Here is a 144,179-nt window from a genome sequence, read left to right on the forward strand (position 1 = left end):
TTTTGATCAATCTTGCCAAATTGATTTAGAGTGTGAGTGCAGTCTGGGAATTTTTCTCATTAGTACTGAACTTCATGATAGAGGAACATGGAGTGGTGAGCTCATTAGTATCAGCCTGCCTATGTCTGAAGGCGTACATGATGACAGGATGACACAAGTGACAAGAAACAGGGGCTGTGGTGCTTCGTGTTAAAAATATCCCTCGCAGTGCTGCTCTGAAATATTAATTTTACTAACATAGTTCTTACAATCAGTTATGTTGAATTAATAGAAGAATGAGGTGATTTGAAAGTATTTCCCTAGAAGGAAATATGCCGGCTCCTTCAGCAAAGAGTGAAACAAACACTAACATCTGCCTTGCATTAACAACTCATTTGCTTCGAAAAGAGGAATAAGCTGCAGACATGTTACATAGGAAATCACAGTTGTTTCCCTTCACTGAGCAGAAAGGTACACAAGATTGCCAGATAGGCTTTACGGGTAATAAATTAGTGTTCTTAGCAAAATATTGTCACAGAGAAGTAAATGAACAAAAATAACAGCAAGAGTAAGAGCACAGGTGAAATACACAGACCTACAGAGCCACGTCAGGCTGGCAGCCTACCTCGTCTTCCCTTGACTGGAGCCAAAGCGCGGCAGCAGCTCCAAGGAGCCCTGGAGTGGCCGCTACAGAACAACCTGCCAGCCGAAAACATTTCCTCCTAACCCCCGTGAGCTAGTAGCTGCCTTACGGCCTGAAGTATTGGACTTTATGTCCTCTATAAAAGCACTTTACGCTCTCTAACGTAACGTGGTAACTTCTGATGATACATAAAAATGCCCGCTCTTTCTAAATCCCGCTGAATTCTTGGCCTCGGTGCTGCCCTATGACAACAAGCCCCACAGGTTAATTATATACTTTGTAAAAATGTCTTAATGCATTTTAAATCTGTTGCTTTTTAATACTTTTGAATACCCTTTTCTTGTTCTGTTGTAGGAAAATCTATGTAGAAGCATAGATCTACAATATGCAATATTCATACTTTTATCTCAGTTTTTTTTCCTTTTTTGGGTATGCTTGAAATAGCCCCAAACTCATAATGACTTTAATATTTTTAACACCAGTTTCTTAATCCCACTGCCTCTGTCCTGTCTTTGAAACAGGTAGATCAGAAATGAGCGTGTCATCCCAAGAAAAGCTCTTTATTATAATCATTTTCATCACAGACATTTTCTAGGTTGTCCTTGTTCGCTATATCCTAATATTTTTCTTTCTTTCTTTATCTTCTCTTACATTGACTATGCTACTTGCAGCAATAGTCAGGATTTTTGGTTTTTTCCTAAGTAATTATTTTGAATTTAGAACTCCAGGTGTGGCTGTATAAAAGGTATGGAAAAGTGATTTTACCAAGGTTAATGAAGTGTATCGTAAATGTCTGATCTCTGTGCTACAAGATCAGGTGACACAGGTCTGAAAGATCTGGCTGCTGGTTCTGACATTTCAGTTTTCACATAGATAACTGAAAAGCTATAATATTTCCTCTTTTTTTCTGTGATCCAGTTGGCCTGGTCACAGGGAACAAGATTTCCTCTGAGGTTCTTTGTTGGGCTTCTGGCGTAATTCTATGGAAATCTATAGAATTACAATGAGATGTGTATGTGTTTACAACCGAGAAAAAGCTCTCCCCAGTTACTTAATGAGATTTTTGTATAAAGTACAGGTACTTATAACAGCTAGTTAAAATTAAATTTCTGTTTCGGTTGAATGTATTTTTCTTGATACATTATTTTTTTGCAGAAAAGTGTATCTTTTAGAAAATTATCACATTTCATAAAAGCAACCACTCAATTCAGGGAACTTTGAATGTTTGTTCCAAGTCACAAGAATTGTATTTTTAAACACAGCTCCAGTGTCTTATGGGATTTGCATTTTCTTCTCATCCTCCTCTTTATTTCTGCAGCCAGAGCCAGTGATACAGAGATAAATCTCAGCCACTGGGCCAGGCAGAAGGAAGGGATACCTGGAGGTACCGTTTCAGAGGAAGCTGCCTGCTTGGGGTGGCAGCTTGTGGGTCTCAGCTTGTCTCCGAACAGAGATCGGGAAATAAGCCCATGTGTTTACCAATCCGCTCCAACTGAAAGGAAGCTCTCGGTCAAATTCAACTAAATCATTTGGTGGGCAGGGATTTCAAATCTAAATGAAATGTTTCTTGGTCTTCCTAAAAGAATATTTTTTATATTCTTCATAATAAAAATTAATTCTTTCTACTGAGTGTTCCTTGGCGATTATTCTGACTTTTTTTTCATTTTGTCACCATTTTCTGTTTTCTCACTGTACAGGAATGTTTTACTTCTAAGACCACTGTTTCCAGTGGCTGCAGTTCCTAGCAATTATGAGGATCAGTATCTTACAGCGGACCTTGAGCTACTGATATTAAGGGTTATAGTAATGGTAAATGACTTAAAATATAATATAATAGGTGTATATATAAAATATAATATAATATAATAAGTATATAATAATATAATAAGTGGCCAAAGCCCAAGAATCACACAAAAGACAGTACACATAAACTGAAGTTAAACCTTTTAAATAAGAAAAGAGAAGGTGGTGAAAAAGGCTACATTTACAGATGCTATAGAAAACTTTGCTTTGTTTACACATCTGGAACTATTAGTCTTTCTGGATAAAGTAAATGAATGAGAAAAGCAACATGTTTGGTAATCTCTGTTATGTGTCCTTTGCCCAGCCCACTCCACCTCAGCTTGCCCCTTCCAGCAAGGAAGAGTGCTTCACTTTGTGACAAGAAACAAATAAGCATGTAAATAAATACTGAGTAGACAAGGTCCTGGGCCTTATGTCAAGTAGATCACCTACACAGCCTGACTAAGAAAACTCACTACTAGCCTGACTCAGAAAAGCACAAGTATTTTGTATGTCAGCACCTCATAACATAGACAAAATTCGAAGATTTGTTAAACTACCACGATTTTTTTTTATTTCCAAAAGTTGTTGCTGTTAAAGTTTTGAATTTTTAAGAAACTGAAGGAGCAGATGCTCACCTAGTATAAAAGACGTTAGCTCTGCTGTGTAAGGTCTAAGAAGTACAGGTGTTTTCTTCAACTATCAGACTGAACAAAACATGAATGTGGTCTGAGCAAAGGCATGAAAGTTAGCCCTTACAGTCCTGGAGCTTATAGAAGGCAATCTAAAAAGATACCAGGCCACTGGAAAAAATCAATACTTTTTAATGGATTTGTTTATGCATCTATGTTTGAATTACTATGTGGTGTTGACCTTCCAATCACCCACTGCAAATTATTGGTATTATAATTTTTATACTGCTTAGCTGAAAAGCCTGATATTTAACAGCATCTTAGTCAGAATAGTATCCAAGTATTTTCTAATGTGAGACCCCTTTAGCGCTCATCTTTGTCTTTAGAACCTAAAAGGAAAGATTTATTTGAAAATCTTAGTTATTATTTTGCAATTTTGCCTACTCTTTACAGTTTGAGACGCAGTGTATCACAGAAGTGAAAACATTGGTTTGGAGAACCTTCCTAAATTTCTGCGGGTGCTAAGCAGTGCCATCAAGTCAAGAGCTGGCAAAAGTCAGGATAAATCCACATGCTTTGTTGTAGCTGTGTTGCTGCATTGTAGTGCTGTGCAGTTTTGCAATGTTCCACTACTCACATTATTTGCAACTGTTAGTCTCTTAGCAGGTTCTGGTGTAAGACCATTTCTAGTCCTCTTTGTGACACATGGCTTTCCCCCCCATAGATAGGGGTTTTTATGTATGTTATTAACTTTGCATTAGACCTGTTTTAAGAGCACCATAAAAAGTTATGTGCTACATTTTTCAACAGTAAAATATTTATGCACGCCAGAATTATTTATGTACTGTTAATTGAAGCAAAACAATTTGCAATTCTTTTTTTTCATAGTCAAATTGGTAATTATGTTGTAAACAACCAAATTATCTGCACTAATAACTTAAACTTAACTGTATATACTTTTAATGATCAAAGAATTTTTAAATCTAATTTTATTCCCTGTGATTTTAGACACTTGCTTTCAAATACGACCAGGTACAGGAGAACACACCAATAATTAACTTTGAGGCAGAATCCAAAGCGCTCATTAACTTTGATTTATAACTAAAACTATCCGGGTTTAAGAACATGATATACAGAATGAATCGCTGTTTAATAGAGTATTTCTCTTCTATGAACATAAGAAGGTATACTGGATGAATTTTTGCCTATGTACTACATAATGTGAAGCTATCAGAACGATTTCAGACATGCTGTGCAATCTTATTTCATCTGTCAACAGACTAGTCGGTGTGTTCGCTCCATACAGCTGTATCTTTAATCAGGGTAAAAGACGTAACTTGACAAAGTGCAATTATTTTAATTGCCGTGGAAAGACAGAGAACTAAATTACAAGAGAAATTTGATTTTCAAACTTAGGTCTGTTCTAGAACTGAAATAAGATTTCAGACACCTAACAAAATTTTGAACTTTGAGGTTTGTCCTTTCAGAGCTGCAATAACTTTCCGAAAGGATACATTCAATGAAGAAGAAATGTTTTTATCTATGTCAACACTGTTAACTTTGAAAAGACTTGGTTTTGAAGCACTTTTAGGGTTTCTGTTGTACAAAATAAATGCCAGGCAGCTTGTTCAACAACCGTGCAATCTTTTCATTCTTCTTTCTGTACCCTTAAACAGTTTTTGTCAGGAGTGGATCTATGTTCATTTGACAGTCACACTAAAATGAAAATAATTTTGATTGCTGACATTCCTCCCTCCACCTCTCCAAGCTGTCTTAAATTGTCAGAAACAAAGCAGAAGATAGAGTCTTTGGGCTTCAGGTTGCAAACAATCATTATCGCATAGTGGGATTTCTATATAAAATTTACATCTACTGTAGATTGGAACATATTGGAGCCTCTGTCAGGTAGTCATTCAAAATATATCAAGCTGCCAGTTCACAGATTTTAGCCTAGAAGCCTTAATGTCATATCAAAAATGTGGGCCACTTTCTTGTGCTTAATAGGAGCAAAGTAATAGTCTCATAGCCCATAATTCAAGAGATTTCTCAGGTGTGACTGTTTCTGGCTTGAGCATCAACATGTAAAAGCTGAACAAGGAGAGTATTTCCACACAGAAGGTAGCAGCAATTTGCTGGCTGCCGGCATGTTGCTAGCCCTTCACGCCGTAATGCCCAGGCAGCTTTGACGCGCTCTGCAACGCTGATTGAATGACTGATTTGCATGTAGGTACCTCCAAACTCATGAGCCAGCTACAATCTTGTAAGAACGTTTGTGTCTTTTTTGGTTTTATTCTTATACCCTAAATGAATATGTATTGTTTTCGCTTCCTGACAGCTTAGAAAATCCACAATACAAAACAAAAGACATCCAAACATTCTCAACACCTTGGAGACTTTTTCCTGAGTGCAAATATTTGCTGTTACCTCCTGTTACCCAGCCCGCAGAGGGCTAGATCCTCAGCTAGCATGAGGCTTTGTAGCTCTATTTGTTGACACCATCAGGAGGTGAGGGACACTCATCCTGGTGAGGACACAACCAGGTTTTTTGGTCTTTTCCTCACTGTTATAATGTGAAAAGAAGCTCTGGGAATTTCTTGTTTGACATTGCCAGAAAGCCAGGAGAGGCACCATTTCAGGACTTTAAGGCACGTAGTTTAGGCTGTCACTTAGGTCACATAGCTTAGTGTTTTAGTAGTCTTTTCCTCCGAGAAAATCTTTTATTTTGAAAACTCTGCACTTGGAAATATAAAACAGAAGCAGAAATATACAGGAATCCATCCCAAAGAGCCTATGCCACTGAGTGAAATGGAGTAGGTGAAAAATGTTTTCAGTTCTCTTTGACACATTCCGACCCAATTTCTTTGACTTATCATCTGTTAATGAGAAGACTGGGCCTGATACTGTGTTATGGCAGGCTGCACAGAGCAGAGGTTTACTTGTAAGTAACACTTATATAATATAAATAACTGCAGCTGGAAAAAAAACCAGACAGGCTTTTAGATACAATAGTTTGGGTTTTTTTTCAGCTGCAGCTATATCCCTAATCAACACTACTTCTAGAAGGGCTGTAATTTCTTTACATATCACTCCAGGTAGATAGGATCCACAAAAGTTCTCACATAGTGGGGGACTATTTCCACAATGCCTAGGACAGAGGTTGGCTGCAGAAATGTCTTAAAGCCCCTTGTGCACCTTGAGGAGTCTTGCAGTTAAATGATTACTTGGTAAAAAGACTGATGGAAAAGACAGCACTTTTGTTCAAGTTGTCAAGTGACATCTGGAATCCTTAGAGAACTAGTTAAAATAAGTTCCATGCAGATGCCTCCACATGAAAGTGGTTATTACAAAAATGGGTCATAAACATTGTACATATTACCCATTCATAGAAAGAGTAACTCTTAAAATTATTAGCTTTTCCCTGCATGCAAACAGCATGCTGACATGGTTTCAAACACTGAAGCATGAGAATTGTCAGTTAGTACCTTTCAGAAGGATACAAGCCTCTCGATAGAGGCTTCAGTTTGTGCTTTGTTTGTGGTGGGAGACGGGAAGCATAAATGAGTCAAAAATCAACAGATGGGGGGCCCTATTATTTGGTTAAATCCTCTGTAACATCTGATCCCCAGCTGGCAAATAGAAGAGTATTGCTTCATGAAGGTGACTTTTCAAACTAGGATGCTACAAGCAGACAGGTGGAGAGTTTTAATACTCCAGTATCTTTCATGGAAATACAATCTCAGATCCTGTGATGGTCTCAATCATTGGGTGAGGTGTTCCCCTAATTGCTAGGAAAGGTCTATATGGAAGTAATTAAACAATAAACACCATCTGTTCAGACCTTAGCAGGGGCGAGTCGGCATAACTCCCATGAAATGGAGCGTTTGCCCTATGAGTAGTGTTATTGTACAAAAATGTTCCCTGTCTTTACCTTTCCCTGGCCATTCTTACACATTCTTTTCCACAGTTCCTTGGCCACCTCCAGCTGAAACTTACCAAGAATTGCAAGTGATTCAGGTTGTGATAAAACTTGGTGAAAATGCACCCATCAGTGAGCATGGCAGAGAGATCTCAGGGCACGACACCTACCTGGGCACCGTACCGTGAAAGCCTGAGAGGAAACAGCCAATAAATTGCTGCCTCTGCAAGAAGTTTAGAATGTTTCATTTTTGTTTCTTTCACACATTAATGTCGCTTTTAAAGCTGCTCAAGCTTACAACATCTTTTATTGAAAGGTTAAAAGTGATATGGAAAGATCCCAAGAAACTGTTTATTTCTCTGTATAGTTATGTCATAAGAGTTTGTGTTACCCAATCGTAAGTCTTTTGAAATGCAATTTATTCACCGTGAGTACTTAAAGCTTATTGTAACCATTACTTTCTTTCACTTATGCAAGACTGTTCAATACAACATCTGTATACATGCTTCCTAATAGCTTCATCTACTGATCTTTGTGGTTTTTGCATGCTAGCATTGTAAGACATAAACAAAAGATTTGTTGTTGATTATACATATAATCTCTTTAAGGCAACTCTTCTGTTGTAAAGAGGTTCTATAGCAAAACATGTTTTGAACTCTTTTTTTCAGGCACTAATTTTCTGTTCAATTTATGACAAGGTTTTTAAATTATATTGTATCAACTATTTCCTCTCCTCTGTGGTTTTTTTTTTTTAATTGGTTCTCCTCTCAAAAAAACAGTCTTCCTTTTTTCTAAAGAGACACAGGCAAACACACTCTTTAATTTTATTGAGTAACTGAACAGTATAGGTCAGGTGAGGAGCTGAAACACATTTTACAGAAGAATGTTTTTCTCTCTATCCAGAATGAGAGCAGCCATCTGAGACCATTCCTTTTTGCCACACAAAAACTATAAAAGCTGAAGAAACCCGAGAAATAAAGGAAAATCCAACACAAATTATGATTTAGAGCAAGCCAAAACTCATCATTTTTAAAAAAAAATCATGCAGTTTCAAGTAAGGACAAAGAAACGGGTGCTTTTAAAGACCAGACAGCAAGTTTTGGTGAGACAGCTATGAGAGGTGCCTGGAAGACAGCACTCAGGGTGCAATTGTTGTGTCTTATTTCTGCAACGGAGCAAGATGTAAGGCAGGGATCAGGGCTGACCTAGGCCACACGTGAGGGCATGGGGACAATGGCAGAAGGGCCTACTGGGAAGGAGCACAGATACATGCAGTCTTCAGGTAAGTATGACTGTGGGAAAGGTTAGAAGGGAGAAAATAAAAATCATTACTAACAGAAACGTAATGTGACTGGAGAGAAAACAAATTGCTCCAGGTTCTCGGAAATTCTGACTGCAGTGACCTAAGGGTAAAACCCTCAGTGTACGTCATGACCTGTGTGCCGGCCAGGACAGAGTCTGCTTTGAAGATCAGCTGTGAGATACTGTGCGGTGTGCCTGAGTTAACTGGTGAATGGAGGAACAGGGATTTCGGTAAACAAGTAGCTGCTCCTTCTTGTAAAGAGTTGAGACACTGAAATTTAAACCTTCATTTCTCCTTATGTGTGTATGCGGTGTGATGTGCTCTTCTGTGTAAAGTATGCAAATTAATGACATTCTTGCTGCTTGATTTTGAGATTTTGCAATGTTTCACCCCTCTCAGAACATTTAATTATGTCTATCAGTTAATAAAGAGGACTGTTTAGGGTTATTAGATATGTTATTATATTATGAGATATGTTTTTGCACATATGAGCATAGTTTTCATTTTGTAAGCTTGATTTGTCAGATGACAGGAAACAACAGTGCATAAGGGGAAAAATACCAGTTTCTACCTCAATATAGCTCATACTGCTGAACTAATTACCCACCACTTGTAACTGGAGAATTTAGAAAAACTCTGAGTATCACTAAAAAAGCCGTGCCGGATGAGGAGGTCATGATTGTAAGAGATTCCTGTGTAGTAGGGAACTTTTATTTACACACCGAAAATAAAGTGAGGGTTTGAAAGTGAAAGAGAGAGTAATTAAACTAGGACCAGATAGGTTCAGCCACTGCAAAATACACTGTTGCTTTTTATGATATCTACTGATGATTGTTTATGATGACTGAAACAGAGGGATCTCTTTAAATAAGACTGGAATTAAATTATTTGTATTCATGGGACTATTTTAAAGCAGTCTTCAGCTGCCATTTGAGACAGCCTGGGCAATCCAGGACACCCGCACTGTGCTGTGGCAACAAGCAGAGGCTGGACCAAGATCCCAAACAGCTCTAGGCTTAACACCAAGTTCTGGATTCCCAGTCTGCACTGACTGCTGATGGATGGATATTTGCAGAGCCTGAATAACAGCATCTTTATAAATTAAACGATAAATAAAAATGTGATTTTTAATCTTTGTGGATTCTTCAACTCGGAATTAAAATTCTCATGTCATTTCCACTTGTATAGATTCTTCTTCTACCACAGTCAGTGATGTTATATTTCTATATAAAGACATCTTTTACAATTGTATTTTACAAGGCAACTGAGCGCTGGTGTTAATGTGCAGAGCCCCTTGACAATTGTAGAGACATTTTCCTCCAGCATATTGAAATATTCATTTGCACACGTGCATTTTCCTGGAAGCTTCTCCCCAAGAACTTTTAAATTAATGCTCTATTCTGATCTCCAAGTGTACAATTTTGTAATGTCCTATTGTATACAGTAACTATGAAGGCACATAACACAAATGAAAATGTAAATCCTCATCCTATGAACAAGTGTTCTGTGTGCCATATGCTAGGACTTGAGCTAGTCTACACTGACACAGAACAGAAACCTATCAGAAGGTGGAGCAGAATAAATTCCGTGGAGTGGGTTCATTTCCACCAAATCTGCTGCCACATCTTTGTCATACTACATCGCTTATAGCTATACATCACCCAGTAAATCCCTCACTGTGAGAAGCACTATTTCACTCCAGAAACACTCCAGCACATTAAAGAATGAGACAGAGAGAAAATTCACTGAAGATGCTTCTAAATTTGTCTTTTTATTCCATTGCTTCACCATGTTGTTTTTCTAATGATTGCTATGATATTTTATTTTACAGCATGTAAAATAAAGCAGTTTCAGTCTCCCTAATCCTATCTCACAGGTTTAGACAAGTATTCTTTTATTCACTGAGGAGTTAAATAGGGCATTAGTTTTCTGCAGGCAGTTCATAATGTATTGACATTTGAATGATAAACGTTCACTAGATTAGATATTCATACTAATAGTGGATAAGTATTAGTAGATACTAGATCAAACCAGGTGTTTACAGGACCTGGGGTTCTGTTTCAGATAACTCCAGAGAACACTTTTGGAAAGAGGATAAGAAATAAGGCACGTATAGAATGACAGGACCTAGAACTAGAGGTCACATTCAGACCATTCTGCTAGGTTAAAAGATGAACAATTTATAACTGGGCTTCAATAATACCTGACAGCAATGAGTTCCACAGTTTAATCATGTTCCAGGGTGTAGGGAAAGTACTCTTTTGTCTCTTTCTTTTAATTTGCAGCTTAATAATTTTAGATAACCTATAGTTCTGCTGTAAATTTTGAGAAATAATTACAAAATATCATTTTTGTTGAACTATCAGCTAGTCTGTAGCAACAAATCAATACTGAGAATTGTAAATACTGAAGGTGCTTAGCAGAGGTTTTTTGTGCAGCCTGCAATGCTCTAAGTTTACGTATGTCCCCTTCTCCTTTGCACTTACCATAATATTTGCTACAAATTGACCAGACTGTATCTCAGAAACTGCAGACAGAAAATGGATGAGCAGCAAAAATTCAAGGATAAAGCTTCTCCCTCAACTATGCAACCACCACACATGCTGTTGATGTTACAGCCTTTTGAAAAGAACGGGCATGTTGCCACCACGCTGAAGTTTCTATAACCAAGATGCAGATGCGAAATGAATGGCCAAGATGAAGGCACTGAAGTGCCTCAAGGGCCACTCTGAAGTAAAAGAGAAAAGTGAACTGTGAATCACCAGGAAAAGAGAGAAAAAAATATCCAGGTATGTTCATGCACAGGCGCACACTGATATTTCTCAAGGTGGATTGGTTTGATAAAAATTATGACCTTTTTTCCTCTGCCCTATTTTATTTTCCAGTACTAAAAATATTGCAAGCGCCTGAGGCGTAAGTCAGAGCAAACCTCCATTATCACTCCAGAGACTTGGCACTTTGCTCATTAGGCTGCTTAGGATCTAACTGAGTGACCTTGTTTGGTGGGAAGGCACAGATGGAGTCTGTCAGTAAATCTTGTTAATGGAACAAGTATTCCTACTGTTAGATGAGGTTTGCACCTCATATAAGCGTTTCTATCCTGAGTAAACAACCAACATTCCCTCCTACCAATGTCAGCCCCCTTATTTCATGCCACCAGGTACTTCAGCATTTGTTTTTGCTGTGAATTACCAAAAAAGAACATCTTGCTGTGAGTGCAGGATAATCCTTCTCTCAAACATAGTCATGCACCTTGCTTCTAGAGAAAGTGATGTTTGCTTTTAAATTTGGAAGTGTTACCTGATAAACACAACAGCTTTCTTCTGCTGTGAATCTTTTCCTGAGCATAAAAAATATTTTTATGACAGGAATGCAGATTTTTCCTAGATTCATGCTCAGCCAGTGGTACTATATGATATACATAACTAATACATAAGATAATAAACAAGGAGTTTATTTATGAAATAATTTAAAGTGGATTAAAATTTCAGGATGTAGCCACTATTTTGTTTCTGTGAGAAAATAAAAAGCTGGTTTCAAGGTACATTCAGCTTCTAAAAGGCAATGCTAAAAAGGTGACACCACCTTAGTTCAATGGACCCCTTTGGGTAAAAGAAGAGGGATACAGCACTAACTGAAATTAAGCACTAACTAAATTCAGTGCTGTGAAAAACCGCTGCGACCCTGAACACCAGGATAAATTTCATGCTGAAAAAGCAGTCATATTTCCTAAGTGTTTTGTACTGTTAAATCACAGCAGCAAAGCTAAGAGTAGTTGAATTAGAGACCCCCATTTTTCATTTCTATCTTCAGATTTGTTTACTAAGTTTCCCAGTCCAAATGGGATTGTGAAGGCAGAGTTTGAAAGCAACAGCTTTGCATATTTTTAAATTATATTCTACCCTGGTTTGCAGATGGAAGAATCAAGCTTGAAATTGGAAACTGAGATGAATCTGCATTCCCTTTTCCATAGCCACTTGGCTGTACAGGCTAGTTCAGGGCTCCAACCCCAAGATTTCAGAGCCCAAATAAGAGAGGAAGAATAGTCCTGCTCGCCTATGCCTGCCCCTGCATGAAGGGCTGCCTCCAGTGGGGTCTCTGTAACACCGCCTGATGGCTTAGATTGCTTAAAAAGAAGAGAGAACAAACACAAGAAACCACACTGCTTTTACTTCTGCCTTTCCACCCCTCACCCCCCTCCTAAAACCCCTGCGTTAGAAAGCCACCACTGTTCACAAATTTCCTAAGGGCTATGGTTTATATTGTCTGTTTGTTTTTAAATATGTTAATTTACTGTCTTCCATGTATATTTCTGCCAAGTCCTTGTTGCTTCCAACGTTCAAACACTTTTTTATTAGTTAAAAATTCTTTTTGCTACTTGCCACTGTAGGGATTATAAAAAGAAATTAAATTTAGGACACCAAAGATCATCACAGGCAGAGGAATAAAACCTCCCTGCAAACTTAATTAAAAAGAGAAGATGGCCCGATAACAGATAATATGTTGTTAACTAGGCACCAAAGGTAGGAGCAGGCCTGCAAAAAAGGACAGACTATCATTATTAAAATCTTTAAGTTTCATGGAAACCGATGTCCAGATCCTGCTACCACAAGAATGGTAAAGGCTTCTCAGGATCTGATGGGAAAGAAATTAGCAGAGTATGTTAAACAGATAAATGGGACAGAGGAAGCTAGGCAGAAATATGTTGGAAACATTTGTTTTGAAGCATAATCTTGGCAAACTGTTCTCAACGTTGTTATTGGTAAGGTTTGAATAATGCTGGTTTATCTTGATCTTGGCTTCAGAGGTTTAGACAAGAAGTGAAATTATGACCTAGTATTGATCTGTGACTCCGGAGATAAGTGTCACTTTCCTCTGTCTGCAGTAAGAAGCTAAAAAGTCACATAATTACTGTTGCCACTTATCTTCTTACGTAAAAGGAGATGATTTCATTCCTTCCTTACTTCCTTTGGTTTTTTACTAGGGTTTTGAGCTGGCAAAGGCTCACCCATTTGAAGCTACTCCACAGCGTAAGAAATAAATACATCTGGTTTTGGACTATACAGCTTGAGATTATTCCTTTGGTAAAATTGTCCCTCAATATGACGCAGGCTGGCCTCCTAAACAACACTGTAGACTAACAGAGAACATATTCTGTTAAGCACACGTTCTGTAAATAAAGTAGTAATAAAAAAATTCTGAAGAAAAGTATTTTAACTTCACCCTTTCCTTCAGTGAGTTCTAGTTAAGACTTGCATAACACGTGAAGACCTTTCAAAGGTGTAAGTTGTTATCTGTGGCAATTTTGCATGCTGTAGTTGTAAAACAGAAACAATGCGGTTTTCATAAATTAGCTTTATTATTTCTAAGATTGATAGGTCAGGATTATCAAGCCCTTCCTGTCACTTGTTCCTGTTCACTCAAACTATTTTCTTGTTCCAGTAGCTCTGTATTGTAGTGATCAGTGTAATCCAGGTCTCCTGTCCTACATTATTATTACTGTAGGTGCCTGCAGTAATGAAATAGCAAGCCTTAGCAATTCTCTCTTGTAATGGTTTGTTCTCATAGTTAATTGACATAGCCATGGAAGTAGAGCCTTAGATTGCTTCTGCATCACTACGGACACACTTTTGGAGAAAATATCCTGGTCCTAGGAAAATACCATTCACTTCAACCGAGAGGCCCTATAATGAAAGCCTGAGGCAACTGGAAGAAGTGGAGCCTGAAATTCAGATTGTCCTCATTTTATCAAAGCAAAATTACCTTTTTGCCCTGGTAATTCATAAGATATTTCCATTGCTAATTGATTTTAGCCAATTTGCCCTAAACCTTCTAGATTTGTTGGTGAGGTGTTATCTTTCATTGCATTCAAATGCAGTTTGCGCTCATACAAATTCTCTATTTGTACCACCGTATTATTGCTGACCTGTTAAATTTAGAAATGAAAAGATGTTCAGCAATGAGTAAACTATTCTGAGACTGAAAACTTTGATGCAAGGACTATATTTTTCTCCCCATTTTGAGTTTCTATGTTGAGTTACACTTGGCAAATACTTCAACAATTGAGATGATGGTTTCGCAAACACCAGAGCAAGTTTGCCATTGATTACAGTCACCTAGAATTGTCCTGGAGCAATATGTCACTTCACAAGTCTGGGTTTGCTGCTAACACAAACTTATTTTTTATATATATATATATATAAAAAACCTTATTTGCTGATGCTTTGTTGAAATAACTGTGCTTCCTTCTATAGGTTGGGATTATGAGTACTCTATTTCACATCAGTATTTTGTGGCTCAAGAAATATCCATAAGGTGCTTTCACATCATTAAAAAGTACTGCAGGGGAAATGAAAACAGTTATCATGGCTTCATTAACTTAACAGTCATTGTTTTCCTTCTTACGTGCCACTGTCAACACCCTTAAAGCGAGCTCTGAAAACAAAGTCTATAAGTTGTTATTTTGGCAAGTTTCTGATTTAATTTAAATCCATGGAAATCCAGTCTAACACCATTAAAGCGTATGAATAATTGAAGACTTCCCACTGAAACTATTTTTCTAAGTGGGGAAAAAATAATTTTGACAAAACTAGTCCTCCTTCTTCAAAAAAAAAGCTCTGATTTTCATGCTAAATTTCAATAGAAGTTTTTTTCTCATTTAAAAAGTAGAAAAGGATCATTCAAGCAAACTCTAATTTGTACTGGTCTACCTGAGACTGGATTCAAGAGTCCTTTGTCACGCTTTTTATCTGGAAGGATCCAAATCGAGCACTTGCACCTCCTTGTCAGTCTCTGCAGTGTGCGTGTGTGTGGTTTATATACATACATAAATACATAGGATGACATATTTCAGGTTTATCACCTCAGGAGGAGAGAGAATTATGTGCAATAGTCTCACAAAAGCACTTAGTTGATAATTAAACTCTACAAATCTCACAGAGAACTAATATTATTTTTCTATAGTCTCACATGATATACAAAATAATCTTACCAGGAATCTGGAGCTTAACAGCGATTGGCATCAGCTCCAATGTCCTTGGTATGTGTCATGGCATGGATTATTGCACCAATCAATACAAAGCAATTTCCAATCAAGGGAAACAATTGTATATTGGTTTGTTCTGATCCATTTTCAGATAGGATTTCTACGGCCTCCCATGGATTTGCAGCTGCTCAATTACAATCTAATTGCATGACCCCTGTAGAGAAATGCCCAAGGTGTGTTAGTGGTACACAGTGACATTCAGAACAAAGCAAACATGGTGAAGCTTGCAGTTCACACAGGAAGGGAAAACGTACCACATGAAAAGAGAGACAGCACATTAAGCTACAGGTGTCACATATGTTCTTGTTTACAAAAACTCTGGAGCATTTGTATGGCCCTAAAATGCCTCCCCCATTAACTTATTGTAAGACATATAGAAATACTCATTCAGAATTGTATGTTTCTTATTTACAGAAGAAAGAATAAAAAAGAAAAAGGAAAATAACCAGGTGTGGTAGCTTATATAGCAAAGTTCCTGGAGAATTTCCTTGTTACAACTAAGCAAACATCTTTTAGCAATGCTAGCCTACTGGACAAGATCACAAGTCGTTGGGGAGACTGGGAGGCACCTTCAATCTTCTAGATATTCCAGGTCTGGCTCTCAGCCTGTGCTTTTGGGCATTTTATTTTTCCAGTAGTAACTTTTTTATTGCTAGAACTTTAATTTCTGTTGATGCATCAGGGAATAAAGGCGTTATATCAATGCATAGCAACAGCTTATATTAGGACAGTTCAGAAAAGAAAGATATTGTTTCTCTTCAAAGAAGCAGGGGGAAGATGGGTAGGCCAAAGTCATTTCCCAGGTTGAAATTTTCTGTAAGATTGGAGATTGCTGTCCTAATCTCATGAAAAGTGTGGTAGTGAACTCAGGTGCCAGGAGAGCTGCTTCAAGTCTCAGCTTAAAAGAGGTCACCCGGTTCTGTGTTAGGACACAAACAAATTCATATGCTCGGGATGTGTTGAGCTCTAGCTGGATACATCAATCAGACAAATCTCCCTGCCCTCACAAAGAGGCCACAAATTCTGCAATAAATTCTGAGGATTTTTATGGTGAAAAACATTTTTTTCCTATGATTTTCCTAAAGGTGTTTAACGGGTCTCATTTTTTACTATTAGTTAGAATTGGACTTTGGAATAAACTGGTAAGAGTATTGCGTAAACTTAAAGCCATCATTAAGAAGAAAGGACTCTGCAGTGAGGTCTAACTCATAGGAAACCTTTTTGCCTGCCTTTTAGAGCAGCTGGAAGCTATTCTTTGCAGACTTGCTGGGGATGACACTTGCTTATGGATGTCTTGCCACTGGACTTTGCAACTATACAGATGTCAGTAAATCACAATTTGTCAGCTCTCAGTGAAAAGCCAAAATAGCTTCTTTCCAAAGGTCCTCATTTTATACACTAAAAGAGAAACTTCAGCTCTATAAAAACAACCCTTAAACAGGAGAAAAAATAGTTAGATAGAGTAATATTACAATACAGGAATGCAAAGGCCAAGCAAACAACTGGCAGGTATACTCAGACCGTTTCCACTGCAAAATGAAGATAGAGTGTCGTGGTTTAACCCGGCAGGCAGCCAAACACCACGCAGCCGCTCGCTCACTCCCCCCACCCCGATGGGACAGGGAGAGAATCAGAAGGGTAAGAGTGAGAAAAACTCGTGGGTTGAGATAAAGACAGTTTAATAAAACAGAAAAGGAAGGGAAAATAATTAATAATAACAACAACAACGACGATAATAATAGAATATACAAAATGAGTGATGCACAATGCAATTGCTCACTACCCGTGCTGACTGATAACCAAGTAGCGATCGCTACTTCCTGGACCACGCCTCTTATTTATATACTGATCATGACATCATATGGTATGGAATACCCCGTTGGCCAGCTGGGCCAGCTGTCCCGGCTATGCTCCCTCCCACCCTCTGAAGAGTCCTTGTACTTAGCAACAACTAAAAACAGGAGTGTTTTATCAACATTCTTCTCATACTAATTCCAAAACACAGCACTAGGACGAAATTTAACTCTATCCCAGCCAAAACCAGGACATAGAGTTTCTTAACATTCAGCTCTAAAGTCTGCAGGGATAATTACAGGCTGGCTACCTCACCCCAACAGTGACAGCTGTTGCTATTCTGACGTGTCCTGGCCACAAGGGAAGGTGACGGGCTTCAAAAGAAGCAACCAGCAATTGACAATTGACAATTCTAAACCAACTTATTTTGTAGTGATAAAAGTAGAACATTTTAGTCTGTCTAAAGTTTCACAAGCATTTTCTTAAATAAAATAATAATAATTAAAGAAAGCCCTAAATGTAGGTTAGGTGTATTTGACCTCTTGACTTCTAGGACCTGGATGGAAGTTGAGAACAGACTTCCACAGCTTCACGCCAGCAAGAGGCTGAGAGGGGAAGCCAGAAGAGATCAGCTGGACTATGGGAATATTCCAACATAATGGTGGGAAGTCGGCAGGAAAATAATTTCAATAAGGGTAATACCGAAGTAAACTTTATTCAAAGGATATGATACATTGATGCTGTAATGAAGCTGTAGCTCTTGTTCACAAAACCCTTGGCTTTTTAACTCGTATTGTAACAGGGCACATGTATAGCACAGGGCATTTGTAACTTAGGACAAAGATCCTACAGGGTGGCATAGAAAACTATTTTCATTTTAAATCACAGTAAGTCAACTTCTAATAAAGAATAGTGCCAAACGTAAACCCAGTAATGAAAGTAGTTGGTCAACTAACAGTCAGTGTCTTAATTCCCATTTTATACATTCTTCTCCGTAGCCTGTAGACTGGCAATAGTAGCTTAATCTTGCTCAGACCTTACAAACTTATTCTACTTATTTGTTTTGTTCTCATTTTGTTTTCTCATCATTGGTTGTATCTAACTGCTGAGAGAAAACCATTTCTTTGTTGAACTTTCACTGTTGTATTTCTGGGAATGAAGTGTGGATTTAATTCTTTTTCATTTATTCTGCATATACTTTTTGGACAAATTAATAACAGCTTAGAGTCATATATTACTTCTACTTTTCCTCATGGAACTACTTTCCCTTTCGTAAGGGGTGGACAAACAGGTTCTAATTCTTGGTACACTTTTTCAAATGGTTTCTAGAACTTTTGTTGAAAAGGACAGCAACCTGCCAAAGCACAAGGGCATCATTTAAATTCTCCTTACACCTGTTTCATTTCAGAATGTTTTTTGCAAGAAGAAACTATTGTGATGGTATTTGTTATCAATAATGTTGAACTGAGGTGAAAGGCAGTTGTTTTTGCAAGAGAGCAATGCCTTAATGAAGATCTTGATAAAATCCTAACGTTGGTGAAACATCAGTGTTGTCCTGAATTGGCCTCAGAAGTTATCAATTTTAACTTTGCATGTGCTCTAGAACTCTTATTTTCCTACAAAAGCAACGTTTAATTTTCATTAGTTTGAAGTGAAAACTTTAGCTAGTGATAATATTCTCCCCCGACACACACCCATTCCTCTAACTCAGAATATTTGATTAAGCATATGTATTAGGTAGGATAATACATAATCTTTGCTTGATTTTAATTATCTTGGACTCTGATGCCAATGTCAGTGATGACAGATGCCAGTGGGAGTTCTGAGTACAAGTACGGGGTGAGTCAAGGGTCTGACCAAGAACTCCTTCACAATTGTCTTGTGTTTAGTTTCTGAATTACTTTATCTTAATTACCTCTCCCACAGTTCTAACAAATACTATCATATGGATCATGTTTATTTGAGAATATAGTTAAGACTCAATACATGCTTTTCCTTTAATAAGTAAAATTGTTTCTGAGATAAATGTATTAGTAACGTGACTACAAACTGATGCATTTTTTTCCAAAATCGTCTGCACAAAGTGTACTAAGGGAAATTTTGGTAAAGCTACTACAACAGATCAAACAAATCTGCATTGATATTAGCGTTATTTTTCCTTAGGGACTAGTACTCTTCAGTAACATTTAGTAAACTAGAAACTGGCCAAAGGTAGCAATTTTATGGCAGCTCACCTTTAGACCTCACCATGTGCTACAAAATACACCTTGTCCAGGGAATACTCCTTCTTTTTGTCACACATAATTGTATCGTGGAATTAGAATCATAGAATCATAGAATCATTAAGATTGGAAAAGACCTCTAAGATCTTCGAGTCCAACCATCGACCCAACACCACCATGCCCACTACACCATGTCCCTAAGTGCCTCATCTACACGTCTTTTAAATACTTCCAGGGATGGGGACTCCACCACTTCCCTGGGCGGCCTGTTCCAAGGCCTGACCACTCTTTCAGTAAAGAAATTTTTCCTAATGTCCAATCTAAACCTCCCTTGGTGCAACTTGAGGCCATTTCCTCTCGTCCTATCGCTTGTTACTTGGCAGAAGAGACCAACACCCACCTCGCTACAACCTCCCTTCAGGTAGTTGTAGGGCGCGATGAGGTCTCCCCTCAGTCTCCTCCAGGCTAAACAGTCCCAGTTCCCTCAGCCGCTCCTCATAAGGCTTGTGCTCCAGGCCCTTCACCAGCTTCGTTGCCCTTCTCTGGACACGCTCCAGCACCTCCATGTCCTTCTTGTAGTGAGGGGCCCAAAACTGAACACAGTATTCGAGGTGCAGCCTCACCAGTGCCGAGTACAGGGGCACCATCACCTCCCTACTCCTGCTGGCCACACCATTTCTGATACAGGCCAGGATGCCGTTGGCCTTCTTGGCCACCTGGGCACACTGCCGGCTCATGTTCAGCCGGCTGTCAACCAGCACCCCCAGGTCCTTTTCCTCTGGGCAGCTTTCCAGCCACTCTTCCCCAAGCCTGTAGCGTTGCATGGGGTTGTTGTGGCCGAAGTGCAGGACCCGGCACTTGGCCTTGTTGAACCTCATACAGTTGGCCTCGGCCCATCGATCCAGCCTGTCCAGGTCCCTCTGCAGAGCCTTCCTACCCTCCAGCAGATCAACACTCCCACCCAACTTGGTGTCGTCTGCAAACTTACTGAGGGAGCACTCGATCCCCTCGTCCAGATCGTTGATAAAGATATTGAACAGGACCAGCCCCAGTACTGAGCCCTGGGGAACACCGCTCGTGACCGGCCGCCAACTGGATTTAACTCCGTTGACCACAACTCTCTGGGCTCGGCCGTCCGGCCAGTTTTTTACCCAGCGAAGAGTGTACCTGTCTGAGCCGTGAGCTGCCAGCTTCTCTAGGAGAATGCCGTGGGAGACAGTGTCAAAGGCTTTACTGAAGTCCAGGCAGACCACATCCACAGCCTTTCCCTCATCCACGAGGTGGGTCACCTGGTCACAGAAGGAGATCAGGTTGGTCAAGCAGGACCTGCCTTCCATGAACCCGTGCTGGCTGGGCCTGATCCCCTGGTTGTCCCGGACATGGCTCGTGAGCGCCCTCAAAACGAACTGCTCCATAATCTTCCCTGGCACCGAGGTCAGGAAATGAGTTAGAGAGAGAACTTCTGCCCAGTTCCCAGGTCTGTCTCCTATGATGTTTCAAGTCAGGATCAATTATTCCATTTGTTTCTGGCAGGATTTTGTGATAGTGTTATATCAAAAGATTTAAAGAAAGTCCACCTATAATGCACCATTTACAATATGGCTCTAGATACTTTACTGCTCATTTGAAGAGACTATTTGGATAATTTGCTATTCACTTTTGAAAAACTTCTTAATGTACATTTCTTACTACATCCATTTGAAGGGATGTCTAAAAGCAATTACTGTAGCCTAAGTATCCAACAAATAATATATATAAAAATAATGTATATATAAATAAAACAAGCCATTAAAGAGTTAAGAAAATCTTTCCACCAGTCTATATCATCCTTTTCCAGACTAATATCTTAAAAGAGCAACGTATATTTCTTTATGACAAGGCTTTTGTACTTGACTGATAAGATCCTCCTATGTCCTAGGGGTAATTCATGCAATTAGAAGAAACAGCTGAAACACAAAAAGACAGTAGGTAGGGGACAGTCATAGGCTGACAGGGAAAGAAGCTGTAAAACGCAGTTGTCAGTGCTCATTACTATCATAGTTTCTAACATTGGTCTAATATAGACCATGATTCTTCAAAACATTAACCGTAAGCCACATTGTAAGTACATGAGCCAATCCTTAGAAAATGTATGTTTATTGCTTTTGTAGTTACTGAGATTCAAGCACACACTTCAAATGCTTTCCTAAGCGAGATTACAGTGGGAAACAGTATATTCTAGAGCTCTTGCTTCAAGTATTTCCACTTCTGATTGTACTTCCACTGTCTCTCTTAAGAAGCTATTATTATTAAGAAATAAATCCCTGCAGAGCTTTCTTGGAGTTTTTTTTATGATGAATATTATAGAAATGTCAGATTGTTGTAGAGGCATCGTTGTCACTAACTGAAGTGAAAAACAAGAACTGCATTCTCAGATATCACAAGAGAAGACAATTTTCTTGGTATTTGGGAATAGTTCAGTTTAACAAAGTTATTTCTATAAAAAGCATTACAATATTACAATGGAAAACCAAGTACGCTTTCTCATATGAAACTTTCTGAGCAAAACTGGGATTTAAACAAAATTTTAAATGATCTCTATATGGAATATGACATCCTCAGTGGTACTGACTACTTCCAGTCAGCTAAGTGGTACGGGAAATACAGATAGGATCATGACATCTACTGCAAAACTGACAAAACATTTACACCGTGATTTCTTTTTGTAAGTGTGAGCCCACATCCTCAACTTGCAAATGCTTCAAAACTTTTAAAAAATAGAAATTATAATGTGTCTTGTCTATTTCCTTCTCAATCTGCAATTAAGAGAGTTTGATTAGCTGATACGCTTTTGCTTTTTTTCTCCTTGTTTGCAGTGTGGAAGAATGAGGAAGTGTGGTTTCCTTGTGGCATGGAAAGAGCTGACAGAAATGTTTCTTCTCTAACTTGACCTTGTTCCTAGAAATAGTCTGTTCCACAGTCACCTGGGGGACAAGCCCAGTGTCTCTTTCAGCCTCCAGTGTTTCTGTCTCCTGTCAAGAACTGTGATCACAGATGAAAGATTGTAGCACAAGCAGCAAGAGACAGTCCCAAACTACAGTTTGGATGTTGGTGCACATTCCTTGTGCAGGATTTTATACTAGAAGACCTGGTGCAGATAGTGGAAGACAGATTTGATGTGATTATAGCAAGCTGCATCGCTAAGCAGCCACTGACTTTCCATGAGTATTGGAATTCTAGCTTGTATTCCAAGTTAGATGAAATTGCAATATCTATGTCTGCAATATAAATGTCTTAACAGAAGTACTTCTACCTCATCATGTTCTGGCGGGCCTTCCCCAAATCGTGGCATTAGCTTTATTCTTTCCTGTGTAAATGTTCAGGTTAAACCCAGCAAGCATGAACTTTCAATACCTACTCTGGGAGTACATACAACCCATGGAGATAAGGATCCCTGTTTAAAATCGTACTGTGGGCGGGTCAAATGACCTCTAGGGCATGGGTTAGAGGAGACGTAATTTGACTATTTCCAATTTCAGAAACTTAGTTGGGATCCTAAGTGAGGAGTCATAAAGCCAGTCCTGAACACTGCTACTGACGGGAAAAAAAAAAAATCATGCTGTGTGTACCACTGAAAAGAAACTTTGCAGTTATGTCTGGTGATAGAGAACCCACGGGAGCTGTTCTATCACTCGCATTTGGACAAAGCAGAGGAACACTACTTCCTGGTGATACGGAAGTCATTTATAGCCTCCATCTGCTGCTGAACACAGAACCCAGACTTTTAGTCTTTTGCTCTCTGTAGAGGGCTGGTTCAAATCGGTCATCTTAGACCCAGACAAATCAAAGATGTAAAAGTCAGCAGTGCGTTCCATCACTCTCAAGAAACTGGCATCCTAAGCCAGCAAAGAGTTAAAATACAGCATTTCAAGCATCAATGCAATTCCAGTAATTCCTTTTGTTTTGTATAAACGTACTTAAACTTCCATATCTCTATAAGTCTGGCCTTGGCATATCCATTTAGTACTCTGCCTTATGTTTCCCTAGTCTCTCCCTCCAGCTTTCATAGGCGAAGCACCACCTGACTCCCTGGCATTTTACACAGCCACACGCATCACTATGTAACAGCAAGTCTTTTGTTGTTGTATCTGATAATGTATTTTTTCTCTGCATAATGAAAGTCTCAAAGACAGAAGTTGATTTCTGAGTTTGGAATTATACTAGGTATAGTAGGTATACAGCTGTTATTACAGAAGGTCAGCCACCACTGATTAAAAAGAATAGCTTTTCTTCTATGTTATAACTTAATCCATTGTTCCTTGTCCGTTCTGCAGCTCCGATTGCTAAGCCTTTTATTACCCTTTTTCCAACCCTTTTCTACAAGCTGGAAGATATCCTTCTATCTACAGATAGGAATGTAAATACTTCTGCTAATGCTATTATAAGATTTTCTTATGAATGGGGGAAATATTCTTGTTAAAAACCTGAGATTTTGAATAATCTACCCATCAGTTGCCCAGATGACAAGCTGATAGAAGGCAGCATATACCTAAATAGTTTAAAATCATATCCCTGTCTTATCTTAAATAATACATTAAGACCTATGTACACAATTCACTATTTTCATAAGATATTGACAGTTGACCTCATTTCTCCATGGCATTTTTAAAATGCACCTATTGTGCTGCATCCAGTGTGCAACCTTACATTAAAGAAATCATCTATTACAGAATAAACTCACATATTTTAATGTTTCTCTCAAATAATTAGTCTCAAGGTGTTCTGAGAGATACAAAACAAAGGAACGGAATGAGAGACCGTGAAAATAACAAATGAGTGTGGTACAGAAAGTAAAGTTATGCTAGTAGTAGTTATGATACTATTCACCAATAAAAAGGATATAAAGGCATCCTACATCTATCATCCCCCTTGTTTATTCCTTTTTGTTTATTTGTTTTCCTTTGGCCAGTGGTTTCATTTTGCTCAGAATAGAACTAAACTGTATATAGATTGTTTCTGCTCTTTACTAATTCAAATTTTCTGGTGAGGAGACCATAGCATTTTCTGTACTAAGCCGGTACAAGCTTTTAACTACATGAGCAGTGCAAACACATTAATCTGGACATTGGTAATCCATTTAATTTCAGGGTTGTAAAAGAGTGCTTGAATATCAGAAGTAAGAAAATAACTTGCAATAATTTATTGATTTGAATAAAGTAAGTCAGCAGTGATTTCTGCTTCAAAATAGCTATTCCATTAGTAAGGCATAGTACTCACCTGACCATTAACCAAAGCAAACGAAAAAAGGTATTTCAATATCAGTAAGATGGCCTTTGTTTTGTTTTGTTGGTTGTTTGGGGCTTTTTAAATTATTTTTAGCTTACCCAATTGACATAGACAGGATCACAAAAAGGCCCAAATCTGTTAAAAATACTTATATCCTCCACACAGACTGTTAGAAAATCTTCTAACAACTCTCTAGTACTAATCATAGTAAAGATGTGAGGGATTTTGCCACTCTGCCTCGACTTTTCTCATTTGAATCAGAAAGTTTGGTGGCCAAAAAGGCCAGCACATACACAGGCAATATGCATGAATACACCTCACTCATGGGGCTGCTTGTAAGGCACGGGTGGGAGCTGAACCTGCTCCTAACACGGTTGGTACAGACTCTGGCTTGACTTCACAGCGAGCTTCAGCCCGTGGGTCTCCCCCTCCAAGCCGAGCACCGTTATTTCAAGCTTTAAAGCTTTCCTGCGCTGTTATTTGCTGGACAGGTTGAGTTTATTTATATAAGGTGGGCCAACTCACAGCCTGTCTGCTAATCAGGTTTCTGATTTTCAGAAAGTCAGCCTCTTTTCCATCTGTCTCTCGGGATTGCATTGGTGTTTTGTATTGTCTTTCATGCTTCACAGAGGGATATTTTTTAACATGGCCATTAACCCAAAGGCTGGCTCAAAATTTGTGTTTTTCTGTGAAGCATGAAGAGCAGCAGGGAAGACCGAAGCACGTATGGTACCTGGGGAGAACCTGGCAGGTGGTGAGAAGCCAAATCCTCCATACACTGAAGTTAAATATCTCAGCTGGAGCAAAAGGACAGAATAGTAGTGGTAATGTTGTATAGGATTGAAGGTTAGAAAATAGTGACACAGAATTTAGCGAGCAGCAATGTGACTGGAGAAATCAGGGGAGGGACACATGCCAACATTTTAAAGCTACATTCTCAAGCGAAAAAGGTGGTGCAAGTATCGTGAAGCCAGTACAATTTTGAATTACAGCAGTTTTTAAATCTAGCATAGTAAGTTAGGGTAAAACTCCAATGGACCAATCAATGGCCAATCTCATCTAATTACATGAATCGAAAAGGGTTCCTTAATCTACTGGGCATCAGGATTTTACTCTGAGGTGTTCATTTTGATATTAAAATCAAATGTCATTTTTTATATTAAAAATGACAACACCAAAATTGGGAAAAAAGGCAGCTGGAATTAAACACCGAGTTGTACTTTGCTTCTGAGGGAGGATCCCCAAAGACTAAACATACTGTGCTAGAAACATGTATACAGGGTGACAGGCCATACCCTGTTATGCCCTGTCAGTTGTAAATGGTAAGAAAACCATCACCCTCTCCTCACGCTGATGCCAGTTAAGCCATATTATGATGTACACTGCTACCTAAGAATGAGGGTGGTCAAGAACCATAGAAAGACTCTCACTGATCTGCTCATTGGCAATATGGTATGGGCTACTGTAGGTAAGCAAGTTTAATTACAGAACAACATAAATGAAAATGTCATGGGTCAGATGTTCCTATAGGAGAGAGAAAGGGCTAATATTCAAACCCATAAGCCATTAGGGAAATAAAGAATAACGACTGAAATGTGAAGTATCAGTTAGCAGCAACCCAAGGGAGAGAAGTGTTGATGGAGAAGAGAGATCTGGTTCACAGCCAGTAGCAGCTCTGGAGATGGATACACTAACATAAGGAGATGATGCACGATTTCATAGCCAGAGACTACCTAAGGGACGCAGAAAAGGCATACCAGGGAATGTTGCTGATCATCTGTAACTTTTGGCAGGTTTTAGTAGTGTCCAAGAGGATTTAGGGACCTGTCACACATGTAAACAGAAATGTCTGGAAGAGAGAAAACAGGAAAACTGTTCTGCTTACAAAAATCACATATGCATATTGTATAGACTGCTTCCAAGGTGGGGAAATGAGGCAGTTAAGGGTCTGGAAAGAATATCGGTGAAGGATATTTGCACAAAGCAAGACCCAGTTACACATATGTGAAACTGTCCTTGTTTAATTGGACTCCTTTGTGGCTTCAGAATGCATTCTACGGTGGAGATTATATGCAGCTGCAGTCCAGTGGCATAGGAGGTGTTATGGGTGAAAAAGAGAGACACTAAAATTCTGGAAGAAAGTTAAACCTTCTCCCTGACCCTTCTACAGTGTAATATGCTAAGCAATGGAGAGGGTTATCATACTAGGGAGAAGTCCTTAAGCTTGTGGGATTGCAACCACATATGGACAGAAATAAAAAGGAAGATGTTCTCGAAGCTTGTAAAGTTTCACATAAATCAGCAATAATGTGTTACACAAGGAAAAAAGAAGAGAGTATGTATTTCAGCCAACACTTTGTCCTCCATATTAATTGTAACTCAGCCTCTCCCAAAAGATTTGCTCTTTAAAATGTACTCATATTGTCATGCAATTCACCACACACTCTTCATATAGCTCTCACTGCTCTCTTCTTCAACAGCTTCCTGAACACTTAATAATCTTGACTCTTGACATTTAAGAATCTGTTTTTCTTCAGAAACATGCTAAATCCACCACACTACTCTCCATCTTACCCACCTCACTGCTCTGTCTCCCACTTACTCTCCAGATGGGCCCTGGAAATGTTTTCTCTACGCTTTTTTTGTATTGCCTTTTTCCTTTTTTAAGCTTACCTCTCTAAGAGAAAAACAACCCATTTTTGCCTGAAAAACTCCCATTTTCTCCCAATTTTCAAGTCCCAAACAGTGCCAGAAACGATTTTTTAAAACTGCATTTATTTTTCACTGTCATGGAGCTATTCCCCAAAGTTGCTATTCACCTCTTCTGCTTCTCAGACCTCTACATTTTTTATGGCTTTTCCTTTCAGCTTTTAGAAGTCTGGGTGCTTTTTCATTATGTCCTCATTATTATCTAAATTTCTTAGACACATTCTGTGATTCCTTCTCCAGCAAGTGCTGGAAAGTGGGAAGAGAGAAAAAGAAAAGGCCAGTGCAGCTGTTCTAGTCCCCGCCCGCCCCCTTCCCCTGGTGATATTCACACCTCCCTCTCTTCAGAGAGGAGACTTTCAAGTCTGTTTTTTTCCAAAATGTCATCAAATGGTTGCTTATCCCCAAAAATGCTCTGTGGAGAATCCCATGAGATCCAGTGCAATAGCAAATTTATCTATTCTGGGGTCTAGAAAGTTTTCCCTTCCTTTAAATACTGCTGAAGCCACACAGCATTTTTGGGTCCATTACAAATACAGCTATGAGAAATATGTGTAAACTCCAGCGACTGAAGCTGCTAGAGGTCAGGTAGACTTGTCTCCTGAGTTTCAGATAGCAGGACAGATTTTTGCACAACTGCCTTTCAGGATGTTTTGGTTTCAATCCATGTCTAAATCCAAACTTGGACCTGTTGAATTTCTATTTTCAAACAATAAATCCTCGTGACCCACTTCACCACTCTTTCAACTTGTATAGCCAATCATCAGGGCAAAATAATAAGAAAAAAAGGTGAAAAACATTACCTTTCAAAACTTTCAGGTATTAAGATACCTACTAAAGCTGATGCCCAATTATGTTGTTTGTAATGCTATAGTGTTATATTTATCTACATACATGCGTGTCTACATGTACATCTATGCATATATGTTTGTATAAATATAACTATACATGCAGACACTCTATATAGGTACAATAAGAGTTCTCAGAAGGCACTACGTATTTACTGTTTTTTCCCCAGCAATACCTGGTTGAAGTAGAATATTGAGGTGTGCTAGAGTCAACAGGCAGAGCGCAGGGGAAGCTATATTTTATGTTGAGGAAGGATTTGTTCCTCTTTTGTTCCTGTTTATTTGGTTTCCCATGTGAGCTGTTATTATTTGGCAGCTTATCTTGATCCTGCCTGAAAACAAGCGAAACTTGTGAAAATGAAAACAAACAAAAAATTCTCCACAAATTTAAACACATTTGGTTATTTGTGCTGTGTTGGCTGAGCCAAGTAATTTTTAATTTTGCCAGCGTTTGCAGGCCTATTTCTATATTAATGTTTTAAAAATACTATTAAGAAAAACAATTCACTGGCTGTGAACATTTCATCGGAATCTTGGTTTTCAGAAGCAGCTAGTGCATGCCGAGAACTTTGTTCACTCCAGCAGGAGCTGGGAGCACAAGGAGCCGATTCCAAATTACCAGCTGAAAAACAAAAATACGAACCAGGTACCCACACCACATTGTCAAAGCAATGTCAGTGTTTAACTTTTCACATCTTCCATTTTAACTAATTTTATTTTGATAATATTGTGGATGAATAAAAGCAGTTAATACTGTGTTTTGTACAAAGGTCCCTGTCTATTGGACATGCATACAGGGAAGTTGCAAAGGCTGGGGTGATATTTCTGACATTCATTTTGGAACTGCTGTGAATAGTGCGAGGAAGGAAGTGTTCTCACTGTATATACAGTTTAGGAAAAACAAGAAGGTCACTTTTTATAGGAAAACTATCCTTTGCTTTAGATATAAAGCAGTTTGTTGTCCTGTTAAGTGTTCCAGTGCCGATGAAGCTGAAACAGAGTGACTTCTTCCACTAACTTATCTGGTTAACCAGCAGTATCATCGTACTGAAAAACTACATGCCCAGAGCCAGAGAATCCCCTCATGGTACATCCCTAGGCTTCAGAATATAACTCTGGACTGAGCATATGTTATGGTATAAATATATTATCCTGCCCTTTAAAATACAGAAAAACTTAACTGCTTGTGAGTAGCAACCACTGTTACTATTTTCCCCATTGCTTTGTATGATTTAATCACCTGGAATTAGCCCTTACAAATTGCTACAAGGCAGGCAGGAAAGCTCCTTGATTTCTACAGAGCAGTTAGTAGCTGACAGGGTTGTACCTCTTCAGCTGTGTGCCTTTTTTTACAAAAAGGCATGAAATACGGACTGACTTCAGCTAGAGAGAGCCAGCTTCTGTGCACGCTCCCAGGCCACTCTTCTTCCCAGATCACCAATTATGGTCACGCTTAACAGTATGGTGCTGCAGCTAAAACAAACCTTGACAGTCTATCTTTGTAGTGGGTATTTGTCTCAATCTGTCTCTAAAACGCAGCTAATATACAGCTACCTGCCAGGACTCTGGTGAAACACAAACAACATAACCATGTGTGTGTTTTGACACAACTGCACTTATTATATTCCCAAAACAAGAGGAGCCCAAAAAACCTTTTGGGATGCTCCTCATCTTCATGAACTGATTTTATAGAGATACACAGGCAGAGTGGTGCTGGGACAGCCACTTCAGGTTTAGGAAATATACAGCTGAAAAGTTTAAGAAAGAGAAGCCCAGCATCACCTTTCATTTATCTATGAAGCATTTGCTAAAAGGATACCAGGAGGTAAGGCTCTGTAAAAGAACATAGCTCTGTGTCTGTTCTCCTACAGCCTACAGCAATTAGTAAAAGGTATATTATCATCTAAGGAAACAAAAAGACTTCTTAATTTTCCATTCTCCCTGACACCAACTAAAGGAAAAATCCCTTGCTACTGCTATAGCTGAAATCTGCCCTCTTGCTGCTAAGCAAAGATAGAATATTGCCTGTTTCCTGAGATCGGTCTGCTGTAGGCTACCATCCCTACTGTCTGTTTGAAAGCCTACAGGTAAATACAATGCTTGCATCTCCCCATTCCCACCAAACCCTCTCAAATGGAAGAAATTGAAGAACATGGCATAGCCTCATTAAATAAAGTTGCAAAGCTCAGGGATTGCCTCAAATCTTCCTTCTCCTCTTTGTACTGCATCTACCACAGCAGCTTTCCTTGAAAAAGGCAAGCAAACAAGCCCAGCTGTTGTCAGTGCTCTTTATGAGTCACTGCGCAGCAGATGCTGAAAGAGCTGTGTTTCTAAATGCAACACCTGCTGCTGAACCTGAATTTCCAAGCCATAGCATTATACACATACAGAAAGATCATCTGAGTAGGTATGTACCACTAATAGCCACTCTTAGAGTAAAATCAAAGAGACACTGTCAGCAGGTAATTGTCACTGAAAGCTCTGGATCCACCACAAAATTTGCAGTAGTCCAATGGCACAGGATTTCTTCAAAAAGCAAAATAATTGCAATTATTTCACTTACTTTCTTTTATACATTGTTAAACACTTTGAAGACCATCCTAACTTTTTCAGCATGTACCTATATCTGGATACTGCCGCAACAGACTCCAAATCCAGTGTTGTCTTAGGCAGATATTTCAGAAAACGTTTTTTTTGGTTGCAAAAGCAACATATAAAAGAATTAATTCCCTTCTTCTTTATGTACACAATTGTTTACATGGCCATTGTGTAGAACTGCTCACTGAACAGATGCAGGTTAAAAACAAATATTTCTCTCCCTGTCTTTTTGGAAGGAGAGAAGAAAAGGAAAGATTACTTCGGAACTTGAATCAATTTATTTGTCTGGCATACAGTACAATATCCCAAATTATTGTATTAAACAATGTAGAAGTCAATAAATTTCAGTATCTGGCAGAAGAAGGAAATGGCCAGCACTGCTTAAAGGGACCCAGGTTCAAAACACATGGATAGTAAAACTATGGCCCTAGTTGCACGTCCTCGTGAGGGTCCCATTGCCCACCCAGCCTCCCTGCTTGCACGGTGATCAAGTGGACTGGCACACAGCCTGGGTGGGCTTTTCAGGGTGGCTTCTTATTTCTAATTTTCTAAGTCTTTGTTGTATTTTTTGTTACAACCCCCAACTGCAACCTAATCCTGGCAGCTGTACACATCCAGCCTCTGCTGAACAGAAAGTATTACACAGTAGCCAACACAATGTGTCACTACAGCTCAGGAAACAAGGTTGGCTCAAACAAAATACTCTTAATCCTTGGAAAGATGGTTCCTTGCGATCAAAGTCGAGGACAGTGCAGTGACACAGCTAAATCTGCTCACTGCCTTTCAATACCGTGGTTAGCCTGCATCTCCTTTATTCTCAAAGTATTTTCTTCCCAAACCTTATTCCTCCCTTTCATTTCTGTCGGAGTTTACAAAACCAAGCAGTTCCTAATCTCCACTTTGATCTGAATTTCTGTGAGAATGACCATTGATTTTCATTTATGCTCACAGCTGCTCAGACGAGCATGGTCTCCCACTATAATAGCTGCAGTCAGTGGATAACCTGCTCCGTAAGAGCTGTGGCACGCTACTGGCGAGGCTCGCAGTCATGCTGCGGTCTCACAGATGGCCTATGCTGGATTTATTCGTGGTGGTCTAAGGTGCTACCCCTCTACATCTCACCTCCTTCTGCCAAAGGTTAGCTTAAGCTGCTGGTGAGCAGGATATGCCCTGCGAGGGCTAAGGTCCAGCTCCTCTGCAAGGAGGTTTCCAGCAGGGGCGTGTGGAAATGCCTTCAACAGCTCCAGGCTGTTCCACAGAGCGGACCTCCACGGCCCTCAGCGCGGTGCCGAGAGGAAGCAGGGCCGCCGCGTGTTCCCAGGTGGTGCCGTCCCGCAAGTACGGACAGGCGATGGAGAGTCTGCTCTTGAGACCGACATCGGGGCAGCCTTCGACAAGCAGCATATGCACAGCCAAAGCACTTAGAATTACCCCTATGATTATGTTTTCGATGGTTTGGGGCCAAGCCACTAGTTGGTAATAGTCCTTGGAAACCTGATGGAAACATGATTATTTACCAGAATATTCAATTTTGCTATTCAAATCATCTCATTTGTCATCCAAACCCATATATGTGACAAACTGAAATGCTGCATGCCAATCTCTGCCCAGAGTAGTGTGGAATTCACTTGCTAGTGATTTGGTAGAAAAAAGTGATAAATCCCTGGTCTGTATTGTTCCAGTATATTTTTGGCTATTTACATCTGTGTGATATGTGTGGCAAACAATGCTAAAGGTAAGGATCTCTTTGTGCAGGTGGTAACTTTCCACATTCAATATCAGCTCTGACCTATGTCTGTAACAGGGGGGCCATTGGGTGTTACAGGCATAAGAGGAACATATATATACTTGTATCCATGCATACATGCATCCGCAAGAAAATGAATAGAAAAAAAAAACTAAGATAAACATTTTTATTTTGTCTGAATATGCTGCATTAATTATCCAAGCCCAGATTCCCAGCCAGTGTAAGGTGCCATAATAAAACTGAAGTCAAGCAGAATGTGCAGAATTTAGCAAAACTTGACATATTTTCCCAGTTCTGCATGCTGGGGAAACCATAACACGGATCACATTTGTTTCCCGAGTGAGTGGTGCATTTCACCTTTTAATGTCACACAATGCAGAAACGTACCAATAATTGTAGAGTATCCACACTTACCTTTACACTGTCTGAACTATTTTTTGTATGTGTCCTGACATAATAACTGCACCAGTTGCTCACACCTGTGGTCTCAGAAAAGAGTATAGTTTTCTTCTGGGTTTGGTTTTTGTGGTTTTGGTTTTTTTTTTTTGAGGGGGGGGAGGAGGAGGGAGGGGAGGATCTTCTGGCAAGCTAAATAGTAAGTTGATTTCTCGTTTTCATAAAAATTATCATTATAAGTGCATGTGGGTTTTAACCAGATTCCTTTCATGCTGTAGCTCAGTTGTGTGTTCCTAAAACCTGTACCTGGGTTTTTCAACCTGTATACAACATTAAGTGTAACTAAGGAGTTACAGGGTGAGTTTAGGAGTTACAGGGTGACGAAAGCCATACCTCATACGACTCAGGTAATGAATCTGACTCAAATATTTTTGTGGGAATATGTCCTTAGTTCTGAGTGCATTGCTCACAGTGATTTCCTTCAGATTGATTTACTAATTCCATTGAAGCAGCCTATACTGTTATTCCATAAATTCATTTTACTAGTTTCTTTTAGCAGGTTTTTATTGTGTTGCCTGCTTACCTTGCAGTAACAAAAACCAGTACTAAGATCACCTGAGATACCAATTAAAGCTTTATGAAAGGCTAAAGTGTGACAGTGCTCATGGGGAAGTGTTACTGAATAGAAGACTGGTAATTAATATGCTAACTTGATATAACTGTTCAGCTCTCCTTTGAACCTTGAACTTTGACCATCTACTGATTCATCATTCTAAGAAATTACAATACAGGTTAGGAGGCATATCAGGACCAGTCTTAATTTAATACAATCTCTGATACACTCTTGTCTTAGGGAATTTTAGTGCACTAGATCAAACTGGTCTCTATGGTAACCAAACCCATAAGGCTTCTCCACCAGTAACTGTGGTCCATTACAGTCAGTGTCTACTAAGGCACTTACACTTACAAACTGAAAGAAGTTGTTTCTACGTGAAAACAACAACAGCAGCAACAAAACCCTGTCTCATTGCTGTGCTGTGTTCTTCAATTCCCTTTAAAAATCATGTTCCCTCTACATTTGATAAATTATTCCTTCCTTGTCTGAGTCAACCTTTAAAAAAAACATGGAACAATTAATTTGCTAAAAACAAACGTAAGTTATCTTTTCTGCTTCTGTAAGCAGAGAAAAATCAGATGTCATGGATCTGATCTGGAGGCAGCTGGGGAGACAGCAGTTTTAAGCACTTTCTCTGACTCTGGCCTCTAAAAAGACATTTTTGAAAGCTAGGCAAAATGTTTATGGCATGTTCATAGACACGGATGTCTATTCAAGTCTTAAGTCTTGCAGAATTGCTAAAAAAGGACATTAAATTTGGCCTTTTTTTTTATACATTCTAAAGGGAAATGATGGGAATTTTAAATGAAGAGATTGGTTTCCACTGAACTGACTCTCTTGTTCAGTTTTTGCTCAGCAGATCTCAGGTTACGTGAAAGCTCAGGTGACCCAAGATGACTTCTAAGCTCTCAAGTTCAGGAGCATTTCTCCCCATGTATCAGCTCCCTTCCCCTGATTTCCGCACTGAAGACTCTCAAACCTGTGGGCTGGGGAGGAATAACTTAAAATTGCAGGAAACTTGGTATTTCCTCCCTGACTCTGAGGTGGCTTTGCTGCTATTAGAAGAGAACTTTGGGGGTACTGGTTGACAGCCGGCTGAACATGAGCCAGCAGTGTGCCCAGGTGGCCAAGAATGGCATCCTGGCCTGTATTGTGGCCAGCAGGAGCAGGGAGGTGATCGTGCCCCTGTACTTGGCACTGGTAAGGCCACACCTCGAATACTGTGTTCAGTTTTGGGCCCCTCACTACAAGAAGGACATGGAGGTGCTGGAGCGTGTCCAGAGAAGGGCAACGAAGCTGGTGAAGGGCCTGGAGCACAAGTCTTATGAGGAGCGGCTGAGGGAACTGGGGTTGTTTAGTCTGGAGAAGAGGAGGCTGAGGGGAGACCTCATCACACCCTACAACTACCTGAAAGGAAGTTGTAGAGAGGTGGGTGGTCTCTTCTCCCAAGTAACAAGCGATAGGACAAGAGGAAACGGCCTCAAGTTGTGCCAAGGGAGGTTTAGATTGGACATGAGGAGAAATTTCTTTACTGAAAGAGTGGTCAGGCCTTGGAACAGGCTGCCCAGGGAAGTGGTTGAGTCCCCATCCCTGGAAGTATTTAAAAGACGTGTAGATGTGGTGCTTAGGGACATAGTGTAGTGGGCATGGTGGTGGTGGGTTGACGGTTGGACTCGAAGATCTTAGAGGTCTTTTCCAACCTTAATGATTCTATGATTCTACGATTCTAAAACTTGGATGTACTGTCTCTTATAGCCTTCTCTCCTGGGTATGTCTGGGTGATTTCCACTGCTGCTGGAAAAGATTCTTTTAGCATAAATTGTTCTGATACTTCCATGAAAATCAGTGGTAAATTCAACAGCAGCAGATGAATGTGTGCATATTCTGCATGCATCAGTAAACCCCACACATTCACAGCTTAAAGTCTGGACACATGAAGGTGCACTGCATTAAGTTTCAGAGTTTGTGGCTATTACTATTCAGTTTCTTTCAGTGTTTGTTCAAAACAAATTGCACATTCTTCAATAATTTGCTTTTTTCAAACCTGGCCCATGCAACTCTCTAAACGATAATGCAGTAAGAGGACACTTTTTAAGAGAAATTCTTTGGCTATCTTGGGCAAGCTCATTACCTTTTTTTTTAAGAGCATTTTGAGGGTTCTAAATGCAACGAAGACCTTAAAATCTTTGGCAAATGCAATGATCCAAAGCAATCATTTCTACAGACATTTCACGACCTCTCAGTTTTCTAACATGTCGCAGCTTATGGAGACATTGCATATTGTTACAAAGGTGGCAGTGCCAACGTGGCTTATTCCAAAGCATCCTGTCACCCTTTTTGTCAGTTTTAAGGACATATGGGCCTCGGAGCGGCTGCATATGTCTGAATGGGAATGTGCATCTCCACTGTGGCAGCTATAAGGATATCCGATAGATTTTGTTCTCAGTTGCTTAAAAATATGTGTACACAAACAGAAGCTCATAGTGGTGAGCTAATTTCAACTTCTGTTATGATGCTGCTAGCACTTTTTCATAAAAAGATTATTTTTTATTTCCAAAATCAAGAATTGTGATATGCTAGGTCCCTACTGGTGTTTATACGTAACAACAAGCTCCCATGACTGCACTAGGAACCCCTGAATCCTGACAGCCACTGACTTCCCATGGCCCAGATGTGTGCCCCACGGTGGCATCAGAAAACAAAAGCCACCAATCTGTCATATAAACTCCTCCCCTGGTTCAGCCATGACCTCTGTCCCTCAGGGGTCTCCGGTGAGAGCCTCAAGAGCACCACTAGAACACTGGCAGTAAGATTTGCGGAAAAGGGATTTTCTGACACTGGTTCCTGATACCTTGCTAATGCTTCTGTACGTGAATTTGTGATCTGAGAACACGGGTAATGGAAAACAATGATATAGCTGGTGGATAGGTCTGCTTTCATTTTTAAATGGATTGTAATGTTCTTGAAAGGGTCCCTTGAACAGCAGCAGAATTGATTGCTCATTAGTTTTTTCCCATGGTGGGCATAGTTGAAAGGTCTGTCCAAGAATGGATATTTCCAATCCTATGTATGAAGTACTTGACATGCAAAGCAGTGACTCTGAGGTGGCAGTGCCATTTGTTCAGATATGCTTTCTGTGAATACAGTCTGAATATCCTAGACTAACAACCTATCAACCAACTCTATTTTTCATCTTTTGGGAAGACGCTCTCAATAGTCAAAGCAAAGAACTTGGTATTTATGCCCTTCCTTACTCTTCACACATAAACAATTTTGTATGATACTGATTATCTCTCCAGAGAGCTTTTGTCATATAGCATTTTTTTCATTCTCCAAACCAACCATCCCACCCTAAGTTGTTTCTGTGTGGTATTTCTGACCAGTAAAGTTACAGAGCTTCTTACAAACATATCCTACACAGCCCTGTCTCCTCAGCGGTGCAAAGAATCAAAATGTGTGCAGAAGGGAAGGCATCTCAGAAGTTGCTATGATAAACATCTAAAAAAGATCATTATTGCAGGATGTAGTGGTAAAGCTGATGAAAAGATGAGAGCCAGGGACTCAGTTCTAAAGATTTGTCCACAAACATATGTTTTTTAAAATTCTTAACTGTGTGGCTTTCTTAAGTTTTCTGAGTTTCTTTTATAGAAACTATGGAGAATTCAGGCTTTTCTGGTCAGGAAAAAAATATATTCTTAGGAAACTCTTCTGAGAAAGTTAGGACTTCTTTACACAAGAAAACCTAACAATGATGCTTGAATTTGGTCTGCAAAATGTTATAGTGAAACCAACTTAAAGGTCTGCAGATTTTTATTTAGACTCAGCTCATAAGAGAAATGGAATGAGTTAATCTACTTCTGCAAGAAAACAAGCAGGTTGAGCTGCTTTAATAACACAAATTCAAGTCACAAATTACTTTGTACCAAAATATCATTTTATGTAAGACATTAAGCTTGTGTACTTTCCTTTGCAGTTGCACAAGAATTTAAGAAAAATATTTATTTTTGAATTTTCACATATACAAAAACCTCATTCTAAGAGGGCTTCCACACACAAGGTATGTGATGGTGTATGATCTGACTTATATGTCAGTTCAGTATTTACAATTCCAGATCTATCCACAGATGTAAAATTTCCAATGAAGTTTTTATCAGAAATTTTTAGTAATAAACTTATCTGAACAACCACTGTCAACACAACATTGAACAGAAAGGTAGATTAAATCTACAAAATTATGTTTTTTAAAATTGTACACATTACTTTTGGAAGTGAATACAGGTTGGCATATGTCTCTGGATATATGGTTTTAGATAAAGAAAACCTATGTCAAAGGAAAGGAAAGCTATAGCCTACCTAAATAACTTGAGAGCAGCTGACAGTGAATAACTTTTGCCATCCCTTGGTCCTGGCTAAGGCGCATAATGAAAAACCAGGACAGAGATGCCACAGCTTCTGGACACCCATGAGATGGAGAGACACGATTGTTGTTACAAGAGCTCACAATCTAAGTATTAGACCTTACAAAGGACTTGAATAAGCTAACTAAAACTCCAGACATTTGAGGCAAAACTATGAATAAAAATATTTGTATGATTTAGTACTTATCATGGGCTCACTTGATTTGTAATAATTGGTGCTGCGTTTACAGGGACATCTTCTTTCCTAATATAAATCAGCATACTTATATACAGTTTATATATTGAGGATCTACCTCACACCATGTGCAACCAAAATTTACATTCCTTATACCTTTTCTGATTTTCCCTAAATACTTTGGTCTCTTTCTCTGTTTCTAGAGATATATTAGCCAGATTATTTCTTCTCTCCTAGCTAGGAACCGTGAAGTTACAGTGAATTATGCTGTCAGTAAAACCGTAAATTGTTGTAGGAAGATACAACCTTTCTTTTGCTATTATCAGCCAAGAGATGCCCTTACAACTATTTGTTTGTTTAATGCTTTTATGTACATTATTTTCAGGCTGACTTACAGTAACAAAGATAAAACAACAAAATAACAAGAAACAGAAAATAAAGGAAATAGTACAACACTACTGGGAGCTCCAATGGACCACAGACTAACAGTGAGGATGATGACTATGATAACCTGAATATGAATGAGTTCCAAAGAATTCTTCCTTGTTGTTCACACTTGTATTTATCTACTTGATTTGGGTAATTTGCATAACTGGAAGGTAATTTCCAATGCTTTAATTGCAGTGTGTGTATCTCCATGCATGTGCTAGTCTGGAGAAGTCAGAAGTATGATAATAAAATAACATTTTCAAGTCTGTGTACAGATAACGAATAAATAAAATAATGGAGAGAAAGCAAGTGAGTGCGCCCCTTTTCAGAAGTCATCCTTTTTAAGAACTCCTGATGAATGTAACTCCAAGAGTCCCAATTCATAAAATATTGAAGACACAATGAAGTCACACTTCTTGTATTATATTAATTCATCTTTTGAATAAATTATACAACCAAAGCCTTGACCAGGAAGGATTATTAAATATTCCATGACCAATTTGGTAAGCAATACTTTTTTATTATAAAAGATGGTTGGAGACAGCTTTTGCACAGAGGGCTCAAAGGCCCTGAAAAAGACACCCCAGCCTACCCAGTTTACTAAAGAAGAAAAGATTCAGCTACAGTGTGACTTATATCAGATGGAGTTTTACAGTGGGTGGAGAAGACTGCAGTCTCCTGGAAGCCTCTTTCATTCATTTTCATCAGATTTACCCTCTCTTTTAACTGCTGAGCTTTGGCATTACTAAGCTTGAATCCCTTATAGATCTATCTCAATTTATCTTCCATGAAGAGTCAACTGCTTTGTGCAAGTCTGATGGAAAGAGGAAACAGAAACATAAGGTTTCAGAATGGGCAAAATAAATTTGTATTTGTAACAGCTGAAGCTGCCTGGCACTCAGTTCTAGGGTTTTTTTCAGAGGTTCTGTTTACTGGCCATAAATTTTCACAACTATCAGCCACTGAAATCTCAGTGCGGTTTAATTTCACAAATGTAAACACCAACTCTGGTCCTGATCAGACTCAGATGGGCTGTTAACACCTTTTGCACAGATTGAAATCCATATCAGTTCATCACCTGCACCTCATTTTTTTAGGAAACACATTCCTAAAACAAGTTGCCTATCCTGGGGCCAGTAGCTACCAAACACTAACAAGAAAAATATCAGTTCATATTAGTGACCCTCTTTATTGACAGTTTATTCAAGGATACCTCAGTCAGAAGGCACAGGAATGGAACTACTTTCACCCCTCTGATACAGGGGACCAGTAATTTAGCAGGATTAATACTACAGGCCCAAGGAAATTTAAACTGAGGCTGCCATGAAGGTTCCTCTACTGCAGATAAGTAGTGGCTACTAGTCTCCGACTGTGGGGCTGTTACTTAGTCAACAGTAAGTGCCTGTCTGGGTGCTTAAAAACATTGAGACCAAATTCCATAGCTAGAGATTCAATCCATAGGCTAGTGATCCAATAGCTGAGCAAATCATCATACTGACATAAACAGATACTGCCTTAGGAGTTTGAAATGAAGTTTGGGTTCACTGAAATACAAGTTAATAGTGTAATTGAGATCAAAGGGTCTAAGATGTTGTATCTTGATTTAATTTGCGATTGAATCTTCCCATATAAAAAGCTCACTCTTTCCCCTACTACTAGTTTTGCTACTGACTTGCTGTGTTACTATGGATAAGCCATTTTTCACTGCAAAAATGAACACATTTTTTCCTTTTAATGTATGGCTTCAGTGAAATTACTTTCATGCAAAATCAGTATCTTTGAAAACAGAATCAATCACATGCCCCGAATTTCCTTTTGTGTTTGTACGCTCATACAAAACTTTGAACCGAAGTCTACAGAACAAATTGAAAGTTTTCTAAAGGCTTGTGTGATTTGTTAGACCAGGACTTCATGGTCTGAATATAAGCCCTTAGGTTTACTTCAATTTAAGAGAATGATTTGATGTTTTTTAAAAAATGTATATCTAATTTTCAAAATCAGTTTAAATCCCTCAAAATTTGTATTTTTTTTATAAAGGACTGAATATTAATTTAAAGAAAAATAGTTTAAACTGTTAGTTTTTCTTGAATTGGATCTGAACAGATTTCATATATTACATACATTTCTGATGCCAGTTGAAATAAGAGTTTGATTAAAATATGGTGTGGTACATAAAATACCACATTTTTGCAGCTCTGGTTTTCCACTCTGTTGGTCCTTCCACTTTTCCCTATTCCTTATTTTCTCCATGATAAGAATGATATTTATTCGGAAATAGCCATACAAACAGTGAATACAATAGCATCACTTCCAAGGAGCAAAGGAAACTGAACTGCTGAAAACTTAGTGTAACTGAAATTATTATGGCCGCCTTCTGTCATAGCTCTTTCAGTCAAGAATAAAACCTCTTCTTATTCTAATCAGCAGAAGGAAAAAAGATGAAACTATTTTGTCACAAATTAATCTTAAAGTCACTGGAAGTTCCCCATTATAACTTTAAACAGTATATATTACAATCCTTCCAGAAGTTAAGTATCTCAGCCTTGCTGAGATCTGAAGACTCCATTGTCTAATCTGCATGATAATAACCATTAACTACATTATTGCTTGCATGTAATAGTTTAGAAATACTTGATAGTAATATGGAACTATTTAAAAAATGAAGGTTTGCCCTAAAGTAACAGTAACATTAATACGAACTGAGATTTACCCTCTTGCATATAAAAGTTCTTTGGGTATGGAGATTTTCTCAAGTTAGGAAGATTGAGAGTATAGTTGAGATATTATTTGTTGACTGAAGGATAATTAAATAATAGAATATGATCTCATTATTATGGAGTATTACCTTTCACCTGAAGTATTCAGATATTTCTGTTTTTATTGAAAACTGGCCAGATATGTGACATAAATAACACACCTACCAGAGGTGTGTCGATAAGTCATAACCACAGCTCTACATAGTCATGCCTCCTCTGACTCTGACTTGCCTGATCTGCTGGTTAATAAACAAAGCAAAATCTGTAGGAAAAATATGCTTCATAGTGTCTTGCAATGGCAAAGCCATTGTACAGCTTTGGGCTTCAGACCTAGTTGTCAAGTGATGTACTCCCTCTTTAATGAATGGCTGGGCACCAGGGTTTATGAAAGGTTAAGAATTCACACTCCTCTCTTCCCAAAGACAACTGATCATTTCCCTAAACCACAATCTCTTCACACAGGAAGAATCTGGAATATACACCCTGCTTTTGTCAGGATTAAGAGATATACTGACGACTGCAGCCTGTAAGTCTACCAGGGTAACGTCTGTAAGCCTGCAAAAAGTGATGCTTCCTGCATTTCAATGCAATGCTTTCTGTAGCTTGGTTACCACAAAGTAGGTTTAAAAATCTGCGTATCAATTTTATCATGTTGTACAGTAATCATTTGATGTGTATAATTAACATAATTTCTTAAGTAAACCTTTCCATGATTTAGCTTTTTTGATACAAGATTCAACAGCATTATTTTTTTTTTGGAGGAGAGGTAAATTTCCAGTGTTTACTGTTGCTGTTGAAGTTTGAAAACCATAAGAACTGCTTCTCATCACACCTTGGTACTACGCATTTTAAGCTTGAAGCAGGGAGTCCAAAGAATGAGGTGAATTATGAGTAAGAAAGGAGGAGAAAAGAGAATGAATTTTATCAGACTGCCTCAGGCCTTAGGAAAGAATAGTTCGGATTCATTGTGAGGACAAGCTAAGATCCTTATTTTATTTCCTGTAAAGCTGTGCACCTGACTATTTTATTTACCTGATTTTTCACATAAGTAAGTTACTCAAGCACACCACACCTCACAGCCACACAAGAGTTCACCAGAATCAAACCAGACTGTTGGCTTCATCAAATATACAAACAATGGAGTCATCATGAATACACGGGATTGCTGCCCACACATTGATGCATTATTATTACATGCAGTGCAATGAGGTATCACATTGCACATATACAAATCATTTTTCTGCTTTATGTTCTTTGGAAATCTCTTACTCAATTGCTCCCTTCTCCTGGGAAGTACAGGGTTTTGAAAATATATCCAGCATACTCTGAGGCCATCCAAAGAAGGTAAACAATTATTTTGATATTTCACTTCATTTTTTTGTAAATGAAATGCTATGCTACAACTCACAAGAGCATGCTGAATACACACTGGAGAGCAAAAAGGAAATGCTGCCCTGTTTATTCTTCATAAATGATTGAATATGATATCTCACTTACGTTACTTTACATCTTTCTCTTTGAAAGACAGTCTAGCTAGCCATGCTGTAGTACACATTTAAATGGCCACTATTGCTTCATTTTTATTGTACAGACCTGCTGGCATCAAATCATTTGCAGCCTACTGGGCTTAAACTTGGCAGTCTAAGGCATGGTTAACATTGCTTATAAGAAGAAACAAAATTCTGGAAGAATGCATTTAATAAAGCATATTTCCCTCTACAGCTGAAGCTAAACAAAATTCTTAATGTTTTCCTAGGGAGGGCTGTAAACCTAACAGTGCTGCTATTCTATTGCTCATACAAATTATAATTTCCCATCACTAATTCATGTTTCATTAACAATATTAACAGAACCTGAAACCACTATAGTGGTGGCTCATAGTGCTAATCACTATACTGACATACATGTAATAAAAAGAAGTCCTTCTTTCAAAGGTCATTAAATAACTACTTAAATTTATTGAATGCTGTATTAATATCTGTTTCAGCTAAAGCCTGGCTTAAATTTGCTAGTAAGAAAAATTCTGATTTGAATTGTGCTGGATCACACCAAAAATGATAAATCCATCAGTCATGCTACCTAGATTGGCAATACAGTAATGGACTGCTGCATTCCACCACAAATTCTCCTTTGTTACATTGGGTTGAATGCATATACTTTATGTTTCCTGAAAGCACTTTGGGCTGTTTCGGGATGAATTTAATATCTTGTTGGCTCTAATTCAGCAAAACACTGAAACTTTTTTTGTACAACTTTATATAAAGTTGTACAAAATTTAAGTAGGTGAATAATCCCCCTTGGCTTCAGTAGGATTTCTAACATGCTGAAAATTAAGCACATACTTAAATCTTTAGCTGTTTGGAAGTCAATTGCTACAGAACCAGCTTGTTAGTGCGCTTACTACAATGCACAGTTTTAAACAGTACAGTTTTAAAATGGCCAATATATTCGAAGTTGGACAATTTTATTTCATGAGTGAAATCAATCAACTAAAGTAAAAGAAAATGAATGCTTGGAAATTATTTTGAAGAGGAAGATTTATCATGTTTTTCTCACTTCACGTATCATCTTTATCTTCATATTAGTATAATCTTAAAGGCTCTTCCCCAATTACTATTGCTAACAGGGCAAAGCTGTCCCTGTTGCGCAGCGTTCTCCATTTTGTTCTGGATTTGTGTACTTCACAGTTTCTGTTTTTTTCCTTGTATTTGGTGTAGAGAGCCTCACAGACATAACATACTTTTCTAATTCCCTTGGTCAGGGTCTACTGAGTTTTAGCCGGGCAAAATAGATTATCTGTGCATGCTTGCAGCTTCCTAGAATGCTCTCCTCAGGCTCACGTACTTCCTCCTCTTTCAGTTGTTTCCCTGCTTGTTCACAGCACTGTATTATGCTGAGAAAAGTATGCCGTTTATTTTAGCTATCTAAGCTATAGCTAGGAAGGCTGGGTGTGACAGATACGGGGAGGACTACAAGTATTTTAATGAAACAAATGCCACTTGTCAAAACCTTCGGGTTTTTCTGTGCAAACTGTCACCAGAAATTTCAGGGCATGTTAGTAAAGAAAAGGAAGAAGGGACATGCCATGGTTCTGCCACTTTCTAATGGTTCCCCACTGATACAGGATCCAGTTAATGATCAACTACAAATTATACTAATTACAACTGTCAGGAGGTAAGTGGTGCCAAGGTCATGGTCCAGCTTTCAAAAATGAAGAAGATGGCCATCTCTGGTAAGTCTACATGAAATAATCCGATCTGATCTCTGCAATTTCAGGAAGTGATAATAAGTTCATATATATCCTAAGACCAACAAAATCCATTAATAGGTTAAGTTTTGAATCTGATATTACCAACTACAGTACAGGAAATTGAATAAGGAAATTTGATTATCATTTACAAATGTTCTGGGAAAAGAAATGGCAAATAAAGAGAAGACCAGCATTATTTAGGATTGTCTAAAGGGTTGTGACTAGGAAACACAGGCTTAAAAGAAAAAAGGAAAATTAAAGACTATTAGGAAAGTTCACTGACAGCCCAATCCATTGTTTTGTAAATATGCTGCTACAGGAAACTTTTCAGATATATAAAGGAGGAATAGAAAAAAGGATTTGGATTCTAATGTAAGATGCAGCAGCACGTTGGGCAGAAGGAGAGCCAGTAAGATCAACAGCCTTCAGTTTCTGTGATTCGGAATGAGCTAGTTTGCATTTTCTCATGCATTTAAACACTCTGAAACAAAGGGAGAGATACCATGGGCAGTTCAGACTCTTCAGTGCAAATTTCACAGGGTTCTGCATATATTAAAATATTCCACTAATCACCTAGATAGCTACACAATAGGCATTATATGATATGCTGTATGTAAAGTATTGATTCTTTTCAGACAAAGCCTGGGTTTCTGAAGGCTTTTTTCGATGACAACTGTTATGTACATAATTCTGTTTCTTTGTCTTTTTCTCTTGTAGGAATGCTGATCTGACAAAACTGCTTAAATGCAGACTGAAATACACGCTAATAATTCTCCATGAAAAGTGTGGCTTCCAATTATTCCAGCTAGATTTCTTTACAAGGTTCAGCATCTCTTGTCTGGCAGTAAGCCTACAGCCATAGTAGTTCACCTAAGGCTGCGAGCCTGTTAGATCTCCTGTGTTAAAAGAGGTCAAGCCAGGTCATTACTTAAATAAGAGGACAAGACAGATTCGAGTCACTGTTCTACTAACAGTGTCATCCTTTGGATGATGCAAAAAAAGAGCTTCTTTTATCACTGACAATCCCATAGCAGTTGTGAAATGGTGGTCTAATAGCCTCTGTGTCCTGGCCAGATTCCAATGAAGGTGATTACCTCTTCGCTACCTAAAAATCCTTGGGATTTCAATTTGATATGGTCTCACTCGCTTCCTTTCAGCCCGTTTCAGTGGTGGGTGAAACCACCCCTGCATACAGAGGTTAGAGAGATCTGTGAAAGTGGAAGTATATTCTATTATTAGGTTATTTCATCTTAATTTCTTGTCAGATTGTTTTTGCACAGCACAATACAGTTGAAAAGCTGCTGAAGCGAACTGGGCCTGCAGTATAACTTTGGGAGGAAGATAAAAATTCTAAATAAGCTTCTACATCCAGCTCTTGAATTGGAAATGTAAGGATTACACCTTCTCATTATTTCAGGAAAATGTCTGCTCTGCTTTTCAGGTTCTTATTCCTTCATCTTCTAAAAACACATGCCATACAAGTACCATTCAATAGCTTTACTCCAGCTTTTTCCTCTTTTCTCCACTCCTTTCTTGCAGACATTTTTGAACCTGAAACCTTGGTTACGTTGAATAGTCCTTTCCTTTTTTTCTACTTCTCTGAGAAAATAGGCAGACAGGACAGAAGTTTCGTTGCATAAAGACTTCCAAGTGAGCACACAGAATTCTCTTGCTAAGTAGTAGTATTTAACCCTATTTTAGAGGGTGTACCAAGGGCAAAAAATAGAGGAAGGGGGCTGCCCCAAATATTGCTTTCAATCAATAATTTCTTGCCATCTAGGTTGTAGCGAGACACAATATAAAGCAAACCTGAGGCTATTGCAAATTATATCAATGGCCATCAGTTAGATGTTTTAGGATCACTGAAGAATAAAGATTAATTCAGGTTGCCCTCAAGATCAACAGACACACTGACTGGAGTATTACATCAGAAAGCAAGGTACAGCTTTCTGCTGAGTGTCTGGCACTCAAATTTTCTTTAGTTTTCTCTTTCTTCCACAAACCTCTTGGACCACTTCCAGCACATCACACTCCTGCCCCACCTTCCCCCTATTTACAAGCTTGGGGGAAGCAGTGTATCTCCACTGCCTCTTCTTCAATACTTGTCTCTTCTGTGTTGTCAGTTTGGAAGGCAAAACTTTTGTGTAAATAAACTCAACCTTCCTCAGTCTGATCCTGCCCACATAGCAGTACTTCAATAAGGAAAGTGATATATGAGTCATTACTGCTTGATACTATTTTAAATTCTGGCAGTTCTTTATCTCGACTATTTCCCTACTCACAAGTGTCTTTATTTAATATTAGTCATGCTGTTTACTTCATTTCATACTATGCAGTTAAATGCTTTCTGCTCCCCTAACTGATGCCAAGCATAGCTAATGGACAGAAATGTGAACTTCCAGACACTTATTTGTAATTCTGCTGAGGAATTTACTGTAGCTTTATTTTTGTCACTGTTATAAGCTAAGACATTTTTAACCAGCATTGAAAAGTAGTAATTGTACTCTGGTGTTCAACATTCAGCTCCAGCTCTTGCTCCCAGTATGACTGGTGCATGTTTTCATGCTCTTGTCAAGCTTAACATGTGCTCATAGAGACTTAGCCCAACTGTAAGATTTGACAAATCTGAAATAGTTTAATGCAACCTTGGAATTTATTTAGATCCTTTGTATCTTTTCAAGCTCTATTAAACGTAAGTGATTTCAGAAGTGTCTTTATAAGGACTTACACAGGCAAGGAACATTCAAAACCATGTAATGATTGCTTACTTTAAAGGGAATATATGTATATAGAAAGAACAATAGGCAGTGATTGTGTTGGAATGGAACAATGCTTATACCTAGCAGCAAAATGTAATCAAAGGGAACATTTGCTCTTGAGAGATTTAGTACATCCTCTGCTAGTGTAAATTAGCATAACTTCATTAAAACCAGTGGAGCTATGTTGATTTAAACTCACTAAGACTCCTTGAGTACTTCAGCTTTTTGTGTGTCTGAGAAAGAAATGTAGACCTGGAACTAGCGTGTCGGTATCTTGCACGTTAGTATGTTAATATTTGGGAGGCATAAACGTAGAAAAATGATAAAACATTTTATGCTGAGTTGTATGTCCTTTATAGGAATGTCAGAAAGAAAAGAAATACATATTTTCATGCTGGCATTGTCGAATTAAAAAAAAAAAAGAAATAATTAAAGTCAAGCTTATTTCTGCAGTACCTTAAAGGCAGATTTCTGACAACTCCAAGAGTTTTCTGGTATTGTATTCTAGTACCTTTAGATAAGAATATGAATTTTGGTGAATTTGCAATTGTATGTGACTTTATTTGCAGCAAAACAAATTTAAAGCAAAGCAGATTAATTTGATTGCAAGCTGTATAGCACATACATTCAACAGTCAACTACTGGGTGATCTCTGGACAGTTCATGCAGATACAGATAACATGGCCATTTCATTCATCTATTTGATTCTCAGTAATCTGTATAATTCTTCAAAAAGAGATAGAGCGTCTAAGAAAAGGCATAGCACTTGATAGATTTATCTGATTTACCATTCTCCCTCACAGCTTTATTTCTTTACATATCAAACCTACCACAGTCCCAAGGACTACCTGAGGGATGGAAAGGATTGGATCCACCCTTCCAGCTAATGCTGAAGCAACCACCCAGGCAAGACAGTCACACAATAATTTTAAAGGTTCAAAAGATGATCACATCATTTCACTGATACAGATCAGGTTAAAGATATTGAGAGAGAGAGAGATGGAGAAGGAACTTAAGAATAAACTGGCAAATTCCACCAAAAACAATACTAAAGTTGTGATTTAACCTTTTTTATAATCTGACCTTTTTATTTTCTTGAAATGAGAGCAACTTTACCATTAGCTCCTGCTGAAGGCTGTGCTTGAAGTCACTATCTCGTTTTCAATGCTTCTTTTTGTTCCAGTCATTTAAAGCTAGTAAAACAGAGCTTTCAGAGAAATCTGGGTTTATTAATTGCTCAACCACCACATGAAAGTGTACGAACTCTGCTTACAGAGGTGAACACGCTAGTTAGTAAAGTTCAGCAAGGGCTTACATGGGGAAGGGAGGAGTTGTACATAGAAGAGATCTGTGAGTCAGGTTAATTGTAAGTAAAAAAGTAAAACTCAATTATTAATTTAACATCTTTGTAGCAACTTGAGTAACACCAGCCTTATTTTTAGCTCTTGAGGTACAAGGAAATAAAAAAATTATCATACTTTTCCTACTAGAACAATTTGTAAATCCCCCTTGCCAAATCCTTGCCCTATTTAGGGTCAAATCAAAAGAGAAAAAGACCTCTGCTTCTTAATTGGAAAGAGCTTGTTCCTCAGTTTACCAGGTTCCTTTCCATTCATATTCATTGTTCAGGAGAACTCTAAATCCAGCAGGCTTTATGGATGCCTTTGCAGTAGGGCTGATGTTACCATATAGTCCAGATGTTGTCTCAAGCTTACTAAGTGATTACTCATTTTCTAATTTCCTCCTTCCAAAATTCTCCTTATTGATTTGGAGAGCCTTTTACTTGAACACTTTTTTAAGATGCTTGTTTTCTGCAATATCCACTATCAGATTTCTGAAAGATGAAGGTGGCTATTCCTTTCTCTGATACAGTGGATCCCACTGAGTAGAAAAGGTTGAACAATCCATTTGGATTCTTTTTGAATTCTGCTAGCGCTTTTGCCTACAGAACTGTCTGTGACTTAACTCTAGTTTTCCTTTTTACTTATAGAATCAGCCAAACTGTTTGTCTAAATACTATGAGTCATCTGGGAGCTGTTCTCTTTGACCGTTCACTGCTAGCTATTTGTGCTGTCACATTAGATGACAAGTTTTTATTAAAAGTGAAATAAGATCAACTCCTTTATTTTATCATAACAGAAGCTTACCAAGGAGCTGTGTGACATTTGTTCTCATGCTCTTTGAGCACTGGGGTATTTTCATGCTTATAAACCTAATGATTTTTTACCAGAAACATTTAAGTGTTTAGTAATAATCCATAGACCTTCGCTGCAAACCAGCACACAGCCATAGAGTGGTTAAAGAACTCCGTGACTTTTCAAATGACGCAAAGGGACATAGTGGCATAACCACTGAGACTTGCAATTCATATAATAGAATTAGATTTGAATGGGCAAGACTGCAGAGGTTGGGGAAGGATGGGATTAGCATTGGTAAGAAAATTGGACAGAGACTTTATTTCATTGCTGGTACCACAACAACTATTATACCATTCAGAAGCGATAGCTTCTGATGCCTGAAGCACGTAACTTTGATTTCTTCTATGCTTTGGCAAAATTTTTCGTAATACATTCAAAGATGCTGTCTTATAAGCTTCATCTTATCCAAAAAAGAACATCTCAATGTGTTTTCAGCAGGGTTGTGAAGAGAGAAGTATCACATGAAAAGCAGCTAAGTGCATCAGACAGTAAGACCTCGGCTGGAGTGCTGTGGTTGATCTGGGACACTGTAATTTAGAGACATGGATCAAAAGGCAAGTTCAGAAGAAGAGAGTCATGAGAAGTGATCAGCAGCCTAGAAATTTTTACTTCTGGAGATTAAAAGCCATGAGATTGATCAATATAAGAAAAGGAGGAACAAAGATATGTAAACTGCTGCTGCTAAGAAAAAGTGGAATAATCTGCTTTTCATAGCATGTCAGGCAAGAAATAAAAGTATAGACTGGAATTTAGCAAACTGCTTTCTCGTGTAAGGATATATGAGCATCACATAGAAAGAGCCAGAAATTTTAATCACAGGAAATTTCAGATTACAAGTTAAACCTGTCAGGATTCACATCGCCTAGATTAATTTCGAGAGGATTACATAGTCAATTTCCTGAGACTCTCAACTTTACTTTTGATAATATTTGTAGTATGGTACTGCTAATCATCCCACACTCAGATTCATGACTTCAAGGAAGAGGATGCTCCTATTTCTTAATTTGTTCTGAGAACACTTAGAAGACGGAGAATAGAGAAATATGTAATTCTTTAGCAAAGCAACACAGTACTCTTGTACTGCATTGAATAATAAACATATAGGCCTGCATGATGTGTTGCTTCTTTACCCTCATGTCCTTGTCATTCAGTACAAAAACAGAGTGAAAACAAGAGCTGAACACAAGAGAGAAACAGAAGGACAGAATTAATAAGGAAATTATCTAACGTTTTGCTTAGGTCTTGTTGGTTTCTTTAACCTACTGGAAGCTTTAGTCACAGCAACAGTGCATTTCCTGCTAAGGAATTTTGAAGAAGAAATTTTCAAGAACTGCTGTAACTTCTTTCATGAAATTTTCTTTTCAGAAGACAGAACTAGGACATTTCTATTCCCAGTTTTGAATCTGTTCTTTTCAATGACTTTATTAAATTAGTTCCCTTATGTGTGTATCAGTTTTCACGTTGTATGTGCGCTGTACGGAATGCCACAACAATAAATACCTCAAATACTACAGGTTGTCCTGCTGAAAGGCAAAAAAGGGCAAACCATTGACAATAGCTAACTCTAATTATTATTATCATCCTTTAGTACTCAGAGCCTGTTAGCCTTCCTCCTCCCAAACTAGAAGTTAGGCAGTTATTTAGGATGGGATTTTCAAGAATGTTCAGAATGGTTTTGCTTCCATTGAAGCCAACACAGAAGGAGGAAAAAGGGAAAAAGGAAAGTCTTCTGATAATACTATCCTTTATAAGCAACCTGGTTTGCCTACAATGCCCTTTGGTGTTCTATGTTATCATGGCACAGCAAGAGTGGGGCTGCTCCATGAGTGGGGGACAAGCCAGGAGCCAAGCCTCCCGCCAGCGCAGGCTGTGCTCTCGCCTACTGGGTACAGTCCTGCAGGGTTTGAACACGGCGGGCAGAGAGGGGAACAGGTAACGGCCACAGACGCAGCAAGTGATGAAACAGGTCCAAGGTCCCTCCAGCCCAGCCAGGGCCAGCAACAGATATGGCAAGGGACAGGCTGAAGACCATGCTACGCACCAGCTACGTCTATCCAGAAGGCAGGACGGGAGACTGGCGCTCCTACAGTGTTGCTCAGGCAGGGACTGACCACCCCGGGCTGAGCTGAAATGGGTGTCCTGGGCCCATGGGCATGGGGTGGGGGCAGGCCTGAGGAGGGGCTGGTAAGTGCGCTCAGGGCCTTAAGACCTGATATGGAGAATTTAGTAAACCTGTAATAGTGTGTTGCTACTACATACAACCAATGCTTTGCTCATGTATTTCAACCAAGATCTTTTCATCTTTAAGAGAATGCTGTGCTCTGGGAAACTGCAAGGTTTCTCAAAGGCATAAGAAAGCAGCTAGCTTAGCCAAATGAAGAAATTCGGGAGAACTGTAATCTGGACCATTAACTATTTCTAATACATCAGCAATGTTTCACTGATGCATTTGGTTTTCCCATTATAAGAGTATCCTCCCCTTACCCCTCTCCAGGATGTGAATCCAGTTTTATTAGAGTGTGAAAAATATGTCCTCTTCTGCAGTGATGTGGCTGAGAGGAATAAAAGATGGCTCTGATGATATATACTTTCAATTGCACTAATAACATCTCATTTTTTCCCAACTCACCCTGTTGCCACTGATATAAGTGTTTCTGCTGCTGCTGTGAGGCGTCACTGTGATTATTACTGTTCCCTTAGTGTCTTTTATGCTCTGGGATCCAATCCAGAAAAGCATTCTGTTTCAGGAGATTTACGTGGCCAGATTGCACAAAGAAAAATTATAACGTGAACAGCAGCTCTATTTTTTACAAGGACATTTTTACAAGTAAGTCTAAGACATCATGCCAGAAATATCCTTCCTTGTCATACATAGTTCACTAACTCTAGAGCTAGCCCAACCTTTGGGTTTCTTAACCCTGAAATCAAAAATTTCAAATCTGGGTCATAGCTTGAATAACCTATTAGCTACCAATAAGTTGAAGATCAACAGAACTTTCCAACAAAAAAAAATAGTTCCATTTATAGAAATTTTGACCTATTTAAGCTCTCTGCTGCAGCTGACATAAAAGCCAATGACCTTCTAGATACACATGGTATTTGCTGGAGCAGTATTATCACGTTTTCTGTGAAGTTACTCTTTTAGTTATTATTTTGTGCATTGTGGCCAGTATCGTAGTAGGAAACTGATTATTTTAATATCTTTTTTAAAGCTTTCAATATTTTTGAGATGTTTTTAAATGTTCCCTGTCAGCCCTTGTGATTTCATAGTTTGACAGACTTAAGTGCACATATGGCATTCACATATATATGTCATTCCACACCTGGCTTCCATTTTCGATCTGCATTTTAACTACTGCAGACTGTTTTGGTAAATAATTAAGAGAGATTTCATTCCTTACAAAATGGATAATGTTCCTTCCTTACGCATGCACATTACTATTCTTTTTCTAGCCCTTAAGTATTTAAGAACTTTCTCTTACCAATGGGTTGCTACCAGATGCCATTTTGTCCTTCAGAAACAATAAACCTCGTCAATCTTTTTTCCTTATTTAATCTGAGACTAAAATATTATCTTGGCCAGAATTAGACTATGATCTATATTACAGCCATCAGTATGCCATACTAATCTGAATAAATACACCTGTAAACCATTTGCTTCTTGCAAATATTATACCAACAACTATATTATATATTCCAAATTCTCATTTTAGTTAAATTGGTCTAAATTAGAATGAACTAAATTGACTGCACCATTCATCATCATTGCAGGATTAATATCTTTCACCATTGTAAAACCAAAGCAATGACAATAGTCCTTTAGCATTTTATATTTTTGCATAATGGATTAGAAAAGAGAGAGAGAATGCGCAACTAGTGTAAATTATGTATTTTATACAATATTGCTTGATTGATACACCAGTCATACTTATCCCAGGAAATACTAAACTGATACTGGCAAAATCTGGCTACAAAACAGCAGTGATAGTAGTTGGGATAACAGAAGCAACAGCTTGCTCATCTAATGCAGTCTTAGCAAATGTAACTGAAGCCGAGGAGCTTAGGAGATTGAGACCTATATTAAAGCACAGAACCATCTGTGGGACTGTTTTCTTCTTTGTGTTCTGCCCTTGTGATACTTTAATTGTGCGTCTGTATCCTGGCCTCAAGGAAGGATTTAAAATGTTTTGATGAATGTCTGACGACATCCCATTTTTATCAACAGTTTCGAAACAGGAGGCTGAAAATGCCCATGATCCTTAACTCACTTTAAGATCAAAGAATGTATTTTACAAAGGTGCTAAGGGACTATGTGCTGAAAAGACAACATGCCTCTTTAATTTGGAAGTAGTTTCCAAACAGTACCATGTTTTTTTTTTGATTATTACTTAACCAGGCAACTGCTCTTTAACTGTGGAAATAACTGCTGGATTGAATGAACGTGTTTTGTTTGAAAAGAATGCATACTGCCTGCCAAATTCACCGGGTGTGTTCTCATGTGAGCCAGCGGTTTGGCCCAAGCTCTGCTCTGAGGCAGGGAGGCTCCTTCCCACAGCAGATACCACAGAAGCCGTAGGACTCACTTGCTCTCCATGACCCTAAGCGGCAGAAGCAGGACTCAGGGAATGATACTGGTAGCGCTCACAGAATCAGCAGCTCATCCCCTGGCAACTACTCTGCTTGTGCACTCCTATCTCTTTGAAGCAGAAACTGTGTAAAGAAATATGCTTTGAGAATACTGCTTGCTCCGAGAGGTTTCCTTCTGAGTTGAACTCTCAGCAGCTAGCATGATTTTGAAAAATCACGTGAAGACCACTAGCACGCCATGAACATGCACCAGGTTAATTCTGATTTATAATAAATGATCTAGGAATTTACAGTAATTAACATTATGTTCACACTCCTGGGAATTGTTATTGCTAATACTGACAGTCCAAGAACTTTTATTTCTACTACCCCTAAATACTTGTATGGAATAACTCCTATGATTTATAGTGTGACTTTAGGTATATGCAGAATCAAATAAAAAAAAAAATCTACCCATAAAATATCTCCCTTCATTCTACAGGAAAAAAGAAGAGACTTCATTAATGAATAATTATTCCCCCTTTCCTTTTCCAGAAGCAATTCAAATGAAAGCTAATGTGACTAATAAAGTAATTGTAATTGAATGATACGTTTCAGGTGTGTCAGAGTCTTCCCAGAAACTCAGACAATGAGTTCACATTTACGTCTCCACATTTTGAATGACTTCTTTAATCAGATGTGCTACAGCATATCCGATTTGCAGCATATCATTCAGAATGTAATGGGGATGCAGAAACATGTGTGATGGCTTTTAAGAGAGCCCTAGAGAAGTATTCTACAAAGGGTAGATCAGTGAAGCAGTATAGCGCAAATTTATTGCTGTCATACCAGACTACTCCTCAGTCTACCAGCTCAAAGATGCCTAGGGAGCTGTTTTTGAAAAGATAGTTCCACGTAAGTGTTTCATTAGCAGTACATACCTCCTCAGCATGTTGGCTAAAGGGCAAATTAAATGGCAACAAAAAAGTCAAAACCTCTTTGTCTTCTAATAGACCAATATCTATATCCTAAATAAAACAATGCAGCTTACCAAAGGGTAGCTAAGATTAGAGATTTGGAAACTCCCTCCATGGGTACCTATCCTCTGAGGTGTTCATTTATATATTTTACCTAGTGACTACATGTGTACAAAACACATGAAACAGTCCACTGAGTAGGGAGCAGAACCTGGGACTTTCTATTGCTCGGAGATCACTGGGCAACAAATTGAAGGTCTCTCACAAGCTCTCCATGAACATTTCCTGAGACACCAGAAGGTCCGGTCAGAACCACTCCTTTCCCCAGAGCCTAGAATCAGCTGGAGGCTAAAAGTCCTTCTACGGGTGAAGAACTGACTGTTATTCTCCTCAAAGACAAGTGGTAATTAAATTCCACGCATCCTGGGGAAGTGCTCAGCCAATAAGTTATTGTACAAAAACACAGCGGCAGCAATGCTTCCTCTGGCTGCATTTCAGAGGGGAAAAAGCAGCAACTTCCCTCTTCTCCAGTGCTCTTCCCAGCTTTGTTCTCAAAATAAACCCTAATCCCAGTGTTCCCAGAGTCCTAAAATTCCTGGATTAAATTTTATTTGGATCCTGAAAGTTTTATACTAAACATTGCAGTTTTTAGGCCCCTTATTAAGTCTAATCCTTCATGTATCAGCCTGTGAAAAAATAAAAATAATATGCTACAAAAGAAAAATGAGAAACTTCTGTAAGCAAAGGTCTGAGTGGGATGAGTACAACTCCCAACCTGGTCCAGAAAGGAAGCTGAAACAAGTAGTCTAATTCAGTGCTCAGAACTAGTTACATTCTACTGTTTAATTATACACCTGATTCTGGACCTAATGTCAGATACTGACTGGTAAACTTCATTGAAGACACAAAGGAAGAAGGGCATGAGAAACATTACCCTGGTACCAGATAGCTCAGGGGACCAGAACAAAAGACTGACAAATGGGACTGGCTATTTCAGGATGATCTACTTAATGGAGTAGAACTATAGGAAATAAATGAAGATGGAGGCCTAAGGGCAAAAATGAGTGATATCAGGAAAATGGAGATGAAGTGCGAGTTTGGCATGCTCTTACAGGATTAGACTGCAAATATTAAGGGATCGGCTGTTAATCCCTAATTATTCCATTATGTACATTACCAGTTATGCATTAGTTACTGTTGCTATCATTATCATTTTCATCTGATTATTTGGACGATCAAGATAACTATTGGAAACTACAGCATCAAATGCAGTTTAAAACGGAAGGGCTAAATGAGCAAGTGCTTCAAGTCTTTCTTTCATGATAACGTCTTCATTCCTTACAGGAGGTTTAAAGGAATAAAGATTTTATTTTGTTCTTGCTATGGTTTGTTTTTAAGCATTTAGAGTAATTTCTCTCATGCAAATCAAGTGTAGCAAGGCACCAACATAATGTTGTATGCCAAAACCACAGAATATATTTGTACCAACGATCTTGTACAATAGCTCAATCTAGAAGATATCATTCAGCTTTGAAAAGTAACGAGCATTTACTATACACCAAGTAAATTCTAGTCACCAGTCCAACATCTCAATTTTACAAACCTTTAAGTATCCACCATTTTCTAGCTGAAAAAAATCCAAATAAATGTTTCCTCCTTCTCCTTGAAAACATGTTATTCACAGTCCTGAGATTCTAAGTATTAATTTAATCTGATATTCCCTTACTGGAAAAGAAAATGTATATCATCAGAAAACTTGTAAAAGCAGGCACTTGTTCCTAGTCTTTTATAGGTAGGTTGAAGCTAAAATACTTTTGGTTTCAGAAACTAATTTTAGGTCATTTGTAGACATTTCCAAAATGCATTACTTAAGGTGGTTTTCCTGTGCCAGCTTGTGTTTAGTTACCTACTAAGTAGGGCTAGTTAGGCAACTAAAAATACCATTTATTTTTATGGTTCACTCCTTTTTACTAATGACTAGTGAACAAAAAAAAGAGTAAGAGATAGCATGAGTAATTGAAACTCCTTTCTGTATGTCTTCAAGCAATTACAATAGACTAATTTAAGAATAAGCATATATATTTTAATATATATTTGTTATGGTTAGAAGTATGCCACTGTTCATTTTATCACATGTATATGCTTACTCAAATACACAAAAATATGTGCATTTCTATATGCATTGCATAGAGTAGCTTATATATTATCCTGAGGAGAATGTATTGCTTCAATTAATGTACCTCAGAAGGACTCAGTTTATACATGTATTCCAAGTCCAAAGAAGTATACACTGAAGTTTTATACAGTACTGAAGTACACTAAGGTAGCACATAAAATAAAAAAAACAAACCACAGTTTCTTTTCATTCCTTGCTGAGCCTTGGTAGTTATGCAAGCTGGAATGAAAAATACTTTGGGAAAAAGAGGGAAAATAGGAGAAAGAGTTTGATTGTGTAGTCCTTTCTATCAGGTAGGACCCTAACCTAGGAAAAGAGTCATTCAGGGCTCCTATGTTTTGCTACCTATATCGCACATCAAATAGTTTCTGGGTAACGTGCAAAAACATGGGCTTTGCTGCAGAGTAAAACACCTTTTGGCATGTTTTGAGTTTCTTCTTTTTAAAAACATTGTTACTTCTGTCCACTATATCTATTAATATTAATTTTCCGTGTACTGGGGAAGCGGCAAAACTAACAGAGAGTTCCCCATGTTCCTCTGTAACATAATATCTTGTGATTTTTTTTTTCTCTCATAATATGCACGTAGCCCCTAGCACACAGAACAAGCAGTAGCTTCTTGGAGCTCTGCTTTGAGCAGGAAAACGGATCCAGGGGCTTTAATACTGTGAAAAGCTTGTTATAAGAATGCTAAGGCTGGGCTTGGTTTAACAGTCTTTTATTTGCTGTGATCTCTTTGGGCAAATTGTAGACAGTATGGTTCCCCTACAATCTGTGCGGGTATCTTTCAAAGACAAAGAAGAAGAAGAAAAGACTGACTCTTTCTGTGGAATCAAAAGGAAGAAAAGTCAATGGGAAGCTCTTCTATACTCTAGAAAGGATAAGTTTTTCCATTTGAATGTTACAAATTACCTATTCCTTTGAGGTTACTTTAAAAAGAAAGCAATATTTTCTTGAGATAGGGTTAAAATGTCCTAAGTGTTTGAGTGACAGAATTGTTAGGAAGCTCTTACTTACACGATGTCTATACTACAAACTTCTGTTGGTCTAGATATCCGAGTTAGAGCTACAAAAGGGTATGTTCTGAATTCCTGTAGGCAGAAAAACCCTGTAGCTACATTTCTTGCTTCTTTACAGACCTCTTGGAAGGCTGGAAGGAACAGCTGGAATTAATTATACACCATAAAGCACAGTTTTGCTAAAATATGCTATGCCAGGAGTGTTTTGCCTACTTCAGCTACAATGTCGGCTAGATATTAATCTAGGTCTTAGGCTAAGCCAATTCAAGGTAATTCTTTAATTTGGCTTAAGGCTTCCAAGCACAGAGCTGGGTGAATACCACAAAAGGCATTTTATATGCATTTAATTCTTTTTTTTTTTTTAAACTTTTGCTCACCTCCCCTTTGCATTGCTTCTCCACAAAAAGGTGTTATTTTTAGTTCCTTGTTGGCCATACGCAACAACTGTTTGGAACAAAGATCCTTACAGCTCGATTTGTGCACACCCACACCAATAGCAGTAGTACTGGTACAGAGCAAGACAATTTCCGGCAATTTCAGAGAGGTACCATTTAGAAAGTCAAAATAACCTTTACGTCTAAGACTATTAATGGATAATTGCAGCTTGTGTCAGTGGGATGATATGGATACAGCAAGTCTGTACTGAAGTCTGTACTAGGAAATATCTAAACAACACTGGTTTTATTTAGGATTAATTAATTAGATCAGAATATGGAGGTACTAGAAAAGGAGAAGTTTAAAGTATCTAAACCAAATATTTCTTACAGGTCTATTCCTCTCTACTTAAATGTGATGCTTTTCTGAGATACCTGAAGTTTCTTCAAGCCCTCTGATTAAGAACTGTTGCATGTATCTTGCTAGGAAAGATTTTGTTGGTCATGAAATACATTTTAACAACACAGCTCAAGCTTCAACAAGGATCAGTAGAGGTCTAAGATATGTTAGGATATACGACAGGAATAATGGGTGATTATTTTCCAGAAATTAAAGTTTTTTCTTTGTATTAGATTTGAATTGGACTATCTTCTATTTTGAGTTTGTAGTACACTTAGCCTGATGATACCTTGGTTACTAAGCAGGACTTCTAGCCACTATCATAATTCAAATACTAATAATAATGAAAAAGGTGTTACTTATGTTAATTAAGTTAATATTCTTATGTTAATATATTAGTAAAAGACTTTAAAAGCATAGAATCATAGAAGCATAGAATCATTAAGGTTGGAAAAGACCTCTAAGATCATTGAGTCCAACCGTCAACCCAACACCACCATGCCCGCATAGAATCATAGAATCATTAGGGTTGGAAAAGACCTCTAAGATCATCGAGTCTAACCATCAACCCAAAGCCGTCAACCATCAACCCAAAGCCATCAACCGTCAACCAACCATAAGATATATCTAAAGTTTTAAAGAGAAGCAAGAAGAAAAACTTGACATAATAGTTTAAAAATCAGATCTTCTCAAATTCATACACGTTTGCCAGTCCCCTATGCATTCACAGGTGGGTGTATATACAAACAGAAAAAAAATACCTTGTATATGCAAAGGTGTAGGGGAACCAATAGAATAGAGATAGATATCTTCTATATTTGGATTCAGTTGTCATTTCTAGACTATCTGCTTGTCTAATCTAGTCCCAGATGACCCACAGAATGACAAATACCATCTCTCATTGTCAGGAGCAGAACACAAATCTGAATCTTGCAAGTTGTGTGTATGGGTCTATATATGTTTGCATGTCTGTATGTAATTAAATGCAACAGTAACTTGCTTGGTAGATTGGCTCCTTAACTCATCCGAAGAGCATGAATCAGGAATAAGGGGCTTTGATTTAATGTAAAGCAGTTTTACGCAGAACACTTTACTTCTAAGACTTCATGTTGTGCTGCTGTCGAAAAAAGGCAGAGGAAGATGTGAAAGTCCTGAACCCAAGGCGGGATGCTAAGCAGCTGTGTAATCCATCACTTTCGAAAGCTCTTCTTGTTAGCCTCAATCGTAGATGTACTCCTTTTGATTTATGACCTCCGTGGCAGAAGTCTTGCAAAAAAGTCAGACTCAGTAGAGGGGGGTCGTCCCTAATGAATTGCATTCTGGTTTCTTAGTCAAATCATCTGGTTTTTTCCTATGGCCCAATGCTGCTCAAAGGATGCAACTGTTACGTCCCCTTGCCCTATAATTTCTTAATAATATGATCTACAGTCTGGAACTACGTTGTTCGTTTATCCATAGTTGCTAGATTCTGAACTCCACCAAACCAAATGTTGCACTGTGCCACCAGGCAGGCCTGACACAGACTTACATTCAAGAAACAGACTACTGGCACCTTGTTTGAACCTTTCTTGTGATGCTCAAGCTCCCTGATGAACAGGAACATTCATAAAAGTATCTGCATTTTTATCTCTGAGGAAATGACAGAAAACAGGTCATTTTTCCTGTCATTATGACACCTTTAAGAAATGAAAGAAAGATTACTAACTATATCCATACTTAAGCAATGTTGGGCCTTCCGGAGCCCAGGCTTTTATTTTCACTTCCAACTGGGAAGGAACAAAAAGACTTTAATTGTTTAACAATGGTCTGGAAGGAAAGGAGGAGAGTTTAAAGGGCAGAACTGACATAATCTAAATACTAAGTTGTTGTTTTAGACTCTGAACTGTACAACCATTAGTATGAAAATATGAAAATTTACTGCGGTCATATTTTTCTCAGTTTAATTTATTCAATTATATCCCTTTTCCTCATCTTTCTGAAGCTAACCTTGAAAAAGTTGATCTGCGTGTACACCTTGTAATGTTATCTGTCTACTTTACAGACAAAAACCTGAGTTATGAACTACCTTATTTATTTCAATGGGTTTTTTTTTTGTTTGGTTGGGTTTGTTTGTTGTTTTTTTTTTTTTTTTTAGGTTGAGACCTGTAACATACAATGTCTATGTTAGAAACAACAAGTCTTCACGGTTAATTACTTAAAGGGGAAAAAAGAGAATATAGCTTTGTCTTGTGATCTAGATTATCTTTCTCACCTTTCTACTACTCTAAATACTATATTATATTTATTCAGAAAAGGTACTTCTAAAAAAAAGAATCTGCACTTTATTTCTGAAGATGAACCAACGTGTTCAAGAGAGTTTGTAGTTGAATTAGGTCCAGCTTGACCATAGGTGGTGGCTCATTATCACCCTGAAATACTGATCCTAAGCTTTTAGCCTATGGAGTCTTCAAGGCCTTTAGAAGAAGAAACTGAGACATGAATAAAAAGCAAGTAAAGTGCTTTCAGGTTTCAAAAAGAATTAAAAGGAGTAATAGTTGGAAAGGCAAAGAATTTAACTTGCAAAATAAACTTACAGCTTGGAAATGTTTTACTACCTATCTTAATAATGAGTAGTTGATATCCTGCTTTGTTTGATAATGGTGAACGAAACTAAGCCCCTTTGCCTTTACAGGATTTGAAGCTTCATTTCTGAACTGAAACAACAGAAAAAAAATGAAATCTGCATAAACCCCTATCCAGTATGCATTACAGTTCAAATACAGGAGGCTTTTCTCTTAGTCATCAAGCAAATCTTTGTAACAGGAGATGAACAGTTGAAAAGAAAATTCAGAGCCATTCCATTCCCAAGCGTAAATTGTGATAGTTTGGCATGCTTCCTTCGCACCTCCCTGGATCACAGCATCTCACTGGACACTGATGCTTTCCATAACCCAAAACCAGCTAAAATAGACAGGTCAAGCCCATGTGATCTTGCCATTCAAACTACACAATGCAGTTTCTGTAGAGAGACTATATTCTCTATTTTTTAAGTAGAGGACTGGGACAAAAGTTGTGATAATTTGTGGCAACTTTAAATTAAGAACAATGTGAATTCTCTTTTTTATGTCTACTGTGATTACTTCTTAGATTTCTACTGTTTATAATAGAAAATAAAGAAATATCAGTCTAGACAGTGCTTAGTGACAATGTATGTAATTGTCTTGGGATCTGAGGATTTTTAATCTGATCTTTCGCTGTTTAAAAAGATTGTGTTGAATTTATAGCATCTGTTGTTATTATTGTTATTCAATATAATATGGACTCCACAATATAGTTAAATGATCTCAGTCCTCAGCATAATACAGAAGAAGTGCAATGAAGAGTTCCTAATCAGAGTTGGGTTCTTCACAGATGCAAAATGAATGCATTCATTCAAACAGTAAAATTAAATTGCAGGTTACCAGGGGAATTAATCTTGATTTGCAGCTATTTATGATAAATAGGATTCAAGATGCTGGTGTCAATGAATTGTTCTTTACTGAAGGGAGAGATAAATATCAGCAGCAGGACTTTAGGAAAATTAGCTACCAGACTTGTTAAAATAACTGAATGATGAGATGCACCAAGTAAAAATCATTTAGCAAGTTTGCATATAGGTAACTCACTAAAAGATCACAGATACTTCAGCTTCATAGGGGCATTTTATCTCCTTGAGATAGATAATAATTGAAATGGCCAGTAGTGATAACGGGAATTATTCATACAAATCCTCCCATTCATTTATTTGACATAATAGATCTCAAAGTCTATTTATGTTGTGTTTTTTCTGTATTATATATATAACCAACTCTATAAATCTACAAATTATGAAAATATAATGCCTTAAGTTCTTAAAAAGTCGAAGAAAAGTGTTAGTTACGTATCACGCACTTCAACCTTTACAAAAAATTAGACAGAAAATAGTTTCCAAAATGGTGAGCAGGATTGCATGGGGTTGTGGATATGTGTGTGTGTATGCATGTACATATCTGTGTGTGTATGAATGTACCTGGCTCTTAAAGAAAAGACAGAGGACAGGGAAGTTATATCTGGAGTATGCCTGAAAGATACACCAGCCTGGAAAACAGCACCAAATTCTCTAATATGTATCTCTGTTATGTAAGATAATTGAATGGCTTAATTAAGAGATTCTTACAGGAGACCAATTTATTGTAAATAACAGAGTTCTGATGCCTATCAGGAAGGTAATATGCTTCTTTCGAAGATCGCCAAAATGAGGACAAATCTGCCCAATTTTATGAACCAAATATTACAGTACCAAATATGTAGGCCAATTTTAGATAAATGTATATTAACGAAAAAATGTCTTCAAACATGAAACAATAACAACAAAATAGATAGGAGGATTTAAAAAAGCTCTTTATATAGAACACAGGCTTGAAACCTTACTCATCTATTGTTTTCATACCTGAAAACACGACAACTTTCAACCTTGAGTAAACAATATATTTGCCTTCCTTTTATGCCAGGAATTTTTCCCATCTAGAATGCTTCTGCTGCAACCTCTAATAGTATCTGCTTATGACTAGGGACAGTATTTTACCAGAACACCAAAGCTCAGGAATTTAACAGCCATAGACATGTTCACCAGATTTTCTCCCATTTGTCTCTGAATTTAATTTTCGTGGAACAGTAAGTTAGCAGAAGTTGATGGACATCGCATTACTAAACAAGCAGCTTTAATTTTAAAGAACAATTTAAAGGTAACACATAAGGGATAGATTAATGAATTGCCAGGTACTTGCTAAATGACAGTCACTTAAAGGGCTTCCAGAAGGCTTTCCAAACTTCCAGGGAGTTCTGTTGGGCAAATACTAGGAAAACAAAGTTTGAATGAGATGAGACAAGAACCAAAATTTTCCACAGCAATCCACACTCAAAGAAGATCTTCCTTGCTCATTAACTCAGTTAAACCAAACTTATATTTAGACAGGGCTGAAAAAATAGTACCAAAATGAATATTTGTGTGTGCATGTGTGTATATATGCTTGGGAACATCCCCATAAAAGTAAGGCTGTATTTCAAAACTAAGTCCCTTATTCAGGTATTTAAGTGAGTTCCTAATTCAAAGCATTGACTATTCCCCTTGAAGTAGCATTTTTAATATTGTATCTCCTCTCTAATTTTATCCTGAGTCCTTCTATCTTTGGTAGATTGTTTGCAGGTATGCTTAGAAGAAAGAGAATTGCCTGTACAGAGACTTCCATGCCAGAGCTCAGCCTGTGAATGCTGTAGCCTTTTGAACACTCACTAATTGCATAACTAAACTTGAAATCTTTCTTCACAGGTGAACGGCTGACAGTTGCTTAAAGGCTACTTGAAAATTCTGGTGGAAGGTTTGCAACTGAATTACCAAAGAAACACCCTTTACTTCTTTTATAATCAATAAGAAATTCTTAATTGGCAGTCTTTCCCACTTCAAAATAAGCTTTGAAAAACAATTAAAATAGAAGTTAGAAATATGCAAGCAGTAACAAAATCCAGAGCCAAACCAAGATGTTTGTTTAAAATATGAAATACCAAAGAGGAAAAGCTGAGGCTATAGTCAAACCTTCTGCTCATAATACAGTAATACTTAATAAATATGAATGGGTTGAAGAAAATATTAGTGGCCTATGCTAAACTACAGAGACAATTTCTTGGGGTCTAAGAACACTAAGCACAGAAAATATCCACTCAAGTAAGAGTAAAGCTTATGTAGTGCAGGATTCAGAATAACTTTCCTGAGGGAGAAATTATTGTCCTGAGTTCTGCATGTACATTGAAAGACATAAACTGAAATTTTCCAACTTGAATATTTCAAACATTTTTTATATAAAACTTGCCTTTGCTAAGCTTGTCATATGAACAAGATGTTACAAAGAACAAAGCCCAGCCTGACAATTTGCAAAAATATGTCAGGCTTCTGCAGATCTCTTCTGCATTGGTCTTTCTTGTTCTGAACTCAGTTGGAGTCAGGTGAATGAGGTGCCAGCTCAGGCAAAATTCAAGAAAAATTTGTACTCAAATAAGACAGCACAAGGTTAAAGAGAATGACAATATCATTTGTTAGCAGAGCATGTGTATGTGCAAGGGTGTGTGGGCACAAAGAGCAGTCAAAGCTTTTTTAAAGGAAATATGTGGATTTGATGATGACAGACCTTTTTACAAACACAACTAGTTGTCCTATATAAATATATGTCTATATATATGCAAACATATCATATACCCTTATTACAGAAAGTTGTAAGTGAATGGCCTTGGAATGTAGGTGGTGCTATGCAGATGTCTGTACTGACAAAACTGCCATTCAAAGGAAACTGTCTGTTGTGTTATGATATTTTGACTTCGTACTGCACATATCAAATGAATGGAAATCTCTGTATTTTCTTGCCAGAAAAAGAAATAGTTTAAAGAATAAACCTCTTTCTCCAGGTAGAGAATATCGATACTTGATTTCACAAATCATACCCTCTTAGCACAAATACGCTCTTCCTTTAAAAGCATGTACCCCAAATAAGATTTTTCATAAGACCAATACGCTTCTCACCTCATCAGCAATGACAACAACATGTCCTCTGTATTCCCTTTCCACAAAGGTCAGGAAGTTCATAGGATTGTGTTGATTACAGGTCACTAGATTTGTTTATGTCAATTCCTTTCCCCGCTACTTTGCACATTTAATGAGGCTGAAATATTTCTTATTAAAAACTGTATGTGTATTATTTGTTTACAGACTTATGAGTACTTAAAACTGCCAGACTGATCATTAAAATTCCTTTGAAAACTGCAACTTCACTAGTAAAACTAATGTTTCTTACAAACCTGCCCTAATTTTTCACTTGCACTAGAAAGCTCTTACCTATTGCAGTCTATTCCAGAGAATTTTCATGCTGTTGGCAATCAGTACATAAAGGAGGATTCCAAATTATGAATTATCCTACTGAACTTTCCCAGTAATATGCAGTATATACAAGAGATTATATAAAAGAACATAATAATACTAAAAATACTTTTGTTTCTTTTTTTATTTTATTCTTCATATGCCATAAAAATACTGCAAGTGTTGTTATCCTTTTATACAGTTGCTGGTCTACCTGAACTTCAGTAAGGCCTTTGACACTGTCTCCCACAGCATTCTCCTAGAGAAGCTGGCAGCTCACGGCCTAGACAGGTGCACTCTTCGCTGGGTAAAAAACTGGCCGGACGGCCGAGCCCAGAGAGTTGTGGTCAACGGAGTTAAATCCAGTTGGCGGCCGGTCATGAGCGGTGTTCCCTAGGGCTCAGTACTGGGGCCGGTCCTGTTCAATATCTTTATCAACGATCTGGACGAGGGGATCGAGTGCTCCCTCAGTAAGTTTGCAGACGACACCAAGTTGGGTGGGAGTGTTGATCTGCTGGAGGGTAGGAAGGCTCTGCAGAGGGACCTGGACAGGCTGGATCGATGGGCCGAGGCCAACTGTATGAGGTTCTACAAGGCCAAGTGCCGGGTCCTGCACTTCGGCCACAACAACCCCAGGCAACGCTACAGGCTTGGGAAAGAGTGGCTGGAAAGCTGCCCAGAGGAAAAGGACCTGGGGGTGCTGATTGACAGTCGGCTGAACATGAGCCGGCAGTGTGCCCAGGTGGCCAAGAAGGGCAATGGCATCCTGGCCTGCATCAGAAATAGTGTGGCCAGCAGGAGTAGGGAGGTGATCGTGCCCCTGTGCTCGGCACTGATGAGGCCGCACCTCGAATACTGTGTTCAGTTTTGGGCCCCTCACTACAAGAAGGACATGGAGGTGCTGCAGTGTGTCCAGAGAAGGGCAACGAAGCTGGTGAAGGGCCTGGAGCACAAGTCTTATGAGGAGAAGCTGAGGGAACTGGGGTTGTTTAGTCTGGAGAAGAGGAGGCTGAGGGGAGACCTCATCGCGCTCTACAACTACCTGAAAGGAAGTTGTAGAGAGGTGGGTGGTCTCTTCTCCCAAGTAACAAGCGATAGGACAAGAGGAAACGGCCTCAAGTTGTGCCAAGGGAGGTTTAGGCTGGACATTAGGAGAAATTTCTTCACTGTAAGAGTGGTCAGGCCTTGGAACAGGCTGCCCAGGGAAGTGGTGGAGTCCCCATCCCTGGAACTATTTAAAAGACGTGTAGATGAGGCGCTTAGGGACATGGTGTAGTGGGTGTGGTGGTGTTGGGTTGACAGTTGGACTCGATGATCTTAGAGGTCTTTTCCAATCTTAATGATCCTATGATTCTATGATTCTATGCAAGGCTGCTCTGGCTCCTACATGTTTGCACACAGTGTAGTAAGTTTATAACTTAGCTTACAGAATTCAGCTTTCCAAATCTCTGCCAATCCTCATAAATGTTTGGTCAGGGTATTAACTTTCAAAAAATGTTTCTGGTGACACAGTTACTAAACCGGAAACCCACACTGCAACAGTAGCAATAATATGAAGAAAAACCTACATGTTCTAAAAATCTACTATGTAAACATGGTCTCTAAGAATACCGGAGGTTGTCTGGGACTTTGGTCTGGTATTTCTCCTATTCTGCAAATTACATTCTTTTTTATTCATTCCATTTTTATGAGTTCAGTTTTGCATCACAACTTTCCATAAAACCTATTCAGGTATGGCACATGCACAGTTTTGAGGTACAAAATTAAAACATTGTATCCATACTTCCATTAGCAATTGGCAGAACTACCAACTGTATCAAGACCCTACACTTGCTCTGGGAGTAACACATACACAATGCCATGAGAAGACCTATATGGATAGCAGAATCAAAACAAATAATTTAGTATAGGCATGGTGTGGAACTTTGATAGGAATTTGCTAAACATAGTACAAAATTAAGTACATTAACTAAGTACAAGATTAAGCACAATTTTTTTTTTTTTCTTAGGCAAGAGCTGAGTAAAAGAAAAGTCTCATCTCTGTTGCCCATTAAAGGTTTAATTTTAGCAACAAGTAGTATTTTTGGTCAGGAATAGTTTGTCATCTGTTTTGCAATAACACTTGTGTTTAAAGATCAACCGAGAACTCTCTCCATAGGACATATAAATGTCCTATCTTTTCCAGAAACTTTTTATATGGAGTTCACCTAGCAACATTATAGAAATGGTTTGCAAGTGCACCAGATCTACATAAGCATGTTATTTCTGCACACTCACATAAACCAGTTACTGCAAAATTATTTGTATTTCTGTGAAGTATCTATTGAAAATAGATTGGATTTACTATCAGGAATAAACTGCAATTAATGCTAGCCTAAATACATAATGCAGATAATCATAGAATAGCGAAGGCAAAGTTAAGAATATATGTATAGATTAATTATTTTCTTTAGTATGATTTTATCGACATATACTTAGAATTAGACAAAACAATTTTGTATGCAGACAGTTGCATTTGAATGACTCATCAATATTGCTGTCATCTCCCTAATGAGTATATATTTTAAAGATATTAATCATTTGTCCTTCTTCTCCAAGAAAGAAGAAAAATAATTCCTTTTAAAACGAGAGAAATATATAGTCTAAAAAAACCACATGAAGAAACATGGCCATATTCCACATTCACTTATAGTATCACAAATACAGGATAAAATTTTAGTGATCAGAAGTGCTTATATTTATGTAACAGAAGCCGAATCTTTACCATAAAGACTAACAAGGACTTCACAGATACAGTGTATACCCACGTGTGTATATACATGCATATATAGACATGTATATATACATACATGAATATATAAAACTTTTAGGGAGCGAAGTCCTGTAAGGGAAATTCAAGTACTTTTTGTTCATGAGTTAAAGGAGATCTGCTCCCAGGAGGAACAAGTCTGGGGAGGCAACTCAGGAACAGAATGAGGTATCCTTTGGATAGATTAACTTCATAGTAAAGCAAACCGAAGAAAGTGCTTGGCACTACTTGGCATGTTAACATATCATTTTCACGGTTTTTTTTAGTTGAATTAGTCACTCCTAAGTAGCAAAGTGCACTCTGTCTTCTAATATATTCAGCTTACACTCAGAATGCCCCACCTTATTTAACATAATTTTACACATTTGCTTTAGGAATGTGTTAATCATAAAGCAGCAGCTTACCTACACTTCCCATATCCCTAAGTCTGTAATACTAGGTCTCGTCTGCAATGAGGCTGGCTGCACTAGAACTCAAAAGATCCAATGTAAAGCTCTAGGGAAAAAAAGAGACATATTTATGTTTTAATCATATTAAAACCAGAATGGCCTCATCTTTATGGTAAGAAAATTTAATACTCTTCCAAGCAATCTTATTGTCTTGCCAAAAAAGGTTACACAGAGTAACATTTACCACACCACGGTATATGAAGACACATGGGAGATATCAGCTTATGTGTAGTCGCATAAATGTTTTGCAAACCATTTTAGAATAGTTTTGGTGTAACACTGGAACTGGTGTGACAAGACTGGTGACAGCACGGAATACAGTACTGTCGATCTTGGGGACAAGACAACAGAGGATCTTTCACCAAGCAGCTCATCTCTTCCTCTAAATAGCAGTTAAGAGTGAGATCATCATGTTATTTTGTTGTGGTGGAAATGAAAGTTCAGGGTATGCATGCTGCATGTTAAATTGGATAGTTACAGTCAGATTTCATAACCATAAATAGAAGCATATGCAAATTTTAAAACAAACCTGCATCTGAATAAGCCAAAATCAAAATGGAATGCTACTCAGTGTTCAACCTTTAAAATTACATGTTAATATTATTTCTCAGATGCACTCAAGGATGAGTTGTAGCTAATGGTCAGGCAGCATTCATTTTACTAATCTATTCCTATTCTGCATTTCCTCATTGAAATTTTGAAGCAAGGAGAAGGTAATGCAATGTAACTTTAAGCTTTGGATGTGTCTCTATGATAGACACTCAGTTAAGGTCAATTCCAAATGAACATTAATTCAGGAAGGATGGAAACCAAAGGGCTGCTAGTCCTTGTGGTTTTACTGCATCAGCAAGAGGCCCATCCTGAAAGTGAATTAATACTGATTGTTGATTGGATTAACTGCTAACTTGTCTTATCTTCTGTACTTAAAGATGATTTCTTTAGAGGGAAATGAAAAATACTCTATTTTGTTATTGGTAGGGAGGCATCTGAGAGGAACTTGCACAAAAGACAGGGAACTAAGTTTTTTCCCTGTACTGCATTTGTAAAGGTGGGCTCACACTCACAGCTGGGATGAATCCTCCTACCTTGGCCAGACCATGGCCGTGGGTCTTTGCTACTAACTGTGCCTGTTTGGGCTCTGTCCCAGGTGAGTTGATTGAATTTGCAGAAGAAAGTGCTCTATTTCTTCCCTGTGTGCCTTGTTCGAGGGGGTCTCATGTAGATTCCCTGGAGATAAATTATCTTTTTAGGGAACTGAAACAATTTTTTTTAACAGAAAGAAATACTGGGCAGGAATAATCTGTCATGTGAAGTGGCTGTCTGTGTGAGTGCTACTTTCATTACAGATGAGATACAGGATTTGGTCAGCCTCTTTCATGGCAGTGACACTGTTAGTTTACATGTGATCATGTTTATAATTATAAGTACTGGAGATTCTTTAATTCCTGTTGTGAAGAGGAAGAATCAAATAACCATAATCCCATCATCATGTAATATGTAATCACTCAAGAAGGGTCAGAGAGGATAATGAATTCCTCTACATGGAGGTAAACTCTTAAGGTGACCAGAAGTTAATTACAGATTTATTAAAAATATCTTTTAATATATGATGAGTGGTAGGCTCTGGGAGGTTGAACCTATAGTTAAAATGTAAGCCCACCAGATTAAATGGCCTGTTGCAGTATGGCAGTAAAAAAATAAAAAGAGAAACAGAAAATAACTGTGGGCAGTAGTATAAGTAAAAGACCACATATTCATATTCTTACAATCATCCTCAGAGGCAACTTGCATCAGTAATGGCAAAGCAACAGGTACAGAGTGCCGAAGTGGCACAGAGAGTGTATTCAAATACAGACAGTATGCTTATATTTAATAAGCACAGCAGGTGATCAATTGGATTTGAAAGGGAAATTAAATGGGCTGACCTAAGAGCAGAGGCATTTATTGTCTAGCTCTGTGCTTTCTATTCCATGATTACTGCAAAGCTCTTTTGTAAACCAATATGAAGGAACACATTACTGTGATTGTGCATCAGCTTAGCATGGTAGCCACAGTAGGAAATACAAAAACATTTTAAAAAGTCAAATTCAATCAGCTTTTACCTCCAAGCTTTTATATTCCCTTTTCTTTTAATCTCCTTTCCTGCATGATGCCTGCTTTAAGCCTAACATTGTTTGCATTAATGCTATTTCTAGATGCCTGATAACACAATAAGGTAGAAAGATTAGCAAAGACTAAGAGGGAGACAGAACTCATATTCTAGCCCTCTCTAAGCTAAACCAGAAATAACCGTTTAGCCGGAACCACAAACAGCCCATTAGTCTCAAATTGCAAGATTAACTCAAAAGGAAACGCAAGGAACAAAAATCTTCACAAGTGCTACAACTTGTTATTCATTACAGATGAAAATTAGCTTTATGAATTAAGCCCATCGTCATAACACTGAATATGAATATGAGATGTAGCCAAGGAAAGCAAGTATGAAGTTTCCCCTACCTGGTGAACAAAGTCCAGAAACCAAGCAAATAAAAATACTTAAACTGGGAAAATATTTGTCAAAGTTCTTGTGAAAGTACTAGTGAGTAGTTTCATCTTCTCTCCTCAATAAATTATTTGTAGCATTTAGCCACTGAACCTCACACATTTTACTGTCCCTAATGCAATTGTTAGAGACTTTCTTGAGAACCTTCCCAGATGTAAGCCCATGTTTCAAAATAGAATGCAAATCATTGAAACCACAAGTAAAATAAAACAGATTAACTAAGTGAGGAACACAGGATATGAAAGCAGGACAAAGGGTGTCACAGGTAATTATAAAGATGCATCTGGTCCCTAGTTACTTTTGACAAAGCCGTTTTTGTGATTTATGGCAGGTGCTTGTTTATAAACCTATTTCAGCACAGACACACTGAAGCACATTCATCATTCTGCCTGGTCTTCATTATTGGATAAATGTCATTTAAACAGAACCTGAATCCAGACTTCTGCTACCTTGACACAAAAATCAGGATTCTTCTATTTGCCTGCATTTATTTATTTATTTCTATTGACCTACGGAGCTGGGTTGTGTTTGACAAAGGTTCTACACTTACCCCACACTTAATTCAACAAGGAAAGCAAATGTAAGTGTGCTGAAGTTCAGGAAAAAATGCTAGCAAGCAGTACCCCTTTTAATACTGAGATCTATTTTTTGTGCCCTGCAGTTGTTTTGTGGAAATGCAGGATAACCAACGTGCAAATTTGAACAACTACAACTCTGGCAAACAACCAGAATCAGCTGCAGCATGTCCTTACCCTGCAGTTGTGTCCACTGAATAAAACAGGCATCCACCTGGCAACCTATTCAAGAGAAATGGAGCTAGTTTGGCAGTTGTGGATATTATTTTTTTTTTTTTGCATATGTTGGTAACTGAACTCACAGTGCCAAAAATACCTGAAAGGAAACAGTTGTGTTCGTTTTTTTTGTTTTGTTTTTTAAAGCATTTCCTGATCTGTGAAGTTTGACACAGTCCAAAAGTTTTCTTATCCCATACCAGGAAAACCTGGACTTGAGGAATTGCTCCATTACTGTGGCATAGAGTTGCGCAGTCAGTTCATGTAAACAGCACAATTTTAATTTCTTGATTTTCATCTTCACTAGATATTTCTTGGTACAAACAAATCTAAACAAAAAAGCCCAGCAAAAACCAGTGAGAACAGAACCCTTTGCAGATTGCTAAAATACCTAGAGCCTAGATCTTGCTAGGAAAGGTAAAGCTGCATAACGATATGACCTGCTTTTGTAAGTTTGAACCGTCAATAAACAGCTTAGAATCATAGAATCACAGAATCATTAAGGTTGGAAAAGACCACTGTCCTGCTTTCGGCTGGGATGGAGTTGATTTTCTTCCTATTAACTGGTATAGTGCTGTGTTTTGAATTTAGTATGAGAATAATGTTGATAACACACTGATGTTTTAGTTGTTGTTAAGTAATATTTACGCTAGTCAAAGACTTTTCAGCTTCCCATGCTCTACCGGGTGTGGGGGGGGCTGGGAGGGAGTGTGACCGGGATGGCTGGCCAATGGGATATTCTATACCATATGACATCATGCCCAGCATATAAGGCTGAGGGAAGAAGAAGGAAGGGGGGAACGTTCGTAGTGATGGCGTTTGTCTGCCCAAGTAACCGTTACGCGTTTTCCTGGAAGTGGCTGAACCCCTGCCTGCCGATGGGAAGTAGTGAATGAATTCCTTGTTTCGCTTTGCTTGCACGTGCGGCTTTGGCTTTACCTATGAAACTGTCTTTATCTCAACCCACAAGTTTTCTCACTTTTACTATTCCGATTCTCTCCCCGATCCCACCGGGGGGGAGTGAGCGAGTGGCTGCGTAGGGCTTAGTTGCTGGCTGGGGTTAAACCACAACAATCTCTAAGATCATCGAGTCCAACCGCCAACCCAACACCACCATGCCCACTAAACCATGTCCCTAAGCACCTCATCTACACGTCTTTTAAACACCTCCAGGGATGGTGACTCCACCACTTCCCTGGGCAGCCTGTTCCAAGGCCTGACCACTCTTTCAGTAAAGAAATTTCTCCTAATGTCCAGCCTAAACCTCCCTTGGAGCAACCTGAGGCCATTTCGTCTTGTCCTATCGCTTGTTACTTGGGAGAAGAGACCAACACCCACCTCACCACAACCTCCTGTCAGGTAGTTGTAGAGCGCGATGAGGTCTCCCCTCAGCCTCCTCTTCTCCAGACTAAACAACCCCAGTTCCCTCAGCCGCTCCTCATCAGACTTGTGCTCCAGGCCCTTCACCAGCTTCGTTGCCCTTCTCTGGACACGCTCCAGCACCTCCATGTCCTTCTTGTAGTGAGGGGCCCAGAACTGAACACAGTATTCGTGGTGCGGCCTCACCAGTGCCGAGCACAAGGGCACCATCACCTCCCTACTCCTGCTGGCCATGCTATTTCTGATGCAGGCCAGGGTGCCGTTGGCCTTCTTGGCCACCTGGGCACACTGCTGGCTCACGTTCAGCCGGCTGTCAACCAGCACTCCCAGGTCCTTTTCCACCGGGCAGCTTTCCAGCATGACATAGAAAAAGGAAGTTAAACAATTCAGAAATTGTGCACAACATGAAGTATATATTGAGTTTTTCAGGAAAAGGTATGGTAGTAGACAACATTATTTTTATTGTAGTTGTAGGTTAACTACATCATCTGCAGGATTCTGAGGTAGCATATTTGCGTGCAAAGAGGAGTGAAAATGTAAGGGAATAAAAGCTGAATGTCTAAAACTCAACTGTATCGTATTCCTGCTCTGCTAAGTACATTAAATTGCAAGTTCAAGTAGTTTTCCAACTCCTACCCATTACAGAACTTAAATAACTTATTTGAGGAAAAAAGTTACTAAGGAATATATTTGGAAAAGAACAAACAAAAAAGACTTTTGGTTACAATCAAATCTTCAGAAATATTTCATTGTGAAAGTCAAGCCATGCCAATAGCTGCGATCAGATAAAGCATACCACAATATTTTTCAAATCAGAGCACCAATTTCAGTCAGCAGAAGAGAGATACATTTTCTCAATGGAAACGAGCTTACCCCAATTACCCCAATTACCCCAATTACCCCAATCTGTTATGAAGGTCTCAGTGATCAAGTGCTTAAAAATCAAAACACCAAGAGAATTTTTAGAAATAGTTATACATTTATAGACCATCCTAGATATGGACTGAATCATCCTAATTATTGACTGGCTCTGGAGCTATTTCGCTTGATGCTAATAGGTTGTCAGCATGAGTACTAGCAACTTACAGAAAATATGAAGTAAAGAAACTTACAGGAAATATATAGTAAAAGTGAAAGGCTTTGTCTTTCATTTTCATTTCAAAGTAACTCCATGTATTGGACTAAACCAGAAAAACAGCTAATACGGTAAGGCTTTCAGAAAACCACGATGCCAGCTATTGTAAGATTAATTTTTTATCTGCCTAAGTAATTTCTTGACTTCCTATTAAAGATCATCCATAAAGGTTCAACTGTTACCTCCTTCCTGTAATTTGGTTACTGAATGCAAGTCAGCTGGAATACTGCTTAACTGTAAATAAAGACTTGTAATACCTTCTTGCTTTAGCAGCACAGCAGAGTTACTTAGAACATTTATTCATCATGAAATTGCATATTCAGCACATGTATGCACATTTTGTAACACTGATCTAATGACAACCCATGCAATTCTCCGTAATTTCAGATGTATTTAAAATGACATTACTTGCTAATGAATATGAACAATTAATCCTTTGTCTGTAAGTTGCTATTGTTCAACTTACTGTGTATGTTCAGTATCTGAAATTTATATTAAATCAATATACTTTTGAGAGAACTCAAGGCCTATTTTAGCACAGCACCACTGAAAAGAGAGTTGGAAAGGATATCAAGGAGTCTTGTCGGCCCCTTCCCTGCCTCAGCATGGGATTAACTATATTTATATTGTTACAGACAGATGTTTATTCTACCTGCCTGTAAAGACCTCTAGTGTTGATGTGAAGTGGCTCCAAGCCAAAATTAGAGTCTTCAGGTCAGACTGTCTTGCTTTTCACTCAAGAGAGCATGCCATCTGGAAAATTATTTCCAATTTCTATTCCAAAGGGTTTTTGTTGTTACTATTATTGCCTGGAACAACGTAACCCTTTAGACAAAGAAAACTTAAAGAAGAGGGCTTGAAACAAATCTTTCGTAAGTCCTTTGTGTCTTCACAAGGTAGGTCTCTCCCTTCAGGTTCGTTTTTAATCCAAAAGCCCAGTCCCTTCCTGAACTGTACAGTCTGAAATTAAACTGAGCAGTACACAACCGCTCACTTCATCCTTTTTCCCCTATTTAGATGCAGGCATCAGAGACATATTTTTCATTTTTCTGATCCCTTGCCAATACGTGTTCTCAAAAACCACAACTGCAGATCTGGAGCATCCACAGATTAAGTTCATCAGGCTCACCTGATTTAAGAGCAGTTAAGTACCCTGTTTTCTGTTCTTTCCTTGATCAAGATTGAAAGGTTTTCTGGTTGTTGTTTTTTCCCTCCTCTACATTCTTCTGTTCCGTTTACTTTTTAGTAAAGGTTGATGCAAAAAAAAGAGGCACTAAACACTTTTACTTTCTTAGCATCATCTGTCAACAGCCTTCATTCATTCAGAGGCGAGTGCACAGATTGCAAGTTTGAGTTGGCCACTACACATGCTGTGCAAGGGAAAGGAGGATTTCTTCCCTTCGTTACACTGTTGTACATCCTTGAAAGTGCCAGATACACCAGCCAAATTTTACTGACAAATTCTACATACCAAGCTCCCTTTGGCATTACTGGAAGTACAGGAAGGGATGATCTGATTTTTACATTGCTAACTAAAATCTTATGCCCTCTATAACATTTTAAATAAAGAATGGTAGCAAGATGACCTATTTTCTAACCCATAGAAAGCCCCAGAACCATACAGTTAGAATTCTTACCAAGAAAGTCTAGTACACACGCAATTTAGTTGTACGTTAACCGTTTATAAATCCTGCTTCCTACACTTTTCAGCGACACAGTTATTTTCAATTACGAAAAAATTGTCTCCAAACAGAATGCCTCACTACAAAGGACCACATGAGTAAAAGCTATAGACCAAAGTCACTACCTGTGATTACCACTTTATTTGTAATGATTCTTTTTTTTCTTTTTTTTTTTTTTCTTTTTTTAGCAGATTTATTCTGCTTATTTCACTAGATTTTTGAAATTCTTTCTTTTCAGATCTTGCTGTAATGGATACTTCTTTAGGGATTTCAGTTTCTAGGTTACAGAGCAAGCACTCCTCTTTTCTTAAGGTCTCATGTCTATTTTTAAAACCTAAACTCTTTCCAGATATCACATTTTTCACTTTCTGATGTAGGAAGAACCTTCTTTCTTTCAGCTTTAGCAATGAAAAACAATTCAAAAGGAAATTCTATCATCTTTTAGTCATATTTCTGGCCGGAATCAAAGGTTATATAAATTTTCAACTTACCTTTAAAAGCACTTTACTTAGTTTTTCACAAGCAAGCTCATCTACATATACTTATTTCTTTGATTACATTAACCTATGGACAAATTCACAAGGGGGTAATAGGGTAGGGAAGTACAGTATATCTTCAGTATAGGAAATTACTTAAAAACAATAACACAGTACAGAATATCAGCTCTAAGCTTGGCTCCCCGGTTTACCATGGAACTTGTTTAATATTAGAAGGAGCACATAGGGACACAGAGTGTTTAAATGCCACTTTACAAATAAACTGCCAGCCTTTCCTTTCATATTTCTTTTCCCTAAAAAAAGACTATGAATTCTGACATGTATTAGGATTATGTTTTAAGAGTTTTAGTCAGTGGGAACAGGGAACACTCAATGGGTTGATGTTAGTTTTCCTGTACCTTGTGGTACAGAAAATATGCGTTTCTGTTGCTAGTGGAACTCAGAATTTATCGGCACAGATCAGATAAACCACAGACAGAGCAGACTTGAAACACATAACAAGGAAAGGATTCACTGTGAATAATATTTATACTTATGAAGGATCTAGGAATGAATGTTTTCCAAGAGATGACTTGCATCCCACAGTAATGAACTTTACTCTTTGTGGCTCTTTTATGTAAAAGAGTAACAAGATCTCTCCTGTTGTGTTTTAGATTTCCATACTGGGGAAAGGACCTTCTGAACGTGCTGGTATCAACAACATTTCCATGAAAGAGAAATGGCTCTGGGAGAATTCTTTTCAAAAGAATTCTTACAAAGTTGCTGCTGAAGAGAAACCATTCCCTTGGGCCTGTAAAACACTGGGAAGTTAAACAAAGGAAATTATTTTTATTTTCTGCAGTATTCTCAAAGATGGAGATGCTTATAACAGCCCATAGCTGGCTGACAGAATCCATATTCATACATAACTACACTTTAATAACTGGGTGATATATGACAACTAAGCTACCAGTGACCTATCACAAGCTGCACATAGACCAGCCTGGCCTGTTGACTGCTGAATTTGATGTAAATTCTGAGCTGCTCTGTGGTATCTGTAGAATACTCCTTTGCAAATTTTATCATTTCAGACTACACACACACATTGCAGCACAAGAAGAGCAAATTCTCTGAATCGCTACACATCACACATTTAAGCTCAAATTATAGCAGAAGTAACAGCTGAATCTTCTTCAGTGCTTTTGTCATTTACTTTCTTCCTGTCGCAGCAACAGATATTTCCAAAAGCAGTTTCTAAAATATATTAATGCTTATTTGAAATCTGTCTGCTTAGAATTTACAGACAGTGCACATTAATAGTTGATCCGTGAGAGATGTTGGCATAAATTTCATAGCTTGCGGATTTCCAGATGTTAGTAGGCAAAGTCTAAGATTTCATGCAAAATTCCTCTGACAAAATGTAGACTTTTGTGCTGGTGAACCTTGGCTTTTTAAAACCCCTACAGCACAGTTCATTAAGTGTTTGTTTCAATCTAAGTGTTTACCTTCATTCAAGATAAATCAGCTTCAATAGTGCAATGTCTGCTGCTAGATGAGGTGAATTCTACCTTAACTGCATGCAGATAAGAGACTTCCAGCCACATAAAATGATCATAGTACACATGCTCACACAGCTTTGCCATACAAGATTAAGATATGAAAGTGTTCAAGGAGAGAAATTTTTCTAGTTCATTCCAGGTCTAACTGTCCTTACCAGTATAATGCTTTTATTCACAATATCTAGCCTACATTTCCTTTTTACAGTGTAATTCTTCTCCAATCCATTGTACAAAATAGTTTATTTCCTTCTTGTCTATTTGATGGTTGTTTCTTCCTTTTCTTTAAATTAGAAATACATTCAGTTCAATACAATGCATTCTAATATCTACAAAAGTCATATTTTCTAGATCTCTGGTCATTCTTTGTGGTTCTTTTCTTGATTCTCCCAGACTGATCCATATACATTTTAAAGTACAGTATCCAACACAGACATACTCCAAAGACGACTAGGTCATATCACCTCTAAGTGGTGACCCTTCCACTCTGCTGGATACACCTCAGTAATCATACAAACCCCTTCACATCGTACTGTGAAAGTCAGAGATTCTGTAGAAGCATGTCTCATACTTAACCTCTACAGCAAGCCCAGATTTTCTGATGTGGAACAAAATGTCAATTTTCTTCCATCTCTATTCATGTAGCCCATTTTTTAAAAAATAAAAAATAATAAAAAAAAGCTTAAAACTGAGCTCTATGGTTTTGGCTTCTATACTTTCCACATGGTAAGCTAACTTCCAAATTCATCTCTTCTACTTCTTTTCCTTCCTGCTCTGGGAACAAGCATCCAACATATACCCCAAACGTGCAACTCTGCCTTGTAAACTTTTGAGGCCCCATAAGCTCCTCAATGCCTTCCTCGCCCAAAAGAAAAAAAATGTATACTGTTGTGGTGTGTCACTCCCCTAGATTTCTACACTGTGTGAAAGCCTTATAAAGAATTAGAAGACAGTTTGTCTGGAGCTGACTTTACTAGATACTTAACATATGGATACCTGTCCCTGGGGAAATAGAAAACAAAAGCAAGATGCAGCACTGTAACTTTGATGTTTGTAACATAATGCATTTATTGTGCTTTTCAGAACTTTCTGCAACACAGAAATATTGTGCAATATAGCCAAATTCACCCCAGATGTCTATTTAAACAAGGAATTATCTTTGTTGTACAGGTAGGTTGACAGCTATCCATAAAGGAATTTCAAAAAGAAAAAAAGGTGCCATTGATTTAATTTCACATTTAATAAAAATATGAGCATTCATTCTCTGAAGATTATGAAAACAACATTACGGGGTTACAACATGGCACAGCATTAGGATATAGAATTGAAAATAGCCTGGAGTATCTGATAAGAATCATGTTGCACATGAAGGCAGGGTTTTGTTTCTTCTCTGACACGGTAAACACAATATTTACTGATCTTTCTTCTGTCTTTTCCCACTTTCTCATTTTCTGTTAATAATAAAGCCTTTATCTTTGAACTAAAGTAAATTTAACGTCCTCCACGCAATCAGGAGGGATCCAAGTAGGAAGTCTATGAAAGAAGACAGTGGGTATGTGCTAAAACAGCCTTACATTTATTTAAACACTGCTGGCTCAAAGAATGTAGTCTCTTTTCTGTTTTGTGAGTTTTCAGCTGCATATGCTTTACACTGATCCTGACCTTGTGTTTTTGAGATCAATGGGGAAATTATAACTAGCACCATCAGCAGTAGGTATCTGCCATCGTTGCTACAGTGATCGACATGAAAGGACCTAATATGGATTGTCCTGCTATTGCTTATTTAAATTCTGATATAAGGTGCTTCAACATGATATAGCCTGGATATACTACAGTGAAAAGGCCATGCAACAACGCATTCTTCTGTGAATGGTTTGTATATAAGAATTTTGCTCATGATGAGTTTGCATGTTTTCTACACTCAGATGACACTCAGAGAAGGAATTGGAGAACCCTTTGTGGGGATGGTGACCTTATTCTGAGGGAACAGTTACAAGGTGTTCAAGCCTGGAGGCGTCTGGCCTTGTATTTCTTTGTTTTCACCTTGGCAGCGCTATGCGCATCAGTATGCTTAAATCCCAAACCAACTGCCAATAACAAAGGACACAGTACTACATTTGCGGGGCAGGAGGGGGAGAGCGGGACTATTAAACCAGATGGTCTTAAACCATTCTGATAAACTGCAAGAACTGGGAAGTGGAAAGATACCTATTTTAAAATATTCAGGAATTCTTTCAGAAATATTTCCATTGATATAATTAACTAGGAGCAGAGAACTACATGCAGATGTAACAAACGGGAATAAAAAAAAAACATTTACAATCCAGCAGTTCCCTTAATCTGCTTGAGAACCTGAGCCTCACCAGGGTCTTCATGAACGAAAAGTTAAAACAAAAACTTTCCCCATTCAGCATGTTAGGCATGAGAGAAAAAGGTGCAGTCAGGCAATCTGATAGACAAATTGAAACAAAAAAATAAAGAGAGGGCAGAGAACACAGCCTGCTACAGCACATGGACAAAAGTTATTGTCAGATCAGTAATTAATCTTTGTACCAACCTCTCCCTGTGGGAATGGGGGCTCAAAAGTACCTATATAATTCACACAACTCTTTGTTAAGTGAGATTGGATGAACAGTTCAAGTCCCTTTTTTTTTCTTGACGACTTAAAACATCCTACGTGGCTCTTATTTTAGTTGTGGGTTTTATATGGCAATATTTTTTTCAATTAAAGAAATGTTCAGTTACATTTAAGCTATGATTGATACAGGTTCTGTGTCTTTTTCGCTACCTTTACTTTGAGGTGCAAACTCTCCTGTGTCTGTCAGGTTCCTGACTTTAATGGTCTGCCCTCTGACATTAGAGGACAAGAGGACAAGCTGTTAAGCCAATGGACCAAGGTATCAACTACTTGGTGTAATACAGGATATCCTTTGTCCTGGACTATCAAAGTGATGGGGGTCCTAAAACAAAATCTTTCCTTTTATGCAGTCTTCACAGATTATCTTGGTACATCTGATCCCTAAGACTGAAAAAAAATTAGATGAGGACAGCTATGACAATCCTTGTTGGACTTACTACATCTAGAAGAACTTTAGAATATATTTGGAAGGATTAGAAGGAGCTGAGAAAACCCTTCAGTTCATCCGTCAATGTAAAACATAATGAAAATTGTTCAGAATAGTAAATTTTATTTGGGGGCAAGGGACTAAGCGATGATGAGGACATTACAACTATGGATTTGTTTTTCACAGTGAGAAGAGACACACGACTGTGTCCATGTATCTTAAGATTCAGGCTGCTCTTATTTGATAAAATTTGAATTCACAAGAAGAAATGTATAAAAAGTCTCTCTACTTTCCTCCTTCAGATATATTTATAATGTTATCTCAAATCTATTACGAATTTCCTCTATTTTTACGTTGTAGATGGCAAGACCAGGATAAGGACTTAAAAGAGACATAGTTCACTATTATGATGTGGTTTTTCGTACTTAAGTTCACCTTTGTTATTTCTGTTTCCAAGAATTTTACAGAGGTTGCTGACGGTGTTAAATAGGATCTTTCTTTAAAACATGAGGAATGGCAAATATAATATCAGCATTTAAGAAATAAAAAAAAAAATGCCAAATAGAAAACAACTCATGGAAAACAGTCTTGGCATTTGCTGATGTCTCAAGTCCTCCTGTTTAACAGATGATCATCCAGAAAGCTATGGAGATTCAGCTCTCTTTTCAGTATGAAGGCATTAAATTTCTAGAAAATTAAAATTCTAGAACTCCTTTGACTGTATTTGAAGGTCTGAATATTTAAAAAAAAAAAAAAGGAAAAAGAAACCCCAACAACTTGAATTTTAATGGTCATTGGTCTTTCTATTAATAGGTAAAAGTCAGCAAATTATTTTACTGGGTAAACTCAAATTTTCTAACCCAATCAACACAACTTTAATGACGTCCAGTATAGATGATGCAATAATCAGCATGTGCTTTAATTTAACATTTTTGCCTCCAGGCTTGACCATTTAACATGAAGATAAAAGACAATGTTCAAGATGTAGTGCCCCAATGAACTTTCAATTTTAAATCACAGTGATTGAGCAACAAGTTACACCTACAATTTAACTGTCTTATAGATGCAACTTCATCCTTTTAAGATTGCCAAAAGAGGATGGGTAATTTTATGCAGAAATGATAGAAAATATGAATTACATCTGTGAAATATATATTTGTAAAATTGCAAACTTGAGTACACAAATCAGAGTAAATCTGCTCAATATACAACCTATGAGAATACACTACCGTAGCTTAACATACACCGGCTTTCACAGATGTTTCTAAAACCTTGTATAGTTCTGCAACTTAGCAATCATTTTCATTCTAAGACTCAAACTACTTATAAACCTTCAAGGAGAATGGATATATTAACTCTAAATCTCATGTATTAGTTTGTACAGGAAACTGGTTTCTGATGCAACTTGCATTTCAGAATTGAATGTAAGTTATATTAATGGACAGACTGAATTAAGAAAAAAAAGAATATTGTTAATTTTAGATCTGTTTAAACACATACAACAACTTGATTACCAAGGCTTACAGGAAATGCTTTTTGTGAAATCTCTCTAGATATTTGTAGGATGTTGCCTCTATTTCTGCGCCGCCCCCCCCCCCATGGGGAACTAACCTGAGGAAATTAAAATTAGAATCCTCAGCTGCCTTGTTCATACTCTAAGGTTTTAATGAGGAATAATTTGCAAAACTATAATTACCTGTTCAAAAAAAGCATGTAGAATTTAGATAATTCTAACCATGGAAATACTATAAAAATTCTGTAAGGAAAGTCCTTTGTAGTCAGAATATCCAAAGTCTTTCATATTTTTATCTAATGATCAAAAGTTAGTGTGATGACCTGAAGCTGCCCAGTCTTGAGGTATTGAAATTATCCACCCTTGTCTGTTTTACCAGTATGATCCAAACCTGGCTTGTACACCATCCTAGCAAGCAGGACAAGCCCACACTGTGCATTTTGTGGGGCACAACTCCCAGTTTATCTGAAGGGAGCTTGGGTCACACCCTGCTCTGAGACTGCTCTGTGAACCAGAGTAAGGGAATGGTAAGGTAAAAGCCCCAGCTGGCAAGATAAAAAGCCCCGTTCATTTCAGAACTGCCCTCCTGATCCAAAGGGAAATACTAATGCAGGTGTGTTCAATGAAGTCTAAAAATTTGCTAGCACAGAGGGGAATGTGAGTGGGTTTGTGTGCATGAATGTGTATGTGAGACAGATGATTAGATTCCTGGAAGGCTTACAGTCATATGTTTTGTCATAAATAGTTTTACACCAGAGGATACATAGGTTTTCCCAGTTAGCATACCCTGATATGTTCAGTCACAGTTGTATTTCCAAGTAGAATGTTCAGATATAACTCACTTTAAGAAATACGCATGTATTGCCAGTGGATGAAGAAAAAAAAAAGAGCGGGGGGAAGTAGCTGAACCATTAGAAATCTTTTCCCTAGAATAAGCTGTCACCATCACTCCTTTTGTTTGTAGAGGTGTACTACGGAGACATACCTTAAAAATTAGTTTAAAATGTTAATGGAAGTGAAATTGGAAGATAATCTCTGTTGGCTAATTCCTGCCAGCCCCATTGGCAGGATCAACAACTGAGGATCAAACTGCCTTGAAGAAATAGACATCTGATAAAAAATTTAATTTCTTTTGAAAATTAGGCTGAATGAAGTTTGTGAACTTCAGAATACAGTCCAAATCCTGACTCCTTTTACAAGTTATCCTGGATGCACAACCTCAAAATCTAAATAGATACACCTATAAGAGAGGTTTAAAAGAGATGGAAATCTCACTAAAATACACTGTAGCTGTACCTAGACACTTATTATTACAATGCTGTATGCTTAAACATGCACGTTACTGAGGAAAACCTTCTGTATTTATAAACTATAGCTTGTAATCAGGTGTTTTCAAGCTCCACTCATTAGCTAGATTTCTAACAAGCCTGATAGAAATTAACAGGCTGTGCAAGCAGAGCTACTATGCCTTGTGTGCTTCCTTCACAGTAAATTGTTAGAAAATACAGCAAGCTTTCTTCATGTGAGCTTAGCCTCAAAAGCTTTAATAAATGTGACTCCATGGCACCTTAAATAGCCTATTAACAGGAGAAGTAGATCAGAGAAAGCCTTCATGCCAAACAGCCTGTGTGACAGGCAACAATACCGTGGACATGTTCTGAATACTCATCTGGCGTTATCATAAACAGCTTCAGTAGGAAAGACGAAAAAGGTGGTAGGGTGAAATCTGCTTATTCCAAGCAGCCACAGCACCAAAAGCACACAGAAAGCCTGCCTCAGGTAAAGAGTTCATGGAGAACATCAGCCACAAGAGAGGGCACAGGATGGAATTTGTAAGAAATGCAGTTCATGCGTGTATACATGTGTTTTAAATGTTACTAAAAATCAGCATAATATAAGAAATAACTCCAAACTAGCTGTCTACATTACTGTCTCTGAAAGCAATCACAATAAAATAAGTGTGCTGGTTTTGGCGGGAACAGAGTTAATTTTCTTCACAGTAGCTAGCATGGGGCTATGTTTTGGATTTGTGCTGAAAACAGTGTTGATAACACAGGGATGTTTTAGTTCCTGCTGAGCAGGGCTTACACAGAGTCAAGGCCTCTTCTGCTTCTCACCCCACCCCAGCAACGAGCAGGCTAGGGGGGCACCAGAAGTTGGGAGGGGACACAGCTGGGACAGCTGACCCCAACTGACCAAAGGGATATTCCATACCATATGACGTCATGCTCAGCACATAAAGCTGGGCGAAGAAGAAGGAAGGGGGGGATGAGTTCGGAGTGATGGCGTTTGTCTTCCCAAGTAACCGTTACGCGTGATGGAGCCCTGCTTTCCTGGAGATGGCTGAATCCCTGCCTGCCGATGGGAAGTAGTGAATGAATTCCTTGCTTTGCTTTGCTTGCATGCATAGCTTTGCTTTATCTTATTAAACTGTCTTTAACTCAACCCACGAGTTTTCTCGCTCTTACCCTTCCGATTCTCTCACCCATCCCACCGGGGGGGAGTGAGCAAGTGGCTGTGTGGTGCTCAGTTGCCGGCTGGGGCTAAAACGACGACAATAAGATAATCTTAACTATTTCTGGGCTACCAGAGAGCTCTCTAATTGCTCTATTTAAATGGTTCCATTTCAATTAAATTGAGAAAAAAAAAATTAAGTGCTTCACCATTTACAGTACTTCAGTGAAAACAATTTACGTAATCTGTGTAGGATCCCCATTAGCAGAGTTCACGGCAAGAAACCATAGTGATTAAATCATTAAATCATATCCAGGAAGAGTGAACGTTCTCATTTATATAGGAAGCCTTGATGAGATTTTAAACAATTAGAACCATCGAGTGCTTTTATGAATAGCAAGGATTCTGGAAGCAGAAAAGTTTTTAAAAATAGGGATTTTTTTAAAAAAAGACAACAAACACACACACACACACACACAATTTTTACCCTAATATGTTTCTCTCTGATTCATTAACACTGATACAATTTACATCCACTTTCAGTCATTAGATTTCAGTTCAGCACTTCAGTATTTCAAGCTCTGGATTCATTAATCTGGATTCATACAACCTATTCCTTCTGCCCCTCCCTATCTTTTCCTCAAGAGACCACCCTGTTCAATAAATTATTCCCAAATTGCTGTTCAGATATTAATTTCTAATTTCCGTGGTTACGTTTCCCAAAAGAGCTGCTGATGATGTGAAAAACACATTGGAGAATCAGTATAGTATAGGTAGCTCTTAGCTTTCATTCTGGTGGGGTTTTGGTTGGGATTTTTTTTTTTTAATAGTTTGGAAGATCAAACCCAAGGCCAGAAAATGCATCCATCAAAATGTGGATCTCATCCAATAGATCGTGAAGATAGTGCCTTATTAATTTCTTTCAACAGTTTTGGAACTATTAGAATATGTAGAAAAGTAGAAGTTTATCAATAAAACCAAATTGTCCAGTGCCTTGCCAATACAAACGTATCACTGCAAGATTAGGTTGTGGTGTCACACCATAAATGAGAATGTCCCTAGCTACAAGATCAGCCATGGTCGTCTCACAGACATGAGGTTATGAAGCAACCTACAGAGGTGTTTTACAGGATGTATTTTATAACACATTGATGTATTGGACAGGTATCACACATTTTAATTCAGATTTTACACCACAACTTTTGTTCAACTCAAAATTAGAGGAGCACAATTGCTCAAACTAAAGATAAAGTACAAAATAATTTTGTCTAGAGATGTGGTCTTGCATTTTAACATACTCATTTTCTTTACAATCTTAAATTGATCCTGCAAAAGTCTCTCTAATTTTGAGCTTCACTTTTGCAATTGAAGCCGGACAGCTGAAGCTGTTTGTCAGCCAGGGTAGAAAATAAAATATTGTTTAAGCTACCCTTGTAGAAGATCAGACTGACTCCAGGTTTGCCACAAAAATCATGCAGCTCAATATGATGTGTCATACTAAAAACTGCAACATTTTTTTCAGATGTGCTTGTTGACACAATAGACAAAAAGCTCCTTTGAAGTACTCATTGGCTTATTTTGAAATCCTTCCTAGGTTCATGGATCATTGACCTGAAAGATAGGTTTATCAGAGAAACACTGAGACAATCTTTTCCCCAGTGGCATACAAATGCTGCTATAGTTTTAGAGGTACTCTTTAGTCTTCTTGACAAATTCAAGACATTTTAAGTTCTAGTTATTAATAAATAAAGATCTACGAAACATGATTTTTTGCCTTAGCAGAGAAGAATGTTATTGTGATTATGTAAAATAAACCCATTCTAAACCTAATGCTTCACAAATTTTATAGAAAAGATGCCTAAAATAAAATATTTTATTGATTATTTAATTTTCTTTCCAGCATAGCTGATGAAGATTCATACCTCCATCTTCATTAGGAATGGTTCTTCTATTAGTACGAATTAAATCTGACCAGCATTTCTTTTTGCTTAGCAGGAGAGGACTAAGGAAATTATTAAAACTTTTAAAATGTTTTCTTGATTTTCTGTGGCATTGTCTTTTTAAAAATGGGCAGAGAAGTAGGTGGTGATATTTCCTGGTTAAAATTACAAATGGCCGGCTGTGGACACCTGTCTTTCTCAAGTTCCTCTTCTCCACTCTTCATGATACCCAAATCGACCCTTTTCCAGATGTTTAAAAGTTAAGCTCTGAAGATTACTCATCTTTCGTGTTTTCAGTCGTGGTAAAGACTTGCTGTGTGCAAGACAGTATTTCTGAAGTTTCATTTCTCACCGTTTTTCTGAAGACTCTGAAAGCTGATTCTCAGCCTCTCCATCTGCAGACTTTGCCTGAGCAAAGGTGTAAATTTGCCACTCGCTATGTTTTAAGTCCAGGGTTTGTACATAACTGAAAGCTCAGCAGGGCACAATCTTTCCAAAGTTTTCAGAGTGAATAGGATCCCTGGCCAGTTAATTCTCAAGGTAGCCTTTTAGAACAGCTTTTAGCTTCTCCAAACTACTTCAATAAGTCAGTCAGCATTTTGAAGGACTGGAACTGTCTGACTGCCTCTAATGCACTAACATAAATAGAATAAATAATTGTAGGCTCTGCCTTCATTCTTCCTGAATGGCCTCAACTAACTGAAATGCTGACGCCTTACTAACCAGGTCTTTCCACCACTGCCCACACCATGAGATTGTGAACTTCGAAAAAGATAGATCAAAAAGTCACCATACCTCCTCTTTGCCCTTGCTTCTACTTTGTGTGCCAAAAGTAGATTTATAAATAATTTGTATATTTTGCAATCAGGCCCTCCTGCTTCAATTCCTCCCCCTTTTTTTTTGCCTGTGACAGTCATTGTTCTGGCCTGGTGCTTACATACATTCCTGTCTTCAACACATTCCCTGTTAAGTCATACTAAACTGACTTCATTCTGAACTGCATCTTGACCAGCTGCAGAATTTAGAAGCTTAACTACAGATAACACACTGAAGTTCAAGTGTTGGTACTTCAGCATGCATTCTGTTTGCTTTTTAGAATAGGCCCAGTGAGTTCATTAAGACTTGCAAAAATAAAAAAAGCCTGCCTTGTAACATTGGCAAGTGTCAGCCAGCTTAAGAGCTGGAAAAGTCTTGTCCCTTTGATTGGCTCCAACAACAAATTTTCCTCATAATAGTTCTTTTGAAAGAAAAAAAAAAAAAAAGAAAAAAAAGAGGTTTGCACTCCATTGTAAATATTTTCTTTAGAGCATTAAACTACCTAGAATGTTCAAAGCATTTGTCTTTCTCTCTTTTCACAGAGACAGATCTAAGCAGAAAAATATATAAATGGCAATAGAATAACGGCAAATATTGGGAGAAGGGGAAGTATTTTTGCTACAGTCTTAGGAAATCGTTCTTAAATCCCTTTCTTTAGGAGAAATTAGCTATATTAATGAGGACTTGTGCCTCCAGTACAAGATTTCAGTATTAGCTGATTAAAGCCTTAGTAGGTTCCATGCATTAGGTAAATAAACAAGACCTCTGAGCATTTCCATAGCTTCTTAAATGAAACCAGTGCATGTGGAAATGTTCATAGTGACTTTTTGTAACAGCTTTGTATAGGTTACATCACTGCATTTAATAATGCAGACTTGCATACTGCAGTGTCCCAGCTGTAAACTTGAGAAACCCCTGTGAATTTAGCCAGACCAGACTGCAATATTTTTCACAAAGAACAGAACAATGGGATTCTAGCTAAACTACCATAAAAAAGCATATGATAATATTTAAAAGGTACTCCAAAATCTCTGCACTAATGTAAGCATTACATAGGGTTTGCAGCACTCATTTTCAAATGTATTGACTATTTTTTCTATCAATCCGTTGTCTATATATATTAAAGTAGAAAAAAAATATTTTCCACCTATTACTATCAACTACTGCAGTTTCAAAATATTGTCTCTTATAAACAACGTAAGAGAGAAAGTTCAGAACAGAAAAGTAAAATTGACTTAAGCATTTAATTATTTTGCCATAATCTCTTTGTCCTACACATTTATGTCTTAAAAAAAAACATTAATGATTTTGTAAATATAGCTATTACTAACCTAATAAAAAAGGCTGTGCCAAATGGAAAATAAAGCCTGTATAAAAATGTAGACAGGTACTCAGGAGAGATGATACTCATTGATCTCCCAAAAATATGCTTGCCTATATAAAACACAGCAGTTAACACTGCTTTATATGATTCATAAGAGACTATGTGGCTATGAAAATAATGCTTACAAATGATGCTTTCAGGGAACAGTAAGTTGAAGGTATAATGGTTCCTGCTAGTTTAGAGGACAGTAAAACAAATATTATCATATTCTCCACATTTTTCATAGGGACACCGAAAGTTAATCCAAATTAACAAGAGGTATCAATTTAAAGTGCATTCATTAAACAGTATTAAATCTTGATATTGACACTCTAAGGATTAGAAATATGGTCACGTTACTACAGCTTAACATGCTAAACCATAGTAACAAGTTTTGTATGGACTCGTGCACCATAAAATATGACGTAAGATGAATTAATTTAAACCTTCTAGGTGAATATATTTAATATCACATTTGCTGTGTACTAAGAGCATATGCACAAATATGTACTGCAGCTAAGATTATGCCTAGGAACTAACTAGTAAATGCCTATCTATGAATATTTAGACTCACTCTGACCACTGCAATTAACTCTTTTTGACCTTAAGACCATGTGATCATACCTAGCCTCTAGAAGATATTTCAGGTATGAGGATTCCAAGGAAGTAACTTCATATTCCTTACCCCAAAGTTTCTTTCAACTGTGAAAGTAATGTTATTTTGTCGTTTAATAACGCTACATACATGAAATAGCCAAACAACTTCACCACCTCTCCTTTCCAGCATCTACGTTTTGATGCTCCTTGAGTCTACTGGTCTCGGGACCAGTGTCCTCTGGCAGAAGGATATGTGGAGTTACCCAATGCCTAATTCAATAGTTTTAAATAGTTCATCATTACCTAACATTGCTCCTTGTGAAGTAAGCTGCCTTATAATGTGATACTTAGACTTTAAAAAGAACAAAAAGTAAAGAATAGCGTAATGATTAACAGTAGAACCTGCAATCAGTTCTGAGCAAATCCATTTTTAAAAATGATTGCATGAACAGTATCTCTCAAATGCAATGAAAAGTGAACAAACTGGCACTGTGAACCAAGAACTATACTTCATTTACTGCACACCTCAGTCGTTAGTGGGAAAAAGATAATGTATTATGGATGAACACCCAAATCTAAGCAATCCTTCAAGCAGGTATTTAAGTTCAAGACTCCTTTCTTTAAAAGTAACTGGTTATTTTCATTAAGACATATCTAGAGGAAAGGAAACGCCTTTTTAGAAAGTCTCAGATTTACTCTTAGGCATGCAAAGTTCTAAACATCGAGGAGAAAAAAATTAGTTCTAAGTGACTGTTTTGGTTTGTACTGATTTGTGCTGATTGTCTAAGTCTTCCTAAGTCTTTGTTTGGAAAAGGGGGTGAATGGGGCAGATCACAGAATTAAGCCCTTTCCTGGAAACCAACTCAGACTGGTGAACCGTGCAACCTCTGTCTAGAAGCTCACCGACTTCAACTGGATCCAAGGATCACCCCCATATTTAAAGTCTCAATAAGCGATGTTAAGTCAGGGTTTATGAAGCCTCTAAACAGATCTTAATCCTGCAGACTGATGAGCACTCTCTTAAATAAAAGTTTTTAAGGTTTTGGTCTTTTGAGGCTAGTGACACTGCTTAGACCTAAACATGCACTGTGTCCTTGTTGAGGACCAAGATGTTCCGTATCTTCTGAAACTAGGCTATCACAGATAAAGTTCTGCAGTAAGATTAATTTACTAATTACTTCTCTTCACGTAATCACAGACTGTCCACTGAGGAAACAGAAGCCTTTTCTCTTTTTAATTTAATATATCCTGGAGGATCTCACCTTCACAGACACACTATAAACACATAAAATCAGTTAAAATATCATTATTTGGAAGGAGCAACATCTACTATTTGAATGTAAAATGTTTGATCAAGAGAAATAGCTTTCATTTCAAAGGTTTTATATCCATGCTATCACTATATTAGTTAAATCAAAACATATCCTATGTAGAATTCATGTTATCTGCATCCTGAAATACTGTATCTGTTTTAATTTAATCCCACATCCTGGCTAAAGAGCATGTGTATAACACACATATTATATAACAGGCTATACTAAAAAGCATCCTGGTCATACAGAAGATTAACCTAAACTATTATTTAGGGATCTGAAATGCTTTTCAAAAAAGTCTTCTGTAGCCTTCCCACCCTTGGTTCTTCTTTGAAATGAAAGTAGAAATTAAGAATTCACTGAGTGAAAAGCAAAAAATATTACAAAATTCAGTACATTTTACTGGTGGTGTATTTTCACTAGAAATTACTGACACAAGGGCATTAGTAAATTTCCTGTTTGTTTAGTGAATCATAATCTTCAAAAATGTCTAAACATAATAATTGCTATAGAATATTTGAGATTTTTTATTGTACTTCCATGATATAAGCAGTCATTTAATCCTAAAGCAATGCATTTGTTCCCTAACTAGATGACTTGCCTCTGCAGATAAAAGAAGAACCTGAAAAGACCACTGATAATTGATTCACTCAAGTAGAAAATGAGACCATCAGAGGAAGCTTAAGGGGGCAGGTAAACATAAACAATTAAAAACAAACAAGTGTTCATATCTTATCAGTATAAGTTTTTCACTCCACATGTAAATCCGTGTTTTTCCTTGATTGAAAGTAAAGACCAGTGAAATAGTATTTGCCTACTGCCAAAATAATTTTTTTCCTTCCAATTTCGATATAGAGTAACTCTGCAGGTATATGTGCATGCATGTACTAATATATAAATATATTCGTAAAGAGTTGTCCTTGTAACTGCATATCGCTTTCTATTTCTAATTCCAGACTCCAGAGAACTATTTTTTTTTAGAAGTATTTGACAGAATACCTGTTTAAGATACAATGACAGCATTCTCTTGAACCTCTTCAGTGCGTTGGAAAAAGAACATCTATACTTGTGTACACATATACCAGTGACCCTTTCTCAATATCCAGGTCTCTTCATGCATATTTAAAAAGCACATTCACCCTGTTGCTGAGTCCTCCATTGGTAGTTATGTATCAATAAAGCCTAAGTTTTACGAGATTTCTTATTTTTAAAGTGTCACATTTTCTCCAATAATTAAATTATTTCATAACTCCTACAATGTAATTTTATTAACTGTTAAGAGTAGTCAGCTTGGGAAGACAACCCTTTTGCATAGGTTTTCTTAAATTTTGAATTACAATCAAGTGATAAGATTAACTGATTTGTGCTTTTTTATATTAATGTACAAAACTAATTAAGCAAATGAACCCTAAGGAAATCAGTATTTTTTCTTTCTTTCACACAAAAAGCATATCTGACCATTAAACTAATCTTCGGTGCATAAAAAAAAAACTTGGGAAGAAATGGGAAGCACTAGCAGAATCACTGTTAAAAAACTACGGAATCACTTTTGAAGTGCTTTGTTTTTCTGAACAGCCAGTAATTTTGCTCCATACATAAACAAAGATGGATTTTGTATACTTTGGAAACTCCACACTTAAGGGAATCTACTTTTCTAACTCAGTTTTATCAAATAAAGAGGTTTAGTTACAATAGATTCAAATGAAGCCTGAAAATGCTTAGCAATTTGCTTGTCTGAACATTGAGATAATTTATTCAAAAGGCTAAAAATTAAAACTGTGGGAAATCAGAGCAAAAAGTAACTCTCAAAATGTAGTACCTTAGCAGAAAATACTAAGAGAAGTGAAATTTATAGTTTGAATAGAGCTTGGCCAGCAGATAAGAAAACTGAATTTCCTACTGGAAATAGGCAGTAGACTAGATACGGACTGAGAAGAAATTAAAGTGAAATATCGCCAAAGTGAAAGGAAAGGAGTCCACAAGGACAGACACAATATAGCACAGAAGAGAGGTCACACCATACTATAAAGGCAGAAATAAAAGATCAAGTGTTAAAACAGCACAGACAGCAAAACACACGCTGTTCCTTTGTATGGAGCAGAACTCTGGACAGAAGTGCCATTTTGTGAAATTTCAGTGGTAACGGGTTTAACTATGGAAGAAAAGTAATAAAGAAGGCAAATGCTTTCACCTGGAAGCCTTAACAAAGGATCACTAAGTTGTGAGGAGTAGGTCATTGCAAAGCACGACAACACTCAACACAGCAAAGGATTGCTTTGTTCAGTTGAGGTTGCTAATCTTTACAGGTAGGTATGCCAACGCTAGTTTAGAGTTACCAATAAAAGGTCAAATCTCCATCAATAACAAACAACAGCTGTTCTGGAACGAGACCTGTGGAAAAGCAGGCTCATGCTCGCTGATGCCTGCTCTCAAAGTGACCAAACCAAACCCAGCATTTTGTAGCTCCTTCCATTGCCACCGCTTCCTGCATACACAGCAAATGATTGACCCTGAACAGTGTCCATCACCTCTCGATAAACTGGACCAATATTGGAGCAATTGTAGACCTAAACCAGGTATACCTAGATAAACTGTAAGCCTGTAGAAATAGCGGTCTCCCTGTAGTCACTGTGAATAATCCTCCAAATATAAATGTTTACATATTAAGAATTAATAACCAGTCTAATAAATATTTTCAGATTATTCAGAAAAAAGAACCTTGTCATTCCACCAAACAAATGGATTTCCTATAGCAAATATAACCAAATGGATCTTCACAGCTGGCAAAAATCATTACATTTCCATTAACTTTAATGGAGAAACTTCAACTTCCATTACTGGGATCAAATATAGTTAATATACTTGTCATGCATGATATGTCTCCTATATACCTTTCAGGTAAAAATATTCTGCCCAGACCTCATGTAAAAACATGAAAATATCCAGTCTGCAATTACGAAATCAAAAAGTAACACTGCAAAAGAAACACAGAAGAAAACAGGAATAGCTGTTATAATGCCACGTGTAATTAATAGATGTCACGTTTATGAATATAACAAGCAGCAAAAGAGTAGAAAACATATGGTAATTTCTTCTTTGATAGATGAGAACAAGGAAGAGTTAAGTCTGAGCTGCTTTTTCCCCTGCTCTCATCTTCCCTCATCCAGTAACACTTGCTTGTCTTTAATTACCATGATGCCAGATGAAAAAAATCCTCGAGACAAGTACAGAGCAAAAAGCAAAGGCAGCAAAACTGTCAAACTGGCAGCAGAACCCCCATAAAAGAGAAAAACTCCCCAGAAAAGGCTGCACAAGCCATGACTTACTCTGCGGGAGATCAGCCTCTGCCTCGGGGTGCTCAGGACGGGAAGGTAACGCTGTGTCACTGCTGGCTCTAGGAAAGCACCTTGAGGAATAAAAAAAAACAAAAAAAAAAAGAGTAAGGGCATGGTAAATTAAACTTTATTCTTGTGTTAAAACAAACTGGTACTGTAAATGGCTTCGCTATTACTAATCAGAGCAAAGTAAAATCTTTCTGCACACAAAGCGGAGAAAATAACCTACTTTTGTTTCTCAGTTCCTTCCCAGCAGTTTTTAACTTCGAAAAGACCTTAAGATAGTATTTTAAGAAGAAGAAATAGGAAGATGCAGCAGCAAGCAAATCCTGCCAGGGCTCAGTGCAGGCTGAGAGAGGGGTCAGGGAGCCATAACATGGCTGCTAGGGCAGGGCCTATCCTGCAGTACCTGAGCAAGGGAGCAGGGTCCGTGGCGGATAATGGCAGCCGAGGGCGGCCCAGAGTTACGATCCACGGGCACCTCTCCACGGGGACGGGCTGAGGCTGTGCTGGGCTGTCCCCCCGCAGGTGGGGTCAGGATCAGGCCCAGTGTGGGGCACTGGGGTCAGCCACAGCCTGGGACGGCCAGGCAGGGCCCTGGGGAAGGAGCGGGCTGTTGGCCTGCAGGCGGGGGTCAGGGTCAGTGGGGCTGGAGACCCGACCCCTGCAGCGCTGCTGGGGCAGGGAGAGGGGGCCCAGGCTGGGCTGACGCAGGGTCCTGTGCTGTGGGCAGGTGCGGGAGGCCGGTCAGGGACAGCCAGGCCCAGCAGTGCCCCCACACCGCGAGGGGGAGGCGAGGCCGGAGGCAGGGCTGTGCCAAACCCAGAGCTGGCCCCTCAAGCCCGCCGTGCAGCAACGCCTCTTCCCGCGGGAAACGGAGGGGAGCCAAAACCACACGCGCCGCTCAAGAAACCGAGGACAGGAATCATGGCCAAGCCAACCTAACCCAGCGCAGCCGGGACGCCCGCCCCTGCCCGGGGGCTGCCAGGCTTCCTGCGGCCGGGACGCCCGCGCCTGCCCCGGGGCTGCCAGGCTTCCTGCGGCCTGGGGTCGCTGCAGCAAAGTCCCGTCACAAGCTGATCCCTCAGCTAAACCCCATGGAGGGGATGGACTGTGCCAATAAAAAAAAGTTTCTGAAAACTTTTTCTGAAAACACTTATTTGTAAAACTGTAACCATATCAAAAGAACACGAGAGAAAAAACACAATTTGTTAGAAGCTGACTTCCATTTTATAAGAGGAACAGATGTTTTATTGTAATTAAAGCTCATCTTTTTTGTACAAGGTGACTCTTGGAGCACGCATATATTCCAAGTAAACAAGTCTACTCTATTGCTTTCATACGAATGCTGATGATCCACAGTTTTCTTGTAAATCTAGCTTACACTCGAAGAATTACATTTAAAAAAAAAAAAAATCTCTATTTCAGCTTATATGGCTTTTCATGCTATTGCTTACTCTCCCAGCTAAGCCCTAAATAATTACTTTTACTTAGTATGTCTTGAATATTTATGGAAACTTCCTTCCTATAATATAAAAATGAAGCATAGACATCTAAGATTAGTAACCAAATGAACCCAATGTTGAGTTGATTAAAACCTGCTTAGCAGCAGTGTACCGCATTGTCACACTCGTATAAGCAATTTTACATACTTAGAACTATCCAATTACTTTTTCAAATATATTAGTGAAGTGTTGTAAACAGTGCAATGTGCTAGTTTAAACAACACACAGTAAAATATGTATACAGTTAAGTAAATCACTGTGTCGAGCTCTGGCTCTCTTCTAGCAATTACCATGTCAAAGTCAGCTCGAGGTCAAGTTCAAGGGGGGACTGCAGGATGTCTGCAAGTGGGAACCCACTGGGTCATGTTCACGAACACAGTAACCTTGGGCAGAGGCAGTGCAAGAAAGAAGCAATGAATGTCACCTTGTAGGACAACTCTTCTGTCCCACCAGAGAATTTGCCAAGTAAAACAAGGTGCATGTTTCTGAATGCTTGTTTATCTCGGGATTTATTTCCTCAGGGCTTTGAGTTTTCTATTATCTTTATAAAATGATATTCTTCTATGCAGACTTTAGATTAGCATAACTCAACAGGAATTTCGGTGCTAACAAAAAACCAAAATTAATGTAACAGTACCCTTAATACATACTGGTGGCAAACTAGCAAGACTTGTTAGGCAAGTGATAAACAACCACATATGTAGACCAAATTCAACCATCTAACCAGTGCCTGTACAGCAAGATAAAGATGTTACTATGGATGACACTTGCACGAGAGCTAGTAGGAAAAGGAGGCTGATAGGTTACTCATCACCAAAACTACTAGCAGAATCCTACAAACGTACAAATTTCTGGAGCTGTGGCATGCTGACGTACCCTTCCCCAGCTTAGGACAGCCCTGATTATAGGCAATTTTCTGTAGACAATGTTAATCTGTTGATTAAAACCTACGTGTCAGAGAAAGTACAAACTTGACTGTGAATGTGTGAATGATTCATTATCCAGATGAAAGGAGCGCTGCGCTTGACTGGGTACAAACATCACCAACTTGTTTTCTTCCAGTTTTATGACTATCTGCCACTTTATTTTAGCAAGAATAGCATAACAAAAAGGAGTGGCATTCTTTCTTTCTTTCTCCCCTTTCATTTTCAGCTGGAATATGCTGTACATGGCTGACAGTTTTCAAATGAAGCATTTGTCATGTTTAAGTCAGAGTTAACAACAAAGTCAGTAGCCAATTTGCTTTTGTGATAACAGGAAAGTCTCCACCGAATTTTTACTGGTGGAATAGGAGTGCTGTTCATTTTATCTGATGGTTTATCTGATAGAAGAAATAATGCAGCAGACCATTACTCTCCAGAAATCTGCATCTTAAAACCTTCCTTCTGTTTCTGTATTAGTTGTCAGCCTGAATTTTATACATCTGAAATTACTTAATTCCTAAAAGACAATAAATATATGTTAAATCATAAATATTCAAGTCAATCCTCTTTTGTGTGTCTCAGCCTTCTTTTATACCATGGACATTGGCTTGATGTAGCAGGCTTCAAGACAGTAAGGATTTTTGCTTTGGCTTCAGTGAATGCTGAGAACACTCAGACCAATGCTTCTGCAACTGAAGTGATTTCAAGTGGTTTTACTAATGAATTCTTAATCTAGCTTGGTAGAAATGTGCATTAAAAGTAATATTCAGTTCTGGGATTAACGTTTCAGAAAGAAATAAATAAAATGTTTGAGTTCAGAGCAGAGTAACAAAGGTGACCAATATTTTTACTTATAATGAAAGATTAAAAGAACTAGTGAACACAGAGCTCTCCTGAGCAATAATTTAGGGGTTATAATGGTAGTGTAACTTTTCAATAGCAGTCCTTGGAGAGTATAAGATAGCAAGGAGGTCAATGAAGTATTTAAAGCAGCTGAATCTAGTAGTAATGAGAAAAATCCAACAAAAAGAAATTCAGAGAGAATGCTGTGAAAAAAAATACCACTCATGCAATAATCTTCTAGGGGAAGGAAGGGAAGAGTGATGGAAACCCCACAGCAATGAAGCTTTTAAAAGTAGGTCTGAAAATAAAGTATAATGAAAAATTCGCTCTAAGTGAAGTTACCTATTAAGTCACATCCGTACCTAAGATCCATTGCTGAATACTTAGCTTTATCGTTATTTTAATACCATTAGTCAATGGTATATCATAATGCTTTATGTTGTGGTGTCATTTTTGAAAACACACCTTTTGCAAGTATCTCTGGGAACAATAACCACCAAAATGTTCGCAATTTGCAATCTAACGGAAATAGACACAATTAAAAAACAAGCCCTTTATTCAAAAATACAGTATATCTTTTTAAAAGGTTATCTTCCAGTTAAACTCCAGACTAGTTTTCTTACGCTCTCAAAATATCTAATTCTTCAACTGCAAGGGAAGGTGAGGAAAGGTTGTGTAAAAAGGACAATAATTTTTTGTATCTTTTAGTGAAACAGAAATTTTAACCACTTCTATGTTGGCCATTTTGTTATCAGCAACTGTGTAAGCACATCTTATTTATAGTTACTCTGATCAACATCATCTAAAGAATTGCTTTTAGCTTCCAGAACAGCTCACTGAACTACAGAATAATCTCTTAAAATCTTATGCATTCTTATTCTGCATTTATACCACTACAGAAGTAGGCCTCAGATAAAAGTGTTTTACAGGTAACTGTTTATAATGAGTCCTCATTAATGCTAAACCGTAATGCAATCCAGTAAACAAGACTACAAGGAAGGATAAAGATTAAACATGTAGCTTTTTGCTGCCTTAAGAAGCCATCACCTCTAAACTAGCTAGATCCACTTAAGAATGCTTTCAGCTTGATAACTGTAAATTGCCAATAGTTGCACTAATACCACCATTTACCATTAGGAATTCAGTTACAAATGGCTGACTCAATGCCTAATACACTGCACCCTTCAAACTGTGGTAGATATATGTTCTTTTAATTTTACTTTTCTGCAAACGGTGTTATGAAGATTAATGAAATTAAAGGGATTTGAGCTATCAACTTGCAACTTAACTCAAAAACGCACTTTTTCCAGATTCTGATTTTCTTTCCTTAATTACAGATAAAATACAGATTATTTGTTAGTAACTCCTGGTTATAATGGAAGGTCTTAAATAGGTCTCAAACACAGAGGAGTAATAATTCCAATCAAGTTTCTCGCTTCATGGTAAGAGGGATCGATAACATTTTGTGTCTGATGAGAACACGAAGCTACAAAGATGCAAAAGCGAACCCTGCCTTACAGAAAGAAAAAAGCTTTTTAGAACCAAAGTGTCATGTTTCCTCACAAAGTCAGATCTGTCAGTGAGAACAGATTTTTTAGTGTTTGTGTCTGTAATTTTGATTTTGGAAAGCAGTATTAAATTATTAGTAAATACTAAGTTTTTCTATGTGATTGGACGTATAGTTGCATCATAAACAGAACATTCTGAAATAGTATCCCTGCCTAGTTCATGTGTGTCGTGATTAGAGGTGGTCAAGAGACAAGGAGAATGCTCAAAAACAGGTAGGTTCATACTGAAATGCACACTGAATAGTAATCCTTTTTTTATTGTTATTTTAGCACATGGAGTGAGTGTCAGAGACCAGCACGTGGTCTGCAATTTAGTGTTCATCTATATAATAATGGCCTCTGTGGTCAGCAGCTTCACTGATGGATCATAATAATGGACGATGTCTAATAATCATCTCTTATCCACTACCCGAATGGCAATTACAGCCATTTCCTCACTGGAAACTGCAATCTCTTCTTTATTTGGCACTAAAATTATTAGCTCTTTTAAAGAGTTGTAACATGGATTAATCAATACAAAAGCTGTTTATATAGTCCTGATAATGATCCATTATCCCTTAATCTGATTCTTGAGCTTTCTCAGGGTACGAAGGTTTTTTTCCTTTTCAAATGAATATCATATCTTTAGTAATGGGCACATGGAAAACCTAAGTAGGCTCTCTTCCCAAGCTATATTACCCAATTCATTTTGTCTTTCAAGACAAGATTCATTTATGGGAAATAATTATATTCAGGAAAGGGAAGTAATAACATAATAATGTATCTACCTAATACAAACAAATTTAAAGTGAAGTCTGACCTAAGTGTTTGCTGAAATGCTGGGATTAAAGAAAAAAAGTCTGTTTGGGCATGATAAATCATACCATTTACTAACATGCCCAAAATAACCTGGGGAGTGTTAGAATCTATTCCTAGACATAACTCTGCAGTGTATGGATTGTAATGAGCATTATATATGTACTTTGTGATAACTTGAAAATGATGGTTTGTCACTACAAGTGTTAAAGCCAACTCTTGGCATAGTTTGGCTTTTGAATGCAACTTGTTATTTGTTTTATCTTTGCAATTCTGTGATTAATTGTGTCATATGAAGTAATAAAACAAAAACAAACCAAAGAACCCCACCCAACCCCTCAACACAGCGTGAGAGGAAGAACAATGCGATTAACGAAATAACTACATGATGGGAATCACACAGCAGTGGCCTGAGCATGCAGAGTTTTTGAAGAAGTGCACTGAATATCTGCAGTTTGGATATCTAGGGATGGCTGTGGAAAGCAAAATAAAAAATTTTTGTCATTTAAATTAAGGTTGTCATTTCTTGCAGATCCTTCTCATTCCAGTGGCACTGTTCTGCTAATTGGGGCAACTAGAGTTTTACAGGTCTGCTTTTGAGCAGAGAAGAAACAGACTTATGTGAACATGACTTTTATTATGGTTAAACATTCATCTAGAGAAGAGGGAAACCAGCATGTGAATTATCAATTCTTTCAGGAAACTCAGATCAAACTGACTGCTCAAATCATAAAGAACAGTTTATTCTTTAAGAATTAACTCAAATAGGAAATGAAAGTACCAGAGCAAATTTTTTTTTGTGCTCAGATTCTCATACTTCAAGGTTCAATGCCTCTATATAAAAGCATAAATATCTTTATCTAGATTGAACATTGCTTTGATAACATTGGAGGTTATGCATCATAGTGTAACATACGACATAGCCTTGATTTCCCTGGAAAACTCTTTTAAAACTCTTTTCTTTTTTTTGCTTCATCCCTTCTGTATTTAGCAAAAACAGGCAGGGAGAGGGAAGGAGGAAAGAAACAAATACAATCTAGTACAAAACCAAAAAGCACCAGAAACCTCACAGACACCTAATTTTCAAAGCAATTTGTTGGATTAAATATCTTTAATATTTACAGGCTTAATGTTGATGAGATGTATAAGTATCTCTACCTAGTAAATCATAATTTCTTAAAAGAGTCATCTGTTCATTGAAAAGAGCTGCTGTGGATTTTTGCATGAAGGTGAGTATGTATTGGTAAGTCTCAGAAAAAGCTATTCCGTTCTTGCATTCAGAATGATTAAGAGACAGGTAGAATAAGCCTTACTGGTGACAGACACTTTCTGAACCCTCAGTAAATTGTTCAAACACGTAACATTAAGAGCATTTTAATTAAAATTTCACAAAATCATAGAATGGTTGAGGTTAGAAGGGACCTCTGGAGGTCGTCTTGTCCAGTCCCCCTGCTATACCCTACAGCAGGGCCACCTAAAGCCGATTTCTTAGGACAGTGTCTAGATGGCTTTGGAGTATCTCCGAGGATGGAAACTCCACAACCTCTGTGAACAACTTGTTTCAGTGCTCGATCAAAATCTGGGGTTTGGCTTTTTTCCTTGATCTTTCCTCAGATTATCTACACAGCTTAATTGGAACAAGGGCTCTTTCAAAGGTAAAGAATAAAAACATGGGTACTTGGGTTCCTCTTATCTGTTGACATGGAAAGTGGAGTTAAACTCTTGTAACATTAAATATGCAAGAGTCTCTAACACAGCCTGCTCTTGTGCAGCGAGAAATAGTGTCTTGCAAAACATGATTCAATGCCTTGGTTTAGGTGACAGCACCAGTACAAAGTGGACAGTATTCTAGAAGTATATTTCTCTACATTCATGTCTAAGGGTCTAAGCAACTTGCCCAGCTGCACACATTTACATTCCAAATACCTAAAATTAGGTAAAATCAGCTGAAAACACTGCAACGGTCAAACAAGACTGAAATAATATAGTAGTACACCTATGGCCTTGCTAAGCAACTCCAACATTCACTATAAAACTAATATGGAGACTATGTATGTTTATAGGGCTTTATCCAGCAGAAATTGAGAGACAAGATTAACATGTTTTTATGACTAGAATTAATAAAACATTTCTTATTATGAGGTTGTTACCCTCTACATACTAATACCTTCCTTGCCCAAGAATAAGACAACGGCTGCTGTTACGGGTACCATTTTACGGGAAGTTATGAAGCGCATTCCTCCATTAAGGCAAAAAAGCAAGCGCTTTTAGATTTTACATATTTATCTACTTGCGCATCACATGTAAAATAGCAACCACATTATTATCATTATTGCAAGCCCAATAATCTAACATTGACCACTTTCGTTAAAACACCTTCCAGTGATGTAATAAATATTGTTTATTGTTAGGTTCACTTATAGAAACTTCGCTTCTTTAATCTAACTTCATTTGCCATCCATTTTCTACTCAAATAAATTTCACCAAGACCCTGTTCAATGATTTATATACTAGATGAATTAACAATGTATAATTATTTTTGGTGATGATAATCAGCTGTCATTATTGACCAAGTCTAGCCATGACTATGTCAATAATGAACAATTAAGGCCAGAATAATATACTTTACAGCAAGCAGGATAATAAGAGCTAAGTAACTCAAATCAATTTCTACTAATAGCCACTTTAACAAAATAATCAGAATTGCTTTACTCATATTTGGGATTCCTTTCTATTAATTTCTCATAGATACTGTTGTTTTATAAGCAACGCTTAACACCGCCTTCAAAGGCATAATTTTCAGTTTTAATTTATCTAGTCAGTGTCCATAAAAGTTCACTCACAAACAAACTTCAAAAGACATTTTAAGTTAATTGGTCATGAATTAGCTAAAAGGACAGTTCGTTTGAGTAAGTCTCTTTGTAGGAAAAAAAACAGCAGTTGAAGGTAAGAAAATAGATCTTCTAAATTCAAGGAAATTCAGGGAGAAGAAAACCTGACACTCCCAAGAGAGTCAAATGCCAAGCATGTGACTTCTGTCTTTCTGACGAAAAAAAGATTCAGGTGTCCTAAATATGTTTATATGAGCATAAGTGAAATATTCTCTCATTTCTTCTATGAACTACCCATACACAGACCTTAAATATGCAAAAGCACAGTTGGGATCTAAGTCTTGTCTTTTGCTCTCTTTCACGTCACCATACGTTAGTGGGGTCTTTGTTTAGTGGGGCACAGCTGTTTGGGGTGGGTTTTGTTCGTAATATTATTTTGTTGTTCTAATTTCCAACAATGTACACAAAGAAAAGAGAATATACATGGCAACAAATAAAAAGTTTCTCAGCCAGTCCTTGCATCTGAAATTCAGTGATTTTTAAAAACGTCTGGAACTCGGTTGTCCCTCTCTGATTCACCACAGCAGCATGATCTGAAAATACGTATTAGACACACTGAGGCTGCTGTTGCATGGGGGAGGGAGATGGAGCACGAGCGAGTGGAAAACAGCGTTTGACTTCCGTCTCTAACTGTTGTGCCTTCATGAATACTGCTTAGTGGAAACAAACAAACAAGAGCCTACATACGTACAGCAGACTCATCGATTTAGTCCCAAGAGATGAATGATCATTTGCAACTGTGCCTACTTTTTCAACATTAACGAATCATTAAGTATTGTTTCTGGACCTCCCTGACCTTTCAGTGATTAAATAGCTGATCCTGTTGCACCGTAGAGTATTTAAATTCCTTGGAACGAGCATTCTTAGAGATGGTAAAAATGGTGCCTTGCATGTTTTATATACATTGTATTTAGATTATATATGGATTCCCAATAAACGTGGGATGAGACAACTGCTAAACTCCTACTTTAAAAATCTAAAGCAACATTTCTTATTCAGGCTTCCAAATCAGCAACATTTGTCGAATGGCCATGACAGGATGGCATGAATGTAGTGTGGGAAGCACGAACCACAATAACTCTAAGCTGGCAATTTTGCAGTGAAGATTTTTTCAGGATCTTTTCTCTACGAAAATAGAGACCATTTCTACAAAACTGAATTATCTGGAAAGAAATAAAATATTCCTTCCAAAGTACCTTTCCCATCACTATGGAGATCATTGCTTTTCAGAATCAGAAATTTTCTTATTTTATCTACATTGCATCTAATGAAGACAAGAAAAGATGCTTTTATCCTCAGGTATCCTAAATTCATGATTTAATTGTTTGGTGATTTCTGAGGAATCTAAAATTGATAGAAGTAAAAATGCGACTTTCTGGTTAATCATTTCTGCATTAAAAAAAAAATACAATCAAACATTCCAAATTTCATGTATATACATAATCCCCAGGCATGATATCATCTAGCAGGTAATATAGTCTGGGTGAGGTCTGCAGCGCTCTCACTATAAATTTAAAATTCACCAAAGTACTTTATTAGGAAACAATCAGCAAAGACTTTGTGATGCACCAACTGGAATTAGAGAAGACAGAAGGGAAGGAGGAATGAAAGGTTAAAAGAACAACCTAATTGATAAAGTCTGGGAAAAAACACCCAGAAGCGGAATGTAATTTTAGAGAAACATAAGTGGTGGAGATAATGTCAAAGCTAGTTATTGCTTTTTGCACAGCACAGGCGATAGGACAGAAGGCACGCACAGAAAATGGAACCTGGAGCAAGTCAAATTCCAGGGAGAGGAGTCTTTTCATCACTGCACATTAATCCATTTCTGGAAGGTGGAGGTCGCTCTTTTCATTGATTTCTGTTTGTTTCAATAATTAGATGCTCTTTGGCAAAAGCAGGTTGCAAACGCTGGCTGAAGCGCTCACGAAATCACAATAGTAACTTGCAGAATTGCACTTGTCTTAAAACAGCGTCTTAACGTGACTCGGATCTAGAATCACAGTTCATCTGGAAAACTAATTCCTAAAAAACTTTCCAAATTATTACAGCTGGATTTAGGTCACAAGTTACAGGGTTAGGCTTTTTCTGAAACAGCACCGTAGGAAAAAAAATTCCTTAAATATTCACACCATGCCACATTACTTTGTACGTTATGTATATTTATTAGCATAAAACCCCGAGTATGCTAGGTATTACATGGATATATTGCAAAACACCATCACTGTTTAGAAAAGCTCTCAGCCTGATGGGAATAAAGAAGGAGATTACTTATTCCTTGAAATTCCTTTAGCTACTCTCCCTGTTCAGCAGCATGTTGCCAACCAAAGTTTATGCTGTGTTTGGAACTGGACACCACAGAAAACCCGCTGTTTGGAAGAGGCAGCGATGGTCTCACTGAATCAGTTTCTGGCAAAAAGGAAGAAAATTCTTTTCCAGAAATTACTCTTCGCTACTGTTTTCTCAGAACATCCAATAGTTATAACTCATACCCTAGAGCAAGGAAAATCTCATTTTCTTTCAAAAGTCCTATTTAGTGTTTTAATATTTACCATTATAACTCTGGGTTTTCTTAACATCAGTTTGTAAGCTGCTAGGCTTGGACCTGTGTAAACTCTTTTCTGGGCCTCTTTTTTCTCTTTTCGCCTTATGCTTTTCTATGCAAACTGCGTATAGGCTCAGTGTGTAAAATCCTGCCACAGATCACACCTGTCGTAACCTTTGACACCAATTAGGATGTCTTTGCTTGACCGCAAGCATCCGCCATAAGATCTAAGAGTCCTAGAATCTTTGGATATTGCATGCTGGTTTTGTAGAAGGTACTGCATTAATAAACACAAGACAGAAGACTACCACATATGAGTGTCATCGTTGACCTTGCCCTTCATTCATCTTTGCTAATATGTAGGAAAGAAGGTAAAGTATCCAAAGAAAAGGGTGCCCTACTAGTTTGACGTACTTGCAACTTTTGATTACATTCCTGTTGAACGTGGGATATTTAGCTGTTATTGGCAGTAACTTTGGGATGAATTTGCAAAGATAAGCTTCATATTTTGTACTTTCAATCTGTTAAGAGCGTTCCTAGATGAAAAGTTGCCAGAGAAAAGGCCAAGATAAATCTTTATTTAGCATAGAGATTTTCTGAGTTAAATCAGACAACAATTTACTTTTTTATTCAACCCTCACTAGCAAGCCTTTTATTTTGGGTAGTATTAAGCAACATTCTGTGTGTTAAGCTTTACACACTAGAAGATAAAACATTAGATGATGCTGTGATTTATGGTATAAAGATCAAAGGATTAGAACCAGCCATTTTTTTTTAACTAGCTGTGCAAGTCAGGATTTTTTGGTTTTTTAAACGTCTTTAGGAAATTGAGACTTCTATTTTTATTAGCATTTTAACACACATAGGTATAGCACTGTTTTTCCAGTGATTTTACTGGAAATATTCCAACTTGATCAACTTCAGAAGATTATTATTAGCAGCTTGATTATATCAATGTTGTACTTAAAGTTTCATCTATTTGTCTTTCTCTCAGCGTTGAAAAATCTGTTATTCTAAAGTCTGATATACTTTAGTAATTTAAGATTTTATTTTATTAATAATCCTAGGAAGAAAAATGATATATAGTGAAACAGAATGGAGACTTAGGAGGAACCGTTGTGCATTTATTACTCTTTTGTCTTCAACTTTTTCTTTGTGTAGCTAAGCCCACAGAGATGCTTCTGAGAGGTACCCTAAGTACTACTATACCAAGTAGAACTAAACTGAAGAGAATTTAATACATCAGGCTTTTGTTAAGACATTCTGCAAAACAAAGAGACCTCTCACCTTTCTTAACAATTTTGTGCTATTCTAGATTTCATAGGTTCTCACAAATTCGATTTCTAAAAATGTAGCCTCCTACATTACAATACCCTGTATAAAAAGATAACCAAGAAGCTTGCTTTCCAGTACTTGCTTGGATGATATCATCACATTTTAATTGTATCCTTATCTAAATAAATATAGCTCTAAAAACACAATAATAACAAAAACCTAATACTTATGCCATACATTCTACTTATAGGGAAAAAGATCAAACTGCTTTTCTATGATAAACCATCTCTTATTTAGAAGTACTGTGTTTGTAAAACCACAGACCTAAACCTGCAGGTCCTCCTACTCATGGGAGGTAGTCCAATGTTCTTACTAACTTTTACGAAAGGTTTTTGTAAAATATCTGAGTCATCTCCTCTATTTCTTGAAAGTAGGCAGTAGGACTTTCCACAACTTATCCGTTAAAAACAGCATTAAGAGTTTCTGGATTTTTCTGCAATTTTAATTGAGGGCATTGTCTCAGACACAGACTATGCCTGAGAGAGTAATTCTTCGGTTTTACTGCCCCTGTAGCAGAATGCAAAATAGAAACAGTAGTTCAATTTATGGACTTTTCCTAATGATGGAAAAGATTTATAGTTATCAAAGAGCTGTCTCTAGTCAAAAGTTCTGTCCTATATTAATGACTTAAAAAAAACCCCAAGACTTATGCAAGCCTGAATGATTACATCCAAAGCAAAAAATTATTGAAGTCCTTAACTGCTGAACTTACTTTTCAATTTACTGAAACATTACTTTAGGGTGATAATGATGAGTTCTCTAAATAGGTCGCTGGGCCTCAGCTGATCAAATTCCTTCTTAATAATTTACTTGGGGTAGGTTGGATCTTTAAACTTTGAATGAAATAACCAAGCTGTGATAAGCACAGAAGAGCACCGTCTCCTCCGAGAACCTGAGCAGAAGTGTCACAGCTGCCACTGCTGCTTGTGGTGCACGTTCCCCTCTGAAAAGGGGTTGCACCAATGATGGCAAAAAAGCATAAACAGTGACAGAAGCATTTTTATATGTAGGATTTCCACATGGGTCTTAAGAGTGAGTTAGAAAGCTATATTTATATATTTCTATATGAACAGAAATATAGGAGAGAGCTTTCTGTCTAAAAGTTTCTACAAAGACAGAGGCAGGCTAACATGCAGTTCAGAGAACCCAAGCTAGGCACCTATTTGAGGGAGGGTAGGCCACAGTGTTTGATTAGATGGTAAAACAGGACTCCTAAATTTATCCTGGCATGTACAATTACAGTGCTGGGTAGGGGCCTAGTTCTGAGCACTACCTAGCTTTTATCCTCAGTCTAAGGCAGTGTCCTCATTGATAAAACTGGAGAGCCTCAGATGAGGGCTAACCTTACTATTAGTAGATTTAGTATCATCTTAATAGCAATTAGCGACCACTTTCTATATCATCTTGAAAGGGAAAATGCCCTAGTATTTAACTGTAACTGAGATTGTGCTAAATGCCTACACTATAACTTAATATACAAAGGGTTGCATGAAAGCGTACTTAAGCAGATGTATTCATTCTACAAACAGGGAACGTATGAACTGGAATTTCACTGTGGGATTTGCAGCATGAAATGCATAAAAAAATTAGTGACATGTTGGAAACCCGAGGATCAGAGGGACTCGCTAATACTTGTGTGTGTATGGCTGATGCCTGGGTCTGTCTCATAAGGATCAAGTGCTTCGTTGTTGCATGATTAAACGTGATGCACAACTATAGAGTCAGGTATTGTGTTCTACGTGGACATTAAGATGCTGGGCAGCAAGACTTTTCCTTTAGTACTAAAGCTCAATGAACTTTTATTCTACTTTTGAAAATTCCCAAATTGAATATCTTTTTACAAAACAAAGGTGGGTTTTTTTTGCTTTTGTTTTGTTGGGTTTTTTGGGTCACTAGTCTGCCATTTGCATTTTAAGATAAGCTTATGGGGAAAAAGTTTTGATAAGTTCAGTGGCAGGGCTTTACATTTGAAACAATTCTTTCCAAGCTCTGAAACACACAAAAATATTAACAAATCACTTTGCACCTTTTACAGATAACTGAAGGGCAGCAGAACAGGGAGGACCTCAAGGAAATAATTCACATGGGGGAGAGCATTCATCTTAATAGTGCTTAATCAGGAAAACCAGGACAAGCCAAGATTATTCTGCTTTACAAGGTCTTCTTTTTTTTTTTTTTAATCTGGTTCACCAGGAGAGGGTAATTTAATTTTAAAGGATCAGAGGCTCGGTGAAATAAGTACACTCCTTGGTATTTAAAAGAAATGAAAAAAAAACGGTGAAAGGAAATTTACACCTACTTTATTCAAAGTGTCTGTAGAAAGTGACCAGGGAAATGTCTATGTTGGGCTTCAATTTATTCTGAAACCATAGAGGCTACCAAAATGATTAGGAAGTGTTCTTGCTAATGATGAGGGCAGGACAGTGGCATGGTGAATGGTTTTGATGCCAATAATTGTCCACAGTGGCCAGAACAGCACAGTTCTTCTGCGAGTACAAAGCAAGCCTGGATTTTACTTGGTCAAACCCTTTTTGATGAAGGCACTCTGTACAATAAGGAGCCACACGTGGGTTTACAAAGGTGGCCACTTTCCTGAAACAGCTCAGAGGGGATGCCGATAGTCGGCTGTACTTGCAGATTTTTGGGAGCATTGGAAACCAGCAGCTCAAGGCTTGCTAATACCATTTATGGCCAGGTACTTGCTCCACAGAGCATTGCTACATGCAATAAAACAGCAAAAAATACTTTAAAATACTTCAAGTTCTGAAACAAAGCCCCTATTGGTGTAAGCAGCAAAGTGAGTTATACCTGGAGCTTAATTTAGACTAGAAGCCCAGTGTAAGCAGTAAAACTTGGTTAACCATGGACACAGTCCAGCAAAGCACCGTGAAGATAGTTAAGGGATTAAAGCACCTGTCACATGAAGGGAGACCTGAGACCATTTAGCCTGGCCAAAGGAAGGCTCGGGGGGATCTCAGCAGGAAGACAGAGCCAGGCTCTTCTCAGAGGTGTCCAGTGACAGGACAAGAGGCAACGGGCATAAATTGGAATACAGTACATTTGTGTTTAAACATAAGGAAAAAGCTTTTCTACTCTGAGGGTGGTCAAGCATAGACAGACTCTGGAGTTGAGTCTCCATCCTTGGGGATATTCACACCCCAACTGGAGACAGCCCTGAATCCTCTGCTATAGCTGACCCTGCTCTGAGCCAGCGCTTGGACGGGGTGCAGAGGTCCCTGCCCACCTCAGGGATTCTGCCACTCTGTGAGACTCTCAAGTGATAGCGGTCTGAAATTCAGGGGAAGGAATTTTGCATGCTGAATTAAAAGCTACTCTTCCCTTTGACATAAGAGTATGAATCAGAAGTTTTCCCGTGGATCTTTCACAGATATTCTTATCCACAACAACCTTAGTTACACTACAGTCTGGATTGTTTTCAATAAGATCCGTCAGCATGACAAAAGTCAGACTACTTCCTCCAGACTGATCTACGTTAAGCAGTAAGTGATGCCATTTCTGTTCTGTTGAAATTTTCCCATACCTCATTTTTGTTCCTGTGTAAGCCCTAACACAGCTCCCTTTTTTGCCAATATTAGTTTCTCAGTTTGCTCCGAGCCATGAAAAACAAACAATGTTTTGCTTTGCCACTGTATTTAGGGAGAAGCATTTGTATTACAACGCAGTTTCTGAATGCTAAAACTGTTGGACTCCTGTCATAAATCTGGTAGTTTCATGTATATAGCAGTAGGTTAGAGAAGCAATTGCCTATGAAAAAAGCCAAGTGCTAAATGACACTAGAACAAAGCAGAATAAGATGAAGTTGGTACTTCAAGGAATTTTGAAGAGGATTACAAGGAGCGTTGCCAGAGCCACAATACACCTTTTTCAGAGGCTTTTCTCCCAGATCCTCAGCTACATCACTTCAGCTCTCACATATATAAATGCCTGTCTGTACCTATTCCCTGCCTTGTTTTAGGATGAGAATAGGGGTCTGATTCAAGTACAGTCTTCTTGGGAATAAGGAAATTAGAATAGTCCTACCTGTAAAGAATCTATTCTTTCTGTAAAAGACAGTTTCTTAACACAAATTCAGACAAAGTATTCTCATGGCTCTGGCTAGCCATGTCTAATATAAATAAAAGATAGATACATAGAACAAACATGAAGGCATGAAACAAGAGTAAGCTAGTGAACGAAAGGTCTAGTTAATAAGTCTGTGTTTGCTATTGAAGATCTACGTTGAGTAAGGAAGTTTTTAAAGTGTAAGCAAAAATAATTTCTCGACACCAACATGCAGTTGGAGAGGCCTTGGAATACTGTCCTGGCCAGCGGTACTTACATATCCGAAGTCCCCAGTATACGTAAGCAGACGACATAAGAAATCCTAAAAACTGCCTTAAGTGTGAGCACACTTCTCTACCTTTCTGCAAAGCATGTGAGGTCTAAAGTCCTTCTGCGAGATCTGTACTCCTGTTCTCAGCCAGCGAGTTATGGCATCTCCCTGCTTGCCCTCTGCAAAACTTGGGCAGCTGGTGAACAGCCCTTACCGAGGGCCAATATAATGCCAGTCTTTTTTATCAGAAAAGTACATACAAGCAGTCAGAAAAATCACAGCTTGTCTAACTGTGGTATTTTATATACAAATAAATGAAGAGATGTGTTACAATGTAATTTCAGAGATACAAAATCTTTATATGAGATAGTGTATACATGCTCTATGAACTTAGAACCTGCTTTAATGTGAAAAATAGTGGTAAGCTATTCTACAGTAAGCTAGAGATTCAATTTTAAAACTAAACATTCAGTATTTTTAAGTTATTAGTCAAAATATTTTCATAAAAGATGATCTTGAAAGAGATATAAAGCTATCTTGAGAAGTCAGCATCTAATGAAAAACCTTTTGAAAGAAATCCTAGAGAAATATTATATTGATTCATGAAAATAGAAATTGTGTCAAATTTTAAGATATTTTCATTAAGGATTATGATAATTTTTTTAATGCATTTGATGTTGATACAAAACCAAGCATTTTGGTTTTGTCAGTCCAAATTTTAATTCATGTCATTTGTCTTTAGTCATTTCTAAGCAAAGCAACATGGCAAAGGGTACAAAAAACTGACACAAGTTAAAAGACGGGAAAATGAACAGGGAAAAAAAATTATAATTCCCTCCTTAGAGGCCTTTCCCTACAAATCTCTTCAGACTTGTGAAATCACAATTTAACTTTTGGTTTCCATGAATTTTTTTTGGTTTTCGTTTTGGTTTTTTTTTGGGTGTGGTGTTTTGTTTTTTTTTTGCAGGGGTGTGGGGTGGTAGTGTTTGTTTGTTGTTCTTTGCAGGGGTAAAACAACAGAAAAGAATTTGACAAGCCCCAATTATTTCTTTTTCCTCACCCACTCGCCTCTTGATTTCTGTACTGATATTTAGAGTCAACACAGGGTCATCCACATGAACCAGAGCCACATTCTTTCTCTTCCCTCACCACAGAGAGCTGCTTCCTTGCAGACACCTGAGCTATACCTTTTTTTGCCCCAAGTCTGTCTTCACCTGTGACCAGAGAGGACATACCAAAAGTCGTGAACAAAGAAGTTCTACATTCAAACTTTCTGAGCTTGAGACAATACATTTTTCCTGCATCTAACTGCAAAATAATTGTAATTTCCAACTCATGCAACTGGGTCAATAGAGGAAATTTAAAATATACACGTGCGTGTCTGGGAATATTTTATTGCTAAAAACTCCGCCCCCCCTCAATGAAAAAAACCCAGACCTTCACCTAGAGTTATATTTGCAGTTGCAGAAAAACTAGTAAACATTAGATTACTACTTCCTAGCAATAACCAACAACAAATATAAGTAATGAATATATTTTATGACATTGCTGCTGTTGCATTCATCTGGGGAGTGTTAGAATGTCTATATGAATTTTGCAGTCACGTCTTCATGTGAAGAAGTAATTTATGGCCTAGAGAAGAACATGAAAGAGTTTAATAAGATCTGGAACCAGTTTAGACTTCCTCAGAAGAAACTGCAAATATTTAGTAAAGCTTAATCTATCACTGTGTGGATACACGTATGCATTGGTCATTACAGTAGATTAGGATGGAGTCTTACTTTCATTTCAGCTCTACGTACATGTTTTTCTTTCTGTGTAGTACAGAGGACTTAATTTTATTGACGAAGCAGTAATGCTTAAATATATGATTTGGAAACAAATATGTGAACACATCCAATTTATTTTTAGGGAAAGGAATTCAAATGTTGTATTTTCTATAGTCTTATTGTGACTCATTCATTCTCTGACAACTACATGCAAAGAAAATGCCTTTAGAGGCTATTCTGTGCTCTCATTTTCTCACTCCTTCCACTTTGGACAAATGGTGCAAAAGGGATTTGGCTCAGCTTGAGCCATAAACTGTAACAACAACTGTTTTTCTATCTAAAGATAATTAAAGCCTTCCAAAGTGACTATTACTACTTTGTTCTATTTCCTCAGTTTTACATCCTGCATAATTCACTCACATAATTCCTATTTACAGCAGCTTTCGCAGGATGGAATCCCGTCTCCCTGCTGCACATAATCCCTATTTACTGGGGTTTTCTGGGGATGGAAAGGAAAATATGAAAACTCACTTACAAAAAGAACACCACAGTTAATAAAATATTTGTTTCTCCAGATATCAGGAGATATATAGGAAGGATATCAGATATCCTTTTTCTCCAGATATCAGGAGATATGTTAGGGAAGTGATTCGAGACAGCCAGCATGGCTTCACCAAGGGTAAGCCCTGCCTGACCAACCCAGTGGCCTTCTATGACGGACTGACTACATCAGTGGACATGGGAAGGGCTACCGATGTTGTCTATCTGGACCTCTGTAAGGCCTTTTTTCATGGTCCCCTACAACATCTTTCTCTCTAAACTGGAGAGATACGGATTTGATGGGTGGACTGTCAGGTGGACGAGGAATTGGTTGGATGGATGCATCCAGAGGGTAGTGGTCAACGGCTCAATGTCCAGATGGAGGTCAGTGATGAGTGGTGTCCCGCAGGGGTCCGTATTGGGATAAGTACTGTTTAATATCTTCATCAATGACATAGACAGTGGGATCGAGTGCACCCTCAGCAAGTTTGCAGATGACACCAAGCTGAGTGGTGCAGTGGACACGCCTGAGGAACAGGATGCCATCCAGAGGGACCTGGACAAGCTTGAGAAGTGGGCTGATGTGAACGTCATGGGGTTCAACAAGGCCAAGTGCAAGGTCCTGCACCTGGGTCAGGGCAACCCCTGGTATCAATACAGGCTGGGGGATGAAGGGATTGAGAGCAGCCCTGCCGAGAAGGACTTGGGGGTACTGGTGGACGAAAAGCTGGACATGAGTCGGCAATGTGCGCTCGCAGTCCAGAAGGCCAACCGTATCCTGGGCTGCATCAAAAGCAGCATGGCCAGCAGGTCGAGGGAGGAGATTCTGGCCCTCTTCTCTGCTCTGGTGAGACCCCACCTGCAGTGCTGCGTCCAGCTCTGGAGCCCTCAGCACAAGAAAGACATGGACCTGTTGGAGCGGGTCCAGAGGAGGCCACAAAAATGATCAGGGGGATGGAACACCTCTCCTATGAGAAAAGGCTGAGAGAGTTGGGGTTGTTCAGCCTGGAGAAGAGAAGGCTTCGGGGAGACCTTATTGCGGCCTTTCAGTACTTAAAGGGGGCTTACAAGAAAGATGGGGACAAACTTTTTAGCAGTGCCTGTTGCAACAGGACAAGGGGGAATGGTTTTAAACTAAAAGAAGGTAGATTTAGACTAGATATAAGGGAGAAATGTTTTACGATGAGGGTGGTGAAACACTGGCACAGGTTGCCCAGAGAGGTGGTAGATGCCCCATCCCTGGAAACACTCAAGGTCAGGTTGGACGAGGCACTGAGCAACCTGATCTAGTTGAAGATGTCCCTGCCCACGGCAGGGGGGTTGGACGAGATGACCTTTAAAGGTCCCTTCCAATCCAGACTGTTCTATGATTCTGTGATATATAAATGTATATGTATGTATTTAAGCAAACCATCAGTACCTTCTTGGATAAACACTTGAGAAATAACAAGAAAGATTTTTTCCCATACACAGTATGCTCTCGCTGAGCATGGCTTTACCCAGTTCTTACTGATAATGTGCATGCACATGCTGCTGCTGCTACACAATCGATAGGTCAGATACCATACAGCTAATGTAACAGTTATCTCTAAGAAAGCTATCAAAGCAGGTTTACTACAGCTCTGCTCAGGCTGCTGACCCCTTCTTCCCCCTCCATCCCTCCAGCACGCTCAAACGCACCATTGCATCGCACAAAACGTCAGAGCATCCTCCCCTGCCCCTTATTCAGCGGGGGCTGCAGTCACTCCAGCTGCCTGAGGGAGATCAGTGAGAAAGAGCGAGCACCATCAACAACACTAGGCTGCTATTGAGATGGAAGTAGTGGAAAATTTTCCTGCGAGATCCAGTGCAGAGCACAAATAAACCATAAATGGTTTATAACTTTGCACACATTGGTTTGGCTTCCTGAAAAGGCACAGGGTGACAACAAGGCTTACCCCACCCCACCAGCACGAACAACCCCACCTCCTCACTGCAGGATAAGGCTCCTCTGAAGCACTGAGAAGGTGAAGAGTTGGTTTCAGGCCACAGGGGTCCAGCACGTACACCAGCCACTAAAACGCGGCAGGAGTAAAAACACAGTAAGAAGCCCCAAGCACAGCAATGAATTAACCAGAGATGACATGAAATGATTGTACTACTGTTTTGTCTTGAAACATGCCATTCTAGTAAGGGCTACTGTTTTTCTCAAAGCCAGCTCAGGTGTCTCTGCATAGGTTTTTTTCCACTGCCACGTAGACACAGGAGCTCTCACAGAGTAAATTTGGATGTCTCTACCTGATGCCCTCCTGAGAGATTTCAAGTTGGGTGACAGTGTAACCGCAGTGGAGTTATTCTCCACTCAGGGAAAGATCAGTCTGCGGGCAGAAGTGCTTTCTCAAAAGCCTTACCTCTCTGATCCTACCTCCAAATAGCCTCCACAGGAGGTTCTGGTGTGTAGCAGCAGTGGCCTTCTAATAACCAATTTTCTTCAGTTTCATTTCACTGGCTGGTGAATATCAAACCACTCAGCTCGCGTTTATGTTATTTTAGGAATACAACTGTGACTTTCCTTTTTGGGCTGTCTTCCAAGATCTTCACTGTATAGTACATGGTGAAGGTAGTGGGCCAATAAAGTCACTTGTTAAATGAGGCTTGAGGGTTTTCTTGTCATCGTGGTGAGTTATTATTTTTAAATGTGTTTCATCATCTCCATCACTTTCTGGGGGGTATGCTGGGAAAGAAAAAGAGGATCTGTAGTAATGACCTGCCACTGGTTTGGTTTTCTTTATTGTCTGTTGCATGTGAACATAATTCCTGACCATGACATTTCTTGAAGAGATCCCATTCATTTATGAACATCCCTGGTGATGGACCCAAAGGACCAAAAAGATTTCTTCTTCCCCTTGGCTACAACAGAAAGAGGTAACAGGGGAAATCTACAGCTAATGACATTTGCAGAAAATTAGATTTGAGAGGTACAAGATGATTTTCTTTCTCTAGTTGGAGAAAATGTGGCATTTTAGCAACAAAAAAAAAGTAAAGTTTTAGCAAAAGCAGCAAATTTTACAAATAACAACAGAAATTTGGACTCTACAGTCAGTCCTATTTTCTCATAGCTGCACTTAGAGGGGAGGAAGGGGATTTCATTTCCCCACGCCTGCTTTTGTCGAAGATTTGCTTCATCCTGTCACGAATTCATGGGGGAATGCCTTCAAATAGCAGCAGGCTGGACCATCAGCATGGTCACTGGGGAGTCAGGTGTAGTTCAAGCTTTTCACAAGGCAGATGGTTCCTCCACTCTCTACCTTTTATTATCTGCTTTAATAAGATATAATGCTAACATTTTACTAACATTTATAAGTAAGAGCAACTTTATAATAGCACATTTTTTGTAACAATGAAATAGTCAAAAAGGTCTTAATGATGATTCCCTTTTTGAGCCAGAGGAATTTGGGTGCTAATTACCTTAGTCACCTTAAGAAATCCCTGTGTCAACTGTAACAGCTTGCATCGCGAGGCAAACATTAGACACTTAAGTGTGCCATCTTCACAGAGATGTAATGGTTAACAGTGCCTATGAAAACCTGTGAAAGTATACTGCAGGTGATCCTACCTGTTTATTTTAAATTAAAACTCATTATTCATAGTTATGAAAAGGAACAAGAAATTGAATAATCCTATTGTGTTATAATCTCTATTCAAGAATTTAACACATGGAAGTTCATGGCAGGAAATTTATGGTTCTCATCATTTAGTTGACAGTAGGAATTGCAGGACCAATGAGTGTAATACAGCACAGTTTGGGTGTTCGGGATTTACGAGTTCCATCGGTAACAGAAAACAGAAAGGAGAAATCAAGTGATGTCTCTTGCGAATCAGTGTTCAGAGAGCAGAGGCTAGAATACACACTACAGGGGCATGGATCGCATGATAGGAAGCACGTATAAATATATCATATTCATATATAAAACATTTTAGTGTTTTGTCTTTGCCTCCGACACTTCAGTGAAGTTCTATTAATTCACAACTAATTGGCTGACAGCCCTGTGCTTTAGGTGTTGTGCCTATTATTACAGTAGCTATGAATTATAACAACAAAATGATAGAGAGGTTAAAAGCCAGATCTTAAGTTACAGTTGGGTGCATACAGAGGCAGGGGTGCACCTTTCAGGGGTTCTCAAAAGTTCTCTTTTACTGTGACCTAGCTTCTAATACACAATGATTTTTAAAGGTAGTAGTAACTATAGGCTGCAATTTAAAAATTGCAGCTTTCAGATAAGCAGACTCCAGTACCTGTAGGTACCCATAGCAAAAGAAAATGCAGAAGGTTTGAGGTTGTCTCCATGAAGGAGACATGAAGGTTTGGAATCCTGCGTTAAGGTGCATCCTTGCAGAATGAAACCATTGCTATCCATGTCAAAGCAACTCATGATACAGCTTGGATAAGTCCACCTGAACACAAGCTGCTCTTCTGATAGTAGGCTGTCACGGCAGTTTTACCCCCAGATAATCAACTTTACAGATTTCTTTCAAATATCTATAAAGAAAACCCTAAACAAGACAAAATGGACCCCCAAAAAATCAAGTATGGCAAGAACCAAATTTGCACTAAGTAGATGTTAGTATAGTCAGCAACTTTCTCTCCCACAGAGATTGTAGAGTAGCTTGTTAATACAATACTGTGAAGTGCAAGGCCTGTGGTCTTATGGGTATAACACAAAGTGGTCTAGACACGCGCTCTAATAATCAGGATGCTGACAGAGGGTGGGCATAGACGGCAGAAAGGAGATATACAACTAAAAGAAAAGACCACTCCAGTAATGGAAATCTAGAGAGAGTCAACGTGTCACCAGTACCTGGCCTATGGCTGCAGAGCATCTTCAGCCAAGCCTTTTCCAGCTCCTACACTGGAGGAGCTACAAATCCATTGATTCCAATGGAGGCTGAAGAGAAGAGATGAAGATGGGATTAAAAGCAGACAAATATGAGGATAAAAGAGATAAGGAGGAACAAGGCAAAATATGAAAAGGAAAACAAAAGCACTCTGATAGCAAGAATAGAATCTGTTTCCAGGTAGCTTATTTTGTAATTTTTATTTCCCATCTGGACTCATACCTACAGTATACGGATAAAGCTTATCTCGCACCCAGCGTCCCTAGAGAACAAACAGTTAGGAGGGAGGGGAAGGTACAATAACTAATTTGAAATCCTGCTCTCAAACTTTTGTCACAAGAAAGCATGTTTACTACCTCCACCATTCTCAGTTTTGAGAACATGATTCAGCCAAGTCTATAAGTAACCTGGCAAGCTTTGCAGTAACTTTCACAGGGTATTGCTGGATTTCTATCATGGCAAAATGCAATCCTAACATTAACAGAAAGAATTGTGTGCATCTGTACCCTCGTTTTCAAACAGCTTTTTGGAAGCACAGAGAGACCACATGAATAACACTAGGGTACACAGGCTTTGTCAAAATGCACCTGCCCAATACTGCTTTCTAAAATGTCTTTTCTCTTAGCATAGCTTCTCTCAAAACCGTTGTAAAGCATACCCACTCCCTGTGCCCCACTCGAAAGAAAAGATCTCAAGCTATATGCTTTGCATCATATCTGCAGGCTGACTGGTATCTGAGCTGCAGCGGGGGGAGCACGGTGCAGACTCAGCCTAGCTGGCCAACGCACCGTTACCTGGGAGTCTCCACGCATTCGGTTGCACCACTGTGATAATACCTGAAAGAAGCCTGTGACAAATAGCTAACCTCTTCCTTTATTCACCAACAGCAACACAAATCTTTTGGCACACGTCACTTAAAATTTGCCTAAAGTATTCTGCACAGTCTGGATCTAATTCTCCTTCTACGACAGCCTTGAGAAATTAGCAAAGGAAAATCCATTTAATGTACCACTGAAGGATTCCATGGGTCCAAATAGTCAAGACCCTGTGCACTGAAATTAGGAAGCATTGCCTTTAAAATGGGAGTGCCTTGAGTTTAAGGTTAGGAAAGAAAGAGCAAAAGAGAAATTTGCCCAGTGCAATCTTGTGACAATGAATAAATACATATCATGGTTGAGAAGTTGAACAAAACAGAGTAAAGCACAGTGACATGTTTGCATGCAGTCTGGGGGGGAAAAGCATTTTTAGAAAAAAAAATGAAAACTTCTATATATCAAAACCTGCTTCCCTTTGACAATCCTTAAAGGATACAGAACTGGTTTAGTGGATCTTTTCTGCTAGCTTTTGTTGCAGAGTGGCCAAGAAAGTCGCTGTGTGACCAGAACCGACAACTAGAACACCAAACGCATCAGTCCCAGGGCCCAGAGCACAACAGCGTCAGGACAGTTTCACTTGCAGCTAGCTTTATCCTTCCTTCCTTACCAGAGAAGGCAGGCCCCCAGCATCAGATGCTTTCTGTTTGCCCACGAACATTTCTCTGATCCATATGGTATTTATTACAGTTTTCCTGTACATGATGCTGCAAGGTACTTCTTATACAGTAAGTAAGAGGATACATGGAATTATATTAGAGCGATAATCAGACTTCCAGACCACGGTCTGTCACAGAGGAAGAAGCCATGTTTGTCATCGCTGTGTGGGAATAATTGGCCTATGCTGGCTTTCTAATGCCTTTTTTCTACTTCTTGTTCTAAATGTTTCTCAAAAAAAAAAGTCCGTTTCCCCAAGTTAAACAGAACAGTGATTCTTTCCCCCACTGTTTGCAAGGTAGTATTTAAATTGCAAAGAATGATAGACATTATTTTGAAGGAAATATACAGAGAAATACAAAGGCTTCCTTGTCCGCGCTTTCATTTCTTCCACACCATAATAAAAAAAAAGGTCAAACTCTTTTGCCTTCAAACTAGACAGGTAAATGCATGCAACTGCAGCCTGTAAGTGGCTTAATCATACAATAACAACTGCTCAATACTCTTGAACTTCAAAAATCATCGTCTTTTCACCTATTCAAAAATGCAATTGCTTGTACATTATAGTGTTCTTGAGCAAGTATTTCATCACGTACCTTTCCTTTGGAAAAGACTGTCCAAAATCTATATTTAGCCATTACAAACACGCTAGTCTTAATCTTCTTGGCATAAACGTAGAAGGCTGTCATCTCCTGAGAATAAGCTGGGGTTTTGTCTCAATGTTTTTTCAACTGATAAAGCAAAACTGTGGCATCTTATCTAGCATTGAACTAACAGAGTGTTAGCCACACGGGAAAAAGAATTTAAACATTGTAAAGTTATAAGAAAAGAATATAGAAAAACCCGGATTCTCAGCTGATGTGAACTGGCAATATAGATCACTTGAAATAACAACTCCACCGAGTTCAGTTGTGTAACACCTACATGATAACTCATATGCTCACAGACTCCCTGTCCATTGGGTGTGGGTAGGGCAACACTTTGGCCCAAACCTGAAATTATCAATAAGAAATACCTACTGCTATTTTGAAAATGCTCTCTTTGTGGAAGCAACGTCTAGGAAGAAGTGGTTGCATGTGACCCTTTCCATTAGACAGCAGATCCGACAGTAGTGACCAAACTGAGGGAAGCAGACCTTGAGAGACAGGTCTCCATTTCTTGGGAATGGGGAGGGCAGCCAGCCTCCCTGGTTACCGTGCAGGTCTGTGAATGCTTACAACTGGTCCAGTTGCATTAACTCTCCTTTCTCAGCCCTGGACATTAAAATCATTCCCTTTTGTATACATTGTTAGATGGAGAAATACATTTAGGGATTCCCACACACAAGATCTGCATCTTTACAAATTGTACCAATATTTATGAATGGGAAACCTCCTTTTGCAAGTCATTATGTCCACCTCAGCACCTGGCTATCTTTTTCCAGATACCGCAAAACGCACAAAGTTTGCTGAGGCATGCCAATGTTGTCTGGTCACATCTCGATCCATCAGCTGCTACAAAGCACAACAGCCATGATACATCCTGGAGTTATAAGAACTTAAAATCTGTGTGAGAAAGTTGTTTTTCCTAAGAGACACATTTTCAATCCATACAAAACTTTGAGAACATTTGTTTTTCAGAGAAGGAGTAGCCTTCTTCAGTTTATCTTAAACTTGATCCTGATCAGCTTAAGATAAGCCATTTCTAAAATCATGCCTAAGCTCAAGCTGGCCCTGAAGACAACTCCAAACTCTGCACGTTTGCCAACACCATGGCAGGTGACCAGTAAGGCAATGTGGTCTACTTGTAGTGGTTAACTGCATTCTGGAGACAAACACTTCTACAGCTGGCAGCATGACGTAGGTGACGATGACAATGTCCATATGTATCAAAGCGTGTGGGTATGCTCTTTCAGGTATAACTTGAGCCAAAAAAATTGGAAATGCAATAATCTGCAATGAGCAAAGCCAATCATGAAATGGCAACTAAAATGGCAATGTTTTAATGTCCCTTTACATGAAATACTAATTTCCTTTTCCTCCCAGAAGTTTTCCGTTTCTTTGATGCATTTTTTTAAAGAAATCTCAGCTTCAGAAAAATGTAATCCTTTTAAGTACGTCGCCACAGAACTATGACACGATAATTTATATGGAACATTAAGCAATACAGAAGTTATAATAGGAACTTCTCTCTACTTCTCTTGTCATCTGTTCTGTGAAGCTGGAAGACAGTAATTTTAAAAACCCGTGAAAGTAAATACTTTTTCCACTTAAAGCATAATAAGCCTATGAGATCTTATGGAATGAGTATCATTGAGGCCAAAAATCAGTACAATTTTTAAAAGGGAACAGACGTTTATTTCAATAAAAAGAACCTCTAGAGGTGCTATAAAAAGATTCTTAAAGCAAAATTTTGGAAAAGATTTAATGCATTGCATCACAAGATATGGTAGCCACAAATACAGAGAAGCAGGAGAAAGAAATATTTCCTGTGAAAGCAATTATCACAGTGTTTCTCATATCTTCTCCTAAAGTACCCAGCACTGGCCACTGGCAGAGAAAGATATTAAATTAGATTGATTTCTGTTCTGCTTTAGTACAGCAATTTCTTCATTTTGTCTCCCTTCACCCCTTTCAGTACTGTGGATTTAACTCAAAACCCATCTTACTCGCAATAGCTAAATATAACATTAAGCTCCTCTCACTCCTAGTCAAAGGACGTCACAATTTTGCTAGGGCATAACACTAATGAACTTTGAGTTTCAAAGAAAAATACATTAAAAATAATGACAAATACTAGGGCAGCTTAGCATATTTTTCCTCCTCTGATTTGTCATATGATTAATGGCTCGTGTGGATTCTGAATTTGTCTGTGTGTTATTTTCTGGGAACTCGAATTTTATCTTTCATAGCCCAGCATTTCTGGCAAAAGCGTTTGTACAGCGGTGTGATAAATTGGACTGGGGCACAGAGTTTATTGTTGTTGCATTATTTTTCATCCTGATCATTTTGCTCACCTGGGCCATGTCAATGCGCTGGCAAGGGGACATCGCACAAAGGTGGCAGTGCTCTGCTAGGGACAGGGAAGGACAGGACTGCGCCTTTCCATAGCAGCTTTTTGTGGTGGTGGAACATCGGGTAAGATGTTACCTGCATATCTTGGTCATTTTTAATAAAGCGTTGGCTTCAATAGGCATTTATGTGCAATGGGAAATGCATTTGGCAGAAATGCATTTATCAGCGCTGCGTGCTGCCTGGTCAACACAGGAAGAACTGTAAAACGTTCCTGAAAGACTCTAAAGACTGTGGTGAGAATAGGGAGAGAACTGACAAATATCAATGCAGTTTCCTGAAGTTTCCTTCCTTCCTTTCTCCACCCCAAATACAAGGTAATGGCTGCATACTTTTGAACACCTTGCATCTAAGCTCCAACTATGCAACAGCAGCTGTGGGAGCCGCACGGAGGCTGCTGCCCCGCGGATGCGCGTGGTACCACATGCCACAGGCAAGTTACACAGCAGGGAAAACTTGTTTCCCTTCACATCGAACTTGTTCTGTACTGATCCTGCAGAAAAGAGCTTGAAATCTCAGGTAAAAACAACATTACTCTTCCCCAGTTTTGATCCCCAGGTTGTGTTTCCCAGGACAGGGCTTTGAAAACAATTTTTTAAACAAAAATGCAATAAAAATATGCCACTTGAGCTTGGACAAAATAAATAACCCTCTTACTTCTGCACCCTCGCATACCATTACAACTCGGGGTTATAACAATCAGACCTCAAACTATTAGAAATTTCTTCAACCCTGTATCCCCTTGGGGCTTCTTTTATATGAAGCCTTTGTGTGGTTGAGTACAGTAGCTGAAACAGCTGAAATCACTCAGACCACAGAGAATAATATTTTTATTTTAATCTTTCAAAAGGTCAGTAAAGCTGAACAGGAGTAAATTACATTGCTAAAAATGCATTGTCTGTCAACACAGCACACCTTCACAGCTTCTTTCCTCAGTCTTTGTTAAGTCTGTGTAATTCAGACCAGGAATTTTGCTGGGAGGGACTTGTTAGGTTTGGTGGTTGTTTTTTTTTTTTAGACCAAATTTCAGGATTTGTGAGAAGCAATGGTACCTCTTTTGAAAGGGAGGCTTCCCCCCTCCTTCAATAACAGAAATATTGTTATTTACAGTAATTCTAGTAAAATATTCAATTTCCATCCTACCTCACCACCAAATAACAGTGATAAGCAGAGGACCACGCCAGTATGGGAAAATCTCTGCAATCAAAACAGAAGACAAATTAGCTCCTAGTCCAGTCTGCTCTTAAATACCTAAGCAGCAGCAGAGAGATTGGACTTCCAAGTATTTACTTTGCAGGGTGATGTTTTCACCCCAAACAGCTGGCTGGCGCGGCTCACAGCACGGGCTCCACATTACAGCAGAGGGCTCAGCATAACTGTCCAGCAAAGGCTGTAGGGCAAGTAGTCAACCAAAAGGGCACCCCTGCCCTGTTTGCCTTTCCCCTCCAGCTTCTCCCACTCATTACCCACCGAACCCCAGGATCAAGCAGTCTCACTTTAGCTAGCTGATCTGGTAGGATACTACCCCTGCCAAAATCCGTGACAGCTTCCCACTAGAACAGGGAGCTGAAGCAACTTAGCCCCCAGCTGCAGGGCAAGGGGCAGCAGCAGCCGGACCCCCCCCCATCAAGTCAGCTCCTGTTATACACAGAAACCTCCCCAAAGGAAACCAAAGACGCATGCTTTTTTGCCAAATCTCAAATACCTAGCATGGTGCAGCCCAGTCCCCACTGATTTTAAATAATCCTGCAATATTATTAACTGGACATAAAATAATGTAGCTACGCTGCCTGGTAGAATATCTCTTTCCCCTGCCCATGGATTGTTTCAAAAGGAGGAAACCTTGAAATAGAATTAATATTTTTTATATTTGATATAAGAATCTCTAATGCAAACATTACTTTTTCAGCTTGTACTAAGTCTGATGGCAGAAGGGCTTTTGCTGTCCTGGATATTCAGCGTAAAGCTATTAAATGTCATCAGTAATAAAAATTAGAGAATATTTGTTTACCAGTGGAGATCAACACTTGTTAAAGGGGATATTTCTGTATGAAAGTGCCTGCAAAGTTGTTTTTTTTTAAAAAAAGGTTTTAACAGATCTCTATCTGATAATCTATTATTATATATGAGAAGTTCTGTGTTGTCTTACGCAAATATACATCGCCAAGGTATGCAGTCACTTAATTGAACTTCCAAAGAAAACTAAAAAATTATCTATATTGAAACCTGAAATTATAAAGTTTATAAACTTTGTCTACATCCATGCAGGCAAACTTGTACGAAACACTGCACATGCAGAGGTTTTAAAAAGGCCCTCAAAAGATCAAAGTCAGCATGTGAATTTATATGGCAATGGCCATATAAATAAGCCACAATAATGTGCATACAAATGCATTTGCTAATTAGCTACTTTTTTCCTCCCTAAGCTGCTCCACTTAAAGGCTGGTACATCCTTTAGACACAGGCAAATTAGGTGATTCACATTCTCACAAAAAAGTGTCTTTGCATTCGTAATGCACAGGAAGTAGATCTGGTCTCCTGCTGCTTCTGGAATATAAAAGAGTCTAAACCCTCAGTTCAAAATATCATTCTATTTGTTGTTGTTACAGATATTACTTGAATAAGTAGAAAACTATGGAAAAACAGAGAATTCATCCATGAGCCTTTTATTCATCAGATACCGTACTACCTTAGAAATTATTCAGAAATTTAGAAAGTATTTAGAAATTATTGATTCAGTATTTTAGATTTTTCTAGACAATGCAGGTGCTCATAATTGCGGGAAGAAGCATATAGAAGAAGCAATACATGTGTCTCATCTGTGTTGAGTTCACATCCCCCGGAACAGAGTATGCGATACTTGTATAAGCATTTGGGTTGAGAACACGAACATGAGGGGAGAGGCATCAGGAGATCCAGCAGACCGTAGGTGCGATTACAGCTGCACAGTAAGAATCAGCCTCACCTTCAGTCCTAGGAAGGAATTTGCCTCCTATCCTAGTGGGAATCACTGTAAGCTGGCTTCTCAACTCCAAAGTGTCTACTTGCTTTTGCCAGTAATAATGTCATCCTACACCATTTTACCAAAACAAATAAGAATTTCCAATACCCTAGTCTTGGCATGAGAAAGGAAAACTTCATGGAATCTATGTGCCTATTTACCCTTTTTTTTTTTTTTTTTAATTTGTTTGTGAATATATGCTGTTTTTACAGTATATTTCAAATACATTCATATTTCAAGCTAAATAGGTGGCTGAAGTATTTAGTCAATACCTAACTAGCACTTGAGAAAGTGAAACTTTCATTTAAGAGCTTAAAGAGAAAGGAACATTCAAAAAAAGGGCTCCTTTCTTAGCTAGAAATATTTTTATGGCATTCTATATTTTGTATTACATACTAAGAATTTACATTGTCATCAAGGATATGTGTAGGCTGTCTAGATAAAAGTCCTTTTCCATGCAGGTATTTATTTTGCACAGTAAATTAATATACTTTTCAGTTGCTATGCATTACAGAAGAAATGCTTTTAAAACACAGAAAGGGTTTTTTTTTTTGTATGTTTACCTGTTAACATTTTTAGTACAAGAGAAATGTGACTTGAAGAATAACATTAAAATGTCACTAATCTAATGCTCACATAAATAATATTTCATAAATTGATATTGTCATAAATACTTTAGTATCTCTTTGGCTTTATAAAAAAAAAAACCTTGACATTTTCTAGTGCTGTTTCCTAACAAACAGCTCAACAGCGAGATAGCAGAGTACCATAGCAAGCAGCAACTAAAGTACATCATTTCCTTCATGATAAAAACAGTAATTGTGAAAAAGCAGATAATGCGTTTTGTAATTCTCATAGCAACAGGATTCTTATAACCAAAATGAGTGGGATTATCAGAGGAAAAGCGACATTTAGTGAAAGGCTTTGCTTGGAAGGCAGATCATCTGAGGGAAAGCCCCATCCTCCAGCAGTGTTCAGTCAGGACTGCACTAATGCAATTAAATTTGTATATAGAGTTGGTTTGCTGCAGTTGCAGACTGTAGAAATAGTCCACTGACAGCTATCCTTTGAAAGCCTGTGATTTCAGTTTAAACTGATTGAGCCAATAGGCTTCAGAAAGTTTTATTCATCTTTGCCTAAGACTATAAAGTCAAAAGAAAAATACAGGGTTTTTTAAAGTTTGCTGAGATTTTCTGTTTACATATAATATTTAGTTCTTATCTGTTGAGTAAACGAATAAGATCCTCTTAAAGAAGAATTTTTTTTTTACTAGTGCTAGCACATTTCAACATTTAATAAATTTAAAAGTGCATTTCACAATACTTCACAAAATTGCTTAAAATTAATATCACTACCCTCTGGTGAATTGGTGCTGTTAAATTAAAAACAGTTCTGACAATTCCATGCCGGCCCTAGAAACCTGCCTCCTACTTACATGGGAGTAGATAAGGAATAACTTCATTTAATCAAGTTACAGTGGTGTAAAAGAAAAGAGAATTGAGTTCTAAATATTGCTAAAAATGCACCGAGTTTCCATTCCCCAATAGACTGAGACAGGCGAGAAACTGTCTTTTTATTACTGCAGATGTAACTGGCCCATTCTCCTTTTCCGTGGCCTTCAACCAGAGCTGAGCTTTCCAGGTACTTGCCAGCCTTCACAAATACATGGCCAATGCTACGGACACCATCGTGCCCACTCAAACACTGAAGTGCAGCCTATATCAAACACTAAATACAGATATTACACACAGACCGACAAGAAAGGCAAATCAATTCACAAGCAGAGGACGTATGATCTAATGCCATTCATCTCAATGTACTGAACTGGAATGGTGAGCGGATGGCCCAGAGACTAAGTAGATACTACAAATACCAAAGATGGTGAAATGGCAAAAGATTTCTACATGTCAGCGTTCACTACTGAAATTTATCTATTGGAAAACTGCATCTACGCTCATTCTAACGTTTTAGAATGATTTTTTTGTTTGTTTTTTAAAATGTTTAAGTCATTTTAGCTAACGCATCTATCCCCAGTGCATTAATGTATCTTGCAATACAGGCACAGCTCCCAGGAAAGACACTGTGATAACAAGATATATCTCTTAAGATCTAGTGCAATTCTGGTTCTAGCTAGTTTTCCACAATCTGCATGCTCACCTTTAATAAAGAACAACACTGGGAACTGTTTCTACCAGTTGTTTGTCTTCTAGGCGAGCTGCATAACCAGGGTGCCTGCCCATTTCTCACAAAAGTTTCTCATAACTCTAATATCCTTTCAGGATTTTTTTTTTTTATTTAAATAAAAAGGTTTCCATTTTATTCAATATTCTTTTCCATTGTGACCTTCAGAGCTCTTTTTTCCAATTCTTTTTATCTATTCCTAAATGTAGCATTTTAAAATGCAAGTCTAATATGTGGCTATCTAATCTGTGCGAGTCTAATTCAGGTCCCAAAAGCGTAATAAAAGCCAATTTTAGAAGTTCGGTTTTCATAGCTCCGATACCTTCACACAGCACTTTTTCATTTAGGTGAAATCATGACAAACTACAGAATTCATTATTGGTATGCAGCCTTAGAGGTGACTGGTATTACAGATGGGCTATACTGATTTTCCAAGCATTGGAATAGAAACTTTTTTTTTTTTTTAAATTGGAACAGCAGTGTCTTTCATTTAATGTCAGTGGACTTCCACTGTCTCACAAGAACCTGTCCCAAACACATCTGGTTTCACATCTGGTTTCTTAGGGATGGAAGAACAGTGTTTAAATTGTCTGAACAATTTCTATCTCAAAAGTTGTTTGGTTTTTTTTTTTCCCTATCTATAGTTTGTTAACTGAAACGCAAGTTAAAAATATCACATACCATATGTATTGTGGTCATCAACTCCTTCTGTAACGTGAGTTTTATTGTTTCACAGAACAACACAGACCTGAACAATATTGGTCACTCCAGGAGTTTTTAAGCCTGTCAAAAAGCAACACCTCCACCCATGAAAGCAATTCATCTTGCTTTCCCACCCCTCCAAAAGAGCAGGGTTTTTCTTCCCCTAACTCCAGTGATTCCCCCGTCTCTAAACAGCAGGTGAAAAGAGTGCGCCAGAGGAGTCAAGCGGCCCTTTCTCTCAGAGGTACGCTTTTCAAGCAAGCCCAAAGCAAGACCCTTTCTTTCACAATGTGTTGGAAGAAAGTTTGCTACCAATGACATTGGTACCCTTTTTGTCTTCCAAGACACAGTTGCCAATAATTCAAATTGATTACCCACACACCTCTTCCCTTTCAAGAAGGTGGATGTTTTCATTACGTCAAGAAAAGTTTTTCAATGCTTTACCTGGTGTCAGCAGCTTCCTACCTACTGCATAGTTGGAACAGCTGCTCAGTACAGGCAATCCTTGGTAATACTGCCTTAAATACACATTTACGTGAAGGGTAAGAAGGTTGGGGCTGAGTCAGTGTACCTACGCCCTTTATATAACCAGAAATCTGGCTCTTGTTCTCTAAACTGATCTACGCATATATTAAAGTGGTCTTTGCACTACCTCAGAGAAGCCACAGACTCACACTGGCAGTGTTGTACAGCCACCACTGTACAGAGCAGCCCACAAACATCACTAACAATTTAGCGTGCAGCAAACTTGCTTGTTCCCAAGCTTTCTTCCTTGGGACCAGATGAGAGGGACCCTTCGTCGTCCAGACTCACACAGGAAGCATGCACAGAGCACAGGCATTGAAACTGCATCTCCCAAATCAAAAGCTAATACAAAGATGAGAGTATTTTTCAAGTTTAAAGCTGTACGAAAACAAGAACTACCTTGCTGACTGTAGTATAATTTATTGTCATTTCGTACGGCCTACTTCCACTCAGAAAAAAGTACCATTTCTCAGCAAATGTTTGTTCTTTATTTAGGAGGAACCATTCAAAGGACTACTGGTTGAGCCTGACATCCAACTACTATGCTATTGGCTTATCTACCAGCTACATCTTTTCTGAACCAAAAAAATGCCTTTTCTTATATATAGCATACAGGTAAAATTTTACATAAGCATTCTTATCATCCCTGATCAATTTTCTCTTGTATCCATCTGCTTCTATAGTTTTGATCTCCTTGGGGCTGATAAACAGGCTCAGGACTTTTCCAAAGTATTGCTATGATTTTGACTCGCTCCATCAGCCGTATTTGCATACTTATGCAGATGTGAGTGCTTTTTCTGCTTTCTTGCTCCTCTTTATGGCTTTTTCACTTCCAGATTGCAGGCAGTTGCCCTGTTGTGTGCCAAGCATTCAATCTTGATAGATACCAATTTTGTGTAATATACACAGAGGGCATCCGTCATGGCTTCTCCATATAAATTACATCTAAACTGTGTGTAGATAGAACATAAATCATTCATGCAAAAAGTCATAGGTGGATAACTGCATAGTGCTTGACAATAATATTTTCTTTTTGCTGAAAATTAAAAATATATATTTATATAGTCAGTCACACACAAATATTTACATCCAAGCCTAGAGTGAAACATTTATTTGGAAACACAGTAGTATTTCATGTAAATTTAGTGCAACAGAACATTAATTTAGTTGAAGTACTGTGGATTTCACTGACTGTCACTACATAAAGGTACTGTTGGGAGCAGTGCATCACTAGGAGAAAGGCAGGAAGCCCCATTCAGAAACAAAAGTATTTCCAGATGTAGGTAACTGGACTGCTACCAAGGGCAGCGGAACACAAGTGTGGTAAAAATTGATTGTATGCTGTGGGAGCATGTGGCAAGACTCTGAAATATGTAACTACAATGACACACCGTGTGCAGCAATCTATTAAGGGCTGCAAAAGCAGCACAATGCTGTTGTGGCACATCTTTCACCATCCCACCAGTCCTCTCCCTGTCCTCCTTCACCTGAGATCTTCCATCCTGTTCGGCACTGACCCAAGTGTTTACACTAAAGAAGCTGGATTTCATCTGTGCAGAAGCTCTGCATTGAACATATCCAGTGCTTTACTTCAGAAGGAATAAAATTAAGCCCATATTTCTTTGGCTTTTTGTTTGGTTGGTTGGTTTTGGGGTTTTTTTTTGTATCGTTAGGCATCTACTTTTGAAGGTTTGAGCCATAGTTAACAGAAACCTCTTTGGTCACCAATCATATAACCTTTAAAAACCCCTTTGGTCAACTGATGTAGTCAGAAATCATGTTTAAACATGAATCACCACTTTCAAACACAGACATTACAAGCGAACACCTAAAAAGAAGTGACGTGGCCAACATAAGTACCAAATACCTGACACCACATAAGACCAAAATCTCTAAAAGAGATGATGATTACTTGCACCAGTCCAGCCACCTGGTTTTAATTGCCTAAATAGATAGGAAGACACCAGCTGATGGCTAGCCAAATTTGGCTTGAAGGTCCAAAAGTATTATTACAAGACATAAATTAGTTCTAAAATTCTTAACCTATGAATTTAATTTAACAATGATACAAGTTTTCTGCTCCAATTCTATTTCCACATTCATGATCCAACAAAAAGACCATTTCAGAGAGCGCATTCTAAACAAGAGGCTTCTTTTTCCTTTCATCCTTCACCTTTAACAAAATAAAAAAAAAACAAATCCCCAAACCTTTACACATACATAGGCTTCACTAAATCATCTCATTACTGAGGAACCACACCAACATCCATTACAATTATTAGATCAGGCTTTAATGCTGAAAAACTAGATGTAGCAAGCTAGTGCTTAGATTTCTGTGATGTAATCTAATATTATTACAGCTCACATTCTTCCTTTCATGCCCCTCAAACACTTCTAAAAATGCCATTTCACGCATAAAGATTTAAAATTATAAAAATGCATGTTTGATCTAATTTCCAAAATCAAAAAGTTATGTACATTTAACTGTTCTCATTGTTAAATATGCTTCCCTAATGAATAAAAAATATATTTTAATTCTGAGATACGTAGTTATAAAAAACATTGTTAACATTGTTGGATTTTTTTTCCCTTTTTTATTAACATTTTCCATTAAAGACTTTCATAGTCTTCAGTTTTAGAAGTGCTGTGTGCCACTTCACTGAGCTTACATTCTGCAGGAGCATACACTGTTCATGACTTAAGTACTACTTTTTTATTTCTAAAGCCATCAACAATTATTAAACTCTATGAGAATAAATGTCCTTATTAGCATGAAGATTAGAACATCTTAGGTGCAGAAAAATGTCAGCTGCTTGTCAGAAGTCATTTCAAGTGTGCTCTCTTGACCCATTCCCAATTTAAAAGTCTGTTCCTGTGGAACAAGACAGATAATGAGTGCAGCATGAAAACAGCCAGTAAATGAGCAATACAAGGAATTTGTCTTACTAATTGAAAGAGCATAAGCTAAAATTATAGTACATTAGCTAAGTATCCAAAGTGTTGGAAAATGTCATGAGAAATAAATAACTTCATCTTGGACTGTCTCTCTCAGAGATACAGAGAACACAGCACTGCAGAATAAGCAAGGGAAAAAAGAAGAGTGAAGCTATAGTGAGCCAAGGTCACACTATTTCTAAGTGAGAAGCCTACATAGGATGTTAATTTGGTTTGATTTGTTTTAAGCTTTCCTGAATCCTCATGTAGATAGAATCTTAATGATTCTTTCATCCTAACAGATTTAGAAATATCAATTGTATATCAGACAATCCTCCATAACTGAACCCTGCTGCGCTGCCATTTGCACAGTCCTGAGGACCCAACTACTTGCAATAGTCTAAAGGAACCTTTTGGCTTTGTTTTTGTTTTTGAACTTCAGGAAGACATAAAAGTTAGGAAGCCAAAACATCATATTATAACAGAACTTTAGTAATAGCAAATCTACTAATGAGGGCAGAGTATATGCATATTCATTAAATATGATAGGGTTGCATAAGTCAGTGTAGCCAAGGGCAGCTGTAAGATTTGGTGAATATATTACTGTACTATATGACTTTGTTGGAATAATTATGCTGCCATTCACTAAAAATTAATATATACCCTCCAATAATAGCACATAAGTATACATTTGGGATTAAAACCAAATAAAAACATTGGTTAAATTCTGTTTATTATTTAAGCTTTTACTTTTTACAATACCTGTATAGAAACAAGCGCGGCTGATACGGTAAGGGAATAAACCATGCCACTTTTTGAAATGTTATAAATAAATAAGGGAAAACACTATTAGAACGACCTCATCATTTGCTTTAGTAAGGGGAGAAGAGTTTGACTAGGACTGCACTGTGGTCACAATAGTTGCAAGAAGATATTGCTGTCAGGAAGACATGCTGATACAATTATCTTTAAAGCCCTCATCTATTTAATAAATTTTAAAACTGGGAGGTTCATTGTTCTCTGACAAAGATTACAAGAGAGCCTCATCACTCTAGCCTTAGGGATAACCCTCCTCCTTTGTCTTTTCAGTTTTCAAATAGTCTTTGGACATTTGTCCAAAGCAAATTTTGGACATGTGCTTTCTGAACTTGTTTCCCAGGTGTTTGAGCACTGCTTTCACAGGACTGTGAAATCTGAAAGGTGGATGTGTTTTTCATATGTATTCATACCAGCACCTTATATAACCAAAGAAATGTTTTGTTCAATCCCAGAATAATGTTTATGTTGAACAACGTTATGTTTATTTTTAAGCTGCCAGCAATCCTGGAAAATCATTCATTCATACAGCTGTACCGCTTCAGTGCCCTACCTCTTTCCTGCATCCCATTCATCTTATGTGAGGCTGATAAACACGTCTCCTTTCACAGATACTATCAGATACTGCCTAAAAACACCCCAGGATTCAGCCCAAACACAAAATGTCAGACAAAAAAAGTTCTGAAAAATCAATTAAAAATGCCACTATCTGTAGCTGACATTCTGAGCAGATACAGCTGAAAAGACACTGGAAAGAATTATGTCAAACCCTTTCCTGACAGCTCTGACAAGGCTGCCCAGGATGCAGAAGCTTTTCTAAACTTCTTGTGCAATAACTTACTATTTTGACTATAGGACCTGAGAATGCTCAGAGGGATTCACAGGGTTAGATGACTTCAGAAATTCTGCCATCCTGTTCATCCCTTTTTGGAGACCTGAATTCACCATTAATGTCAAGAAGAAGGCACGGAGAGGAAAGAGCCACCTTTAATATTAAGATACTTCTTTTTTCTTTGCATTAACTCTGCCACAAAGGCCATGTAATTTTGTTAGGATTGTCTGTCTTCACATCTAACATCCTCCTCCCCTGCAACCATGTTTATAATCAAGCCTCTGTAGGAGGCTCCTCCAATTACTGTAGGAGTAATACAAAAAGGTAACAAAAATAAATGTAATGGAGAAGGTTGTGCTGATGTGCAGAAATCTACATACAGCCCCTTCAAACATGAACACATACAGCTGTTCTACATTTGTTGGTATCTTACCTATTTAAAGAAATAGATAAGACTCTTTCCCCTAGTACTTGGAAATTGGGAAAATATTAACAAAGACTTAATTAGACATAACATTGCTAAAACTTCCTTACTCCTAGCAAAGTCATGGCTTTCTGAGAGATCTGAGATGGCTACTGTTAGATTTATATATTTTTTAACAGCTCCCTCTTTCAGCTGTAAAGCCAGCTCCTCAGAAGAGTGTGACTAGCTACTTGTGTATACCCTCCAGAGCTTCTGTTGCTGCTTCAGTTTGTAAAATTAGCATTACCCCTGCTAAAATACTACTTTTTTTTTTACTTATTTGGGACCTCTACTTTTATGATTGCAGTTTTATACCATTGCATCTTCAGACATTTCAGAAGCAATGCCTAAGCCCTCCTCCCAGTACCTGCGTAGGGTACGTGCCAGTTTTTGACATGAAGAAATCAGTACAAGTGATTCATTCTGCTGAAAATACTAAGTAAACACCTCTCTCCTATTTTTAATTATTTAGTGACAGTGGTACTATTACACGTTCTGATTTTTTTCTGTAGCAACTCCTTTACATTCTTTGAAACTACATGGCTTTTGTAACCAGTAAAACTGCCTCTCCTGCACTGAAGCAATATCTTATAAAAGGGAATTAACAACTACAGAGAGTACTGCCTGGCCCAAGCCCACCTTCCCAGCTGTCACAAGAATATGTGATATTAATGTGATTGAAAGAGAAAACTGTCATGGGTGGATGTGGCTGCACCTTAGTAGAGGACTATGTAATCGTACCAGATACTCTGGGAACTCACCCTCCGGCAGCTGATGCTAAAGCACCTTGCCAACCTCTCCCTCCAGCGTAAACCCATGCTTACTTATTAGCTCCTTTACTTTGCACAACAGCATAATCTCTTCTCCTCTTGACCTACTTACATATCGCTCCCACATTAGGAACTTATTAATTGTTGATCTAATTATCAGTAATAACCTCCTCCTCTTTACTAGTAAATGCAATCACTTTCTAGTCCTGGGTGAATAGCTGGGAACTATTGCCCTTTCACTGGGTTTCTCCCAATGTTTTCCCTTCTCTTCCCAGTGTAGATATTCATGAAATGATTGACTTGGATGCAAGATGCAGTCCTGCATCCTGTCTTAAGAGCAGCTTTTAATGCATTCATTACTTTCCCATAGGTTATTTTCCCTCTTCAGAAATATTAACTACCACGTTCCTGTTGGCAAACGCTATCCTCAGTAGACGTGTCCTGCAGAGGGTCTGCGCTGCACAGCCCTGCACAGGATTGCCCCAAGGTGAACAAGTCTCAGGGAGCCCCCTCTGCGGCACTCATGGGGGCTGCACGGCAAGCAGCATGAGATTAACTGTGTTGCTGGGTACATTCGTCTGTAATAAACATCCAATTAACAAGGGAATAGTTCACTTGCTTTTGTTAGAAAAGCACTTAAAATGGATGGTTATCACTGGCATATGAATTTTGAGGATCATTTAAATTGTTAATATTTTTTCTGGATGTGTTTGTTTCTAGAGCTACTGTTTTTCAATGTGATGACTTCAGTTTATAGAGATGACGTTTGATTTCCTTCAACCACATTTAAAATGAGACGTATTTTAGCTTTAATCTAAGCACAATTCTTTGCCTTAGTTCATCTTAGATTAACATGTATTTGGTTCAGGGAAACACCATTCCAAACACCTCAAAAGGAACAACTAAATTTTATTATATTTTCCATTACCATTAGCCTTTATTGGTAGCACACTAAATGTATGTATTCAGTAAGGGAAATGTAAAATTGTCAAACTTTAATTGAAGAAGTATTGCATTATATTATAGAATGTTAGTAAATGCCAAAAAATCCCAAGGAAATAATAAGAAATGAATAACTAATGATAATTACAGTACTCACACCACCATTAAGCAGAAACATATATCAAAAAGAAACTGCAACATAGTTATTCATTTATGAAATACACTCAGTATTTTAATGCCATAGTAAGCATATAGTAATTAACAGTTAACATTAATTTCAGTTATTGCATATCTGTTAGTTAAAAATCGTCATTGGATCAGTTTTAAAGCAAATACAATTAATATAACGCCTAAGCTTTCTGTTAAAGAGTTGTTAGGAAAGGGACATACATGTCCTTTTAGATAATATAGGCAGTTTTGAAGTAATAACTCATCCATTTTACAAAGGCTAGCACTTTACATTTACAGAATGCATTATATTCAATCATGCTGGAACTATATAATTATAGGTGATTTTGCAGTTGTTTGTTTCATTTCTCAGACCATGATGGCACTTAGAGTAATGTAATTATTCACCTAATTATATAACATGGTTGTAATAAAGCATTTGGACTGCTCAGCAATGACAGTTGAGAACACAGTTTGAACATGTGTGTACATACACAGCTATAATGCTATTCTAAAACAAAGGATCTTTTTTCTTAAAGTTATTCACATTTTAATCATCATAAGATGTTTGACAAAGGCTTAATAGTGTCATTGACTTAAGTAAAAGCCCAAACCAGATTTTTCCATTTTGAAAGAGTAATTTTCATTTTTGTCCTTTTTGCATTTTCCCATGGTGACCCTGTGACTTAGGGGTTGAATCCCTACAGCTAGATACCTACAGCCCTGGATGGGGCTCACTGATGGCAGAACTCCACCAAGACCTAGGAAGTATTTCAACAGGCTGCAACAGAGGTCTACAAAGGTTCAGCTTGGAGAGTTTTGAACTGTGCCGTATAATTATTTTCGCTTAGCATCCCACAAATGCTAATTCTCAGCTCTGCTGAGAAAGGAGATGTTAGACTGGGCAGAATGCCATTGTAATGTGACTATATTGCTTCCACTGTCTGTGCTAACTTGTTTATTGCAAGTTATTCATCCTTTAGACAGGCCCGCAACAGTCTGTAGGAACAGGATCTCTGTGTTAGAGAACACATTTCTGTTTCCACTTAGCAGGAAGAAAGGTTGCTGGTCATACCAAAGGTTTTAGGTTTTTTATTCAAAACTCTTTAATGGATAAGAGCACCCTGATCCACCCAACTACACAAACAGGACAAATTAATTTGATTCAACCGACCAAAGCAGCCTTCAGGGGAATGCTGTGATGGTTATCAGCTCTATGGTTTTCCTTTGGTCCTTCCCTTGACTGCAGAATCTGCAACTATAACCCACCCTTTTCTCAACACACCCTTATGAAAAATACAGGACAAATACTAGAGTATTTTTCTAACTGTATTCATGTATTTGTTCTCTGGCTTTAGGGATCAATTATAACCACAGCACCAAGCAGGTTCTGTTGGTTAAGCAGGACTTAGCACTTTGAGAGCTTTCTGTACCACAGTGTTTGTCCTTGATACTCTAAACTCATTTTTGAGAGAGGAAAAAAAACTTTTCAGATCCCTTCTGCTTGCTTACCCATCTTCCCCCCTTAAAAGTTAACACACATTACGCTAACAAGGGCTCAGAAGCTGCAGCTTTGTACACTACAGAATCCTTTGTGTGGGTTAATCCAGAGAGCGTAAACAGAGCGTAGAGCTCATGTGGTTACTAAATGCATTCCACAAGTTACTAAACATTTTTAATATGGTTAAATTACAATATCAGATTCCTGTATATGGTCCCAGTAGGCTGAAAGCAGGTTAGTCTTGTGTTCAGATTGAAGTTGACCTTGCTGGTTTGCCTCTAGCATGGTATTTTCCTGTACTGCCTACTGCGAGTCTTTTGTTTCTTGCATTTCTTCGCTTAATGTGAATATCCAAAAAGAGAATTTACACATCTTTTCTGCCAGTTCTCATCAGGACTTTCTATTTTGAAAATTTGCATTGATCACCAGAAAAAAAATTCTCCTCAGCCTGCCAAACTGCTCCTCTTCACAAAGTAAACTTTTGTACTCCCGCTACCGAAACAGAAGTGTTTCACTGGAGTCTAATTAAAAAGTGAAGGCCAAAAAGGGCTTCAGTGCAACATCCCAAACCAACGCAACTCACATGACTCTTCACTACAAATGTGTTTATGAACAGTCAGACAATTCGCAGTGATGTCAGCACAGCAGTATGTGAGCAGGGTTAAGGTACAAGCAATTTCGCCTTACAAAGGCAAGAACGTATACCACAGTAAAACCACGTAAGCAGTGCACTGGAAGTTCAAAATTATCATCTCTGAAACCTAAGCATCAAGGACATCTTCTGACATTAGGAAAGTAAATATTCTTCTGTAAGTGAATACCAAAATACACATAGTTACAATGACTTGTTTGTGGTTAATACAAACTTCCTCCCTCACAGAACTGTTCAGTTTCTAAGGGAAAGCAACTGTAAGATACTGTCAACCAACAGGTGAATTATCCTGCATGAAAAAATGGCTACTGGTTGGAAATGTGAGATAACTCATGGAAATTCAAATAAGACTAATTCCTAGCAAAGCACTGAGCTCTTGGATCTACTCAAAAGAAATTACTTTGGCCAAAAATGATCTGGAAGCAAAAAGAGAATACACATTTGAAATGCAACACAATTGACTTATCCTGTGAATGTCTCACTTCTTTCCAGAATTATTTAATTCCAAATCAAACTCTTATATTTTGGATGCCTGACAAGAGCGTTTTAAAAATTCCTGTAAGGGCTAAGCGCATAGTGGCTTTTCATTCTGCAAACAAACAGAACAGAGACATTTACAACCTTATCTGTGAAAGGGAATTGCCAGCTGGGGAGAAGTGTTTGAAACTTAGTGCAGCAGCATCCAAACAGAAGGAAAAACAGAGCTCCCACCTCTGTAGATGATTTCATGGGGGTTTCTGAATCCAAGCAAGAAAGGATCCCTCTTTCTAATTAAAAATATGGTCTGCATAATTATGATAAATGGGAAATAAAGTGAGATGAAATGTATTTAATCAAGTTAATCATTCACAAGAGAAATATAAAGCTTCATACCAAGATGATGTTTTTCAACTCAGTGCTATAAAGGAAACCACATCAACTACTTCTGATGAAGATAAAATATTCTATAGAATAAACTAACTATTCACATACTCAGGAAGAAAGAAAAAAGGAGGCATCCAATCACCCAAAACTAAATCAAAGAATAGAGAACTAGTTTCTTGTGCTCAGGGATGAGAGCTTTTCTGGCTGGACACTTTTTCCAGCATTCTTTGGCCCCAACTTGGTAAAAATACTTTGTTTTATCAATTGACAATTGTTTCTGTTCCTACTGAGCTCCACCACAGGTCTGTATTAGAAAGCAGAAGATGAGCACATGCTTCACATTCCCCAAAACATTGCTCAAGAAAGCTGGCTTACAAGCAGGAAAAGAAAACGTATATATATGTACGCACGCACACAGACAGTAAGGTCCTTGAAAATATTCTGATTTTGGGGAAAAACCCAAACATAAGACAATAACTTTTTACTTCAACAATCCTTTGCAAAATGCAGTAGGAATACAATAATTAAAAGAATAAGGAGTATTTCCTGCAATTTTAGAGAAAATTACTTTTATCTAGAACTGTGAACCACAAGAATTCAACCAAAATTTAGGCAGGCAATCCAGATCATATTCTCCCTTTTAGAACTAGGAAGAAACCTGAAAACAAAAAATTTGAAAACAAAATGAAACAAACAAAAAAAAGAAAATAAAAAGCAGACGTACTTCTGAATAGCCAAATAACGCTTACAGGACTCTCCCCAGAGGGCAGTGGGGAATCTGCATAGCAGAGACTTGAACCTGAGTCTTCTGCATTCCAGATGACTGGTTTACCCTAATGTAAAACTTCTCCCTCTCTCACATACATGTTTTGCTTCGAAGTTCAATTTTTTTTTTAAACGTAGTCTTTGAAAACTGATTTCCCGAAGAAAGAAATCCATTGGAATATTTCCAAGGAAACTGCACTAGAAATTAAACTGATGTACAGCTATATATACATACACACAAGCACAAGGGAGTATTGTCTGTAAGACCAAGAGACTGAGCAGAACCTTCTGCCATCGGTATAAGCTGCACTGACAATTCTCCAAAGCATTTGACATGTATGACAAATCGCTGTCAACTCCAAATGTGATACTGACAGTTTGTGAAACAGAAACAAATCACCAGGATTTTCAAACTTATTGATTAAAGGCACCCAAATGTCTGACCTACCAAGCTGTTTTCCTGGGGTTCATCAGTGCCAGAGAAACAGTCACAGCTTATGATTACTTGAAATCATCTGTAACATAAGAAGAAGCCCTAAAGAAAAGTTTAGTTTAGGGAAAATAAAAGGTTAATTTCTTGTTTGCCATGTTGGAAGGACAAATAGTTGTCTCAGAGGGTAGAAGTCAGTCAGCTAATTAAAAAAATGGGTTTTCTAAAAATGCATTTGTAATGGAAACTGCAATAAATTTATAAGCATGAAATATAGTTTTATACATAGTTTGATACCATAATTTTTGCTAGTTTTAAATTCCCCATTTGTTACTTCTAAAAATAACACATTCCTGTAATCTTTTCCAGAACTTACTTTGGTGTAAGATTGTGTAGTTCAAATGGCAGGTCCATCTGGTTCCAAGTCTATTACTCCAGGACAATGTTTTTAGTACAAATTTCAGAGGGGAAAAGTCAGCAACATGGTGAATTACTGTTGTTCAGAAGGAACCAGCCCATCTGCTCTTCTCAGGACGATAATATATCATTTGCATGCCATGGCGTATGGACAAAGGGTACTAACAACTACACAAAGTAATTTCTTAATAACCTTTCACTATATATACACACACATACACAGAGAAAAGCTGAAATCTTAAAACTGGATTCTGCCATAGGCAGGATGCTACTGATGACAACACCAAGATGAAGAATATTTCACGTGGTCCGTGGTTGTTCTGTCTTTTAGTCTCCTAAGACAGGCATCACTTCATAAAAGACACTGACATGTCTTTTTATGGAACAACAAGATTTTCATTTTGTTTTCATGTATTCATTTCCTTAAAAAATTACAAAAATATTTTGATAATTAGAAAGAAACTAAGATGTTTCCACTATTATCTAGAGTGTTTTCTGCAAACTTCATGACTTGGTTCACGGGTATAGTTTCAGATGTGAAAAAAGCTCAATTCCAATTGCATGTGAGCTCAGGAAAAAAAAACCACACAAGAAAAACTAATACAAGCTTCAGTGGATGTTGTGTTTATACAAATAATAAAGAAAAAAATCTTTGACAAGAGAAATTGAACTTAAACAATATTTGCTGTTCAACTGGGACATAACAGGTAGGTTAAACGCCAGAATGGAATTTCCTTTGCATAACAGGAAATCTTTCTTACACAGAATTCAATTCACATTTCACCAATTCACATTTCTAATATACTCTGGGCATAGTAGAAAAGAAAGTTTGATTGTTTCCAACTCAATATATTTCAAATAAGATGATCTTGTTTCACAAAGAGAAATATAATTTTAAGAATCTTTTTCATTGCTGAATTACTTACAAAAGTTATTTTCAGAGATGTTTAGGATGTTGTTGGTTCCTTACTTTGGGAAGAAACCAAATCTTATTCTCAGGCTGAGTAACAAAAAATTTCTATTAGGGATTTCCCTGTTAGCAGAAGCATAGCATTCAAAAATTTAAGACCAAGGAAAACTGTCCATGCTGCCAATATTACAAAAGTTGAAAAAGGTGGATTCCAGAAAATTCCCAGTTAGTAGCAAAGCAAGAATGAGTGTCCTTTTGAAGATATGACTCAAATTCAAAATTTGACTAAAATGCAAAATTTTTGTAGAATCAAAGATAAATTTAAGAAAAGGAAAGAGCGATCCTAACAGAAGAGCGCTCACTGCAACAGGACATTATTATAATGCTGTGTTTTGCAAAACAGGATACAAGAGTACAAAACAACATGTATAATTCAAATAAATTGAGAGCCAGAGTCAGACCTCCCTCCTACACGTTGCAGTCAGTCATGAAACAGCCTTTCTGCGAGCTTCTCTCAACCCAACTCATTGACTCGCTGTTCATTAGCTTCAGCGTAGCCATACCAAGTGACACCACAGTCACACAGAAATCCCTAAAAATGATAATTTGCTAAACAGTTTATAAGCACCTGGCAAATAACAAGCTAATAAAGAGCCAACAGATTTGCTGAGAACAGGCCACATCAAGCTATTTTAGTTTCCTTGGCAGGGTAACTGACCTGGCAGCCATGGGACAGCAGCAGTTATGATGTGTCCTGAATTCAAGAGGGCTTTCTGGCATTGCCTCGGTTGACAGTCTCCTAAGCAAGCTCATGAAACGTGGCACAGCTCTTGGAAAATTGTACTTAAAAAGTAGTTATCAATAGTTTGCTGTCAAGTTGAAAGACCTAAATGTGGTCTTGAAAAAGGTTCAGCCTCAGGCCCAACTCCCTCCAATAACTTCTTTATTGACTGAGATGACAGACTCAAACAACTGTAAAAATTAGAAGGGTCAAAAACCGGGAGTGGCTGCAAGAAATTTCAAGGACAAGCCTAGACTTCAAACTCATTTTGACAAATTGGGGAAAAAAGGTTCAAAACCAAAGAAGTAAGTTAAATGAAGACATACTTAGAGTACAGTGCTTAGAAAATAAAAGGTCTATACACAGATATAAAATGAAAAATAATAATACTGACCAAGAGGGATAAATCGTTATCATTAGTCACAAACTCAGTGACCAACTGTGGGGAAAGAGTGCCTGCTAAAAGTCACAGATGGCTGTGCCCAGTTTTTGGCACTAGTTTCTAAACAGATTTCTTGGTGAGTTCAGAGAAGGTGAAAAAGAGGGATAAGAAGTTGGAAAACACCATTTCAAGAACAGCTGAAGGAAAGCAGTTTTCTGTAAAAGAGAGAAGTTGAATGTTATATCGCCTTCCAAGACACAAAAAAGGCTGCTAAGAGGACAGCAATCAATTGTTTCCCATTTCCACTGGAAGAATGCACTAATTAGCTCAATCTGAACAAAAGAGATTCACATAAAACATCAGGAATTATGATGCCCCCAAAATGTGAGGGACTTAAAACACCACTTCAGTTACTTGCAGAGACTCGTGGAATTCACTTCAGACTTCTCCAAAGTCTATTTCTATCAGAAACGCCTAGGCACATTTAACCACCACCACCCAGAGAAAGGAGATGGATCAGGTGATCCTCCTGGCTG

Source organism: Calonectris borealis, chromosome 6 (genome assembly GCF_964195595.1).
Source record: "Calonectris borealis chromosome 6, bCalBor7.hap1.2, whole genome shotgun sequence".
NCBI lineage: Eukaryota > Metazoa > Chordata > Aves > Procellariiformes > Procellariidae > Calonectris > Calonectris borealis.